Here is a 144179-nt window from a genome sequence, read left to right as displayed (position 1 = left end):
TTATTGCAGAAAAATATAGTGTTTTGTCTCAATGGTGAGACTTGCAAAGCATAAGGTGCAGACGGGCAGGGAACCAATGTGGGTGATTTACAAAAGGACTGCACTGAGTACATCCACTTCCAATCCACACTGGAAACATGGTGGCAGAACCAAAACAGTGTGTCTTAAAGAGCAGGATCTAATTTAGCAAAAGCACTAAATGGTATGTTCGGTCCTTGATCTGCATAGGTGATGAACCTAGGCCATTGACATAGATACCCTGTTTGCTCCAGTATAGAACACAATGCCCTTTCATCCTGGGCATCTATGTCGATGCCTAAAAATTTAATTGGCTCCATTTAAGCTTGCTGAAACATTGCTGACACCAGTTTGCATCTCCCCTTAAAGGCATGCCCTACATTAGATGAAAAGTTCTTTGAAAGCTAGCTCTGCTGGTTTCAACCTCAAAAGAAGCAGTAGGCTTGGAGCTGCATGTTTTCAGATAAGAGCTGTGTGAGCTGTTTACAGCCTGTCAAATTGTTGCTGCATTGATCACACATAAGGCACTCAGATCTCTCCCTATTACAGCACCAGGCCAGCTGCATAAGAAGCAGCCTTGGAGACCAGGGTTCAGTGTTAGAGCCCACCCCCTCAACCCTCATTGAAGCCCTGATCCAGTGAAGTCTGCAAATAGCCTGATGACACAGTGCAATAATTAGTGAGGCAGCAATCACTGTGCTCACTGTGCAGAAAATAAAAAGGCCACAAAAAATGATGGAGCAGGGCACAAATCACTAGTCACATATTTGACCATTGGAATATGAGTCAACAGATGTTTTCAAATCATTAAAGACAAAATGGAGACCCCTCAATGTGTATCTATGGGCCATTTAGTACTGCTTTGTGACTCCATACTATGGTGCGCCGTTAGACAGAATCAGACACACACAAGGTAAAGACTGAACAACAGGGTTTAATCCACAAAAACCTCCACAGAGCAAGGCTGGCTGTGGCTGCAGCAACTCAGTGTGAGGCCTCGGGAGGCCGGCGCAGGCTTATATCCTGGAGGGTGATTGACCCCCCGACCGGGTGGGGCTTGATCCATTCAGGCCGACTGATTGGCCTGTTCCCCTACACTCCTGCAGGTACAGAGGTTGCCCCCTGCAGTAGGCCGGTGGTGTACCACCACACATACATCAGCCCTTCTCTCATTATATGTCTAATATTAGTCAGCAGGGAGATGAAAATTGTAGAATGAAACACAAAAGTCTGCAGGTCCTGTGATTATTGTGAAAACCCAGAAATGCTGGAGGTGTAGTGGGCCGGGTCAACCCCACACATGATGGGCCGAATTGCCGAAGCGGACAGCCAGCGCGTCAGGGCACAGAGGCTTTCCCCCACTGCGCAGAAGTTCCAGGCTGCAGGAGCGCGTTGCCAGGAGAACGGCCAGGCCCTCGACAGCATTATGACATCAATTCCGTGAGCCTGTCGCCACTCCTAAAGAGGAACTTGTGTGATTTGAATAAATGGAAGTTTCTGGTTTACTTGCTTGGTGTGGACAGCATTTATTTCAGCTGCTCTGCCTTTAGCAGTGCAACAGAGGAACTCAGCAGTTCTTGCAGCATCCAGAGGAAGTAAAGATATGTAACTGACATTTCGAGCCTGAGTCCTTCTTCGCATTATCTTCTGACATAGGACAGTCCAAGATCTTGGCGTGTATTGTACGTGGAAATGCCGACAGCAATATCCCTAACACTAACTCTGAAATGATTTACATTGATCAGGGATTGCATGAACTCAGAAGACCAAGGAGATCATTGTGGTCTTCAGGTGTACTGGAAGCCACACTTGTGCCCCTATTTACATCAATGGAGTTGTGGTGGATCATATATCAAGCTTCAAATTCATTGATGTCCACATTTCCGGTGATTTCACCTGGTCCCTGAACTCCTCCATCCTGACCCTATGGCATCTCAGTATGGTATGGCAATTGTCTCATATCAGACCGTAAAACTCTTCTGTTGGTGATGAAAACTGCCCAGCGGATTATCGGAATCCAATTGCCCACCATTGAGGACATCTATCAGGAACGCTGACTGGGCAGGGCAAAGAGCATCATCAAGGATGCCTCTCACCCCACCTATGGACTTTTTACTCTTCTTCCATCTGGTAGGCGCTACAGGAGCCTTCGCTCTCGAACCAGCAGGCTCAAGGAGAGCTTTTATCCCACAGCTGTGACCCTGCTGAACCTTAATTCCCAGCGCTGAGTGGTACTGCACTCACATTGAACTGTCATTACTTTGGTAATTGTTTGCTTGCTGAATGCACTTGCTTTTATTTGCACGTAGTTATTTGTATATAGCACTATTTTTATAATTTCTGGTTGGATGCTAATTATAATTTATTGACTTTGTATTTTTAATGGCACAATGACAATAAAGTTGAATCTAATCTAATCTAATAATACTGAGGAGAAAAAAAACACAGGACATGTAAACCAGTTATTTGACTTTGATTCAGTAGTTCCATTTTCCAGGACCTACACCACTGAATTTCTATGTAACGCAGGCAAAAAAAAAACCCGCTGTCTAGTGAAAAAGAGGAATTAACTGGAGGATTCCGATGAAACCACAAAGCAGCCTTCTTTATAAGAGAATAATCTTGAGCAGTTGAGATGTACCATGCTGATGGGCGATTTGTGAATATTACTTGAATATATGTCATAATATAACAGATATTAATACTCCAGATACTTCGTGTCTCATAAGATGGATTGTTCTTTACAAAAGAATTAGAACATTTCAGATATTATGCGCTCTTTCCTCTGTATTGTAGTTTGAAAGTTGAACTATTCTCATGATTACCACTGTTGAAGACTTCTGGGCATACGTGCCAGCTTTGGTTGCAGTTTGGAAATAGAAGCTCTGCAAATATATGATACAAACTCTGAAAGCAGCAGAAAAGAATGGAGAATCTATCAAAGTGCAATTCCAAGCATGTAATTTATCAAATGAAAGACTAACACAATATAATTCATAGTGAGAAGCATTGTGCAATCCATAAGTCACCTTGTTGAGTTTACACCACATAACATAAAGATTACCTGTACATGAGTTCTAAGGTTTCAGTTTATTAGCTTGGCTTTTACTACACAGGTACATACAAGAATCTTCAGCTCCCCACCATGACTACCAGCCCCCCCACATCTCCATCGGGCTCACAAAACTCAAAACAGTCAGCCAGTTTACCTATCTCGGCTGCACCATTTCATCAGATGCAAGGATCGACAACGAGATAGACAACAGACTCGCCAAGGCAAATAGCGCCTTTGGAAGACTACACAAAAGAGTCTGGAAAAACAACCAACTGAAAAACCTCACAAAGATAAGCGTATACAGAGCCGTTGTCATACCCACACTCCTGTTCGTCTCCGAATCATGGGTCCTCTACCGGCATCACCTACGGCTCCTAGAACGCTTCCTCCAGCGTTGTCTCCGCTCCATCCTCAACATTCATTGGAGCGCTTTCATCCCTAACGTCGAAGTACTCGAGATGGCAGAGGCCAACAGCATCGAGTCCACGCTGCTGAAGATCCAGCTGCGCTGGGTGGGTCACGTTTCCAGAATGGAGGACCATCGCCTTCCCAAGATCGTGTTCTATGGCGAGCTCTCCACTGGCCACCGTGACAGAGGTGCAGCAAAGAAAAGGTACAAGGACTGCCAAAAGAAATCTCTTGGTGCCTGCCACATTGACCACCGCCAGTGGGCTGATCTCGCCTCAAACCGTGCATCTTGGCACCTCACAGTTCGGCGGGCAGCAACCTCCTTTGAAGAAGACCGCAGAGCCCACCTCACTGACAAAAGGCAAAGGAGGAAAAACCCAACACCCAACCCCAACCAACCAATTTTCCCCTGCAACCGTGTCTGCCTGTCCCGCATCGGACTTGTCAGCCACAAACGAGCCTGCAGCTGACGTGGACATTTACCCCCTCCATAAATCTTCGTCCGCGAAGCCAAGCCAAAGAGAAGACATACAAAAATAATGGCAACCTGCTCTCTAGGTTCAAGAAAAGTTTCTTTGCAACAGCTATCAGGCTTTTGAACCTTTCATTTTTACATTAATCAGGTCACTTTTATTTGCACTAGGATAACTGTGAAACTGTGAGCATTTATTATTTGTCTACTTTTTTATTTATTGCTTTTTAAATTTAATTAAATGAACTATTGTAGTAATTTTTAAAGTAACTCAGTCAATGCAGCATTCAGACCAATGCATTTAAGTGCATTTAATTCAGGAAATTATAATCTGGCCCCTTCTCAAACCTTGCTTCACTAATTTACCAAGAGGCCGGCCACCAAAATACATAAAGGGCATGAACTTCTATCTACTGCTTGTTATTCGTTAACAAAGCCAATAAAAGTTAGGTGCAGTCCATTCAAATTTAAACCTCAATTATCTTTAAACAACCTATTTGTTGCTCAAGTTCATCATCCGTTGTACAACCCAACAAAACAATGTACTCTTGAAAACAATATTTTAAAAGCATAGAAATTATTTTTTAAATTTTTACTATCTTATAATCTTCCACTCTTCCTTACTGACAAAGCTCTTTCTCACTCTTCATTTCACCTTCTGGAAAAAAAAATCAATCAAATTATTAAAACTTACAGTTCCTTCTTTATGAGTTTTGTGACTTTTTGGACCGATATCCTTTTAAAAGCAATCTGATTGCCATGATTGTCTCCAATATGGATCAAGTTGCACTGGAATATTGAGAATAAAGACTCTGGGGCTTCTAATGGGATGACCAAGATATTCAAATCCCAACCCCAAGGTGTCCAATTCTTGGAAAGGTTTGATTCTGATAAAGATAATGAGTTTGTTGTCATATACATTGCACAATGTGTATATGCACTGAGAATCTTACTTTCTGAACAGATCATTTGGAACAAACATAGCGACAAAACAACCTTAAAAATTACTACAATAATTCACTTAATTAAATTTAAAAAGCAATAAATAAAAAAGTAGACAGATAATAAATGCTCAGTTTCACAGTTATCCTAATGCAAATAAAAGTGACTTAACAATCCCTGATTAATGTAACAATGAGAGGTTTAAAAGCCTGATAGCTGTTGGAAAGAAACTTTTCTTGGACCTAGAGGCTTCTGTATCTTCTACCCTACTGTAGCAGTGAGAAGAGATTGTGAGCAGGGTGATTGGGATGGGGTTGATTGTTGATGTTGGCTGCCTGCTTGAGTAAGCGCATCTCATTGGATGGGCTCAGTTTGTTACCTTCTGAAGCCTTCTGCATTCTTGGGCAATCAAATTCTCAAAACAGGTTGTGATGCAACAAGAATGTATACTCTCCATAGCTCACGTGCAGAAGATTGATAGAGTGTTTGAAGACATGCCAAATCTCCTCAGACACTCTAGATAGTAGAGAATTTGTTCTGGCTTCTTCATTGTTACTGGGATGTGCTGAATCCAGGAGAGATTTTCTAAAATGTGAACACCTAGGAACTTGAAGGTTCTCACCAAGCTCAGTGAATGCAAGCCCTTCATTGGTGATAGATACAAGATCACGCCAGAGACAAGGAGCATTACGGGTGTTGAAATAGGTATTAATGGTGCTATGATAATCAAAAAAGATGTATACTATGGCATTCAGTCTAATATTCGACAGGCCTGTGCACAGAGTCTAAATATAGATTAATGGAGATAGAAGGAATGGCCGAAGTATTATACAAGGACTTTACATCAGTCTTCACCAAGGAGGAAGATGCCATTGGAGTCTGTTCAAAGGAAGATGGAATTGAAAATCTGGATTTTCTAAAAATTAATGAAGAGCGGGTAGTGGAAATCTAGTTGTATAAATCACTCGGGACTGACTAATGATTCTTAGGTTGCTGAGGGAAGCAATGATGGAAATCGCAAAAATCCTGGATTTAATCTTTCGGAAATTAATTGATCCTAGGACTGGTAAACTGAAACATTACATCCTTATGCGAATAAAAATGTAGGATAACCTCAGCAACTACTGAGCAACAGTTTAACTGCAGTAATATAGAATATAGAACACAGAACATGACCACACAGGAAGAGGTCCTTTAGCCCAACCATGATATTGATATAACTGCTGTGGTGAAAAGAAACTTACTGAGTTAGAGAGAAGTGTCCAGCTGAGTTCTCAATAGGTCAGCTTGGGATCATGGCTTTTCTAAATTACATATCAATGATTTGGATTTAGATGCACTGAGCACTATTCCCAAATCTGCAAGTGATGGAAAACAGCAGCATATTAAAAGTGTCGAGGATAGTGTACAGCTGGTGGCAGGTGGGAATGAAAGTTAAGGTTGAGAAATATTTCGTCTTACACTTTGGCAGAAAGAATGAAAATGAGCAACCTACATTGGAGCGTACCACTCTAGAAGAGGCGTGAAACATCTAATGGCGTGTCTTCATGGTTCAATTAAAATCACGGGGCAACTTCAGAAAAAGGTGAAACATCCTGCCATGATCCTGAATATCCATGATCCTGAGCTCTTTTTTTTTGTAGAATATGAAAACAAGGAAGTCATAATAAACACTCATAAAATATTTATTTTGGCCTCGGGTGATATTGTGGCCATTCCCAGGCACACACCTTGGGAAAGATGAGTGACATTTTAGGGAGGGGAGGGCATGGAAGATATTTATCTAAATGATTTCAAGGAAGAGGCATGTTGGTAATATAGATTGTTCTACCATAGCAAGAATGGACAGGCCAAATTGCTTCCTTTATTGATATAACTGTTCTGTAATTTTGTAAGCTCGCACAAAGGATGAGAGTCTTCGATGAACAATATTTGAATTAGTCTTCAGAATTTGGTCAACACTTAGGTTCATCAATAACTCGATCTTGAATTAGTGGTCTGGCAGCACATTGAAGTATACAGGACTGCTGGAAAAATGGTGTTGTTTGTCATCAGCAGGAAGATCCCCTGTGTTTCACATTAGCAGCACACAGACTGGGAACAAGAAGTGATCATGGATCAGAGTTTCTTAAAATGGTCAACAAAATAAGTTCAGACAATCAAGAACTGAGCTGGAAGAAGTTAAGAAAGCAAGCCTTTGCAGCATATTTTTAATTAGTGAGATACGGTCTTGCTATTCAATATTTATACTGGTTAATCTTTGTTTACTCTGTATTATTATATCTCAAAATAAAGATGAAAAAAGAAATCCCCTTGGAGAATTTGGCATACTTGCCAACATAATAAAGGCAGAGGGATTGTTCTCAGTTCATTTAAAATTTACTCTCATTTCCCTCATTAACTTGGTTTCCCTGAGATTGCATCTGCTTGTCTTCCGGAAATTTTTTCATCATTTCACTGTTGATTTGAGACCCACCTCTGAGTTTCTAACTTTGCAATGCTGATACATTCAGGGAAAGTTACACCCAAATTGCAAGAGTTGCTATGGGCAGGAGTCAAAAATAGTGGTTGGAAGCTAGATACAGAAAATACCCAAAAAAACTCTGCAAGCCAGACATCCCTGTAGTTTCCTATCATGAAAAGTCATCAATCTGAAAGATTGCTCCTATTAAATGTTTGGAAAAATACTTCTTAATGTATTTCAGTCTTTGCTTGACTTCCTTCGCCCTCCTGCATTATTATCTGACTACTTTTTACAATGTCAGATCACCAGCAAATTTTTGAAAACCCTATTTTCTGGGTCTTTCAGGAGGAAATATAGTGCTCCAGCTGCCTGCTAATGAGCAATGAGGGGTAAGATCACAACAGAGTGGAGAAATGGGATATGAGGCAGATACAAATACCGTTAAAATATTCAGTGAGATAATTAGAGAGTAAAGTGAAAGAGCACAACATGATTGATTCCTCACCCATTTGAACTCCATTTACCTGCTGAAGAATCGTTTTGAAGGCTAACCAGATATTTTAATAGGCAGTTCATTTGTTTGCCCACAATTTACATTAGTTTTATACCAGTGTCTGAATCAGCAGAAAAATAAATAAGGAGATGTAGCAAACCTTCATGTAATACCCTCTGCAAGCTACTGGTGAGTGCTTTTCAGTGGATCACATTGTTAATGAAATTTTCAGACAATATTTAGAAAGGTAATATCAGCATGTGAGGATAATCTTGTAAATTTCACAATGTTACACATATCTGCCCTCTTGCTTTTACTTACCTCACCACAAATGCATAAACTCTTAACAGAGGTAAATAAGTTGATCATTAGTTATTGAGGTCTGCGACAGGATTTTGATAGCATGACAATTGTTTGTTTTCTTTGTGTCTCCTTAAACACATCTGAATAGAATTCAAACAGTGAAAACTTGATTCATACTTTATTTTAACGTGATTTTATCAAATCTAATTTAATTGAAAATGTTACATCCCATCCTCAGGGATGCAGGGCACCTCATGTGGCAGCTCTATCACCTCCTTGTCGCTGTGTTTGGTGAGATCCTGCACCTAAAACATTACCACTGCACCCCTTTACATTCTTATTCTGCTCACTGAACTCCTAGTATTGACCCCACCAGCCTCCGCATCCAACACATCCTCTTCCATCATTTCTGCCACCTACTACATGATCTCATCACTAGACACATATTCCTCTTTTCTCCCCTCCCCACCTTCTGCAGGGATCGCTCCCTCCTTGGCTCCCTTGTCCAGTCCTCTCTCCCCAGCAATTGTCCCCTTAGGACATACCCCATGACCGCAGGAGGTGTTCCATTTGTGCCCACACCTCCTCCCTCAGCCCTATTCGGGGCCCCAGACAGTCCTTCCAACTGAAGCAACATTTCACTTGTGAACCTGTGTGGTCTCCTCTACATCAGAGAGGCTGAACACAGACTGGGAGATCACTTTGTTAAGTACCTTAGACCTGTCTGCTGCAATAGCATGGATCTCCCAGTGGCCACCCATTTCAATTCTCCATCCCAATCCCTTTTTTCACTCTTTCTTTTTATTGTTCCACTTAGCCCATTAACATTAGAATTTACAAACTTAATTACCTTACTCATCCAGATCAAATATTTATCAATCCCTCTCCAATCATAATTAAGATAACAATTTAAAAATTAAAAGAAAAGGGCAAAAAAGAAAAAAATACATCACCAAATTCTTCAATTATGAAATTAAAATAAAGGAGAAAAGAATAGTTCATTGCATGAAGTCCGCAGTAATTACTAAAGGCTGAGCTTCAGGAAGACTCTGAGCAAATTCTTCCACTTGAGCAAAATTTGTAAAGTATCTGTTCTGTTGTCACGGTACAAAAATCTTCAAAGTTGCAGGGTCTTGAAGGAAAAACTTGTAACCTTTATCGTATAAAATTTTCTTAGTTGAATTAAATTCTTTCCTTCTTCTCAACAAATCTTCACTAGAATAAGATCCTATCCCCTTCCCGTAACAAACGACTTTGTCATTCCTTCACTCCTTTCACTGCAAGATAGAACTTTCTGTCTTGATAATGCAGAAACTTTATTAATATAGAATTTGGTTTTTGATTAGGGAGGGGCTTAGATCTCAGAGCCCTATGGGCTCTTTCAATCTCAATCTTAAATTCTCAAAATGATCTCCTTCCAAGACTTTAGGAATCCAATCTTGAAAGAAGCGAATTGCATCTGGACCTTCTTTCCCTTCTGATAGACCTTCTATTTTAATGTTATTTCTCCAACTGAAATTCTCAACGATATCCACTTTATCAGAAAGCTTTTCATTTACTGTAATTAAACCAGAAGTTGTATTTTACACACTAGATACCCTGCCTTCAACCTGCTGTACATCATCTTGTGCTCTAGTAATTGTTTCTTCCATTTTCTCTAATTTCTTCTTCATTTTGTTTACAACATCCAATACCTTATCAGTTTCTTCTTTTATTTCTTTCATTTCAGCCTTAACCTCCTTTAAACCTTCTCTCATTTCCCCTTTCACTGCTTCAATTATCATTAGAGATGATTCTTCAGTAATGGACTGAGGATTAAATTGAATTTCTTCCAATACCTCTTCTTCTTGTATCCCTTCCTCCTCCTCCTCTTCATCTTCAGCTGATGAACCTCTCTTGAGCCCAATTCTTCTTTCTCCTCCGGCACCGAAGTTGAGGTCCACGATTTTTCTATAGGGGGTTGCTGCGGTCCCAGTAGTGCTTTGAGCTTCATTGTGCCATGCATGTACAACTTCTCGAGCAAGCACGGTTCACCTACAGGTTCCTCACCAAAGTCATCTCTCCACATTAGCGGCTGAGAGGCGCCGGTAGGAGTCCCCTCCAAAGGCTCACTATATCTTGTCTTCCCATCAGATTCCAGAGGTCATTACTGTTACTTTTCATTTTTTGGAAGCATCATGGAAGTAAGGTAGGAAGGTTTAAATACACTTTAAAAATATTTTTAAGATTCAAACAGTGCTTATTCAAAACTTTTTAAACTAATTTTCCAAGGGAGTCAGGAGCCTACGTGTCGATTCTATGGCATCATCCCTCTCCATCCCATTCTCTTGCCAACATGTCTGTCCATGGCCTCATGTACTGCCAGACTGAGACCACCTGTAAATTGGTGGAACAACACCTCATCTTCTGATTGGGCACCCTCCAACTGGATGGCATTAATATCGACTCCTCTGGCTTTCATTAAATCTCTCCCCCCACCCCCACCCCCGCATTTCTCCATTCCCTGTCTTCTTTTGCACAGACATGATAAATTCTACCTAATCTCTTATCACATCCAATTAACACCTTTTGTTGGACTGGATTCCCCTCCCACTGATTGAATTCTGAGACTTTCTGAAATATCCTACTCCTGCCTTTTCTGATTTTTCCTTGAAGAGGGGCTCAGGCCAGAAACATCGCCTATAGATGGTGAAAGGACCAACTGAGTTCCTCAGCATTTTGGTGCTTTTACTACAATCACAGCATCTGCAGCCTCTCATGTTTCACTCCTAATATTGATAATATGCTGCAATCACTAACAGATAAAATAATTGCCACATGGACAAAAAACAGTCATAACTACAGTAAAACCCATGGTATCTGGCACCTCATAAATGCTAGATAAGTGTATTTTCCAGTTGCTTGAAACATATTCTTACAATGCCTAACTGCTTTCAGAATAAACAGTTTAAAAGACAAACTACACTTGCATGAATATATAAACCTTAAAGCATTTTATTTTACTTCAATCACGTTCTTTAAAAACATTTAACTGTCGCTGCATCTTCAGGTTCCTCCCCTTCATGGAGACAAACAATAATAATATAGATTATTAAACCCCCCCCCATAGGTTTACAGTTAAAGCCTCTGAAAAGAGATAAGGAGGCACATCAAGAGAGTCACCCCAATAGCAAGTGACATCAACCAGCTCTTCATCCAAGGTGACACCATTGCTGTTTCACACAATTTTATTCAAACAGCTGATATGAGCAAAGCGCAATCAAGGCATTTCACAGGCTGAATATTTGCTCCTATCTTAACCACAGGTTTATGTGTAACTTCAGAGAACATTTACTTCTACAATTTTAAACTTGCGTATCTTTAACCTATTCTTTTATTCTTATTTAATTTGATTTTTAAAATTTATTTTCCTTATTTTTTTTCCCCAATTGCTTGAGGCTGCCAGTTGCTTGAACTCTGAGATAGCAAAGTAGTATTGGCTTGTTAGCATTTCAGTTTAGGGTGGCCATTCCAAAAGTAGGACATGGTCATAGGTTACCATATGTGTATACACACACACTGTGTGCTTGCATTTATTGTTTCTGCAATACCATTTAAATCATAAAAAATATATATATTTTAAAAACACATATGGTAACCTATGACCTTGTCCTACTTTTGGAATGGCCACCCTATTTCAATTACAAATACTAAAATAATCCACTTGAAAATTATGGTTGCAGTATCAGCATTTCTGCTCAATTTCACGTTGAACACCAGAATTTTATCTTATTAGAGAAATGCACTTGTAAAATATCACCCATTTTGATGAAAAGGCATTAAAGTGTATTTCAATGCTTCAAATTCTTGGGTTTAGCACTTTACAGATCGTGTTCATTTGAAGGCTGCCTTATAACCTACGATCTATGTATCATTTGCTTTATATTGTTTGGGCACCCTGCCACCACATGACATTAGTGTACACCTGGAATAGGATAACAGCATGGAAGACAGGAATAAAATATAAAATAAGACAGACTGTGCAATAGCAAATACATCCATGACAATGCTAATACAACACAAACAGTGATATGTATATTGGAAATGTTATAATAGATTAAATACTGCATATAAATTTATTCAGGTGGTAGATACCTTTGTTTTGGTTGCCCTGGATAAGGTATTTGTTTCATGCAAATACAGCTGGATTTTAAACAATGGCCTGGCCTGCAGCAAGATAAAAATGAAATACTTCATTTTGTACCAGCTTCATGCCATGAATTTCTGATCTGCCCGAAATAAATGTTACATTTAGACATGCAGCACATGAGCAAGTCCCTCCTGTCCATGAGCTCATGCTGCCCAAATACACCAATTAACCCCGTTGGTTTGTTTAAATGTGGGAGGAAACTGAAACATCTGATGTAAACCTACATGAACAGTAAGGAGTTCTTCCAATAAAATGAAATTATTGTACTTTATTTATTATGCAAGTAATAATTAATAACAAGATATACTAGTAATAATGTAAAACATCTTAGAATTAGATTACACAATATTCCAGATCTATTCTTATGGTTCAGTTGTAATCTGGAAAAATATTCTTAGATTATGGATAAGAGTATCCATACCTCAAAGTTAGAAATGTCATTAAAAATTTGGCAGTATCAGGGAATTCAGAAAACTAAGGATGCTTTTGAAGCGTGGAAATTTATTTATTTTAATAGCATGAAAGAGAAGTTCGAGGTACTTGAAAACACTAATGTTATTATCAGATTATGGACTTTTTAAATGTGAAAATTTTGGTCAAGAGCCGTTATTGCCAGCTGAAACAGAATTAGAATTATTGCTATGTAATGCAGATATAAAGAAATTTACTTCAATAATGTATAGGTTAATACGAAAGAAAGCCCGAAAAATAAGGCTGCAAAGATGGGAAGTAGATTTAAATAAACAAGTAGATGAATGTGATTGGATTGAGATATGAAGAGAAAATAAGTTAAAGATTAATCCTGTTATTATGTTTAAAGAAAATTAAAAGCAACTTTTGTTTAAGTAACCATTGTCTTGGTAAATTTCTATTGTTGCTGGGTTTTGGAGTCCTCTGGACTTGTAACAGTTATATTTGACACCATACAAGTTTTTTTGTTAAAAATCAGACTCTTTTCAGATTTATATTTTAGATGTGGGCAGGAAATTGGTACATTTTTGCATTCTACTTGGCAGACTCTTAGAGTTAAACTTCTTTGGTTAGAAATTGATAATTTATTGTTGTGAAGAATAGGGGTTAAATTCCCACAGAATTCAATGTTATTTTTATTGAATGATATTAAGAGGGTTAAACTTAAAATGAAATTGAATATGTATCAAATTGCTTTAGAAATAGCAAGAAAATGTATCACCATAACTTGGAAGTCTGATACAGTATAGAAAGATGGTATGCTGAGGTTCAGAAATGTATTCCACTTGAGAAAATTACTTATAATTTAAGAGTAACCGGCGCCAATGTCCTTTTTTGCTGGGCGGCCTCGCTTCTTTGGTTGGGCCGCAACTACTGGTTCGGTGGGGTCGAGATGGGCTGGCTTTAACCTGTCCACCATAAACAGTTCCCTCTTATCACCGATGTCCAGTGTGAAAGTGGATCCTGAACACTGGACGACTTTGTACGGTCCTTCATATGGTCTTTGTAGAGATGGTGTGGACAGGCCCTGCCTGATAAAAATGTACTCTGCGGAGTCCAGCTTGCTGGGGACGTAAGAGGCCTGTGTGCCGTGTCTGGGCGGCAGTGGGGGTGCGAAGGAGTCCAACTGGGCAAGGAGGCGGGGAAGTAGACCGTGTGGTGACTGATGGGGATTGTGAGGTGCGTTGACAAACTCACCGGGTAGGGCTAGCAGTGCACTTTAGACTACCTCGGCTGATGACGCCTGTAGGTCTTGTTTGGGTGTCGAGTAGATGCCCAGGAGCACGCAAGGCAGTTCGTCCACCCAGTCGGGGCCGGTGAGGCGGACCATAAGTGCCGACATAAGGTAGTGGTGCAATTGCTAGATTAGCCCATTGGCCTGTGGGTGATAGGCCGAGGTGTGATGTAGCTCGATCCCCAGCCTGTTGGCGAGCTGTGCCCAGAGCGCAGAGGTGAACTGGGCACCCCGATCATTGGTGAGGTGGTTCGGGACGCCGAACCGGACAACCTAACTGTTCAAAAGCGCTCGGGAGCAGGAGTCCGTGGAGGCATCTGGATCACCAACGAGTGGTGCGGTCTACCACTGTGAAAAGGTAATGGTTACCTCGAGAAACAGGTAAGGGTCCACATGTATGTGGCTGAACCGTTCCCGGATGTGTTCGAAATCTTGTACAGGAACTCTGATGTGCCTGTGTACCTTGAAAAGCTGGCAATGGGTGCAGGTTCTGGTCCAGTCCCCAATCTGTTTCCGAAGCCCATGCCAGACGAAACGTTCCGCCACCATACGGACCATGGACCTGATGGAAGGGTGGGAAACGTCATGGATATGGTGGAAGACTTGCCTGCGCCACTGCTGAGGAACCACTGGTGCCCATGGAGACACCGCACAAGATGGTGTCCTCACCCTGAGGAGTCGGAAGGTCCTGGAACCGCAGGCCCATGATGGCAGTCATGAAGGCCCGCGTCTCCTCGTCAGACTTTTGGTCCTGGGCAAGCTAGTCGAAGTCGAGGCTGGGTGTCAGCGCGCAAATGACTGGTTGTGAGAGTGCTTGGCGACCACGTTTTCTTTCCCTGCCTTGTGCCGAATGTCGGTGGTGAACTCCGACACGAAGGAGAGGTGACGCTGTTGGCGGGCCGACCAGGGATCTCTTGCCATAGCAAACACCTGAGTGAGGGGTTTGTGGTTGGTAAAAATGGTAAAAGGCCTCCCCTCCAAGAAATAGCGGAAATGACGCACCCCCAGGTACATGCCTAGCAACTCATGATCAAAAGCGCTATACTTGCGCTCTGGCGGATGAAGAAGTCAGCTAAAGAATGCCAGTGGTTTCCACTGTATGTTCACCTGCTGCTCCAGGATGGCGTCGACGGCTGTGGCAGAGGCATCAATGGAGAGCGCCATATGCAGGTTGGTGCGTGGGTGGACGAGCAGGGTAGCCTTTGCGAGGGCATCTTTCATGGCTTCGAATGCCCTAATGGCCTCTGGAGTCCAGGTAAGTGTCTGGTCTTTGGCTGTGATGAGGGCGAAAAGTGGCTGCATGATGCGCACAGCGCCTGGAATGAAGCGGTTATAGAAATTGACCATACCTGCAAACTCCGGTAGCCTGTTTTTTAAAAAATTTTTTTATTTTTCACACTATGAACCATATTAACCAAAATACACACAAACATTTCCCTCTTGAATATACACAGTCATTTGCTCCCTTTTTTCCCCCACTCCCTTCCCTCTCTCCTTCCCACCCCTTCCCTACCCACTAAACATTCAACATATACAATACAATAAACCCATTAAACAATGTCATCACACAATGAAAATAAACAAGAAAATTGTGTCGTCTACTTTTACACACTGGGTCAGTTCATTTTGTCTTCTTCTCATTCTATCATTTTAGGGGGTGAAGGTCCACAGTAGGCCCTCTCTGTTATGTTCCATGTACGGTTCCCAAATTTGTTCGAATAATGTGACTTTATTTTTTAAATTATATGTTACTTTTTCCAATGGAATACATTTATTCATTTCTATGTATCACTGCTGTACTCTCAGGCTCTCTTCTGATTTCCAGGTTGACATTATACATTTTTTTTGCTGCAGCCTCCTGCAGCCCCTTGAGGTTGTCCGGGTGTGGGAACTCCCTGATTGCAGCGATCTGAGCAGCAGGTGTGGCTGCTTCAGCCATGATGGTATGGCACAGGAATTGCATGGACTCTTTCCCGAACTGGCCCTTGGCCGGATTGATCGTTAGGCCGAAGTCGGCCAGTCGGGAGAAGAGAGTGCGCACGTGAGACTTGTGTTGTGCCTGGTTCCTGCTGGCGACAAGGATGTCATCCAAGTAAATGAATATGAAATTCAAAGCCCTACCCTCTGTGTCCATAAGGCGCTGGAAGGTTTTGGCGGCGTTCTTGAACCCGAACGGCATGCGTAGGAACTCAAACAAGTCGAAGGGGTGATGATGGCTGTTTTGGGTATGTCCTCAGTGTGCACCGGGATTTGGTGATACCCACACACCAGGTCGACCTTGGAGAATACCCTCGCGCCATGCAGGCTGGCCATAAAGTCCTGAATGTGAGAGATCGGGTAATGGTCAGGTACTGTTGTGTCGTTAAGCCGTCGATAATCTCCGCAGGGGTGCCAGCTGCCGGTGGCTTTCGGGACCAGGTGGAGTGATGAGGCCCGAGGACTGTTGGAGCGTCGAATGATACCCAGCTCCTGCATATGCAAGAACTCTTCCTTCGCTATCTGGACCTTATCCGGCAGGAGCCGGCGTAACTTGGCGTGGACCGGCGGGCCTTAGGTGAGGATGTAATGAAACACCCCGTGGCGTGGTGAGGCGGCAGAAATCTGTGGCTTGAGGAGGGATGGAAACTCATCCAGGATACGCTGAAACTCGTCCTTGGGCATGCTGACCGTGGCCATCTGTGGCTGCTCTGTGCAGTAGGCATTGGAAAGGATTGGAAGGTACGGGCATCTACCAGTCGCCTACCTCGAATGTCGACCAGGAGTCCGTGGGCAAGGAGGAAGTCGACACCCTGGATGGCGGTTGGAAGGGATGAAATGGTGGACCTCCACGAGAACTTCCGCTGTCCGATCTGGAAGTGGACGGTCTTGTCTCCATACGTTCGGATCTCTGTTGAATTGGCTGCACGGAGGGGAGGTCCCCAAGGCCGATTCCATGACTCGATGGCTGTGGCCGGATGACACTGATCTGGGCCCCGGAGTTGATGAGGAAGCATCAGCCGCTGACTGAATCCCGCAGGTAGAGAAGGCTGTGTTCTTGGCCAGCTGCCGCAGCCATTAACAGCAACCAGCCTGCTTATTTCCCTGGAACAAGCAGGGCTGACGACACTTCCGAGCCTTGGCTCCCCAGCGCTGGTGGAAGAAGCAGAGGCCTGAAGTGGATGACTTACTTCTGACTATGCTCTTTGAGGCCCCTGCAGGGGCTAGGTGTTCCACCGCAGCGCTAGAGGAAGGCTTGGCGTGGTCATGCTGAGCCCTCCGGGAATCGTTTGAGCCATAGCTCCTGAGCCTTTTGAGTGACCTTCCTAGGGTCGACGAAGCTCTCCTGGGATAGTAACGGCCGGATGTCTTCAGGCAGATGGTCAAGGAAGATGCGCTTGAAGAGTGGGCAGTTGGTGTGATCACCCATGAGCGCGAGCATCTCATCCATCAACTCGATTGGAGTTCTGTCCCCCAAGGGCGTCGAGGCGCAGCATCTGAATGGCACGCTGGGGTCTGGAAAGGCCAAGGGAGCTGGTGAGCACCCATTTGATGGTCTCATACTTATCTTCTGCAGGTGGCTACTGAACGAGGTGTAGCACTCGTTTGGCGTTGGCCTGGTCCAGGGCGGCGACCACATGGTAAAACTTGGTCGAATCTGATGAAATCTGGCGGAGGTGAAACTGAGCCTCTGCCAGGTCTCTGGCTCCTGAACCCAGAAGTCAGGAAGCTTGATGGCTATAGCATTGATCAAAGGGTCATTCATGTTGGGTTCAAAGCTGTTTGAACCTGTCGGGGTCACCAATTGTAGCAACAGCTACACTACTAACTGAAGGGTCGCACAACCAGACAGGTTGAGTTCAGTGAGCAAAAACTGATTTATTGCAGGCTGCCTGGCTGGTCTTATACTCCCAGCCCAGACCTGGCTGAGAACCGCGCTGGGGGTCCCCGATGTCACCGGGTCGAAACATGGGTACCCAAGCACGGGCTTCTGAGCCCGGTACTGAGGTCAGGAGGAAACCCCCGACGGCACAATTTTGGCTGGCTGCCCTGCCGCGTGCATGACAACTGGGGCCGGTTCGCCTGCCTAAGGCCGTACCGCCACACCATATATATTTGTATTTGATTTGCATTATTATTAACTATGTGATTTTTTTGTGGTTTTAAAATTATATTTTTTTTATTTTAGAAATTTCAGAAATCTACTATGATAATCCACCCCTGCTGAATGTGGTGACACAAAGCTTCAAATGTATAGCATCTCCATGTTATGTAATTCATCAATTACTGTGATATTTACAGGAATCATTATTTTCTGAACTAGGAAATGGTGACTTGCTTTATCTGAACTAAATTCAATAAACAGTATTTGAGGCAAACCAGTATGTTGTCTCAATGCAGCACCAATTTCTCCAAAAGGTAGGTGCAAAGAATGCTAAAATATTGCATTACATCTTTCCCTTTCATTCTGTCATCAAGTATTCATTATGCTTAGCATCAGATATTTTGCTTAAAGCTATTGCCACTGAAGGTATTCGAAATGTAGTTTTTATTTCTTCACAGTGCCATGTCATAAATTATGGCTTTGAAGTATGGTGTACAAAGTCCAGGTAAAAACACAACTCCCTACATGAGACTATTTAAAAGCCTCATTTCCAGTCATCTCATATTTATGGCACTTAGCAATATATTTAGCTATTTAATTGAAGATAATACTTATGTCTCCTCAGGTTATTATGATATTAATAAATGATATTACTTTCTTTTCCTTTAAATCAATTGATTTTACAGAATGGAGCATGAATAAATTTGTGCCAAAATTCATTGTCCCGATTATATTTAGAACAGCTTACAACTGTTAATATCCATTAAGTTTTGATGTCTGTTCTGTGAAGGGTAGAAAATAAATGACCATTACCATGCGGGTTGTTAATATAACCTTTACCTCATTAGAACATTTCAAAGAACTGACAACTTTCCACAACCTCTCCAAATAGAGATAAATGTCCTTCAGGCATAAAAGATCAATGTTGCATTGCACTTGAGAGAGAGTCAGAGTGGTCTGAGGCACTAAATTAAATTTTAGCAGAACACAGATTAAGGATGTATGCTTGTGAAATAAATGTTTGGTTTTCTAGATCAAGATCTCGTAGTCTCTGGGCAATATCAAAATCAGAATTTACTATCATGAACAAGTCACAAAACTCATTGTTTTGCTGTAGCATTCACAGTGCAATTATTCATATAAACCATTTTACAATAATATTTTTTTTTAAATAGTTCACAAAAAGTAAGGCAGTGTCTTTGGTTCATTGATTATTCAGGAATCTGATGGCAGTGGGGAAGAAGCTGTCCTTGTGCCACTGAGTGCTTGACTTCAAGCTTCTGTACCTTTTTCGCAATAGTAGCAGAATGAATAGGGCATGGCCTGGGTGGTGGGAGTCCTTGAGGATAGAGGCTGTTTATTTAAGACACCACATCTTGTAGATTGTCCTCGATGGAGTGAAGTCTGGTGCCTTTGATGTCACAGGCCGAATTAATAACCCTTTAGAGTTTCTTCCTGTCCTGAGTGTTGGCATCTTCATACTAGGCAGTGATCAAACCAGCCAGAATGCTCTCCATGGTACACCTGTAGATGTTTTCAAGAGTCTTCAGTGACATATCGAATCTCCTCAGATACCTCACAAACTTTAGCTGGTGATAAGCCTTCTTCATGATTGCATCAATCCTTGGAGATGTTTGTACCCAGGAATTTGAAATTCTTGACCCTCTCCACAACTGAGCCCTTGATGAGGACTGGTTCTTGTTCCCCTGACTTTGTCCTTTATCCAAAGTCATAAGATATATATTGCCATCTATTTAGATACAGACAGGATACAGAATTGGGTGGAAAAGCTTAAATATGACATTACATCATGTAACCACTGTGAAGTAGGTGAAGAGTCATCTTTCCATTTCATTATAATTGCTCATCTGGCTATCAACGATAAAAGCTAAAACTTTCTCTTGAGATGCAAACAAAAGTATTTCCAGTTCATGAGAAAAACCAAACAAGGCAATTAAAGGGCATGAATGGTTTTATTTTGATCTTAAAAATCATTGATAAGGATTGAAAAATGTTTTCTCAAAGTCTTCCTAAATTGGAACACTCCCAAAACATATAGATCAATGACGCTTCCAAAATTTTGCACTTCTCACATCTTTTCTTTGGCTTGGCTTCACGGACGAAGATTTATGGAGGGGGTAAAAGTCCACGTCAGCTGCAGGCTCGATTGTGGCTGACAAGACCGATGCGGGACAGGCAGACACGGTTAATGGATCAACATCTGCATAACTAGCTCTTCTCAAGCTATTTAATCAATGCCCATTTATTTTGTGCCATTTTATGTACATTTTGCAGTGAGATTCACATTCAATTCCTGACTGTGGTTTTCTTCCACCAACTGAGCATCTGTGACTAGGTGCCTTGTATTTTATGCTAGGGAGAAGAAAATCAGATAGGGCTCTTCTAAAACTGATGGTAATTCAGCAACGTCCTTCATAAACCAATCAGATTGAGGTAGTAGGTCGAATAACACTAATCTTTGTCGAGTTGCTTCCAGAGAAATGTCCTTTCATACAAATGATTGTCACAACTCCCCTCTTCCTTGCATAAGAGAAACAAAATGTGTGACTTCCACAATGCTTCCAAAACCCAGGCGGGAATAATCCTGCTTCCCTACCTAGATATGGGGTAATCAAAATGACCATGATAATGAAGATGATAGTTCTTCCTCTGACAAGGAGAATCAGCAAAATTGTCCATTTCACACAAAGTCACTCCATATTTCTGATGTAGATCTCTGGTTGCTAATTAATCAATCCGACTTCTTCAATCACATGACTTTCAATTACAAGTCTCACTCACAATCTCTTTTCTTTTGGATAAACAACCATTGTTCTTTTCTCTTCCACAGCATTACTTTGCTTATATTCATCACTCAATGGTGCCATGCAGTCTGTAAAAATATTGTCAAATCTGTTACCCCAACCCCCAAAGTAACACTCACTAAAAAACCGGAGCTTGTGATACTGCACTCTGTATGATAATTTGCAAAAAGCAATCGTCACAATTCAGTTAGTTGCTGAACAGGAGCGTTACCAAATTTCTGTCCCTCCTAAATGGATATATTTAAGCAGTTACATAAAAATATATGAGCCCAGACATTCAATCAAGCAATTTAAAGTTCTTGAGTACTGTGCAAAAGAATTTTTATCAGAAGACCAAATTCTCATTAGATCTTTTGCAGATTATTTCTGAGCCTTACATGTGCTGAGCCCATCCCTGACATGACATCCATGGCATTCACATGTTTGTCTGGACATTATTTCCATTAAATTCAGGCATGCATATCTCACAGATGACATGGGCTACATATGATAAAAGCAAAGCCTGTTTCAAAGTAACCAGGGATATAAAGCCCAGTGCTTGTAATCACCTCCAGATAATCATTTAAGATATGCACTTTCTCCTTCATTCTTAATTTTATTAGTTGCTGTATTCTAGTCAGCATCGTCATTCTTCCAGAATGTGTGCAAATACAAAGCAATTAATAGATTCAAAAGAGCCAGTTTTGCAGAATAAATTTGGCAATTTATGCTTTATTTTTGCATAAAATACTGATAATGATAAAATCACAGAGTCCATGTATGTTGTCTTCAGCCCGTGTCCCTCTGAAAGTAGAACAATTATATAAGCCATAGAAAGACAGTAATTATCAGACATTTTAAAAATAATGCAACCATTCAACAGTTAAACAAAAAGACTTTGGTTAAAATATTTACCTCAAAATTTTAAATAGTCACAGCAAAGCACAGAAGATTTATAGTTAATAGTGTAAGATCTTAATCTAGGCACTGGAAAAAAATACTTTAAAAACATTTTATTTAAAAGAAAAATGATGAGAATCCAATTCAATTACAATTTATGACTTGTTATTTGATATTAAAAAATGATGTGCTTTCATTTCTCTATAATATTTTTCAAAATGTAAAGTGGGTGCTGCAGAAGCAAAATATTTTTGGTTCCCTTTTGAAGTAGAAAAACTTTAGTGAGAAATAATTTTATGGCATTGTTACAATAATGCTAGTTCCTGTTCCAATTCAGCAAAGTTGATTTTATTTGTGTGGTGGCTTTGACTACGAGTCAATGAAGCATTGCTAAAGATATTTAAAATTCAAGTTACATCAAAGCTGGACTATTAGTCCTAGTTGTCCTTAGATGGAAACAGCAGATCTTAGAATATTGCTATGTCTGATTAAATTTTATTCTGAGCCTGGCTGGATTTGTTTCCTGTAGAACAGGGGAAGCTGAGGGAAGATTTAATCAAAGTATAGAAAATACTGATTTGCCTATATTTCATCAACAGCAAGAGGTAATTTTCCTAAGCAGAGATGTTAAATAACTACTGGTTGTGGAGTTAACAGGTGGAAAGATTAGAATGATTAGCAAGAAAAATATTATTTCAGCCAAAGAATTGGTACGGTCTGGAACTCACTGGCTTACAGAGTGAGATTTGACACATTATAAGTAGAAGGGATCAGGTGAAATATGAAATTAATTTCAATCATTCATTCATAGTCTTATTGGGCATAATGGACTGAATAATTTCTATATATGCCATGATGTTCTATGATCCTAATTCAGTCAAGCACAGCAAACTGTTGCAGAATGTCTGCCATGTATTTCAAATGCCTTTTTCTAATTCAAATAATTGAACTTTAAAAAGTTATATATTTTAAGTAGTGCTCAAAACCTTCATGATAAATTCACTTCAAAACAATCAAGAGGATGTTAGATCAATGGGTAGTGATGAAAATGTTGAGCAGTCTACTTACTTATCATTAATAACCATTATTGTTAGCAATTAGTTACATTGGAGACCACTCCCAGCGCAAGCTTCATTTGCTTAACCAAGAAAGTAACTTGTACTAGCAACAGATTTAACCATGCTTCAGATACCACTTCAGAGTCTTATTCTATAATAATTCTGGGAAGTATCCACCTCTTCAACAAAAATAAATAAAAGTGTGTAATAGATAAATTGTTTGCCTGACTATAATATATTCTTGTAACCTGAATGAGATATTTTCCTATATGTTTCTACTTAAAGATGGATTTAGAAAGTATTTGGTAAAAAGAAAGTCAGAATTGAATTGCTAAATGGCTTTATTGCATGTGCTAACAGACAACTTTTTGATTTACTGCAAGTTTAGACATTGAAATTAAGTGGAATTAAATGGGAATGAGTTGATTTCTGTTTTCACACATGAAGATGGCTTAAATTTGGGCCTCATAGAACCATAATACATTACACCACAGAAACAGGCCCCATCAGCCCTTCTAGTCTGTGCCAAACTATTTTTTTATGCCTAGTCCCACTGACCTGAATACCCTTCCATACCTCTCCCATCCATATACCTGTCCAAATTCTTCTTAAATGTTAAAATTGAGTCTACATTCACATTTCAGCTGGAAGTTCATTCCACACTCCCACCACTCTCTGTGTGAAGAAATTCCCCCTAATGTTCCTTTTAACCATTTCGTCTTTCACCCTTAATCCATGTCCTCTGGTTTGTATCTCACCTACCATCAATGGAGAAAGCCTACCTCCATTTACTCTGTCTGTCCCCCTCATAATTTTAAATATCTCTATCAAATCTCCCCTCAATTTTCTACAGTCCAGGGAATAAAGTCCTAATCTGTTTAAACTTTCCCTGTAACTCAGTTCCTGAAGTCCATGCAACATCTGAGTAAATCTTCTCTGCACTCTTTCTATCTTATTGATATCTGTCCTGAAGTGAGGTAATCAAAACTGTGCACAATATGCCAAATTTGGCCTCACCAATGCCTTGTACAATTTTGCCATAACATCCCAACTCCTGTACTCAATACTTTGATTTATGAAGGCCATATGCCAAAAGCTTTACAACACTATCCGCTGGTGATGCCATTTTCAAGGAATTACTGTATGTATCTGTATTGATAGTTCCCTCTGTCCTACAGTACTACTCAGTGTACGTCCTTTCTTGGTTTGTCCTTCCAAAATGCAACACCTCACACTTGTCTGCATCAAATTCCATCTGCCATTTTTCATCCCATTTTTCCAGCTGGTCCAGATCCCTCTGCAAGCTTTGAAAACCTTTCCACTATGCCTCCAATCTTAGTGTCATCTCTAAACTTGCTGACCAATTTACCACATTATCATCCAGATCATTGATATAGATGACAAACAACAATACTTATTTGTCAGCACTGATCCCTGAGGCACAGCATTAGTCACAAGGCCTCAGCCTGAGAGGCAATCATTCACCACTACTCTCTGGTTTCTCCTGTTGAGCAATTCTGAATCCATTTTACTACTTCATCATAAATACTTAGAGAGTGAACCTTCCTGTCTAACCTCCCATATGGAACCCTGTCAAAGCCCTTACTAATGTTCATGTAGACAAAATCCACAGCCTTTATTTTAAATACTTTCCTGATAAGCTCCTCAAAAAACTATAAGATTGGTTAAACACAACCTTCTTTCTTTGGCTTGGCTTCGCGGATGAAGATTTATGGAGGGGTAAATGTCCACGTCAGCTGCAGGCTCGTTTGTGGCTGACAAGTCCGATGCGGGACAGGCAGACATGGTTGTAGCGGAAAATTGGATGGTTGGGGTTGGGTGTTGGGTTTTTCCTCCTTTGTCTTTTGTCAGTGAGGTGGGCTCTGCGGTCTTCTTCAAAGGAGGTTGCTGCCCGCCGAACTGTGAGGCGCCGAGATGCACGGTTTGAGGCGATATCAGCCCACTGGCAGTGGTCAATGTGGCAGGCACCAAGAGATTTCTTTAGGCAGTCCTTGTACCTCTTCTTTGGTGCACCTCTGACATGATGGCCAGTGGAGAGCTCGCCATATAACACGATCTTGGTGAGGCGATGGTCCTCCATTCTGGAGACGTGACCTACCCAGCGCAGTTGGATCTTAAACAGCGTGGATTCGATGCTGTCGGCCTCTGCCATCTCGAGTACTTCGATGTTAGGGATGAAGTCGCTCCAATGAATGTTGAGGATAGAGCGGAGACAACGCTGGTGGAAGCGTTCTAGGAGCCGTAGGTGATGCCGGTAGAGGTCCCATGATTCGGAGCCGAACAGGAGTGTGGGTATGACAACGGCTCTGTATATGCTTATCTTTGTGAGGTTTTTCAGTTGGTTGTTTTTCCAGACTCTTTTGTGTAGTCTTCCAAAGGTGCTATAAAACCACATTGACTATCCTTATTCAGTCTCCAGCTATCCAAATACTTGTATATCCGATCTCTTAGAATACCTTTCAATAATTTACCTACTACTAACTTCAAGCTCACTGGCTTATGATTTCCAGGGTTACATTTGGAGCCTTTTTAAATAACAGAACAATGTGAGCTACCTTCCACCTTCCAATCTTCTGACATCACAAGTGTGGCTAAGGACTTTTTAACTATTTCTGCCAGAGCCTCTGCAATTTCTACACTAGCCTCCCTCAAGGCCCAAGAGAGTATCTTGTCAGATCGTGGGGATTTATCCACCAGTATTTGCTGTAAGACAGAAAGTCCTCTTCAATTTTAATCTGCATAGGTTCCATGACCTCACTACCTGTTTTCCTTACTTCCATGGCTCTGTGTCCTTTTCCTGAGTGAATAATGATGAATACTGTTCCAGGACCATTACTCTTCAAGATTTTTATATGGATTTTATAAGATGAGGAAGTGGAGGGATAGGTTAGTAACTCTTCTGATAACACAAAGGTTGGGAGTGAGGTGGATAGTGTGGACAGTTGTTAAAGGTTACAGCAGGACATTGATAGGATGCAAAACTGGGCTGAGAAGTGGTGGATGGATTCAACCCAGCTAAGTGTGAAGTGGTTCATTTTGGTAAGTCAAATATGATGGCAGAATATAGTATTAATGGTAAGATTATTGGCAGTGTGGAGGATCAGAGGGATTTTGGGGTCCGAGTCCATAGGATGATCAAAGCAGCAGCACAGGTTGATTCTGTGGTAAAGAAGTCATTTGGTGTATTGGCCTTCATTGATTGTGGATTTGAATTTAGGAGCTGAGAAGAAATAGGACTCTGGTCACATCCTACTTGGAGTACTGTGCGTATTTCTGGTCACCTCACTTGCAGAAGGATGTGGAATCCATAGAAAGGGTGCAGAGGAGATTTACAAAGATGTTGCCTGGTTTGCCTTATGAAAACAGGTTGCGTGAACTCAGCCTTTTCTCTTTGGAGCAGTGGAGGATGAGAGGTGACCTGATAGAGGTAGTTAAGATGATAAGAGTCATTGATCATGTAGATAGTCAGAAGCATTTTCCCAGGGCTAAAATGGTTGCCATAAGAGGACACAGGTTTAAGGTGCTGGGGAGTAAGTACAGAGACGATGTCGGGGGTTGTTTTTTAATGCAGAGAGTAATGGAGGTGGATACATTAGAATCCTTCAAGAGACTTCTGGATAGATACATGGTTAGAAAAATAGAGCATTATGGGAAAGCCTACTGATTTCTAAGGTACGAATGTTGGCACCACTTTGTGAGCCGAAGGTTCTGTATTGTGCTATAAGTTTTCTATGAATAAGAAACATTTAAAATCTCCATAATCTCTTTTAGCTCCATACAAGTCTAACCCCTCTGATCTTCAAGGGGACCAATTTTGTCCCTTACTATCCTTTTGTTCTTAACATACCTAAAGAAACCCTTAGGATTTTCCATCATACTGTCTGCCAAAGCAACCTCATATTTCTTTTCACCTTCCTCATTTATTCCTTGAGGTTTTTCTTGCATTTTTATACTACTCCAGTGCCCCATTTAAACTGAGGTTTAATCTAAGTAACCTCAGAGAAATGTTGTCATATTCAGGATTCCCAGATATTTGCTGGTGAGTTAGTAATGAATTTCAAGCCAACTTTGCACATCATAATCCAATTGAGAGTAAAGGATAGAGGAAAGGATGAGGTAGGACAACTCAGATGTGGTCAATGACCATAGTTAGGACCATTGTTGAAAAGTACTTCCAAATCAAAACCTATCTGCAGTTAGTGTCAGACCAATTTCTCTGAGCGTATCCACAGCAGATTTTAAAGTGATCAAAACCAGTCTTGCATTGAAAGTTTCTCATGGATCCTTGGCCAAAAATATTTGTCACTATATATCAGTCACAAACAGATCAATCTCAACTTTCTTTTCTCATAATAATATCATTACACTCATAAGTTTAGGGAAATTTTGAGGGGGTGGGTGCCAATTAATTGTATCTTCTTTGTGCTGAATAAAATCAACCTTCATTATTCTGGCTAGAGCTGCCCTCACCAAGGCCAAGTAAAGAACAATCGCAGTGGTTCTCAACCATCCCTTCCCACTCACATCTTCTTTGGCTTGGCTTCGCGGACGAAGATTTATAGAGGGGGTAAATGTCCACGTCAGCTGCAGGCTCGTTGGTGGCTGACAAGTCCGATGCGGGACAGGCAGACACGGTTGCAGGGGAAAATTGGTGGGTTGGGGTTGGGTGTGGGGTTTTTCCTCCTTTGCCTTTTGTCAGTGAGGTGGGCTCTGCGGTCTTCTTCAAAGGAGGTTGCTGCCCGCCAAACTGTGAAGCGCCAAGATGCACGGTTTGAGGCGAGATCAGCCCACTGGCGGTGGTCAATGTGGCAGGCACCAAGAGATTTCTTTAGGCAGTCCTTGTACCTTTTCTTTGCTGCACCTCTGTCACGGTGGCCAGTGGAGAGCTCACCATGTAACACGATCTTGGGAAGGCGATGGTCCTCCATTCTGGAGACGTGACCCACCCAGCGCAGCTGGATCTTCAGCAGCGTGGACTCGATGCTGTCGACCTCTGCCATCTCGAGTACTTCGACGTTAGGGATGAAAGCGCTCCAATGGATGTTGAGGATGGAGCGGAGACAACGCTGGTGGAAGCGTTCTAGGAGCCGTAGGTGATGCCGGTAGAGAACCCATGATTCGGAGCCGAACAGGAGTGTGGGTATGACAACGGCTCTGTATACGCTTATCTTTGTGAGGTTTTTCAGTTGGTTGTTTTTCCAGACTCTTTTGTGTAGTCTTCCAATGGCGCTATTTGCCTTGGTGAGTCTGTTGTCTATCTCATTGTCGATCCTTGCATCTGATGAAATGGTGCAGCCGAGATAGGTAAACTGGTTGACCGTTTTGAGTTTTGTGTGCCCGATGGAGATGTGGGGGGGCTGGTAGTCATGGTGGGGAGCTGGCTGATGGAGGACCTCAGTTTTCTTCAGGCTGACTTCCAGGCCAAACATTTTGGCAGTTTCCGCAAAACAGGACGTCAAGCGCTGAAGAGCTGGCTCTGAATGGGCAACTAAAGCGGCATCATCTGCAAAGAGTAGTTCACGGAGAAGTTGCTCTTGTGTCTTGGTGTGAGCTTGCAGGCGCCTCAGATTGAAGAGACTGCCATCCGAGCGGTACCACTTTAAATAATCCCCAAGCCATTGGTGCTCTGTGATTGATAAAGGATTACTTAAGGACAGCATCGAGTCCACGCTGCTGAAGATCCAGCTGCGCTGGATGGGTCACGTCTCCAGAATGGAGGACCATCGCCTTCCCAAGATCGTATTATATGGCGAGCTCTCCACTGGCCACCGTGACAGAGGTGCACCAAAGAAAAGGTACAAGGACTGCCTAAAGAAATCTCTTGGTGCCTGCCACATTGACCACCGCCAGTGGGCTGATAACGCCTCAAACCGTGCATCTTGGCGCCTCACAGTTTGGCGGGCAGCAGCCTCCTTTGAAGAAGACCGCAGAGCCCACCTCACTGACAAAAGGCAAAGGAGGAAAAACCCAACACCCAACCCCAACCAACCAATTTTCCCTTGCAACCGCTGCAATCGTGTCTGCCTGTCCCGCATCGGACTGGTCAGCCACAAACGAGCCTGCAGCTGACGTGGACTTTTTTACCCCCTCCATAAATCTTCGTCCGCGAAGCCAAGCCAAAGACTTAAGGTGGTATGTGAGTGGGAAGGATGGATGAGAATTACTACTCTAGACCCAATTGTTACTAAATTATTTTGCTTGAGAAAATTTGTCATTGGTCATTTCCTTTGGAGTTATGAAACCCTGCACATAACGAGTCAATTAAGTATGATTAAAACAGTGGTTTTCAAACTTTTTCTTTCCACTCGCATATCACCTTAGCAATCCCTTACATCACAGAGCACCAATGGAATACTTAAAGTGGTATATGAGTGGAAAGAAAAAAAGTTGAGAACCACTGATCTATAGTAACCTGTACATAATCCTACTTTGACATAGAAACCAAATGCCTGCAGGTTCCCATGAGCAGTTGCAGTAAGTATCAATTTGAAAAGATTTAGTGGATTATTGAAGTGGGGTTAAGTTGAGCTTTCTAACGACCATTTTTCTCACTTAAAAGTAACAGCCTTTCCAATGAAATTGATGTTCCTTTCTGAATGATCTCCAATGAATCCAATGCACAAAAAAAAAAAGTTTGACAGCCACTGGTCAGAAAACTGTCACACATGTCAATTAATAACTTTTTGGATGACTATACACATTAATTTTTGGAGGAATGAGAAAGCTCAAGGCAAGTTGGGTGTCACTTATATTAGCATATAAGTAAATAATGATACTGTGAATGATACATGGACCACCTGTGAACTCAAGAGTCTGGTTTGAAAGCTGACAAGGATTTGAACAGACGAAGCTGCTGCAACAACAATTCTCACTGAAACATTGGTTCCATTTTCCCTGCAACAAAAGACACTGATGCTGATATAGAACGGACCTCATTATATTTTGAAAGCAGGAGATTATAGCTGCTAAATAGGAAAACAAGAATGTTAAAATGGTGGGACCTTATTCACAGCATTTTGGAGTTTTTCAAATCCTGCAGATGTGGTTCCAATTCTCCATGACCCTTTCCCTCCATCTCATAAAATATCAGAGTCAATAACTGTTGCTCTTCTCCAGGGTGTAATCTTTCCTGTTGGGCATTTTCAATGTTTTCCATTTTTACTTTGAGAATTTCTGTATGCACATGATTATGTTTTATTCAATATTGTTCATTGACAAAATTTGCAGGTCAAGAAATCCTATTCCACTATTTGTATATAATGATCAAGTCTTCCCCGTCATCTCCTAGCTCTCTTCTTTTCTTCTTCCTCCCACCAGTATCCACCTATCATCTGATAACCTGTGCTCCTCCACCTTCCCATTCCCCCACCCCACCTTGGTATGGCATCATCCTGATTTTTTAGCACTCCTGAAGAAGGGCTCAGGCCTGAAACATCGACTGCCACTTTGCTTTCTATGGATGGTGCACGACCTGCTGAGTTTCTTTAGCATTTTGTGTACTGCACTAGATCCCAACATCTGCTGCTTTCTTTAAATTTTTCCTTTAATTTAATCACCTTCCATGTGATTTGCCTCTTTTCAGGTATAGGGAGAAAAAATGCTTCTGATTCTTATCTCTCTGTGCTCTCAGAATCATCCATCAGCATAATCGGTCAGCACATCTATTTCAGAAAATTACAATGGATATGAACATATGTTTATCAGGACAGATCTTTCTGAATATACCCACATATAATTCCACTGCTAGGCTGAGAAAGGCAAAAATATCTCCCCACAGCTCTATGAACCAGTTTCAAACTTCATTAAAGGGTTGGGTGTGATGGTGGAGGCTCCTATCTCAGTCAGAGCATTGACACCGGGGGCTGAGGAATTTAGGAGGACTAAAGTATGAGGGCACTCAGCTGTTTATATCAGCTGTTTATATGCTGAGGTTCTACTGGAACAAGGTATTGCAAAGGATAGGCTTGACCCCATTGCCATGTAATGTCGCAGTCAGCTGGACTTTGCCACACCACCTATCCTTCGTGAATTTTTTTTTAAGATCAACGCCTTTGTCCACAAGGCCATCAAATAATGGTCAGCATGGAATGTCAAACAGAAAATGAGAGACGCGGATTCGATGGACCCATTGAGGTGGTTCACTGAGCAGACCATCAGGTCATCTGCCAGAATGCCTCATTGCCAGGGTGCAGAAACAAGCTCCAGGACTTGGCCTGGCTGATGGTGAGAGGAGCCCATCCGGTCAGATCCTTCCTGTACAACTGGAATATCACCCACCGTGCACATTGTCCTCGAGATGGCTGCGGTGGAGTGGAGACAGTCACCCACCTCTTTTCCGAATGCAGATTTACAAAGAGAATGTGGAGAAGGATGCAAGGGTCCTTGTCATGGTCATCCCCAGAGGCAGCATGACAGAGGCCTCTCTCATCTATGGGCTGCTCCCAGACGCACACAGAGTTAGACATCCAAAACTGCTGGAAGACCATCAACTCAGTGAAAGACACACTTTGGACTGCTCAAAACCTGTTGGTCTTTGCTAAGGATTACACAGAGGCCTGGTGCAGCCAAAGCAAGGGTGCTGTGGGGAAGGATCACAGTCTCAAGTGCTCCCATTACTGGGCTTTAAGGAACTGAGTGAAAACACACCGAAATACTGGAGGAACTCAGCCGGTCTTTTCAGCATGCATAAAAAGCGTAGATATATTGCTGAAATTTTGGCCCTGACCCCTTCTTCAAGGGACTGAGATTGAGGGGAAGTCCCTCAAAAAACAGGGCAGCAATGGTATATTTAGAGAACAAATTATGGGAATGTATAAATATGATTGACACTATGGGTGTGAAAAGACTTTCAATGGATTTTTTGGAAATAATTTATTGTGAATAAAGTCTAATTTTTGAAAAATAATTTGCTGCTTTGTCCAGCCAATGAGTCAAGTTGATCGACCTGAAATTTTTGTGTCCCTTCAATGAAAGTTGATGACAGAATTTTAAAATATTATTTCCCTATTGCCTCCATATTAGTCAATAAGCAGAAACAATACAACTTTCAATGTGTGTGGGTACAATGTTCACAGATTTTACACTGACAATTATTTGATCATATTGCATCCCAATACCAGATTTTATAAGGCTTTAAAATGAGAAACATAAGAAGAATCCCAAATAAATGCCATTTAATAGTAAGGCAATTTCTGTTCCTTTGCAGTCTTCATAACACTGCAAAACATTTATTTTATCATCCTGTAAAACAAATTGTAGTTATTTGCATTGTTGCAATGCAAATGGTGCACAATCTCTTACTATAATTTGTTGATGAAAATGCCATGCTATGTGGTCAACACACTCATTTGTTATTATATTTTGGAAAATATTCTCCATGCATTGTGGTACTGTACAGCTGCGATTTGTTGTTTATGAATAAGCTTGGCAAAGCAATTAGAATTGCTGCCATACAATACCTATGGACCAGGTTAGACCCTGACCTTGGGTGCTGTCTTTAGGTAGTTTGCACATTCTCCCTGTGACAACACTTGCTTCACCCCAAGTGCCCAATTACACCCAATTCACCTACAACCCCTCATACATTTTGAAGGGTGGGAGGAAACCAGAACACCCGGAGGAAACCCATGCAGACACGGGAAAAATGTACAAACCCCTTACTGACGGCGCCAGATTCAAAACCTGATCACTTGCACTGTAACAGTGTTGCACTCATCTCTATGTTAACTATGCCGTGATGATCTTTTACTTGCTTATTCCAAAGACATCCTAGCAGGTTAACTGGCTACTGTAATTGTCCCTAATTTGTATGAGTGTCAGGAATACAGGGAGCTGAAGGTCATATGAGAACCTATACAGTGCAGAAAAATATGTATGAAATGGACTGATGAAATTGTTCTGAAAACTGACAGACTCGATGGGCCAAATTACCTAAATTTTATCAAAAGGTCTCTAATTTAAAATAGACTTTGAAATGGTAATTTTCAAAAAATGTCAGTTCTAATGGCCTGACTAATGATTCAGAGAAAAAAGTTTTCACCCCAGCTGGAATTTTAATAACAAACATTAAATAAATCTAGAATATAAAGCAAGTATATGCAAAAATAATGATGGAATGACCAGATTGTCATAAAAACTAATCTGGTTCACGACTATTCTTCAGACGAACACTAATCAGCTATCATTAGGAAAGGAAATCTGCTGTAGTTACCAAAATCTGATTCCAAACTCAATGGGATGTGATTGACTCTTAACTGTCGACCGAGAAGTCAAGAACACACCTCATACATATATATCCCATCAAATACTACGTGCATAGGATATAAATGCTATTGTGGCCCAATAATGCCAAAATCATGTCCAAAAAAAAACTAAGATTGTAACAAATCAAAAGAGAAAACTAAGAGAAAAGAAAAATAAATTCTGGAAATACTCAGCAGGAAAGGCAGCTTTCTGTGAAGCAAGAGACCTAGTTACCATTTCAGTTCAATGGCCTTTCAGTATGGTCTGATAAAAGATCAAAGAACTATTTCTCAGTTGATTGAATCTACCTGAACTGCTGAGTGTTTCCAGCATTTGGTTTTTATTTCAGACTTCCAGCATTTTGCAGTTTCTTTTTCACTTTTGAAAGAATATGGAGTGAGTGCAGGAAAGTGGTTCTGAGGTCATAGATAAGCCATGATTTGATTGCGTGATGAAGTAAATTCAAAGTGTTTTTATTTCTTATGGACAGGATGGATTCAAAATCCAGAGTTGTAATTGGTGGAGGACAGTCTAAATGTATGATGGTATCTTAAGTTCACAGAAAACAATGTATAAAAACTGATTTTGTTCCTAAAACTAACCTTTTAACTCTTAGCAGTTTCATTCTTCTTCCAAAGCCAGACACTATGAAATCACAGGAGTTCCGTGGATCCAATGATTCAAATGAAGCAATTTACATATCACAATGAGATAAACACCATCACTTACTTGCCTGCTATTTTATAGCACTTGCTCATTTCTGAGTGACTGTTTCTAATCTACCATGACTAATGCTTCTGTTACTTGTTTGTTGCTTCCAGAAAATTTACCATGGGTAAAAATTCTAATAGGCAGAATAAGGCGAGCACTTGGCCATAGCTGAATTTCACCTGAAATCAAGTCCTGTCTATGCAGAAATCATGCTCCTACCAGCCCTGGGTCTTTGTATTTCCAGGGCATGTGATTAAGAGAGCCAAAGATTCCATGAGTTTTATTTTCCTGATGGAAGATACCTTTTCACAGGAAGTCACCTTTTTAGGGTAGCACGGTTGGCATAGCGGTTATCACATTGCCTTTACAGCAACAGCGATCGGGACCGGGGTTCAAAACCTGCACTGTCTGTAAGGTGTTTGTAGGTTCTCCCTGTGTCTGTGAAGGTTTTCACCAGGTGCTCTAGTTTCCTCCCACCCTTCAAAGTATACTGGGGTTGTGGGCCGAAGAGGCCCATTATGGTGCTATATGTCTACATTTTTTTTTAAATTGTGGAAGCCACAAACAAGTAACAGAAGCATTAATCATATTCATTTATTATTCACTTAAATGTTACACAACGTACAATTTTAGATCACAAGCAGAAATAGGTGCCTTCAATTGGTGAAAATGGCAGCCAAATGACAGCAATATTTATATTACACACATGGAAGTATTTTAAAATGACATGAAACCATGTTTTAACACTTAAGTTATTGTAGTATTCATGACAGCTAAAAGGACGTTACGCCTTCTTAAAATATGAGGCTATCCAATGCACTCCAGGGATACCAGCATTACAAATGAGTTGCAACAATTTGCAAAAAGCCAAGAGGGTAGAACACAAAGGCACTGATTGCACGTGTCATTAAAATAAACAGGAAACCATGTTCATGTGGCAACTTAAAGCTGTAATCCTTACTCAACAGTTTCAAAAAATACATGCTCAGATGTGTATATTTATGGATTCAAAATATATCAATTTTGCAGCATTGCGTCTAAGATGACAAATACCAACCGTATTCACTTTTCAATCTTCTGCCTTAAGTGATGAAGTGTGTTGGAATAATGAAGGCTGTCTGTAATGAAGGCACTAAGCAATATGTTCAGCGTCTGTACTTTCGATGTATTACAAATTAATTTAGACATCTGCTGATTTAAAATGCCTATGGGATTGGCACATTGTTCTGCTGCACTGACTTACAGGTTAAGTTGAACAACCAAGCCATATATTTCATAGCGACCCAATAAGAAACCCAATCTACAGATGGGTAAGAGGACATACTGTGATCTGCAAATAGTAGGTTGAAAAGATCTTTAGAATTTTTTGCCAAATTGGCATCAGCAAGATTCGTCACATTTACTGCAACGGATGGTCCACAGGAATGACACTTGTTAATTAATTATTTTGTTCATGTGCTTTGAGCAGAAAATTAAGACAGGTTGTAATTATTAGCACAAGGTTGTGAAACAGAAAAGAGTGATCTGTTGTGTTCTTTTAGTATCCAAGTTCCAGTCCAAATACTAATTGAAGGTCGTAACTAATTAATATACAACATTTCTGCATTGTAATTGCTCAGCATAGAGAACATGGTAGAGGTTTTATTGCAGATAAAGGATTCTACATCATATGTATAACCATAGGCTTTTTTTCTCCTTAAAACAATGAGGTATCTGTGCTCATAAATGTGACTCTGGTGCTTTATCTTTGTGAAAATACATGGTAAATTTTTGAAACCCAATTCATTCCTGCCACATCAGTTTTGCTGGCATAATGCCCACACCAGGTGGACCAAATTGCACCCAAACTGAGAGGATGTATACCACATGTGTTTGCCTTAGTTTCTTCAGGTCTAAAGGGCTTAACCAATGGTCCATGATGAAGATCAGGTCAAGTGTCATTCATTTCAAGGAAAAATGATTAAAGTTTCTCATCCATCACTATACATCAGAATTAATGTTAAATTAATTCAATTACCTGAAACATTAACCACATTTTACTTACTTTTCACATCATGAAATAGGATTGCATTTTATGGCAGTTCCTCACAGGGACCTTGGATGCTCCTGTGTGCAGTTTGCACATTCTTCTTGTGACCATGGCTTCCTCTGGATCATTGGTTCTCAACCTTTTTCTTTCCACTCACGAATCACTTTAAGTAATCCCTAAGCCATCAGTGCTCTGTGATGAGTTAGGGGTTGCTTAAGGTGGGATATGAGTGAGCAGGAAAGGTTGAGAATCACTGCTCTAGACCCATTTGTTACTGAAATATTTTGCTTGAGAAAAATTGTCATTGGACCATTTCCATTGGAGTTATGAAACCGTGCACATAATGAGTTAATTAGGTACAATTAAAACAGTGATTTTCAAACTTTTTCTTTCCACCCACATCCCACCTTAAGCAATCCCTGACTAATCACTGAGCATCTATGGCATAGGGAATACTTAAAGTGGGATGTGAGTGGAAAGAAAAAGGTTGAGAACCACTGATGCTCCAGTTTCCTCCCACAACCCAAAGAATGGCAGGTGATTGGTAAAATCTGGGGGAAGTTGATGAGAATGTGGGACGAATAGAAAAAAATAGGATCAATATAGGATTATGTAATTGGGTGAACAAACGAAATAGAAGCAGTCGTCCATCTGGCCCATTGAGATTGCTCCACCATTCAGTAAGAATATGGCTGTTCTAACCAAGGATTTAGCTCCACCTCCCTGCCTTTCCCCATAATCCTCATTTCCCCATACTAGGCAGAAATTTGTCTTTAAATACATTCTGTCTTTAATGTATTTCCAAAATTGCTTTATTGTCTTGTATTTGTACACAAAATGTAATAATACACAAAATTTTTCAACATTTGCTTGCTATAATGGCACGCAGAGAGGTACCCAGAAGCTGAGCGGACTCAGGTCTAGTCAGTACTTGGAGGGAGATCGCCTGGTAGCAACCAGGTGCTGTAGGTTTCTGTGAGGAGCGCTGGACAAAGTGGCATCTCTCTGCCTGCCTTAGTATCCTAAGTTAAAGAATTTCATGTATGTAACATTCTAAATGTAGTATTACATGACAATAATGGAACCTTTAACTTTACCCCCCTGTCCAGTCCATTGGCAAACCAGAGCAGCTAGATCTGAACCTCCAATACAATCAAGTTTATTTATTATCCAATTGTATCAGTACAAACTAATGAAACAGCATTCTCCGGTTCAAAAACAGTGCAAACACACATAAAAACATAACACACATGCAGACAAATACACGGAACATGCCTTATGTACATATATTAAAAATAAATATTATTAATAAGTAATTGAGTTACAGGGAGTTGTTTTAACAGTTCAGCAATCCATATAACCATATAACCATTTACGGAGCAGAAACAGGCCATGTTGGCCTTTCGAGTCCGCACTGGTTCTAACGTTTCCTAATACTATAAAACTTTTTTTTAAATATTTTTTTATTACAAACTACATGTATAGTTTTACATTTAAATTCAGATTTTCAAAGGTAAATTAACATCTACGAATAATGCTTTCTACTGAATGTTAAGCAAAGTGTTTCTCTTTATTTTGCTTTTCTTTAGTTGGCTGTGGTAGCCTATTGTCAAATGTCACATGGGACCCCTTCGTTAGAATTTCTGAATACTCTGCAGTCAAATCCTCAAATAAGAATGTTTTTCATGCCGTAACAATTTTTGCCATTCAAAGTACTTGCCAAAGATCAGAATATTAGGAAAGTCTTTTTTTCACTTCGTGTAAGTGCACATAATTTTTTTAGGAAATAGTAGACAGAATAAAGGGTGACTAGAATCCACAAGCTGTTGACTAAAAGCCCGTCAACTGTTAATCACTTAGTTCATTCGTTTTAAAGCAAAGTGAACAATATTTTATTTAGCTTGGATCTCCAAACACAAGCAAAATATGATTAACTATTCAGTTTTAAATTTAGTTTGAGTTAATTTAATTTATTTTAATTGTTCTGTAGGATTTAAATGATATTTTAGCTAACATTTTCTGTAGAATCATTCATTTAAAGCTATTTGCCGGTACAGTAATTCCTATGCAGTCAAATCTGGTTGAATATGGAGAGTCATTCAGTAGCCTCACTGGCCATGGGAAGAAGCTGTTCCTCAGCCTAGTGAATCTGGCTTTAATTCTTCTATACAGAATCTCTTTACTGACAGGAGTAGCTCGATGATGCCGAGTGTGAGATGGGAGGAGTTCTTACAGATTTTATCAGGTCTTTTTAAACAATGATTCCAGTAAATCACATCAAGGCCAGGGGTAGGAGACTTCAGTAATCTTCTCTGCTACTTTTATAGTCCTGCAGATTGACCTCTGATCCCATGCTTTAAAGTAACTGCACCACTCTGTGATGCAGTCAGCCAGGACACTCTAAATCAAGCTCCTATAGAAAGTTGATAGGATGGTGGCTGGTAACCTTGCCTGCCTCATTCTTCTCAGGAACTGCAGTTGCTGTGGTAATTTCCACACAAGTGAGATGATGTTGAGTGACTGGGATAGGTCACTTCTTATGTGGACTCTGAGGAACTTGGTGCTCTCCACTCTCCCTACTACCAAGCTATTAAAATGTCGTGGAAGCTGGTCGTCTCTGGTCCTCCTGAAGTCCACAATAATCTCCTAAGTTTTGTCCAAATTGAGGCTCAGGTTGTTATTCTCTCACCAATTCATGAGATTTTCCACTTCTTCTCTGCAGAGCAACTCATTGTGGTTGCTTGTGAGGGTACTTCTGTCGTGTCATCTGCAAACTTTATGAAACTGGATATGGCATTACAGTCATGGGTCAGAAGAGTGAACAGGACCGATGCACCAGTGATGGTGCCTGGCATTCTGCTAATAATCCTGACTGACTATGTTCTTTCCATTGGGAAACCCAGAATCCAGTTATAGGAAAAGGTGTCGAGTACCAGTGAGGACAGCGTCTCCACCAGCCTCTGGGATATAATTGTATTCAATACCAAGCTGAAGTCAATGAATGGCAGCCTAGCATATGAAGCATCATTACCTAGGTAGGTCAGGACAATCAAAGCTATAACATAGTCAGTGGAACAGTCTAGAGGTGAATTAAAATGGGTCTAACACCTCTGGGAGGTGCACTTTGATACGTTCCATCACTAGAAGCTCAAAGAATTTCATAATGGTGGAGGTAAGTGCCAAATTAAGAACCTTTCAGCACCCAAAGCCTCTGAGGACCCTCTCATACATGATTTTTACCAGCTTATAGTTTTTTATTTTTAATATAGAGCAGTATAGAGTTTGCAGCACCCGACCAAATTCAGAGACTCCAAGTAACAAGGCAGCTGTCTTAGAAAATTATCCACTTTATCATAGCACGTGTAAAAGTGCATATTTATTTGCATTCAGCTTCTTACTAAGATTTTTGACATCTGGGAGGTCAAAGAATGTTGTTTGATTATTTACAGCCTTCCTGATGCTCAATGAGTGAAAAGGAGGAGAAACCAGAAAATCAGAAGACAGCAGCCAAAATATTGGATGTGGATCTGCGTGAAATATCTGCTGAATATATTCAAGGCGCAGAAGACCTTTCTGTTTATGAATGGCTCTACGGAGGTTATGTGGACATTGTTAATATAACTTGGGAAACTACAATAAACTGCACAGTTACCTCCTTACTATGTTTTTTAGGAAAGGAGGTTGGCAAAGATATTTGTGGGTTGTCTGATTTAGCAGTGCTTCGCAAATGATTCATGGTGTTGATATCACCAGGTGAAGGCTGCACTGAATCAAAGATATTAAATTTCAGGGCCAGTAAACTGTATAGCTACAGGCATTTGTTTTTGCAAGGTTTTTCTCTTCATTGCTGAGAAGAATCTGTGGTGATCATGCTCCACCGTTAAGGAGAGATTTGAATATTGATATTGGAATGCCCAGAGAATCCCTTCTAGAATCTTTGCAGGGGAAAAGAATCCTCTGCAAGGATTCTATTCCCTTTTCGCAACTTCTCTGTCTCCAGTCCAGATCATCTAAAATGTCTGCCTTCTTCCACAAACCTGGCTCCCCCTCCACCAGCATCAACTCAGTCCTCACCTGCATTTGCTCCATTTCTTGTTCATCCGCCCTAGCCCCTCTTCGCCTAAACACAACAAACACAGGATTCTCCTTGTCGTTAACTACCACCTCCGCATCCAATGAATTATCCTCCAGAACTTCCAGAACTTACAACATGATCCCACTACCAGACATATCTTCCCCTCTCTCTCCTTCCCTCTCTATCTTCCATAGGGACTGCTTCCTCCACAACTTGCTCGTGAACTGATCCCTCCCCACCAATCACCACCCCAGCACCTTTCCCTGTATCTGCAGGAAGTGCCACACGTGCCCATATCTCCTCCCTCACCAGAGCTCTGGGCCCCAGACAGTCCTTTCAAGTGAAGCAACACTTCACTTGTGTATCCAAAGGAGAGATCTACTGCATCCAGTGTTCCCTTTATGGCCTTCTCTACAATGGAGAGACTGGGCTCAGACTAGGAGATCACTTTGCTGAGCACCTTCACTCTGTCTGCATCAGTGACAAGGATCTCCAGTGGCCAACCATTCCAATACTCATATGTTTGCCAATGGCCTCATCCAATATCTCAATAAATTGGAGGAAAACACCTGGTTTTCCATCTGGGCACTCTCCAGCCTGATGGCATTAACATCGACTTCTCCAGTTTCTGTTAATCTACTCTTCATTCTCTTCCCCATATCTTCTTTCCCTCAGCTCTCCACCCCTTCCCTCTATTCACCTATCCATCCCTCCTCCTTCTGCATGCTGCAGTGCCCCCCTCCTCCCCCATCACCTCCTGCTTTTGAGACTGTGTTCCTCTCCCCTTCCCTTTTTGTTCAGATGCTGATGACATTTTTCCATACCTTGATTAAGGGCTCAAGCCCAAAACATTGGTTATGTATCTTTAATCTTTGCTATTGTTAGGTCTGCTTTGTTCATGAATGAGTGAGACAAACACCAGGCTGAGTCGAAATCAGGGTTCTTTGTTCTTTATTACCGGATTGTAACACTTGCAACTAACCATGTTAGTCGGAGAATGCATTCTGCCGTTATCAGCAAAATGGTGATTTTTTATACCCTTGGATACGTGCTTAGAACATCATCATATCATTACTTGTCCAATGACTAAAACTGTTGCTATCCTTTCCCTGCTAGCTTCCTGCCTCTCAATCCATCAATGTCTCTCTTATCTTGTAAGTACAAGGATGCATTCACATCTTGTTACAGCCCTGTACAGGGTAACTCCTTACACATTCCCATCTCATGATGTTTTACCTTACACTATATAAAGTATAGTGTTTGACCCGCTGAGTTTCTCCAGCATTGTTTCAATATTAAATATTCATTTCTTATCATTTATGCCTTATTTGATCTAATTTAATTTTGTTAATGAAAACAAAAGCACAGATTGGACACACACACACTGGGAATCAGAGTGTAAAATCTACTGTCAGAACAGTGCGAACAAAGCAGCTCAGCCTCCTCCCTTTTAGCTGGAGCTGCTGGGTGCATTCTTTAACTGCCGCAGCGTGTGTCTTTGGCATTCCTGATTGGAGGAAAGGGGTGGAGAGCAGCGGACACGTTTCTCTCCTGCTTCACACAGCTGTTCACTCTCCCAGCTCACGGCTCCGGTGCTGCTTTCTCCCACTGCACAGTCAGTGACTGGTCAGATATAAAACTGTCCATGGTCCATATCAGTGTTCAAAGTGCCCTTCCAAAGAATGCTGGTTCAACTTCTTAATTTTTGATGGTGTGGTGCACACAGCAATCATTGGTACTTGAATTCTCCAACAGTGGTCCAGAAAAACAGGAAAAACTCAGAAAATTACATTAACACCCTGTGTGAACATTACATCAGCTGACCTCAGATATCAAATTTCTCTGTGGATCTGCCCATCACAGAATATTGGACTTTCTTTCTGCTCATTTTTTTTGATCATTTTCTCGCAGGCCCAGGTATTTCCAATTATGTATTCCTTTCAAGGAAAGATGTTTGGAACACCTAATTTACCCCCTTTTCTGATCAGAATATATCTAATTTGCTTTAAATTCCATTTTTATCAGGTTTGAACATCTTTTCCTTTTTTGCACTCATACCCTCCTTATTTTGATTACTTATTTGGTGTGGTGGAGTGGATACAATAGAAGCAGAAGGAGCCTGATTCAAAACTTGGAGAAACTTAGGATGTCTCTCATAAACTGCCATTTTCAACAAGTCTGAAGTTGACAAGCGAATATGGACCCATTGAAACCTATCAAGATAGTCATATTTCTCCTTTGGTGCAGTACAACAAAGACAAGGTGGACTCTGGATCATTCCCATCTTAATTCATAAGCTTTGCACCAATTTTCCCAGATAATTAATGATAAAATTGTGATAGTTGCTTGAAAACCATCCTATCCCAATTTTCTATGAATCAAATGCTCTCTATTTTTATTATTTTCTACATATTCACGTGCATGTACGTTTATCTGGAGTCCATTGCTTTTGCATAGACTCACTTGGCAGGACTGGAGCTTTGATAACTTGGCATCTTTGTTGTTAACACATGCACCTATTGATCCACTTAACTCCAAATATCTCCTGCAAATAACTGTTACATTCTAAATCCTGACACCATGAATGGAACACCTCATTTAAGACTCTGTTTTATAATTATGAAACTAATCTTGTGTTCCTCAATACCACTACACATTAGCTCATCTTCCTGGGTATTCTCTTTAATGGGTTCACTCCTCTGTATTGTCATTTGTATAATCATTATGGGTATTCAGGATTAGCTGAAACAGATAGCCTATTCTTTGTTATCAGTCTGTTGAAATACAGATCTTACCATTGGAAACAATTACAAAACAAATGGTTACTTTTTAAAAATCATTTCTCTACAGTATTCCATCAACACTAAATACACACTGTCGTTCCAATGTAACTTTTCATTAATGACCAAGGAGTCAAATCATTTTTCCAATCTATTTGACTAAATGAATCTTTATGACTTACATTGTGAGCTTGAAGATTCTTGATTGCACTAAATAAATATTTTTTTACTTCCCAATAGTCCAATTATGACCCATTGATTCTCTTTCTATGCTTGCTTCAAACACTATTCTAATGTGAAATTTAATAAAATGTTATTCAAAAAATTGCCAAATAATGCTAATTTGAAGCTCATTAGTAGCCACGTTTTTAAAATTTTATCTGCAATATTATTTTAGCTCCTAGTTTATGTGGTTCCTCCATGCTATTAAATTAAAATTTAAAAATTTAGACATATAGCTCAGTAACACTTCATTTCAGCCCATTACACTCCATTAACCTACACCCCCAATACATTTTTAAGAATGGGAGGAAGTCGGATTCCTCGGAGAAAACCCATGCAGGCTTGGGGAGAACATACAAATTCCTTATAGACAGCGCGGATTTGAACCGCAGTCCGATCCCGGTCACTAGTGCTGTAAAGGTGTGGCACCAACCACTACACCAACCGCTATGTGCTGACTTGCTACATATGTACAGTACAGATCAAATAACATTAAATAAAATATTAAATAAAAAAGCAGGGGTAAATAAAGCACCATTTTTAAATCAAAGCTTATTCCTCTAAAAAAAAAACTGATGGTGGTACTCAGCTTTGAAATTTCTTTGTGTATATTGGCTAAAATGACTATTAATATGGAACATAGCCTGAGGGGTTTGAATGAAAATGTAAATGCAAAACTACATGACTGGTGAACTCAAGTGGTTTATAAAGACATCTAAATCCCTGTGTGTGTCTCAGCCGTGAGCATGCTTCCAGCTCTCTTCCTGGAAATAGTTTCTCTGTTTCTGTCCCACTTCTTGCTTCTGGCTGTTAAGCTGCCGCACTATTACTTAGAACTTGCATTATTATTGCCTAACAGCAGTCTTAAGTCATGTGATGTAAATAACTCTTTTTTTAAAAAGAGTCATGGAGTCAAAGTTATACAGCATGGAAACAGGCTGTTCAGCCCAACTCTGTTCTTGCTTACCATTAAGAATCTTGTCACATACTCTCCCTTCAGGTTTGTTCTTCCAAAATGCATCATTTCACACGAATGCAGATTGAACTCCATCTGCCACATTTCTGCCCAACTCTGAATCCTGTTGATCTCCTGTTATAACCATATTACAACCTTCTACACTATGCACAATAGCTCTAACCTTCGTATCATCTGCAAACATACTGACCCATCCCTCTACTTTTTCATCCAGGTCATTTATAAAAATCAGGAAAATCAGCACAGCCAAGATGTCATGGATCTCATGCCTCTGAATGAGTCTATCGTGGGGTCATTGTAAAATGCCTTACAAAAATCCATGTACACCACATCGACTGCCATACCCTCATCAAATTTATTTTGTTACTTCCTCAAAAAACTCAATTAGTTTATCAGGCATAGACTACCCTCACAAAGGCACGCTGACTATCCTGCAGAGGACTATACTTCTCCAAATGCTCTTAAATCTTGTACGTAAGAATCCTCTCCAATAGTTTGCCCACCACTAACATAAGACTCACTGGTCTATAATTCCCAGGATTCTCCTTATTACCCTTTTAAACAAGGGGACCAATTTGTCATTCTCCAATTTTCCAGTACCTCTCCTGTAGCCAGGGAGGATGCAAATATCATTAACAAAGGCCCAGCAATCTCTTCCTGTAGCAACCTAGGGTATATCTCATACAGTTCCAGGAACTTATCAATCCTAACGATTTTGAGAAGATCGAGCGCCTCTTCCTTCTTAACCTCAACATGCTCCAGCACACAATCCTGTTCTATGCTGATCTCACATTGACCAAGGTCCCTCTTTTCTGATGAACACTGAAGCAAAGTATTCATTAAGAACCTCCCTACCTCCTCTGTATCTACACACTTTACCTCCTTTATCCTTAAGCAGCCCTACATTCACTCCACCAGCCTTCTGTTCTTCTTGTATGCATTGAACACCTTAAGTTTTTCCTAATCCTGCTTTCCAAGGCCTTCAAGTGCCCTCTGCTAGCTCTCACGTCCTTTAATGTTCCTTCCTGGCTACCATATTATTCTCATGGGCCCTTCCCGTCTTTTGCTTCCAAAACCTTCTGTATGCTTCCTTCTTCCACTTAAATAGTTGTCTCAACTCTTTTGTCAACCACAGTTCCCTTATCCCATTATCTTTCCACTATCTCAATGGACCAAATCTATTCAGAACACAGTGCAAGTAGACCTTAGACATCCTCCATATTGCTTCTGTGGTCCCCCACCCGAGAACATCTGTTCCCAATTTGTTCTCCTTCGTTCTTAACTAATCCCATCCTAATTAGCCCTTCCCAATTAAATACTTCACCATTTTATCTACTCCTATCCTTGTCCATAGCTAAACAAAAGGTCAGGGAGTTGTGGTCACTTTCACTGAAAGGCTCGCTCACTGAGAGGTCCATCACCTGACCCAGTACTAAATCAAGTATGGCCTCTCCGCTCATCAGCTTGTCCACATACTATATAAGGAATCCTTGTTTGACATACCTAACAAATTATGCTGCATTTATCCCTTTCTGTAAGGAGGTGTAATCAATATTTAGGAAGTTGAAGTCTCCCTTTACAAAGACACTTATTTCTGCACCATTCCAAAATCTGCCTACTTATCTTCTTCTCAGTGTCCCCAGGGTTATTTGGGAATCTATAGACTACTCCCAATACAATGATTACTCTCTTCCTGTTTTTGACTTCCACCCACACTATCTCAGTAAACAATCCCTCCATATCCTCTTTCCTTTCTGTAGCTGTGATACTATCCATAACCACCACCCAGTGACATTAATAGCCCTTCCACACAAGGCAAAGATTCACATGCACTTCTCGAACCTCAGTATTGCATTTGATGCTCCCAATGTAGCCTTCTCCACATGAGGGCAAGCTCAGACCATTTCATAGAACATCTACTTTCTGTTTGCAATGGCCATCCTGAGTTCCTGGTTATATTCCATTTCAATTCCCACTCCCATTCTCACACCAATTTGTCTATTCTGCGCCTGCTCTACTGGCAGAGAGAGAGGACCAATGTAAACCAAAGGAACAAAACCTCATATTCTGCCTTGGTAGTCTACTGCACAATGGTATGAACATAGAATTGTCTAATTTCAGATAACAAGTCCTTTCTCTCTTCGTCCTCTTTCCCCAATCTATTCTATACCCCTTCTCTTCAATTCTATCCCCACCTCCCCAGTGGATTCTTCCACTCTTCCCACTCCATCTCTTAGTACCATAATTATTACTTTCTCTTCTTACCCAATTCCAACACTGGCAGCCATTGTCTCTTAGTTACCCACTCCACCCTCTGCGTCATCTTTCCCCACTTAACCGCTTTGTTTCTCTTATCTCTTGCTCTCTCTAATTTTCTGGCAGCTACCCAACTACTATCTCTGACAGTCATCTCCCTGATTCATCAATCTCACAGTTGGTTCTCTGCACTTGGTTCTCTTCTCCACATTCTCAGTCTTAATGAAAGTTTAAGGCCCAAACTGTCAACCAATCACACCTCTCATTGTTGCTGCTTGGATGCTGAGTTCCTCCAGCAGATTGTTTTTTAGATTCAACTTCCACCATCTGCAGTCTCCTGTGTGCCACCAGAATTCAATACAATATAACCTTCTATGAACTGAAGTCTTCTTTCTTTGGCTTGGCTTCGCGGACGAAGATTTATGGAGGGGGTAAAAAGTCCACGTCAGCTGCAGGCTCGTTTGTGGCTGACAAGTCCGATGCGGGACAGGCAGACACGATTGCAGCGGTTGCAAGGGAAAATTGGTTGGTTGGGGTTGGGTGTTGGGTTTTTCCTCCTTTGCCTTTTGTCAGTGAGGTGGGCTCTGCGGTCTTCTTCAAAGGAGGCTGCTGCCCGCCAAACTGTGAGGCGCCAAGATGCACGGTTTGAGGCGTTATCAGCCCACTGGCGGTGGTCAATGTGGCAGGCACCAAGAGATTTCTTTAGGCAGTCCTTGTACCTTTTCTTTGGTGCACCTCTGTCACGGTGGCCAGTGGAGAGCTCGCCATATAATACGATCTTGGGAAGGCGATGGTCCTCCATTCTGGAGACGTGACCCATCCAGCGCAGCTGGATCTTCAGCAGCGTGGACTCGATGCTGTCGACCTCTGCCATCTCGAGTACCTCGACGTTAGGGGTGTGAGCGCTCCAATGGATGTTGAGGATGGAGCGGAGACAACGCTGGTGGAAGCGTTCTAGGAGCCGTAGGTGGTGCTGAAGTAATAAATGTTTAAAGACCAAGACTTTAAACCCGCCTCTGAACTCATAGTATACTCAGCATCATTGAGCCCTTACTCGCCTGTACACTCCAGATACAGGGACATACCACAGCACTGGAGCAGTACCACTAATGGTAGTTTGAAAAATCCTCCATCCAGAGAATTTGGCATGATTGGCAAACCAATATCAGTGGTAATTCAATACCATACAACTGGGATTCCACATTTTCTGTCATGAACTGTAGTGTTCAAAGAGAAATGATGGGGCACAAGGCTTCATCTGGGAGATTGGGGAAAGAGAGAGGATCAGCCTGCTGCAAATAAGGACTCCCAATGTTAGTCCTAATCAACCTGTGGCTGGGTGCCCTCATACAAATTGTACTTCTGGTCACCAAGGAATGGGCTCAGTTATATTCATAATTTGTTAAAAGAAATTGCAAAGAATATATTCTATTACATAATGGTTTTAGCCAGAATTTGAGTTTGTTTATTTGGTAAACATTTCTGCTTGTTTCAGCACTCATTAAAACTACATTCTTTGTCCTCAATACAGTTTCATCACAGCTAAACTGGTTTCTGAGGTCAAAGCTATGGGTGGTCTCTGCTTATGAGCCTCAGAATCATTCCAGTCTCATGCTGTAATTACTGTCAAATCGCACACTTTTGCGACTCTATTCTGCATTAGAATTTATTGTCATGAACAAGTCATGAAATTCGGTGTTTTGTGGCAGCAGCATCGTGCAAACATTCATATTATAACCATCTTACATTATTATAAAAAAAATTAAATAATAGTGCACGAAAAGTAAGGCAGTGTCTTTGGTTCATTGATTATTCAGGAATCTGAAAGCAGCGGGGAAGAAGCTGTCCGTGTGCCGTTGAGTGCTTGTCTTTAGGCTCCTGTACCTTTTTCCTGACGGTAGCGGAGTGAAGAGGACATGGCTTTTTTAAGACACCATCTCATTTAGATTTCCTCGATGGAGTGAAGTCTGGTGCCTGTGATGTCGCGGGTGTGTTAACAACCCTCTGGAGTTTATTCTTGTCCTAGGAGTTGGCATCTCCATACCAGACAGTGATGCAACCAGCCAGAATGCTCTCCATGGTACACCTGTAGAAGTTTACAAGAGTCTTCAGTGGCGTACCAAATTTCCTCAGACAGCTCACTAAGTATAGCCATTGGCAAGCCCTCTTTGTGATTGCATCAACATGAAGGCTCTAGGTCAGATCCTCAGAAATGATGACACCCAGGAATTTGAAGTTTTTGACCCCTCCACTAATGAGCCCTGGATAAGGACTGGGTTGTGTTCCCCTGACTTCCTTCTGAAGTCCACAGTCATTTCCTTGGTTTTGCTAACATTGAGTGTAAGGTTGTTGTCATTACACCATTCAATGAGCTGATCTATCTCCCTCCTGTACACTTCCTCAATGGCGTTTGTGATTCTGCCGACATTGGATAGCTTTGGAATTGTGGCTGCCACTCAGTTATGCGTGCATAAAGAGTAGAGCAGTGGATTAAGCATGCATTCTTTGGGTGCGCCTATATTGATAACCAGTAATGAGGAGACATTATTTCCAATTCATACTGACTGTGGTCTTCAGATGAGAAAGTCAGGAATCCAGTTGCAGAGGGGAGTACAAAGGCCTAGAATTTGTATCTGCACAATTTCCAATGCTATTTACAAGTTTGCCGATGACACCACAGTTGTCGGCAGAATCACAAATGGCAATGAGGAAACATGTACGAGGGAGAAAGAAAGTACTCTTGAATATGGTGTTGCTCTGCAAATGTCATAATTGTAAATCTTGTTGTTGGCATGACTTTCACTTCTTCTGTTAAGTTAACCCAAAACATTATGGAAATGCAGCATGGAAAGAGTCCCTTTGGCCAGAGACCAAATTTACATTAATTCTTTTTTTTTTGTTCTCCTTAAGTCCCACCAAATTCTATTTCCTACCTGCACACAAAGGGTAATTTACAGTGGCCAATTAACCTACCAATCCATGTATCCTTAAGTCATGGGAGAAAACTGGAGAACCCAAAGGAAACCCACACAGTCACAGTAAGAACATGCAAACTCTCCACAGACAGTATCCAGGGTCAGGATTGAAACCAGGTCTCTGGTGGTGAAGAAGCAGTTCAACCAGCTGCTTCATTGAGCAGCCAACAAGTCCATTAAATTTTATCTTATTTTCAGCTAATGATTTTTTGAAATTTATGGAAGACCAAATTAATATTTTCTTTAATACAGATTCTTCTTCAACCATTTTTATCTCAATTGTCTAGGACACTATGAAAGTATATCTTAGAGGACAAATGATCTATTATAAAGCTAATATAAAGAAGAAGACTAATAAGGAAAGATTAGATTTAACCAACCAAATTAAACAAATTGACTTATTGCCCATTAAAAGCCCTGAATTATATAAAAAAGAGAGTTGAATTTAAGACTAAATTTGATATTCTTTCCATTAATCCCATCGAACAGCAACTTCTGAGGAGTAAAAGTCAATTTTACATTCATGGTGAAAAATTCAGTAAGCTTTTGGCCAACCAATTGAAAGGAATGGTTGCCAAGAGACAAATTACCAAGATTTGGGTGGATGACAGTATGGATAAAACAGATCATTCTAAAATTAATGCTACTTTTAAATAATTTTACTTTAGACTGTATACTTCTGAATCTAATAATGATAATAGCTTAATGACGAATTTTTTATGCCTTCTAAATTTTCCCATGCTTTCTCAGAATAAACATTTGAGTCTAGTGGCACCTATTTTCCAAGGTGAAATACTTTTTGCAATTTCTTCTTTACAATCAAGTAAATCTCCAGGACCTGATGGGTACCCTGTAAAATTTTTAAAATCTTTTTCTAAATTGCTCATGCCCCAACTACACTCTGTGCTTAATGACTAATTTAAACAAGGGAATCTTGTTTAATGAAATTTGTATTTCTCTTATTCTGAAAAAGGGGAAGGATCCATTTGAATGTGCTTCTTCTAGGCCTATTTCTTTACTGAATGTTAATATGAAGATTTTGGCTAAAGTATTGGCCCACAGATTGGAGAATATTTTACCATGAATCATTTCTGAAGATCAAACTGGCCTTGTTATAAATCATTATTTTTATTTCAATATACACTGTTTATTGAATATTTTATATTTACCCTCAATTCCTGTCTCTGAATATGTTCTTTCTTTAGATGCAGAGAAAGCTTTTGATCAGGTGGAGTGGTGTTATTTATTTGTGACCCTGTGAAAAAATTAATTTTGGATCATGTTTTATTAAATGGATTAAATTAGAATATTTATGTCCTACTGATTCAATTCTTACCAATCTACAACAATCAAAATCTTTTAATCTTCAATGGGGCACTCGTCAAGGCTGTACTTAAAATCCATACTTTTTGATTTGGTATTAGAACCATTTCCTTCTGGAATATAGAGATTTTACAGGGATTTACAGGAATGTCATTGAACATACAGTTTTCTTATATGCAGATGATCTTTTGCTTTTTGTATCTAATCCAGATGTTTCTTTACCAAGCATGTTATCTTTATTATCTCAATTTAGCCAATTTTCAGGATACAAGTTGAATCTGCACAAGAGTTAACTTTTACCTCTAAATGGACCTTTTCCAAGGTATTTTAATTTTCCTTTTAAGATTGTGAAGGATCAATTTACTTATCTTGGTATTACAATTACTAGGATTTATAAACATATTTTTTTAAGGAATTTATTTTCTATTTTGTTTAATCATGTTAAATTATACCTATCAAGATGGTCACCTTTATCTATTTTAACGATTGGCCACATCAATTCTATTAAAATGAACATTTTAGCTAATTTTTGTATCTTTTCAAATCTATAATAATCTTCTTTATTTTTCAATATATTTTATTGGTTTTTATAATACAGTATAATGAAAAGGGAATGAAACTGAAAATACAATATAACATATTATAAAGATACAACTTTGCAATCTTCATTCCTAAATCTTTTATCAATTCACTTGAATTGTTTATACCTTCTTATATATGACATGAAAAATGCCCCCACTTAAATAAAGTTCATCTTCAAAAATCTAAAACGGACAGTTTTAGCATTGGCTAATTTTAGATTTTATTACTAAGTGGTTAATATACATAATTTGATCCTTTTGGTACAATTTTATATTTGTGTTGACTGCCCCACATGGGTAGAAATGAAACTGAATTTTGTTAAGAATACTTCCTTGTTGGCAATTCTAGGGTCTACTTTATCTTCTTTATATAAACTAACTGATAACCTGATAATTAAACAGTTTGGGAATATGGGTACAATTTAGAAGGTTTCTTTGGATTTCAGGGCTTTTCTTTTTCCAGTCCAATCACATTTTTCTACCTTTACAAGACACTACCTTCAATGACTGGCACAGATTAGGTATTAAATGTTTTAATGACAATTTTGCATTTTCAAACAATTGGTGGTAAAGTTTAATTTACCCAAATTTAGATATTTACAAATTAGACATTTTGTTCAGTCTCAGATCCCTGATTTTCCTAGAATCCCTGAGATGATCATGCTTCACACTATTTTTTTATCTAAATCTTCCCATAAAGGCTTAATATCTCTTATTTATGATCATTTGGCTGATCTAAGACTAGCCCCCCCCCCCCCCCCCACCCAGTTAAAATCAAATACCTGGGAGCAGGATTTGAATCTTTCATTGTCCAATGAGGTTTTGGACACCATTTTTAATTTGACTAACATTACTTCCTTGTGTCCTCAGCATTGTTTACTGCAATTTAAAGTGGTACATAGAGCACATATGTTTAAAGTTAAATTGTCTTGTTTCTATTCATACATAAATCCTCCAGATGACAAATGTAAAATAGATGATGATTCTTCAGTTCATATGTTCTGGATCTGCATTGGCTTATAAGAATTTTGGAAAGATGTTTTTCAAACACTATCAATAATTCTTAAGTTAAAATTGGAAACTTGCCTTTTAATTCTCTTTTTGGATTACCTCAAGATGTTGATGTATTACTGACTTCAATTCAAAGCCAAATTTTATCTTTTACATCACTGTTAGCCAGACGTGCGATTTTGATTTAATGGAAAGATAATACTCCACCTACACATGCACAATGGCTTGTTTAACTCTAGAAAAAAATTAGATATGCTATGAAAGATTCAAATGCTAAGTTCTAAAAGATATGGGGCTAATAATAGCCTATTATCATAACCTTAAAATTTAAGGTGCTTCTGGAATTTTGGTGCTGTGTTGTCCCTCTCCAAGTTGGTGCCACTTGATTCATAAATGTCAACTTTCATCTGTGCTTAGAGAAAGGGGTTTTGAAATTTTTCTTTTTTTTTTCTGTTGCTAAATCTTATTTTATTGTTATGACTGTGCTCTGGATTCCCTTATTATGAGAATATTATATAATATTTTAATTTTTTCTTTTTTTTTCCAAATCTGGTAGCACATTGTATAATTGTACTGTTCATTTGTTTATATCGTAAAACATTAATAAAAATATTTTTAAAATAAAATTTATTCCATCTCCAACACAAACTTAAATTGAAAACTGACCTGACAAATGTGTTGCACATTACATTACAAACCCTTTTTTGGTACATGTTGTTTGAAAATGGAATCTCACTTCATTTTTGGAAATGTCACACTTTCAATAGCATTCTAATGATAGTCCTTCAATGGTTATACCACCAATTTTCTGCATTTGTCTAATTGGGTAAGCAGAATTGCATTTATATAGTCCTTCCACAACACAGTAAGTTTCACAGTCACTGAACTACTCTTGGGGAGTAGTTCTTGTAATATAAGGAACCAAGACAATATAGTCACACAGAGAAATGTACACACAGTAATGACAAATATTAAGTAATGTTAGGTGCATTTGGTGAAAATAGAATAATATTATTTGAAATGTTTTTATTTGTAAAATAGCTGTAAATATTCAATAACAGACAAATTCACCCCCTGTTTAAAAGGATGGTTATTTTTAAACCAAGCACTTTTCCCACACAAAAGATGCTATTTGTGCAAATTAACTTTTACCTCTGCCTGCAAAGAGTTAATATCCACTTCACCTCTGTCCTTCATACTCCATTATATGAAGACTTGAAAAAATTGAATAATTCAGCATTCACAAAGGTACTCTCATTATGGAGATTTATTGGCTAGTGTGCTATTTAATATCAAGTGTTTACTGAAGCTTGGGTCACAAGGTAACATTTCTTTTTTTTTACATATATATGTCAGTATCTGTCAGTTCATCATTGATGTTAGAAATTGATGTATTACCTATTTTCCTAAGCAATTTAAATGGTATGGTTAAAATGTAATACCTTTTGCGAATGTGGTAAATAACAGTCTATCCTCACAAACACTATGGTGCACTTAATTATAGTCAAACAACCTATGTGCTTTTCTAAATGAAAAATTAGACTATTTTGCATTTTTATTGAAACTATTTTCAAATTTTACAATTGCGTCAGAAAACATAACAAAATTACAAACAAATCAAAAAAAATTCTGTCTACTGTAAAAAAAAACAATTTAGTGAGGGTGTCCTTCCTGGTTTTTAGCAGCATCTCAGTTGACCTCATTTGACATTTGCCTTGTTTTTGGTTTTAACTTGATTTATAGGTTTTACACAAAATCAGGGATGGGAAGTTCATTACTGAACTAGGCCCTACTGAACTGCACGCTCTTTATGCTCTTTGGCATGCAAGGTTCTGTTAAAAAGAATAAAGAGAGAGCCTCCTTTTTCCACACTGCTGCTGTGCAGCATGGAAATAGGCACTTTAATTCAACTTGCCCATCTGAGCTAGTCCCATTTGCTTGCATTTAGCCCACATCCCTCTAACATTTTCCTATTTATGGACCTGTCTAAATGTCTTTTACTGGGTGTAATTATACCCATCTCTTCCACTTCCTCTAACAGCTCATTCCTTATATACACTGTTGTGTGGAAAAAGTTGTCCCTATGCACCCTTTTAAATCTTCCCCCTTACCCTAAATCGATATCCTCTGGTATTGAATGTTGAATTAATTTCAATGTACTTTGGCTAATTCTTTGCAGAAACACCTTTTGCAACCTCAAGACAGAATAGCAAAGAATCTTGTTGGAACGTTGTTTCTTAATGCCTCTTCCCTGAACCCCAAGACTCAGTTTGAGGCAAAGGTCAGCTGTACACATCCACCCTCCTGCCATCGCAACCATGCCACCATGATATTGATTATCTCTTTTCTTCTTGATGCTCTAGAAACACTACCAAATGCTCTTCTGCTATTCATCTCTTCTCTTTTTCTCTGTTTTTTTGTGGATGTTAGTTCACGCATATGCACATCATGCCATCCTTACTGTGAAATGATGATTGGAGTTTTTTGAATTAAGGGGATGAACATTATTCAATTTAGTATCTCAATCCAAAACCTTTAGGACTCGGGTATCAACAATAACCTTTTAGCTTTTCTGGGTAGAATGCTTAAAAAAAATGAAATGATGAAATTCCTGCATTGAATTTAATTGGGGGGTTTAGCTTCTCAGCCAGAACAGGTATGACCAAGAAACATAGACACTAAAATCTGGAGCAAATCAAAACAAACTGCTGAAGAACTCAGTGAGTCAGACAGCATCTGTGGAAACAAAGGGGTAGTCGGTCTTTTTGGTCAATGCAGGATCTTAACCCAAAATGTTGACCATCCTTTTGCCTGACTTGTTGAGTTCCTCCAGCAGTTCATTTTATGGCCAAGAAATGGGTGGCTCAATTATGGATATTTTTTTCTCTTCCTCAACCAAAAACTTTTAAACACAGGGCAGTAAACTGATAAAGTGGCACAATTTGTCTTCTTGTTAATTGAATTGATGTTAATCACTCAATTATTCATCTTAACTAAAAACAAGTTATTTTCTAATTAGACAGTTGTAGCCAAAGGCAAATATTGAATAATATGTTAATGGCAACTTTCTTCTGCACTTTGAAAACTTTGGCAAAGTATGCCCAATAAATGTTCCAGTTTGGATAATCCAATTTGTTAGAAGGGTATTAAGGCATGTGTACTCAATATTCTTTTAAAAAAATATATCAAATCCTATAAAGCAATTCACAATTGGACAAGAGATATCACATTTCAAAGTTGGTCCCTTTTGGCTCCATTTACATTTCAGGACTACCAGGGAGCAATTTCTAGCCCAGTGAGTTAGGATATGATGACAGGGCTGCCATGTGCTTTATTATGCATCATCAATTCAGTATCAGCTACACCTACATTCAACTGACCTCTTTTTGCTGCTAACAATGTGCAGAAACTGTTTGCAAATCTCATCCCCTGTTCTCCTTCGCTGACTTCAGAAGGCCTCTAGCTTTTAGATCTATAGTTTTTTTTTAAGTGGCTGGTCTAGTTATGTTTAAGAGAGTATCTTTACTTCCAAGATAATGATGATGTAGGATTCAAAAGTGGTCATGTCATTAAATATTAAATGGAAATTATTGGACTCTTTCCTGTTGATTAGTAGTTATTGCCTGGAATGAATGCAATGTATATATTGTCTTGTCCAGATTCAACTGCCTATGTGGACAATTTACTTTAATATTGGAGGGTTTTTGGGTGATTCGATGCTGAAAGGTTTCTCTTTAAGCTCTCTTCAGGTATAATAGTCTCACTGTGTGTAAAAATTCAACTCAATGATCATGAATTATCAGAAAGACTGGTGATATTAACCCATTCTGGCTTCTTTGTTAACTATTTTAACAAAAGGTAATCTAGAGAGCTAAATAACATAGAAAATATTGATGTCACCTGCATACACCATACCCAAGTATAGAACGTAGATCACATTATTAATAAGTAATATTATAGTTAAATCATTTTAATTTGTATTCTTACTTTTGACACATTTAAATCATATTGAATGAAGCAGTTTATTTTTGCTTAGATGTTTGAAATTTGAGCTGGGCAGCTAGAAAGACACGAAGATCTCTGTTGGTTCCATGGGGAGGCAGGGTATTGGTTTTCTGATATAAAGCCATGGCTAGAAAGCTCTGCAGCTGGCTGCAGGCATCTCAGCTCCAATTCAAAGAAGCATACTTCTGCTATATTTGCTGCTCTTTCGATATTGAATAAAAACTCAATTTTCATGGTACCTTGTCAATAGTTAAAGTCAAATCAATTTAATATTTAAACAGACCAGGTTTCAAACCAAATTATTTAAAATCATTGTGATTGATCTCATTTTCCTCAACTATTTCACCACAACAGAAAAAGAATTTTTTTTTAAATTGTTTTTATATCTGTCAATACTTGTGTGATGCATTTTAATGAAAATAAAAATCATACCAGTAAGGGAATTGTTAATTCTGATTCTAAAGAAATGTAAATTCTTAGTTATTTGGATCCTAAACATTCATTCATTGCAATCTCTTAATGTCTATATCTCATTATATTTTTACATAAAAATTGTTTTAACACTTTGCTTATAATTGACATTTATACCACCACTACGTGATTGGTACAAATGACTAGGCTTCGAAAACTTCGATGTATTTATTACCCTGAGCAAGAACATTAATTTGAGGTACTGCAATTGAAGTTCCATGAATTCTTGTATGAATTTGGTGTTCATACTAAGATTTTGAAATGTCAACTGGATGCCAATTGCAAAGTTCAGACACAAATATCTCCATATTTTAAACAAGGCCATGACGTTTGTGAGATAAGGCAGTTTCTCCCTTTTTTCCAACTGGGTTTTTCACAAGTTAATGCTATAAAAATACTGGAACAAATTAGCTAGAGAAATTCTTCGGTGCTACAACATGGACATGTTCTGGTCCCATTGCCTTTGCTATATCTTATGATCACAGCTTTTTATTTGTACCACAAAGAGTGAATCAAGTTGACAGAATAATTGGCTTCCATGATTGTGCAAATCTCAGAGGTTCGATACCCACTCAGCACTTCTGAGTGAACATTGTTGTAAATGTTATGGCCTTCCTTCTTGCACATAAATGCTGAGTTTTGCAATTGCTAAAGATATAGATGTTCTTGGAGTTACATCCTACTGTTAAATATGACAGTGTTGGCCACCATTCATGACCAGGTGACAGGAAATGATGAGACAGAATACAGGATGGAGATCGAGAACCTGGTTGGATGGTACCAGAACAACTATCTTGCTTTCAATGTCACCAAGATGAAGGAGTTTATTATTGATTTCAAGAAGGAAAGATCAAGGGACACATACCTGTCTACATAATGGGGCAGATGTGGAGAGGGTCAGAACTGGGAATCCATATTCCAGAAGACCTTTACTGGAGCCAGTATATTGAGGAAACTATGAAGAAGGCACACCAACACCTCTGTTTTATGAGAAGTTGGAGGAGATTTGGCATGTCAAACCTTTGTCCAGTGGAAAGTACACTGACTGGTTGCATCACAAACCGGTTTAGCCATTCCAGTGTCCAGGAATGCAGAATGCTGCAGAAGAGAGTAAACATAGTCAGGTACATCACAGGCTCTGACCTCTCAGCCATTGCAGAGATCCAAGAAAGGCAATGTCCGAAGAAGGCAGCTAATATCTTTCATGGAGGCTCCTTTATGGAATCCCAAGACCCTTGTCATGACCTCTTCTCTCTGCTATCTTCAGGCAGAGGCACAGAAGCCTAAAAACTAGTACCTCTAGGTTCAAGAACTATCAGACTCTTGAACCTCCTCTTATTACAGTAATCAGGGACTGCTCTGGCAACTCAAAAGGACTGTCTGCACTACTGAGTTTTTTTTTTGCATTGTGAATATTTGATATCTTTCTTATGTATTTAGTATCTGTTTTAATTCAATAAAGTTTACTACTGTACTATAGTTTTTTTTTTCTCTAAGTACCTGTTCGGCTGCAGCAAATAAGCATTTCAGTCCACAAGTATATTGTACATTTATATGACAATAAACATTATTATTAGTTGCTGTAGGTCTGTAGATCTAATGCAGTGATTGTGGGATTTATTAGCTCTGTCTATTTTATCCTGCAATAACTAATCAGTACACATGCACTTCTGTGTAGGTCTAACCAGCAGAGAACTGCTTAATTTCTCCCCTGAAGGACATTAGCAAATTAGATGGATTTTTATGACTATATATTACTTGCATGTTATGAACAGTACATTTTTATTTAAATACCAAATGCGTAGCTGAATTTGAAATGCACATTAATGGTAGGACTTCTCTTATCTCTAGATTGTTAGTCCAATGCTCTGGATTACCTGCTCAGTAAATGAGTGACTACATTACTATTGTACGCATGTAATATCATTCCCTTTAGGAACATTATCTATATATATTGTTGTCCTTTGCAATGAATTCAATCCAATCACCTACAAATTTACAGTTTATTCAGGATCCCTTTATATTGTTGCACAAGAACTGACATCAGAATCTGAATTTATTTTCATGGACAATTCATGAAATTCTGTGTTTTCTGGCAGCATTATTAGTGCAAACATTCATATTGTAACTATTTTACGATATTACTGTAAAAAAAATGAAAATAGTTGTGCACAAAGAGTAAGGCAGTGTCTTTAGTTGATTGATCATTCAGGAGTCTGACGGCAGTGGGGAAGAAGCTGTCCGTGTTTCATTGAGTGCTCATCTTCAGACTCCTTTACCTTTTTACTGATAGTAGCAGAGTGAAGAGGGCATGGTCTGGGTGGTGGGTGTCTTTGAGAATAGAGGCTGCTTTTTTAAGACACCACCTCATGTAGAGTGAAGTATGGTGCCTGTGACATCGCAGACTGAGTTAACAACCCTGTGGAGTTTATTCTTGTCCTGAGAGTTCTCTATGGTACACCTGTAGAAGTTTTCGAGAGTCTTCAGTGACATACCGAATCTCCTCAGACACCTCACAAAATATAGCTGCTGGCAAGCCTTCTTTGTGATTGCATCAACATGGAGGCTACAGAACAGACCCTTGGAAATGTTGACTCCCAGGAATTTTAAATTCTTACCATCTCTACTACTGAGCCCTCGATAAGAATTGGGTCATGTCTCCTGACTTCCTCCTAAAGTCCACAATCATCTCCTTGATTTTGCTGACATTGAGCACAAGGTTGTTGTCGTTACACCATTCAACGAGTTGTTCTATCTCCCTCCTATACACTTCCTCATTACCATTTGTGATTCTGCCAACAACTGTGATGTCATCAGCAAACTTGTAGATGGCATTGGAAATGTGTCTGGCCACACAATGGTCTAAGCACGCATCCTTGGGGTACACCTGTACTGATAATAAGTGATTAGGAGACTTTGTTTCCAATTCATACTGACTGTGATCTTCTAATGAGAAAATCAAGGATCCAGATGCAGTTGTGGGGGTGGGGCACAGAGGACTAGAGTTTGTAGCTTCTTGACCAGCACTGAAGGAATAATGGTATTGAAGGCCGAGCTGTAGTCGATGAAGAGCAGCTGTATATATGAATGGTTGTTTTTGAGGAGATCCAGAGCTGAGTGGAGAGCCAGTTATATTGCATCTGCTGTGAAACGATTGTGAGGATAGGCGAATTGCAATGGTTTCAGATCTTTGCTTAGGTACGTGTTAATTCTGGCTATGACCAGCCTCTCAAAGCATTTCATCATAGTCGAGGTTAGTGCTACTTGGCAATAGTTATTGAGGCAGCTCACACTACTCTTCTTGGAAACTGGGATGATTGATGCCCTTTTGAAGCAGATGGGAACCTCTGACTGTTGTAATGAAGGGTTGAAAGTGTCTGTGAACACTCCAGCTAGTTGGTTGGTGCAGATTTTCAGTACCCTGCCAGGTTAGCCATCAGGGCCTAACACCTTGCAAGAGATCACCCTCTTGAATGATGTTCTGATGGATGCCCTCAGAGACAGATATCACAGGATCCTAAGCCTTTTCAGGGATTTTAGTAGGCACTGTTTGGTTCTTCTCAAAGCGGGCATAGAAGGTGTTCAGCTCATCAGGTATGAAGCATCACATCCATCTATAGTGTTTGCCCTCGCTTTGTAAGATGTAATGGCCTGCACTCCCTGCCATAGCTGGCATGTATCTGTCTCTGATTCTAACTTCCTGCGAACTCACCAACACCATACTCCTCTGGCATAGTTGTCTGACACAAATGCTATTCTCTCACCTATTTGCTGAACAGCAGAACTCGCCCTAAAAATGTTTCTGAATTCATGACGGAATTGAAACCAATTCAACATTTATAGCATTGGAGATAAAAAAAAAATACACCAAATACATTACTCTGGATATAAAATATGCATTGATTCACAATTTTGCAGACAGACACCTACTTTAAAATTGACCAGCTACCGTGCTAAATTAATCTTGTTGGGAGTAAGATTCCAAGGATCACTAAAACTTAATGACTCAGATGTGCAAGGTTATCTCAACAGTTAGGGAAGGAGACAGCCTTTTTAGCAATCATATCCAGGAGTCCTGAATGATGTGTTGCCTCCCTCGTGCAATGTTGGAGGACATCATAAGGTCCCTGAAAAACATCTGGCAAAGTCATGGCCTTTGTTGGAATAAATGAAATAAAGAAGTGAATTTACAATCTTGCAGAGGAGCTACTGGAGTGCAACAATGCTATAAATATTCATATTATGTTTCTATTATTTGCTTTGAATGCTGCTCAGTATATTAGTTTTTAGTTGAAGATCAAACAAGTCCATTGTAGTGTGACTGCTGCTTTAGGCATGGGACAGATCCAGGAGCTGAACAATTAGTAGAAAAAAGACGATTAGTAAAAAAAAAATCTCCATTCATTATCCTGGCTGCACTATGAATTTAAACTAAGTACCAGAACTAGGTGCAAAGACTTTCAAAGATTTAAGAATCCAGAGTTCAACGACCACAGTAGCTTGCAGCATGAAACAGAAAAATATTAACGTCAAAAAAGGTGAAATAAGAAACATCGTTCCTTCAGGGACAATTAAGTTTTTATATCAAATTATATTTTTTAAAAAAAGGATTACGGTTGAGAATTATTATTATTCTAGTCAGAATGAAAGTCATCTTTAAAAAAAAAAGTTAGAAAATAGCAGAGAGGCAAAATTTCAGATTCTGAACATTTTCTTTGGCTAAAAGAGTCAAAGCTCCAAGGCTAAATTTCAGAATTAAAGCCAAGCTTTGAGCAATACTGAGATTTTAAATTAAAAATAAATTGTGGCTCTTAAGGTCATAGAATATAAGATTCCAGAAGTTATGGGGATCACTATCTTACTTTATAATTTTACTCCAATTTATTTAAATTGTCTGACTTGTATCTTTTCCACATTCCTTATATTATTATTTTTTAACCTTCATTTTTCTTTTAATGCCAGTCTTATATAGCATCTGGCAATACAGTTAGTTAAGGGGATTAACTTTTTCTCCTCTACTATTTTCTTCTTTCCTCCTTTTTTTGTATTATTAGAGGTTATTTTTTCTAAAAAAAAGGTATATACTATTTAAAATAAAAATTATGGATATGATTTACAATTTAAGTATGTTAGTGATATACAGAATATCTTATTTAGTTTATGTAACTATGCATACTATCTTATTGAATTGTACCCTTTTTGTTTGTAGAAGTTCTTTATTAAAATCAATATAAATATTTTTAAAAGAAAAAAGAAAGGACATAGAAGATAATTTCCAGTTACATTTAATCATGTTATTAAAAAATATTCTTCCACTCAGTTCCCTCCTGGAATACTTAAACAGAATTTATTTAATAAATTAAGATGACTTAAGAAATATATTGGTTCATCAGGTAGTAGAAATTTATACCTTTCGAAGAATTTAAGTCTCTACTAGAAAATATTTGAATAATTTGTACACACAAGAAAAATGATTGGTGGCAATGGCATTCTAGGGTATGGGAAAATGCATGGTTGATTTCCCAATTATTATCAGAATGTGTTTAACTCATGATTTAATGTTGAATTACTTAACAGGGCAATGTGGAGTGAACTCAGTGAGCTCAACCAATCCACGATGGTGTTTATGGTAATTAGAAGGACCTGCGCAGTTTCACATCCTGTTCTTCAAATACCAACATTGACCTGGTTCAAATATCAGCTGAAGTCACACATTTTGCAGCCTATGATTTTTTTAAATCTCATCCTTCTGTATGCCTGTTGTTGGAACAATCTGTTTCTATTTACTCTATTCAATCCATTCATTTCTTTAAACACCTTAATCAAAATATTCCATAATTTTCTTTGTTCTGATTAAACTATAAGTCATCTTTCAAAGCTTTATATTGCATATCCTTACACGAGTGAGCAAGGGCAAATCTACATTTAACCCTTTCTGCTGTCTGGACAAACATCCAATAATTAGGGACCCCTTGCACCTCGCATGCAGCATCTTCCAGCTATTCCTGTCAGGAAAGAGATACAGGACCACCAGACTGAGACACAGCTTTTTCCATGGGCAGTGAGAGTGTTGAATGACTGATAAACTATTCATATATAACCCTCGTGACTCTACTATTTATTGAACAATAATATTTATTTATTTTAATATTTGTATATACATACTGTGCATAAGTATCGTTTGCAGTGTTTTGCACTGACGTCCAGAGAAAGCAGCATTTTGCACTGGTCTAGAGAACACTGTTTCATTGGGTTGTATTTGTACAATCAAATGATAAACAAACTTGAACATGTTTGAAGCTCACATTTTCTCCACAATACACTTGACTGAAGCGATCTCCTGCAGAAGGAAGCAGGAGATCTTATCAGTCATGTGTATTCTCAAGAATACCATTTAAAGGAGTTAGCTGCTGCTTTTAAATTTGTTCCAAGTTGATTTCTTCCTCTAGTGCACTTGATTCTTCCAGGAATTGTTTATTTATGAAATTGCAGATGTTAACAATGAGTGATGTGGCAAAGTTGAATGACATTTTGCTGACTGGGCAGGACGTATTTCCCGTGCAATGTCACACAAGCAGGAGAATGAGGAGGAGGCACACAGAAAAGGACAAGCTGCTGGAGCAGGGATGAAACGAAGAAAAGTTCTCAGTAGGAGACCCTATCCATCTAATACAATGAAAGCTTTGTCCTCGCATTGCCTACCAGATTAGATCAATGACATGTTGAAACAATGTTCCCGTTCCTCAAATAATTCTGTAGGATGCAAGGTCTCCACAAGTAGAAATTCTTTGCCAGAACAGTATAATAAGCAAGAAGAATATGAGGAGAAAGAGAAAGAAGAAAAGTTATGATCGTAGTCCAAAAGCTATTTTCCAAAATACCATCCATCTAGAAGTACAGTAGACATGATCTTCACTGCACAATACCAAGAAATGCAGGAAGCAGCACTAAACACTTAACCATATAACCATATAACCATTTACGGCGCGGAAACAGGCTTAATCTCACTTAATCTGTCAATAGAAGACTCTGCAGAACACTCTCCTCAAATTTAGCTTCCACCCTAAATGTGTCTCCATCTTATATTTGCTTCATAATGTTAAAGGAAACAAAAAAATCTATGTACCAGAATTTGTAGGTTCTATTGATACTAAAAATGCAGGTGAGATTAACATTAGACCAGAAGCCAAGGTAGCAGTTACTGGATAACTTAGTAGCTGAGGAATAATTTAGTGGTTTATTTTTCCAGGCTTGTTATGGAGTGTTCATAATATGAAGGAATTACAGTATGAAATAATGTGCTCAAACAATCTTTTTGATAATTGAAATCAGTACATCCGAGCATTGCTCTTCAAGTTCACTGTAGATGCAGAATTGATGGTAAGAATAATGAACCCAACCCAAAATAATATGTCAACCTCACACCCTTAATCTAACTAAATTTGATAGATTTTTGAAATTAATCAATATGAAAACTAAAGTACTTTTACCATCTGGTTACTGTTACATTGTGGCAGGGTTTCCATCAATTAATGCGGGAATGTGTCAGTACTGCGCAACCTGTGGTGAAATGAGACAGGAAAAGAAAAATTTGACCTTCATCATAACTGTGAATAATTCAGTGTCAGCTGGTTTATGTGGAGCATCATAGATGGGAGTCTTTGAATGGAGATTATTCTCTTACAACGATCATTCTTGAACAGAATTCATGTGAGTTCATAAGTCATAAAAAGTAGACCAAACTGTTCTGGCCTGAGGATATAAACTTATGTAGCTGTAAAAACAAAAGTTTCTGGCTGACACTACACATGCAGGAGTGGTAATAGAGCAGCCATTCTCACCATTTTACAGTTATGGCACCTCCTAGGAATTTGCTCAAAGTTTATGGGCTCCCTTTTCTGTGAAGCAGTCAAATTTTGATTTATTCTGTACTTCTTAGCAACCAACTGCACAATTAAAAATTAAAATTATGCTACTGAAGGTGAAAAGAAAACAAGGCTTTTACTTAAATGTGCCTTGGCTCCCAGGGCAGCCGTATGCCCCCATTGAGAATGACTGTAAGAGAATATGAATCGAGGTCCAGATCACCCAAATTGCATTTCAGTTTTCATTTGGGAATATAACATTGACTACCAACAGACAGCTGTTTACATTTATGTCTATGCAAGTTTAATTATGTCTATCTTTAATTTCAGAACAATATAATTGGGGAAAAATAGAAGCATCTGCTCAGCAATACATACAAACGATTCATCAATGAGTTTACTAAAAAAAAGCAGAAGGTTCAAATTATTAAACAGTCATAATCCACTGAGGAAAAATTGTTTGGTCTAGATGCAATGTTAGATATCCATGGACATCAAATTCTTGCTTTTAATTATTTTGAAATATGATTAGAACATTTATCTGAACATATATTTCCATATTTGCATCAATAGAAATATGTCCATCCATACAGAATTGGCAATATAATTGGTCACAACCATGAACACTATAAGGAATTATTTTGGATATAATTGAATAATCTAATTGGGATCTGGTATCTTGACATTAAAAACTATACTTATTAGGCTAAAAATTAAACATTGATAACATTAATCAAACATATTGACATACAATTAAGTAATAACATCTTACATCTGCCCAAACCATGTGAAGAGAGGACCATGATTCAACAATTATAATTGCAAGAAGTCAATATTAATAAAAATAAATAATATGATGATATGTCAAAACTGGTCCCAGCAGATGCAAAAGTTCTGACAATAATCCAAAATGTAGGGATCTAAAGGATGAATAGCCTTCAAATAGTATATGAACTTTGAGGAAAGCTGTTTTATCGCCAAACACAAATATGGGAGAATCAAAGATCCACCCTTAGTGAGAAAGGCTCAATGAATCCAAATAAATTATATAGCTTAGTAAAAATCCTTATTGACTGATTTCATTATTTAGATAAGGTTATGGTGATAAGCTTCACTCTGCCAGACATCTTGACATAGCTACAATTGTAAAGTCAGAATAATTATACCTTTTCTTTAAATGACCAGAACAGTCTAACAAAAACAGAAATGCTGGAAGAAGTCAAGCCATATCTGTGGGAAAAGAAGTTAGTTCACATTTCAGGTTGAAGACCCTCCATCAGAACTGACAAATAGAGAACGTACATTAAGCCAGAGAAGATGCAGCGTTCAGTGGGTGGAATGAAGGAAGTGTCAGCAATGGGTTGAAATGATGGTCAGCCAATGAATGAACAATTAAGCACCTTTGTCCACATTACATGTTGCTAATGCTATGACATGTGGATGTTATTTTATCATCTGGCCTACTGGGGTATGCTGGGAAGCCAGAATTTACAAATGAAAATAGAAATTAAAGGAATGGCAAGCCCAAATAACCAATTCTGATACAAGCAAAAATAACAAGTTACCTGAAGTTGTAAAATTTATATTTAGTCCTGTAGGTTGCAACAACATGCATAGATGAGAAACGAGGTGTCGTTCCTCAGTTTATATAGGGCATTGTTGTAACAGTGCTTCAAGCCACAGACAATGAGGTCAGAATGGAGGAGGGATGGTGAATAAAATTGGCTGGCAACTAGAAGCTCAGGGCCATGCCTGCAGACCCTTTAAAAGAATCCCCCAAACTGAATTTGGCTTCTCCAATGAAGAGGCCACATTATAAGAATCAATAAAGTAGTCCAGTTTGGAAAAGATGGTAATGAATTGCGGCTCCATTTTGGAATGATTGTTTGAATCCCTGAATGGCGGGAAGGCAAGAGGTGAATGGACAGGTATTGGATCTCCTCTCGTTGCATGCAAATGTGTTGTGAGATGCAGACTGCTGGGTAGGGATGAAAGAGCAAAGGAATTATCACAGAGCAATCCCGAATAAATGGGTAAATACCGAAGTCAGTCATGAAATTCACCACGGTCTTCAGTACTTTTGGTTGATTGAGGAAAGGCATATCTGAAGTTAAAACCTCAGACCTGGCACAAAACGCAACATCTACCACACAGTAATGATCTGTGTTCTCCCAAATGTTCCTGAGAACTGGACGAATAGCGGCAGGAATGTGAAGCCACTGTAAAAATACACTATCATTTCCACAAAGTCCTCCAAATTGACAGGAATATCAGTGTCCTCTCCCGGACCAATATCCTCAAGCATTGAAGCCCTATCCACCGACAGTTTGCCACTTTATGCAGGCCATATCTCTTGCTTTCCTGACATTGAGTTCCCTCGTGGCAAGGGAGAGAAAAAATATATCCAGGATGCACTCAAAGCCATGTTGAAGAAATGCAATATCCGTACTCTTTTGGGAATCTCTGACCATTGACTGCTCAAAGTGGAAAATCAGCATCTGAAATGGTATTGGGATACTCAAGCACATATGACTGAAAGAGTGCATCACCACCCAGCAAGTATATCCTGCCCCATCTGTGAAAGAACAACATGAAAGCAGGCCCTTTGGCCCAACTTCTGGCTCATAAACATTTCCTATTTGCCAAAGAGCCCATGGCCGTCCCTTCTGCTGCCTCAAAATCCACAAAAACAAAATGGAAATAAATCATCCTCGATCCATAAGCTCTGCCTAAAATTAGGAAAAATGAATGAATTGCATTTGTATGGATTTAGGACATTGGCAGCAAGATTTGTTGCATAAAGTTAATAGGGTAGATAAAGGATGCTGATGTGGAGTGCAACAGAATTGGAAGTATAGGGACGTATAAAAGACTATCATTAAAGTTAATAGGGTAGAATAAAGGATGCTGATGTGGAGTGCAACAGAATTGGAAGTATAGGGACGTATAAAAGACTATCATTAAAGTTAATAGGGTACAATAAAGGATGCTGATGTGGAGTGCAACAGAATTGGAAGTATAGGGACGTATAAAAGACTATCATTAAAGGTAAGCAAGAAAATCTGCAGATGCTGGGGTCAAGTGCAGTACATGACTGCCTTTTACTTCCTTTGGATGTTGCATGACCTGCTGAGTTTCTCCAGCACTTTTGTATATTGCAAAAGACCAATATTAGAATTTTGTGGTATATGAGCAGAGACATTGACAATGTCATCAAGGCAGGAGCAGATGGGTTAACGATAATGCAACTTGTAGTTGAAGCTTATTTGGATCAATTCGACGCCAAGTTGCAAACTGCCTGGGAGCATAGGCCAGGGCCAAGAATATATCTTTGGTGTCACCAGAAGTGCAAGAGAAGCAGAAAATAATGCAAGTGATTCATTGGCTATGAATGATCCTGAAGATGGTGGAGAAAGGATAAAAAAAAGGATGCTGTTGTCAGTTGGGTCAAGCTTATAAAGAAGATAAAAATAATATCATTTGTATCACAATCGCTGCTGGGTATTTCCATCATTTGAGGCATTTTACTTTTGCGTAATGTGTTCCTTTTCTAAGATGCTTATTTATTGGGAGTACAAGAGAATTTGATTTTTTTTAAATATAGATGAGGCCTCCCAATGCAAGAAGTTTGCATTAATATGGTTATTTACAGACCGTTAACTTACAACAATTTTGGCCAATTTAATTAAAGTGCTTCCAGTTCAACGCAGCTGCGGGACTGCCTTTGTCTAAACTGTCTGCCAATTTGGTTCACTTCCATATTGCTTTATTAGGATAAATTGTACTTACCGGGAAAAAAAACACAATACGGACACTGATACTTGGCATACTTTGGTAACCATAGTGATAGGACCTGCATTTGTTTGATATTTTAGCATTAACGTTGGAGTGACCCAAAAGGAGAGATAAAAATACACTGACGCATGTACGGCATTTCAAGTTGGAATGAAAGTTCACTCTTTACAAATGAACTTCGTGATTCTGTAAGCTCTGTGGAGATGCATGTGTATACAGCATTAACTTAACCATCACTAACGTACACCAGCGGCCAACTTACTGTGGCCAATTGTAATCAATGAAAACATCACTGAAGATTAAAAACGAGATAATTGCACATGAATGCAATGTGGTTCGTCAGCATTCCCGCAACCACAAACGAATTAAGCAGTTTCTAGCTATATCACAGTTAGGCAAGACATTTCAATCAAGTTAGCAAAAAAGCTCTCACTTTATGGCTAATAACCCAGCATAGATCCATATTCTGATTCACAAAGATCAAATATTCTTTCAGTGTGCCCTGTTAAAAAATAATTCGTGCAGCGCTAGCCTTTAATGTGGATGTAACTGTATTAGACCCATATTTTCACTCCACATTTGCTGTAAGAATTCTGTCATTGCATCATCAAAATTATTACCAATTCAGTATTATAGCAAATGAATCATCGAAATAATCACGTCAGCAGCCAGTTACAATGGAAAATAATCATCTTAATCTCTACCTTTATCCAACTTTTTGGGTCTCTGGGTATTTCATATTTAACATTACTTTGCCTCGTGCTTTATCAAGGTATCAGCAGCTAAAATGTAACAGTTTAGTCAATCGGAATAGAAAAACATTCAATCATAAAACTGCCCATTCCAAGTTACCTGTTGTTTGGTGGTAAGGTAATCTTGTTAGAATACACAAATCTATTCATCCAAGGTATCTAAAGAGTTTGTGGCACACCTATAATTATAAAAAAATCAGAGAATCACACGTCATTAACTGTCTTCATTAGAGAATCAGCGTTAATTTAATGAAACCTGATACATAACAATATATCTGATCACCTTGGGGCTTACAGTTGCAATCCTTTCATTAGAATTTCAAATAATACAAAATATTTTAATAACAACTTGTGCATATACAACACTAATCTTAACCTCAGAGCATTTAACCCCCTTTGTAACAAATGAACCACTTGTTCTAATGTGGAAATGAGGCAGTAAATTTGCATATGTTCTATAAAAAAATATTTATCAACTTGTCTAAAACGTATTTGACGGCCCTACTTCAAAATGTTCCAATAAAATCTTCTAGGTCATCCTGGTAGCACAGGTACAGAATCATATTAACATCTCATTAAAAAAGCATTTCTGTCAATGCATTGTAACCCTAGTACTGAAGTATATTGCTCAGTCTTCGTTTTTCAAGCGAGTGCTTCAAATCCAGAATTGCCCCTGATTAAGAGCACAGGAATGTGATCTAAAGGTGGACCAATTTTAATCTGGTCATTAAATTCTTTATTTGTAATTCAGTTTACTCATATAGGGGACTTAAGAAATCAGAACAGATGTAGGTCATACCAGCCCTCAACCTGCTAAACCATTTGAGATCAGATCAGTGATGGCCTCAAATCAAATTTAAAGGTAAAAATTTCATTATTGTCATGTAATACTACTTTTGGAATGTAACAGACATGAAATTCTTTAATTTTTATCTATCATAAGGCAGAGTCGCCACTTTGTCCAGAGCCCCTCACAAGTGTTGATACTCTATTTTAAAATCAACATTTTAGCCTTAAATATGCTTCAATAACTCTGAACTTATAGCCACTTTCAGGTGCTCGGACGCAGATAATGCGCCGGCAGACGTGGCTGGGGGAGTGCAGCTGGGACATTTAGGTGGCCGCGGAGAAGATGCCTTTCTGTCACCTGAACGTGGCAACTGAAAGAGAGCCGCGTCCGAGCGAACGCCAGCTCCTGTGAAGTGTGGCTGTAGTCCCCCTGCTGCTTTCAGGTGCAACAGGGGATTCTCAGAACCGGAGATTATACCTACTGAGATAGAAAATTTCAACGATTCACAACTCATGTCAGAGAAATTTCTACTGCCTAAAATGGATGCTCCATTATCCTGAGACTATATCTGAGTACAAAATTCAGATTCAGATTTATTGTCAGAGAACGTACACGACATCACATCCAACCCTGAGATTTTTTTTCCTTCGGGCCAGGGAGAGTGACCATTGATTTATTGGTAGTGCAAAAAAATACAACCTACATATGTAAACGTAAAGGTAAACAAACTGTGCATTAAAGAGAAGGGTGAAAAAAAACAATTAAGCGCAAAGGCAAGAGTCCTTAAGTGAATCCCAGATTGAGTTTGTCCTTGAGCAGTCTGGAGGGGCAGCAACTGTTCCTGAACTTGGTGAGGTGAATCTTGTGGCACCTATATCTCTTTCCTGATGGCAGCAGCAAGAACAGTGCGTGCCGCTCTCTAAAGGCGGTGTTCCCTGTAGATGTTCTCGATGGTGAGGAAGGGTTTGCCTGTGATGTCTAGGGCAGCGTCCACTACCTTTTGCAGACCTTCAGGCTTGGCGTGCTTCCGTAGCATCAAGTCCTTCGTGCTTCCGTAGCATCAAGTCCTTTCAGACTCTTGTTTCAATAAAAAAAATCTTCTAAACTTAAGCTTCACCCGAGATCAATGAATCTATTAAGGTTCCCTACTCGTATTGTCACATCTCACAGCCCCAAGACATTGGTCAATGTCTTGTTGTTTGTGTGGTCGTGATGTGCTCAGGTTGACTGGGTGCGTTTGTCGTATTGCCAAAGTACTTAACTGGCTATTCAGCATTTGGAACTTGATTTGTCCTAAATAAACGCTGGCATTTTCTTTGTTAAATTCTTATTAAACGGGGCAATGCCCCAAACCGTTCCGACATCCCGTGCCGCGATCTCACGCTTTTAATAACCCGGTGAAACGCTCCGAGTTGACACACACCCGTTTTGGATTCCGATTGCCCGTGTTGACCGGCCAGCCAGTCCTGAAACTTATCGCCCTCTTCAGGAGGATCTCATTGCCGCGGACTAGTGACGGGCGAAGCAGAAAATAAATACCGGTACTCAGAACTGAACGGAGCCTGCCTTGGAGCATCTGAAAGGACAACTCGATCTGGGAGGAATATTCCCCTCTTTATCTGCTGATCAGCGACACTCACACACAAAACCACCCCCCCCCCCCCCCCCCCCGCCGCGTCGACGGCCAAACCCGAAAGGCGTTAGTGGAATCGGCGGACGCGAAGAAATGTAACGAATTCTAGTCATTATTTCTGCAGGAGCGTTGGATGGTTTCAACAATCGGCTTTAGTTCACGCAAGTCCTGGTACTGGAAGCATCACCTGCCTATATATTCTTTTAAATGTAAGTCTTGCAGCGAGATCACAATAGCTGATGGTTAAGAACCACCCCCACGGTCTCTGAACAAGGAAGTCCAACTGCGCCCTCAGTCTTGCGAGTGCCTTCACATTCAGTCTACAAATGTCTATGAAAACGATCTCGCCTTCTTCTCGAGGTGCTGCTGCACTGCAAAGAGTGGACCGGCGGGAGTGTGTTCAGGTCCTGCATCGCCGACTGAATCGTGAAGCGTGTTACGTCTTTTGAACTTGTTGCTGAGCTGCTTGGGGTGGGGGGATTCTCTCACGGATCCGGTCGAGAGGTTCTTTTAATGCATCACCCACCTTGATCATGCACATGTCTATCAAATGGTGGAGTGGACAGTTCCGAAGCCTCTGAACGCCCGACAAGTGGCCGCTATTGTCAGAGAGGTACGGCGCCAACCAGTTAAAATGTTCTTTTTGCTAATAGTTTGGTAAATGTGCGTCTGCTACTGAAGTTGATGAACCTGCAAATAAGAGGGGACTCTCTAAAGTGCGTGTGTCTACGGATCATCCGGAGGTAGGAATTGCTGCCAAAGAAATGTTTAAATCCCCTGATGCTGGGTCATCGTTTGCAGTGAGGGGGGTTGCCTTGAGAGAGACGATTTTTATTTGCAACTCCTGCCAATGACATCCCCCCCCCCCCCTTTCTGGTTCATTTTGTCTCTCCAGATGTCGGACGTGCCAGCCCGGTTCTGAGTCGGGAGCGACCGGTTGCCCACCCAGCCAGCCAGCGAGCCGCCGAGCATGGCCGCGGGGGTAGCAGCCTGGCTGCCGTTCGCCCGGGCGGCGGCGATCGGCTGGATGCCGGTGGCCAGCCACCCCATGCCCGCCGCCCCCAGCCAGCGCAAGCGGCCGCAGGACGGGCTGGTCATCCTGAACGTGAGCGGCAGGCGCTTCCAGACGTGGCGGAGCACCCTGGAGAGGTACCCCGACACCTTGCTGGGCAGCTCGGAGAAGGACTTCTTCTACAACGACGAGATCCGGGAGTACTTCTTCGACCGGGACCCGGACATCTTCCGGAGTATCTTGAATTTCTACCGCACCGGCAAGCTCCACTACCCGAGGCACGAGTGCATCTCGGCGTACGACGAGGAGCTCTCCTTCTTCGGCATCATCCCCGAGATCATCGGCGACTGCTGCTACGAGGAGTACAAGGACCGAAAGCGCGAAAACGTCGAGCGCATCCTGGACGACGCCGAGGACGAGCTGAGCAGCGAGAACCGCCTGCCGTCCCTGACGACGCGCCAGAAGGTGTGGCGCGCCTTCGAGAACCCGCACACCAGCACCCTGGCGCTCGTGCTCTACTACGTCACCGGCTTCTTCATCGCCGTCTCGGTCATGGCCAACGTGGCGGAGACGGTGCCGTGCGGCGCCCTGCCGGGCAGCGTGCGCGAGCTGCCGTGCGGCGAGCGCTACGCCTTGGCCTTCTTTTGCCTCGACACGGCCTGCGTCATGATCTTCACCATCGAGTACCTGCTCCGCCTCGTGGCGGCCCCCAGCCGCTACCGCTTCGTCCGCAGCGTCATGAGCATCATCGACGTGGTGGCCATCATGCCCTACTACATCGGGCTGGTGATGACGGACAACGAGGACGTCAGCGGCGCCTTCGTCACCCTGCGGGTCTTCCGGGTCTTCCGGATATTTAAATTCTCCCGCCATTCGCAGGGCCTGCGCATCCTGGGCTACACCCTCAAGAGCTGCGCCTCGGAGCTCGGCTTCCTCCTGTTCTCCCTCACCATGGCCATTATCATCTTCGCCACGGTTATGTTTTACGCCGAGAAGGGCTCCGCTGCCACCAAGTTCACCAGCATCCCAGCTGCTTTCTGGTACACCATTGTCACCATGACCACTCTGGGGTAAGCACTTTGGGGTTCATCCCGCTCTCGCTGCTGCATTTGTAACCCTCTGTATCACTTACGACTCTTTTTCTAATGAACAAAACCTATCTGGGTGGATAGCAAAATTGTGTATAATTCCAATAGGATCCATTTGGCCTGTAAGACCACAGTAGGTTTATCATTTCCAACCTGTGCTGCAAATGTTGCATTCCCTCCAGGTGTGTAGTTTGCTTGTCCTGGGGAACTTTCCTTTTTTTTAAAAATCTTGGTACCACTGATTCATTGGGGGCTTGCCACGTGTTGACATCCACGCTTTTGGGGTTCATTTGGAGTAAACTTCAATGCACACAGCGATCCTTGGATTTCAGTGCCCGGTGCTTTTCAACGGGTGCCCATTGTGATGGGCATTGTGTGAAATTATTTGAATGTTTGCCAAGAAGTGGACATATGACGCTGCATGAAGTTTTAGTTGCTTGGTAGAATTTTTGGAAAGTCTGAGACTCGCCTTCTTGTATGTCTCATTTTCATGCAGGTTTGATCTATGCCCATATTTTGATGATACTTTGAAATAAACATTATAATTCAAAGGGCTTTTTACAAGTTAGATAAGCATTAACTTTTTTTAAAGAAAATGCAACACCACAGTTAAATCTAGCTCTGCAAAGAAAATAGTTTAGAAGCTCAAGACTTCAGAAGAGTCGGTATGCAAAGTTGTACTTGCTCTCCTCTGATGTGAAGCTGTGGTTTATACTTGTGATCCAGCAAACATGGATAGGTGCTCAATAAAATATGAAGCAGTTTGGAGGACCAGGCGCTGTTCTTGTACCAATTGTAATCATCTGTATCACTTACAACTATTTTTCTAATGAACAAAACATATCTGGGTAGATGATTGAAACCAGTCCACTTTTTTGGCCACTGTCATGTGAATAATTCCAATAGGATCACTGTAAAACAGTGATTGATATTAGTAGGTTTATCATTTCCAACATGTGCTGCAAATGTTCAGGTGATAGGATGATGCATAATGAGTGAATGACTCTTCCTCTGTCACTGAGTTGATATACTGAATTAGCCAGTTTTCTAATGGTAGTTGTTAATGCTGTAAGTTGACTATGGAAATACAAGTTATAAACTACAAAAAGCAATTTCACATAACATTGTGCTGTTTAGATTAAGCATACACCTGGTCTTGAGTGTGATACACATTATCATGTTGTGGAGGCCTAAATATGTTGTTTAAAAGGTGAGCTCGCCCACAAATTGCTAAATATTTAGTGCTATATATGACAGGACAGACTTTGTTCATTCTCCAAGATAATGCTTGACTGTGAAGGAAAATTATTCAAAGGCGATGCTAAAGTAAACAATTAAACACAGTGCCCTATAAGAAACAATTTAAAAGCTTGATTTTTTTTGAGCATGGCATTGGATCCAGCTCTATTATATTTGCTGTGGGGAAGAGATTTGGAAGTTAAAGACTTGCTGAACAGCCGAGAGCATATGGGGACCTCCTGAACACATCAGACCATTATTCACCCAACATTCTCTTTTCACTAGATTCACTGAAGAGTGACCCATTGTGCAAAAATTTAGATTCACTGAAGAGTGACCCATTGTGCAAAAATTTAGATTCACTGAAGAGTGACCCATTGTGCAAAAATTTAGATTCACTGAAGAGTGACCCATTGTGCAAAAATTTAGATTCACTGAAGAGTGACCCATTGTGCAAAAATTTAGGTTTGCTGCCGTAGACTATTGTGGTATATGAATAGTTTGAAGTGTCAAATTTATGGAAAATAACTAATATTAATGGATTTGAGTGTTAAAAAGTTTTTGTATCAGGGCAGAATTTTTAGTTGGTATGCTATCAGGGAAGTTGCTAAATAATTAAATTATGATATATATTTATGTCAGTTCTAAGTTTTCAAGTGGACATTCCACAAACTTTGCAAATATTTATTCTGTTCTCTTGCAAAAGAAAAAGGAATTAAATGATATTCCCTGCATTGTTTGCATTTGCTTTGCCTCTAGAAATGGGGGTTAAAGGAAAATATGCCTTTCAATTCAGGGTTCAATCTTAGAAATCTTGAAACTCAGCCTTTTAAACTGATTCTCAGAAGTTATTACAAAAGAGGTGATCAGACTGTAGAAAACTACAAATCCTTGTCAAGTTGCTTCCAGAGAAATGTCCTTTAATATGAATGGTTGTCACAACTCCCCACTTCCTTGCAAAGGAGAAACAAAACATGTGACTTCCACGATGCTTCCAAAACCCAGGCACAGGTAAGATGAAATGACCATTAAAATGGTCACGATCCAAATGCAGGAACAGACCTGCTTCCTTTACCTAGATATGGGTTCATCAAAATGACCATTACAATGGTCACAGTGGGTCAATACTTCTCCTGACGAGGAGAACCAGCAAAATTGTCCATTTCACCCAGTCACCCCACCTTTGTGTTTTGCACATCTCTGGTTGCTCATTAATCAATCCTTCCTCTTCAAGCGTCCCAATCACATGACTTTCTGGAAGTCCCTCTCACATGACTCTTTGTACATGTCCCAACTGTTTCTCTTGGATAAGCACCATTGTTCTTTTGTCTTTTTCCAAAGCATTACTCTGTTATCAATATTTAACTGTGCCTTTCTAACTGAGCTGTGAAAAGTTTTGCTGTGAAAAGTTTGCCACCTGTGTTAACCCCTAAAGTATGGTCACTAAATGAAATGTGAGCTTGTAATACCTAGATCAAATTAATCACTGTTCTCTTCATTTTATGCACACAGATTAAACTGTTAAAAATCTTTAAACAATAGTTATTATTTTTAAAAAAAAGAAAGAATACTTAAATAGTGTCATGATGTTTCCCTGAGGTAAAATAAATTATAGTTCTGCAGCTATCAAGGATGCATAGTACATTATTATTAGAATCGTATTCCAACTTCAGGCTTCTTAATGAAAATTTGAGGCAGTATTCACCACCAGTTTTAGTGGTTTGTGATAATTTAAATATACCTTTTTTGTGGTTATCTGGCTTTTTTGCAAACAGTTGTATCTAATCAGGGGCACCAATTATTCCCCTTTGCAGCAAACTCAAAAGGAAAAGACAAACTTGACACTTTTATGATGGTAATAGTTCTTAATGTCCTGGAACAACAAATATTACCTTCTGGCTTTGTGAGGCAATATGTTATTTGCTTTCATACACTTACCCCTTTTACTCGGATGATTAAAGCTATATTATCTGCCTTTCGAGCCCTTCACTTAGCTGTGTGAATGCATCAAAGGCGGATGGAGGGAGGAGGGTCTGAAGTTACGACTTTTATTCCGCCAAGGTAGGTTGTGAAAGAGGTGGAGCTGGGCTGTACTACAAGTCCTGCCTCTTTTGCTTCGGGAAGCCAGCTTGCTGTGTAAAAGGACCCACCTACCCGGTGTTTTTCTGTTCTGTTTGAACAAGCAAGCTGGCTTCCAGAGACAGGTCATGTATATGGCAATAACATGGCTTCTCAGTGTAAAAAGTCTTACTGGTATGATCTTGTGAAAATCAGGACTAAGTGTGTAATTTTGTGTTAATTTTATCAACAATGTTGAAATAAAATGCAATTTGGGATATACTAAAGCCAAAATTGCAAGTTTTAAAGTTTTTTTTTAAAAACACTGGAATTCATCGGTTTTTTTTATTTTTGTTTATTAAGACTTATGGATTGCTGAGATTCTATTGACTGTGCTATTAGTATATAGGGGTTGTAAACTTTATTGACACTTGTGAACAGCTTCATAACTATAGGATAGCAACATGTTTGTTTCTGCATACATTTGTAACTTCTTGGCATCAGCAAGGCATTTATGTTGAGATTAACTTAGAACAGATGCAATAACTTAAAACTAGGTATCGGGGAGATACGTGAACCATCAGCAGTAGAATTATATACTATCATTATTTATAACTTCATGGCCCAGCATGTTGTTCACTCTGTTCTGCTATTATCAAACGAGAGAATGAGTAATGCAACCAGGTCTGCTGGGAGCAGAGCCAGGTGCACCTAAAAAGTACAAATAAAGTTTCAGCACAGATATGTGACAAACAATAGACAGAATTAATGTATCTCTTCAAATCTCTGCAGTTACGCTGTATCTAGTTGTGAATGGTGGATAATTAAATTGCTAATGAGAGGAAGCAGCATCAAGAATATCCCAGCATGTGAATGTAAAAGACAAGGCCAAAGCATTTACCAATATATTTAGCCAGAAATGTGCAAACATGATTTTTTTTTCCCCCCTAGTTTCCTCCAGAGATTTTCACTTGTATGGAAACAAGTCTTCAGCCAATTTATCTCAATCCAATTCATGTGAAGAAATGATTGAGAGAACAAGCAATGGTGGCACTGCTGGAGATACAGTATTTATAGTGCTTAGAACCGACCCAGGAGAGTGGAGACACAGAACTGCTCTGAGGGGTTCAACCACCCTGTCCTAAAGCCGGCAGCTCCATACAGGCTCATATGGCCTGTTAAAGAAGCCAACAGTATTTGAAAGTAAAATCCTGCAATCATGGTCTGTGCCCAAGATGGCGGCGTCTGTGCTTGGCTGCAACTACAAAGGGTTGCAGACTCTGGGGAACAGCTGACCAGTACATGACACCAGAAACTGGGAGAACACCCCGCCCTGTTGAGAACAAGAAGCAGAAGATATGACACTACAGGATGGTAACTGGAGCAATGGACCAGCGTGGGTCCCTCAGCAACTGATAGACCCACACAGGCTGTGGGTGACTTGATTGGAGGACTCGCACTGGCTGCAGACTTGCAGACACTGGGTCACAGGAATCGAGTATTGGAGCTGAGATGCAAGATGGTGCTGAGAGCAATAAAGGCTCCCGGATGGCCTCCGGTCCTGAAGACTTCCTAATTGTGTCAGAGATTTGGTTTTGGATCTCATATTGCTGGTGAATTGAATAGGAGTCTATGCAGCTGCAGAGCTGAAGGTGAATCCACGGGGACTCAGTGACTGAAGTGACTGCGTTGTTTCTCCTTTCTTACTTGAAGAGGTGCTGGGTGATGCTAATGGCGACTCTGCCTTATGGCAGGCATAAAGCATTTTTGTGTAATATTACATGTTCTATACTATTACATGACAGCAAAGTAATCTTGAATCTAAATTGTAGACAACAGGACTTGATATCACCCCTGGTATAGAGTTGAAGAACTGTACTTGAGAACCAGTTCTCCTTCCAGCAAAGTTAATATAACACGGTTAAAATACTGGCACGTATCTAGTCATGTTGAAAAATGCCCAGTGCCAGACAAATCCAATCTGATGTATTACTGATCAATAAGGATCACCTTAGACCATGATCATTTTCCCAACCATTTCAATTCTGTGTCCTGCTCCTGCACTGACATAACTATCCACAGCCTCATGCACTGCCAATCCAGGGCCACTTATAAATTGGAGGATCAACACCTAATATACCGACTGGGCAATCTCCAACTGTATGGCATTAACATCAACTTCACTGGTTTCTGCTAGACCACTCCTGTTTTCTCTATCTCTCTCTCTTCCCTATCCTTTTTCTTTTCCTCTGGCTCTCCACACCCTTCCATTCCATTCACAAAGCTATTGCTGCTCCCCTTGTTGTGTGCTCTCCCTTCCTTATCCACCTATTACCTCTTGCCTGTGCTCCTTCTCTTACCCCTCCCCTTCTTCCCCCTATATTCAGGCACTTGCCTACATTTTGCTCATACCTTGATGAAGGGCTCAAGGCCAGAACATTGGTTATGTATCTTTATTACTGCTATATAAAGTACACTGTTTGACCTGCTGAGTTTCTCCAGCATTGTGTTTTTAACTTTCCCAACATGTGCTTGGTGGCTGCCATGGAAGACGAGTACAAAATGCACTGTATTAATTTGCATTAATATTTCAACAGACTGCATCACTAAACCGTCAACATTTACCACCAAGAAGGATGGAAGCAGATTCCCCATCCATTTACACATCATGTAGGGCAGCACAGTTAGTGTAGCAGTTAGCACGACCCTGTTACAGCGGCAGCACTCAGAATCAGGGTTCAAATCCTGCTCTCTATAAGGAGTTTGTACGTTCTCCCCATGTCTGCATGGGTTTTCCCTTAGGGCTCCAGTTTCCTCCCTCCATTCAAAGCATTTCAGGGGTCGTAGGTCAGTTGGGTGTAATTGGGCAGCATGGGCTTGTGGGCCGATAGGGCCTGTTTCTGTGCTGTATGATTAAATTAAAATCCATTGACTTCTGTTCCTTGGCTGGACATAAATTTTGGATTCCTTCCCCAACAGCATTGGTTTATTGTCACTAGAAAGACTGCAACAGCGCAAGAAGACAGCTTGCCACCACCTTCTCAAGGGATAAGCAATAAATTTTGACCTTGCCAGTGATGCCCTCCTGCTGATAAAAATGAATAAGTAATGGTCAGGGAAAATCCATCAAAGCGCAGACAGAATAGGAAAACATTGTTAAACTTTTATCCCTATTTAATCAATATAATAATTGAACCAGAGTTATTTGCTCTTATTTAGTGTTATTCGACCCTAAGTTGAGCTTCAGACCACAGATCCATGATATCAGACAAAGCTATCAAATCCATTTGTTTTTTGCAACTTTACCCAACCAAATACAATTTCAATTTATCTTCTCAAACCCATGCCTTTTGTTACATTTGACCACTCAAAGTGGTCATGGTCAGCCTTCCTCATTCCAAGTTTAATGAACCTGAGTTTACCTGCAACTCTACTGATTTGCAATATCTGCTCATTGATCTATGTTTTCAACATTATTGGATTCTGATTATGCAGCATTTCAGTCTTAAATTTCTTCCCCTTATTTTTATATTTCCTCTATTGCTACCATTACTGTATTGCCAAATCCATTTCCAGTGCTGTCATCAGGTTTGTCGATGGCGCAACAGTAGTCGACCTCATCAGCAATAATGAAAAATCACCCTAGAGAGGAGAGGAGGTGTGGAAAATTTCATGATCTGGTGCAAGAGAGCAATCTGAATCTCATCCTGGTCAAGACAAAGGAGATGACCACCCTCCACTGCACATCAATAACTACAGGAGAGACCATATTCCTTGCAGTTCACTTAACTAGTGACCTATTGTGGAAACACAGCATCTCTTCACTTGTCAAGAAGGCACAACCTCAACTGCACTTCCTGAGAAGACTGAATCAGGCAAGACTATCAGCCACCATTATGTCAACCTTCTACATTCACTCTATCAAGAGCGTTTTGGCCAGCTGCATCACAGCTGATTGCTGCAGAGAAATGGATCGGAGGTCAATCCACAGAACTATAAGAGTGAAGAGAAGATCACTGGAGTCTCCCTTCCCCCTTTCCCCCCTCCCCCCAATTTGATGTGTTCTACTGGGATCATGGTCTGAAAACTGCACGCAAAATCATTGAGGACCCCTCCACTTTGCACACAGCATCTTTCAGCTGCTCCCAGGACTCTCACAGCCAGCACCACCAGGCTGAGAAACAGCTTATTCCCATGGGCAGTGAGAATGCTGAACGATCAAAGAAACTGCTCACACTAACCATTCAAGACAAAACAATATTTATTTCTTTGTATGTATGAATACCTGTCCTGCATATGTATTGTTTGCCTGTATGTGTATTATGACTTGTGTGTCTACATGTTTTGTACTGAGGACCGGAGAACATTGTTTCATCTAGTTGTACTTGCGCAATCAGATGAAAAAAAATAACTGTTGGACATGCTTCTCCCCATTTCTTTACAAAAGATTTTGTCTAGGCTTTTAAAAAAGGAAGACTTTGACTTGAAAGTAAATGAAACTCTATAAACATGAATGTAGTGGCCTGCCAGCATTGTTACGAATGGGCACTAATTTATTATGTGTGATGCTTCATATCCAATTCTATGTCTGTAGATGTTAACGTTAAGCCATCATTCTTAAACAATCTGAACCTTGGAAAACTGAACATTTGTGAATTCAGCTATTAAAAATTTATTGTAATTAGACTTTCCAAGGCGCTGATCTCTTTTTAATGTAGGTGATCACAAAAATTGGATGTTTGAAAATTGCGATTTCACAATCTCTTTAAACTCTCACACTGAATGGTACTGAAAATTGAATTAATTGTAATGTCTCGTCAGTATGAATAAGTTTCATAAGTTTTGTTTAGACATTCAGCACGGTAACAGGTCCATGAGCCAGTGCTGCCCAATTACACCCAATCGACCTACAATCCCTGGTACATTTTGAACAGTGGGAGGAAACCGGAGCCTTTGGGGAAATCCCATGTAGATACATGGAGAACATGCAAACTCCTTATGGTCAGTGCAGGATTTGAATGCTGGTCCTGTAACCGTGTTGCCCGTTATTGGTCTAGTGGTTTGGATTTGTATTGTAAGTGAACTTGTTCTTTCCGCTCTTGCACTTTAATCCAGATCATAGTTGTGAAAATTTCTTGCATCTTCCAACAGTAAGAATTAAACATGAACAATGTTAGATTGTCTCCTCCTAGCAGTCACCTAGACTAGGTCAGAACAGGCAATCTATATGATTCTTCATTCACTAGTAATCTTTCCCAGTGAGAGAAGTAAAGAGAATTACGTGAAAGCTTTAAAAGACAAATGCAGCTGTGATCCTGTTCCAGGTTGAAAGCATTATTATTGAGACAGAGAAGGCAAATGTATATTATTTATCAGGTTGTGCTGACTAATTAGGAAATTAGAAGTTGAGGCTGAAACCAGATTGTACCTTCCTTAAATAAGGCTTCCTTCATCCTATTTGAGGGCAACAATTCACATAAAGATAAATAAATGGTCAGTATTATTCATTTTCCTAATGTCTGTGGTTAGAACTTTTTTGGAATTATAATCATGTGCTTTTGACATACTTGCTTACTGAGCAACAATGCTTGGTTTAGGTTTGAAACTCTTGCGTTTGAGTACAAGCTTGTGGGGATTCATATGAGTACTTGGCTGACATGACATTGCAATCTTTGGCTTGGCTTCGCGGACGAAGATTTATGGAGGGGGTAAAAAGTCCACGTCAGCTGCAGGCTCGTTTGTGGCTGACAAGTCCGATGCGGGACAGGCAGACACGATTGCAGCGGTTGCAAGGGAAAATTGGTTGGTTGGGGTTGGGTGTTGGGTTTTTCCTCCTTTGCCTTTTGTCAGTGAGGTGGGCTCTGCGGTCTTCTTCAAAGGAGGTTGCTGCCCGCCAAACTGTGAGGCGCCAAGATGCACGGTTTGAGGCGTTATCAGCCCACTGGCGGTGGTCAATGTGGCAGGCACCAAGAGATTTCTTTAGGCAGTCCTTGTACCTTTTCTTTGGTGCACCTCTGTCATGGTGGCCAGTGGAGAGCTCGCCATATAACACGATCTTGGGAAGGCGATGGTCCTCCATTCTGGAGACGTGACCCATCCAGCGCAGCTGGATCTTCAGCAGCATGGACTCGATGCTGTCGACCTCTGCCATCTCGAGTACTTCGACGTTAGGGGTGTAAGCGCTCCAGTGGATGTTGAGGATGGAGCGGAGACAACGCTGGTGGAAGCGTTCTAGGAGCCGTAGGTGGTGCCGGTAGAGGACCCATGATTCGGAGCCGAACAGGAGTGTGGGTATGACAACGGCTCTGTATACGCTCATCTTTGTGAGGTTTTTCAGTTGGTTGTTTTTCCAGACTCTTTTGTGTAGTCTTCCAAAGGCGCTATTTGCCTTGGCGAGTCTGTTGTCTATCTCATTGTCGATCCTTGCATCTGATGAAATGGTGCAGCCGAGATAGGTAAACTGGTTGACCGTTTTGAGTTTTGTGTGCCCGATGGAGATGTGGGGGGGCTGGTAGTCATGGTGGGGAGCTGGCTGATGGAGGACCTCAGTTTTCTTCAGGCTGACTTCCAGGCCAAACATTTTGGCAGTTTCCGCAAAGCAGGACGTCAAGCGCTGAAGAGCTGGCTCTGAATGGGCAACTAAAGCGGCATCATCTGCAAAGAGTAGTTCACGGACAAGTTTCTCTTGTGTCTTGGTGTGAGCTTGCAGGCGCCTCAGATTGAAGAGACTGCCATCCGTGCGGTACCGGATGTAAACAGCGTCTTCATTGTTGGGGTCTTTCATGGCTTGGTTCAGCATCATGCTGAAGAAGATTGAAAAGAGGGTTGGTGCGAGAACACAGCCTTGCTTCACGCCATTGTTAATGGAGAAGTGTTCAGAGAGCTCATTGCTGTATCTGACCCGACCTTGTTGGTTTTCGTGCAGTTGGATAATCATGTTGAGGAACTTTGGGGGACATCCGATGCGCTCTAGTATTTGCCAAAGCCCTTTCCTGCTCACGGTGTCGAAGGCTTTGGTGAGGTCAACAAAGGTGATGTAGAGTCCTTTGTTTTGTTCTCTGCACTTTTCTTGGAGCTGTCTGAGGGCAAAGACCATGTCAGTGGTTCCTCTGTTTGCGCGAAAGCCGCATTGTGATTCTGGGAGAATATTCTCGGCGACACTAGGTATTATTCTATTTAGTAGAATCCTAGCGAAGATTTTGCCTGCAATGGAGAGCAACGTGATTCCCCTGTAGTTTGAGCAGTCTGATTTCTCGCCTTTGTTTTTGTACAGGGTGATGATGGTGGCATCACGAAGATCCTGAGGCAGTTTACCTTGGTCCCAACAAAGCTTGAAAAACTCATGCAGTTTGGCATGCAGAGTTTTGCCACCAGCCTTCCAGACTTCTGGGGGGATTCCATCCATACCTGCTGCTTTGCCACTTTTCAGTTGTTCGATTGCCTTATATGTCTCATCCAGGGTGGGAACCTCATCCAGCTCTAGCCTTAGGGGCTGTTGAGGGAGCTGGAGCAGGGCGGAATCTTGGACTGAGCGGTTGGCACTGAAAAGAGATTGGAAGTGTTCTGACCATCGGTTGAGGATGGAGATCTTGTCGCTGAGGAGGACTTTGCCGTCTGAGCTGCGCAGCGGGCTTTGGACTTGGGGTGAGGGGTCGTACACAGCCTTTAGAGCCTCGTAGAAACCCCTGAAGTCGCCAATGTCCGCACTGAACTGTGTTCGTTTGGCGAGGCTAGTCCACCACTCATTTTGGATCTCCCGGAGTTTGCGCTGAAGATGGCTGCATGCGCGACGGAAGGCTTGTTTCTTCTCTGGACAGGACGGCTTTGTAAGGTGAGCCTGGTGGGCAGCTCGCTTCTTTGCCAGCAGCTCCTGGATTTCCTGGCTGTTTTCGTCAAACCAGTCCTTGTTTTTCCTGGAGGAGAAGCCCAGTACCTCTTCAGTGGATTGCAGTATGGTAGTCTTCAACTGATCCCAGAGGGTTTCAGGGGACGGGTCCGTGAGGCGGGTTGCAACGTCGAGCTTTGCTTTGAGGTTTGCCTGGAAGTTTCCTCTCGCTTCGTCTGACTGCAGGTTTCCAACATTGAACCTCTTTCTGGGGGCTTTATTGTTCCTGGGCTTTGGCTTGAAGTGAAGGTTGAGCTTGCAGCGAACCAGCCGGTGGTCAGTGTGGCATTCCGCGCTAGGCATGACCCTGGTGTGGAGCACATCTTGTTTGTCACTTTCTCGCACCAGGATGTAGTCCAGGAGGTGCCAGTGTTTGGATCGGGGATGCATCCAGGTGGTCTTAAGGCTGTCCCTCTGCTGAAAAAGGGTGTTTGTAATGACAAGTCGCTGTTCTGCGCAGAGCTCCAACAGGAGGCGCCCATTGTCGTTGCACTTGCCGACGCCATGCTTGCCCAGGATTCCTGGCCAGGTTTCTGAGTCTTTGCCGACACGAGCGTTGAAGTCGCCCAGGATGACAACCTTGTCGGCTGTAGGGGTACGTTGGATGAGGTTGCGCAGGTCGGTGTAGAACTTGTTCTTTTCTGCTGGTTCCGCCTGGAGGGTTGGAGCATAGACACTGATGAGGGTGATGTGACGCTTGTTTTGAAGTGGGAGTCGCATGGACATGATTCGGTCCGAGAGGCCTTTCGGAAGGTTTTCGAGTTTGGAGGCAATGAAGCTCTTGACCATGAAGCCTACACCAGATAGGCGTCGTTCATCCGAAGGCTTGCCAGACCAGTAGAGTGTGTAGCCCGCGCCGCGTTCTTGGAGGCTGCCTACATCTGCCAGGCGGACTTCACTGAGAGCGGCTATGTCGATTTCAAGTCTGAGGAGTTCATGTGCAATGAGGGCAGACCGACGTTCAGGTCGGTGGCTGTCAGCCTTGTCTAGCATGGTTCTGATGTTCCAGCATGCTAGCTTGAGTTTGTGAGCATCTTTTGAGGGGGAGGACGTGGAGGGGGAGGACGTGGACCTGCCCGAGGACAGGTCCACGATGACATTGCAATACTGTGTTAGAAAAGAGGTAATTTTTCAAATGGACATTAATCAAGGTTCTGTAATGCTATAAATATGAATTTCCTCTTGTTTCATTGGTCAGTTTTTTAAAACTTTAGCAACATGCTCAAAATAGAGAAATTGGTTATTTGTGGAGCTAGACAACTCTCCGATGTAGTTACGAAGACTTGTGCTCTAGAACTAGCTTTCTCTTGATCAAAGTTTCAGTACTGGCATCAACCCAGCTTGATGAAAAATTTCCCAAATGTGCCCTGTTTACCAAAAAAAGTGGAGTGGGATTTGTCCTACTAGTTGCTGTTCAGTCAATGTACTCTATGATCAATGGGGTAATTTGAAATGGTAGATATTCTGGATACCATCATGAAGCACTAACTTGCCAACAGTCATGAAAGGGTGCAGAGGCATCAGTGTGTTGTCTCTGGAGCATTTCAGTTCTGAGAAGAGGTCAAGTCTATTTTTTTTCCCCTTGAAGTGGACAAGGTTAAGAGTGAACATGAGTAAGGTTTATAAAATTTGAGGCATGTCAACAAAAGGAATTTTTCCTTCCCTTAACGAAGATTAATTAAACTTAGATTTGGGATAAGAGGTTTAGAAGTGATCTGAAAGAGGGTTGGTGCGAGAACGCAGCCTTGCTTCACGCCATTGTTAATGGAGAAGGGTTCAGAGAGCTCATTGCTGTATCTGACCCGACCTTGTTGGTTTTCGTGCAGTTGGATAAACATGTTGAGGAACTTTGGGGGGCATCCGAGGCGCTCTAGTATTTGCCAAAGCCCTTTCCTACTCACGGTGTCGAAGGCTTTGGTGAGGTCAACAAAGGTGATGTAGAGTCCTTTGTTTTGTTCTCTGCATTTTTCTTGGAGCTGTCTGAGGGCAAAGACCATGTCAGTGGTTCCTCTGTTTGCGCGAAAGCCGCACTGTGATTCTGGGAGAACATTTTCGGCGACAATAGGTATTATTCTATTTAGGAGAATCCTAGCGAAGATTTTGCTTGCAATGGAGAGCAGCGTGATTCCCCTGTAGTTTGAGCAGTCTGATTTCTCGCCTTTGTTTTTGTACAAGGTGATGATGATGGCATCGCGAAGGTCCTGAGGTGGATCTATTTTACCAATAGTGTTGTAGGTACTTGAAAAGCACTACCTGACAGAGCACTGGAAACTGAAGTGCTAACACCATTTAATGAGTGCCTAGATGAACATTTGAATGCGTGGGCGTAGAAGGCTGGAAGAAGAGATTAATACAGAGGGGTACCCACAAGCTGGCATAGTTGTGTTGGATCAAATTGCCAGTTTACGTGTTGTATGAATTTGATTAATCGTTGGTCAATTTGCTTCCCCAGGACTACTTAATTATAAAGTTCATCACAGCCTTGGTTGAAACCTGGGACTAAGAGCTGAATTTTCCCTTGAGTGTGTTATCAAGGCACCACGGTAAAACTGAAATCTAATGAACCTGGAAGGGAAAACATCCCAATGATCGGAGTTACACCTCCTCCTCAGAAAAAGAAGCTAGTTGCTGTGTTCATAATTCCAGATATTGTGAAAATTGTTATGTGATTGCAGTACAGATAGATCTTTGGTAGTCCCGGAATAGTGTTGTGGTAGTGTACTATGAGAAGTTCAAGAGCCTTTGGGGAAAGTAAACTGTTTTTGAACTTGTGTTCTCAGGAAGCCATCAAATTATAAGAATTTATTGATGTATTTTTAATCTTCTCACTTGTAACAAATTTGTTTAAGTGTGTTTTCTTAAAGCAGCTGTCTTCGTTATTAAAAACAGGGTAGTCACTGAGGCAATTTTAAAAAAAAATCAGGCGCTTTAAAAATGTACACAATTTATTTTTTTAAATTTCATTTTACAATTCTTGTGGTGAATCGTTGTTTGATTTTAGGCAGTTCATGTTGCTTGGATTGTAATTTGAAATGGATTAAGTAATTCAAACTTTTGGGATTAATTTCATGAACATTTTAGATGATGAAAACAGGTATTAAATTATATCAAACATTAAATTTAAATGTATGAGTACAGATATCTTACAAAATTAAATCATGTATTTTCATATCTTTGAATCTGTGATTGTCCTAAAGTATGAAGGCTATATGGTTATGTCAGCTTGGACAATAAAGCTGTTAGATTTCCTCTCCTCCCCTCCCACCTCTGCATTCATCAAACAGGCCAACTCAGAATCAATAAGACAGAATTAACACAGTGATAAGATGCTTTGCAATTCAACAAATTAAATAAATATGTGTGGGCTTGCATAATTGAATGAAGTAAATATTTAAGTGAATTGAATGGTTTAATGGAACATTATTTTGATTGTCCACAAATAGCAAAGCTTTATGCAAGTGTTCAGCATTTTGGAACTAATTTTCATACTGTTTTTTTCTAGGCCAAACTGCTCTGTATTTATTTTAAAGCAGCTTGAGTATACTGATAGATTTAGCATGACTAAAATCATTGGGACCAGTAAAATATGTTTATTGCTGTATTTGATAGCATATAAGACCCCCTTTTCCCCCAAAAGAATCACCTCAAAAACCACCCCGGGTCCTATATGCAAAGGTAGCATTTTGGGGCTGTCATTTTCCAAGATGGTGACAGGAGGAAAGCACTCAAACTATTCACCCGTGCTTTCCAGAGTTGCTGCTGCTGTTCACTTACCCCGGCAAAAGGCTCACTCTCTCCCTCCTTCCCGCCTGCCAGCTCTCTTTTTTAAAAAAACTTTATTTAAAATATTTTTGAACAGCATACAATCAAATAACAAAAAATATATATCTATATATATTTAAAAAAAAACTACCTCTTCAGCCAGCTTCCTTAAGGGAAGCCAAATATTAAAAAAAGAACAAAATATATACAATATTTCAAAGTATTTCCAAATTCTTATATTGCAAATAAGAAGACCACATTTTAACAACAAAAGAATAATTATCATGCAAGTTGCATGTAATTTTACCATAATAATACAAGCTCTCAATTCATTAGGCCAAAGTGCTTTGTTAATCTCCATGTTATCTTTCCAAGTACTAGCTACACATTTTTATGCTACAGACAACACTAAAAGTACAAATGCAATCTGAAATTCATCCAACCCCAATCCCTTCAAAGAGACCATATAGCCCAACAAAAAAATCTATGGGTTTAATGGTAATTTGATTTTGAACAATTTTTTCCAGAACCAACCTAATTCCTTCCCAAAATGGTTGTACTTTAACACAAGACCAAACGGCATGTAAAAACTTCCAAAACATGATCCACATCTAAAACAAGAGTCTGAATTACTAAACCCATATTTTTTCAGTTTTTCTGGAGTCAAATATAATTGATGTAAAAAAATTATAATTAACCATTAACCAATTGTCAGTTTAGTTACACTTTCATGACACTTAACTTCCCAATTCTCTTGAGGGATAATGGAAGTTAAATCACTTTCCCATTTAGTCCTAGATTTCTCCCATTCCGGTTTATCCATACTTTATTTTAAAAATTGATACATATCTGAAATATAACCTTTCTTTGGTATAGAGGAAATCAAAGATTCAAATTTTGTCAAAATAGGTAAATTCATCTCTTTACCATAATTATCTTTTTTCAAAGCTGAGTTGATAATACACAAATAAATAATTTACAGATATATCAAATTTCTCTCTTAAATGATTAAAAGAAACTGGCCTTCTTCAAAACAGTCCTGAACTATCTTTATACCCTTAGAATTCTATCTCTTTAAATGATTATTGAACATTGAAAAAGAAATGAGCTGATTATGATATAACGGGGTTTGAATTGATAATTTACCCTTCAATCCTAAAACTATATTTCTTTTAACCCATATCTTTTTAACAAATGTTTTAATACCAGCATATTACATTCCCGCAATCAATTCATATTCCACTTAAATATAAACTGGTGTACCTCAACTTCAGAAATACAAGCCATTTCCACCTTCGCCCAACTCAGGGGTTGGTCCACATCCATCAATCTACTAACAAATTTTAACTGAGCTGCTTCATAATAATTTTGAAAATGAGTTAACTAAAGTCCACCTAATGCATATTTCCATGTAAGTTTGTGCAAGGCTACTTGTGCTAATTTTCCCTTCCATAAAAATTTCCACTCCAGTCTATTCAAATCCTGAAAAAAAAACCCTTTGAAAGTAAACATGGTATCCACTGAAACAGATATTGGGTTCGAGGAAAAATATTCATTTTATACAATTTACTCGGCCAATTAATGTTAACGGAAAATCTTTCCATTTAATCAAATCCATTTTAATCCTTTTTAATAAAGGAACATAGTTTAATTTATATAAAGATTGATAATCTGCATTTACTATTACTCCTAGATATTTAATTCTATCTGACCATTTTAATTTTATAAAATTTTTATATTCTGAATAATCTCCTTCCCCGACTGGCAGTATTTCACTCTTATCCCAGTTTACCTTATATCCAGGTAACTCTCCAAATTTCAACAAACAATCTTGCAAATATTTCAAAGACTGCTCCGGTTCCATCAAATACGCCAACACATCGTCTACAAATAAATTAATCTTGTATTCATCATCCGCAATTCTCATCCCTTTAATCCTTTCATTCTGTCATTTTTTTTTTCTGAGCTAATGGTTCGATAGCCAATGCAAACAAGGCTGGTGATAATGGACAACCTTGCCAGGTTGATCGCATTAATTTAAATGGTAAAGAAGTTTGACCATTTGTCACCACCCTAGGAATTGGATTTGTATATAGAGCCTTAACCCAACCAATAAAATAAGGGCCAAAATTAAACTTCTCTAACACCTTAAATTAAAAAAATTCCATTCAACCCTATCAAAAGCTTTTTCCGCATCCATTGGGTGGTTGGGTTGCTGTCTAGATGCATTGACCAATGTTATCAATCTAAGGATATTGTCAGGCGCATTTCTATTCTTAATAAAACCTGTTTGATCTATATGTATCAACTGAGCTAAATATTTGGCAAGTCTATTCGCTAACACTTTCGCTATAATTTTATAATCTACATTTAATAAAGAAATAGGCCTATACGAAAATACTTTCAGCGGATCCCTATCTTCCTTTAGAATCACAGTAATTGTAGCACTCAAACAAGATTCCGGTAACAACTGATCCTCAGTTATTTGCTGCAATACATCTCCAAATGGCTCTGAATGGGCAACTAAAGCGGCATCGTCTGCAAAGAGTAGTTCACAGACAAGTTGCTCTTGTGTCTTGGTGTGAGCTTTCAGGTGCCTCAGATTGAAGAGACTGGCATCCGTGTGGTACCGGATGTAAACAGTGTCTTCATTGTTGAGGTCTTTCATGGCTATGCACATTCAGAGCCTAATCCCTATTCAGAGCCAGCTCTCCAGCGCATGACGTCCTATTTTACGGAAACTGCCAAAATGTTTGGCTTGGAAGTCAGCCTGAAGAAAACTGAGGTCCTCCATCAGCCAGCTCCCCACTATGACTACCAGCCCCCCCACATCTCCATCGAGCACACATCTCAAAATAGTCAACTAGTTTACCTACCTCGGCTGCACCATTTCATCTGATGCAAGGATCGACAACGAGTTAGACAACAGACTCGCCAAGGCAAATAGTGCCTTTGGAAGACTACACAAAAGAGTCTGGAAAAACAACCACCTGAAGAAACACACAAAGATCAGCATGTACAGAGCCGTTGTCATACCCACGCTCCTGTTCGGCTCCGAATCATGGGTCCTCTACTGGCATCACCTACGGCTCCTAGAAAGCTTCTATCAGCGCAGTAATAGTATATGTTCTCGGTCTAGCTCCAGACCATTCGGAAAAAAATCATTTCCTAATCCATTTCTTAAAAAACTTTACCGGATCTGAACCTTCCAAATTTTCTGGAAGACCTACTATTTTTACATTATTTCTTCGACCTTGATTCTCTAATGAATCAATCTTTTTCAGTAATTCCTTCTTCTGAATCCCCCAATCCACGAAAGAATCCTCCACTTTTTCCATTTTTTCTCTATTACGATCCATTTGATTCTTACATTCAAAAAAGCTTCAATTTTTAAAAAATTATCTTGTGCAGTGTCCACAGTTTTTATACATCTACTAACATCACTTTTTAACTACAGTCATATCTTTCTTCATAGAAGTAATCTCTTCATACATATTATTCATTTTAGTTTTCACTTCCATAAATCCTTGATTTATCTGAGTAGACATCTGCAATGACATGTTTTCCATTTGATGAGCAATCCCTTCCAATATTGTAAACACAGAATCCAGTCCAGGTTCCATCACTTCCCCTTGAGGCCTACTTTCTCTGGTCCCAGTCCCCATATATTCTTTGTGTTGATTCCAATAGCGCTGGGCTCTCTTCCTCTTCTGGCACAATGGTTCCTCTTCCAATGCGACTGCAGGTCTGGATACCCGTTGACCTCGTCAGCCAGCCATCTTTCAGGCTCCCCCACAGCCCACACCTTCTCTAGTAATTCTCGAACTTGCGGTGCACCGAACATGCCCAGAAAAGTCACCGACAACGCAGGTGCGTCTTCCAATGCCACACTGTGCGCCCCTAGACCACCAGGCATTACTGGGGGTTCACAAATCTGTCCCCACTCGGCCGATCTGCCCACGCACCCGAGCTCAGGGGCGTGAGTTGGAGCCAGCCAAGCTCATCACAGAACTCATCTTGCGGACGCGCGATCGGCGCCGAGCAGGGGTCCTTTGATGCTTGGGAACTCCAGTCAATGACTCCGTGGCTTCAACTTGGTAGGTAGGCCTCAATTCTTCAACACTTTTATAAAGTAATTTCTTTTGTAACCAAGTTTTTGATTTCTTCATGTTTGTAGCCATTTCAATCCTCCACTATTCCAAAGTCTGCAAAAACTATCTTTAACCACTTTTACAGGTTTTTAAATCGGGTATTTATGTCTAACTGGGGAAAGGTGGACTGCACGTCTTCCCTCTACACCATCTTATCACGCACCCCCCGCCCCACCACTTTCCAGCTCTCGCTTGCATTATCTCCCTCCTGCTGCTCGCTCTCTCCTTCCCACCACTCAGGCGTTGTTCGATAAACACAGCTTCCTGAACAGATTGAATGAGGTGCGGGGGTGAGCTGCAGTAAGCAAGCCAGTCACTCACTGCCACCCACCCCCCACACCTCATTCAGTATGTTCGGGGGGGGGGGGGGGGTTCCTGTTGCTCACTGTTTTCCACAGTGCTTTGAGGGCATCTGACCAAAGCCTGATCCTTGAGGCCCAGTGCTCCCCTCAATGCACTGTGGGAGACAGCAATTGATGGGATGGAGGGAGCGAATGATGGGATCCCAGAGCAAATTGAATGAGGTAAATACACTCTACGCTAAAAATGTGGGTTTTTGTATGCCAGTGGGTCTTGTATGCTGTCAAATACGGTAAATCTGAAATTAAAGACTGGATGTGATTTGCACTAGAAAATTTGATAATAATTGCTTCATGGTGTATTGGAGGATTTAAACCATGCTTTTTGCTTCAGCTTATGTTTTTTGCTCCTGCAAGGCTGAGAATCAGTAACCTGCTTGAGTCTCAGCAGACATAAGCTAAATACTACCATGGAGCCCAGAGATGCAGTTATCTGACAAAAAGACATCTGTGTACCAAGAACATTTAATCTTCCTACTTGTTTCGGTCACAGTCTTTCAGGCAGAGACCTAACCTTGATGCAAAATAAACCATTGTATTCAAAGTGATAAGCTGAAAATTATGTTATTCAATAGAAGCCTTGGCATGCTAGCTTGCTCGTTTATCTTTCTTGCTGTGCTGGGAATAGGTGCTTGGGTAAGCAGTTTTTGGGTAATATAAGCCATGGTCCCGCTGCTGAAGTTTGAGACTCTCCGGGAAGTGGCAACATCTCTCAGCAAGAAGAAGAACTTCTAGAGTCCAGCCAACGTTCCGGTTGGGGGAGGTGGAAAAGCTGCTACCGGCGCCCTGACAACCTACTACAAGTGTGCGGTCGTTGCCTTGCTTCGGCAGTTGGGACCAGTCCAGGCGTTGATAAGTATAATTGGGAAGGGCTTGCATATTGTAGTTTGATATCAGCTTTAGAATTTGTAATAAAGATTTGTATAAACTGAAGTGCTCTCGGCGTGTGTGTCTATTTTCTTTTGGTAGCTCAAATACTGTGACCAATCTAAAATGAACAAAGTGAGAGGTACAAGTTTACCCAGGACACATGGGTGCTCAATGCAAAAAAAAACCCTAAAAATCCAATTTTTTGAGTGAAATTGGTGAACTGTATTAAATTTTGTTAGAATATTTTAATACATGGAACACTTTTCTTTTCTTCCTTGGCTTGGCTTCGCGGACGAAGATTTATGGAGGGGATAAAAAGTCCACGTCAGCTGCAGGCTCGTTTGTGGCTGACAAGTCCGATGCGGGACAGGCAGACACGATTGCAGCGGTTGCAAGGGAAAATTGGTTGGTTGGGGTTGGGTGTTGGGTTTTTCCTCCTTTGCCTTTTGTCAGTGAGGTGGGCTCTGCGGTCTTCTTCAAAGGAGGTTGCTGCCCGCCAAACTGTGAGGCGCCAAGATGCACGGTTTGAGGCGTTATCAGCCCACTGACGGTGGTCAATGTGGCAGGCACCAAGAGATTTCTTTAGGCAGTCCTTGTACCTTTTCTTTGGTGCACCTCTGTCACGGTGGCCAGTGGAGAGCTCGCCATATAACACGATCTTGGGAAGGCGATGGTCCTCCATTCTGGAGACGTGACCCATCCAGCGCAGCTGGATCTTCAGCAGCGTGGACTCGATGCTGTCGACCTCTGCCATCTCGAGTACTTCGACGTTAGGGGTGTAAGCGCTCCAATGGATGTTGAGGATGGAGCGGAGACAACGCTGGTGGAAGCGTTCTAGGAGCCGTAGGTGGTGCCGGTAGAGGACCCATGATTCGGAGCCGAACAGGAGTGTGGGTATGACAACGGCTCTGTATACGCTTATCTTTGTGAGGTTTTTCAGTTGGTTGTTTTTCCAGACTCTTTTGTGTAGTCTTCCAAAGGCGCTATTTGCCTTGGCGAGTCTGTTGTCTATCTCATTGTCGATCCTTGCATCTGATGAAATGGTGCAGCCGAGATAGGTAAACTGGTTGACCGTTTTGAGTTTTGTGTGCCCGATGGAGATGTGGGGGGGCTGGTAGTCATGGTGGGGAGCTGGCTGATGGAGGACCTCAGTTTTCTTCAGGCTGACTTCCAGGCCAAACATTTTGGCAGTTTCCGCAAAGCAGGACGTCAAGCGCTGAAGAGCTGGCTCTGAATGGGCAACTAAAGCGGCATCATCTGCAAAGAGTAGTTCACGGACAAGTTTCTCTTGTGTCTTGGTGTGAGCTTGCAGGCGCCTCAGATTGAAGAGACTGCCATCTGTGCGGTACCCGATGTAAACAGCGTCTTCATTGTTGGGGTCTTTCATGGCTTGGTTCAGCATCATGCTGAAGAAGATTGAAAAGAGGGTTGGTGCGAGAACACAGCCTTGCTTCACGCCATTGTTAATGGAGAAGGGTTCATGGAACACAACACATGGAACACAACACCAATATAAATCTACCACTCGGAGTGACTCGGCTACAAGCATTGACATGAACTGTACTCTGACCAAAGTGTAAGCAGCACATTCTTCATATTTCTAACTTCCACTTGTATGTAATTAATGCAATGTGCATAACAAATTCTCAATGTTAATGTCATCTTTGACTTTATTTTACAAAAATCAAAACATTCATGAGTACAGAATATGGAACTGAAGGGTTCTGAAACATGGTAATTACAGTCATGAAGATCAGTCGGTACCCTAATGGAGAGTCACATGGGTGTACACAATAGAACCAAATTTCAAATCCAGAGATAAACAAGAAGGCTGCAGATGCTGGAATAATGGAGCAGCACACCATGTACTGAAGGAACTCAGCAGATCAGGCAGTGCCTAAAATCAAGAGTAGAGCAGGAGTAAAGGAGGAGGATAGTAAATGCTTGACAACATAAATATAGTTCTGGACATACTGGATTACATCTTTGCTACCTCCTCATTGCAAAGCATTCTGTCATAGAATTATGTCACCTCATGCATTATGAATTACGAAAGGTTGGGGGTGGGGTGTTGGGAGGGTGTTGCTGCAGGAAGCTTTTGTGCTCTTTCAACTGCAGAAGACTTCTGCACAGAAGTGTGCCCAGATACCAAACCATTGACTAATACGATCTTGGTAGCTAGAAATCATGTCACCAATGTTCGTAGGGAAAGGAAGTATTGGTTGGATAGAACATAAAACTTTGTTTCTTTTGAGTGCAAGATGCTATAAATTCTACCCATCTATACATTGGATGTTTTGATTTCAATCGCACAGACTTAGAGCATTGGGTTTGTACATAATTATTGTGCACTTACTTGGTTCCTCTGTATCAGAAGGGATCATTCAATGACCATTGTCCTGGAAGCAGGCATGATAGTTTTATGATGCAGCATTCAGCATAGTTGATACCTTTTTTTAATGATCATGTATACTTTATGGATTGCTCTCAAGAAAGTAGGTTACATTCAAAGCTCTGGCCTTCCTAACCTTGGAAGTGAACTTCAGTCTGATTTCCTTCTTATCTATTCACTTAGTTAAAATACCACTAAGTTATCACATATGATGTAATATATATCGACAATAAATATTTATTTTGCTGATATCTTAAATCAACATTTAGTCTTATAATCCTGATACTTGCAGCAGGAAATTGTTCTTTTATTTTGCAGCACCAAAAGCAATTTAACAACATAAACTTCTCTGTAATTTTCCATCATAGTCTGAGTTGATGATGGGGTTCTGAGTGGTTGAATTATTCAGTTAACTGCATTTAATTCAGAAATTTTAAATCAGTGTTTGGTTAATGTAGATTCAATGCACATAGCTAAAGTTTGATTGAAATTGTATAAAATCCATTTCTAATTTACAGACTAAAATGTTCTATAAAGATCTTGTAGGCTATTGAAGACTATTCCAGTTCGACTTAATTAGATTATTCAAACAACCTTGATTTCTGAACAAGAATCAACTAGATAGGACTAGGGTACTTTTAGTCAAGTAGGTGAATATGTGAACAAAGTGGGCTTTTTTTTCTTCTGTGGCTGGATGTCTTCAAGAAATTTGTTGATTTCATGTTTAGATGATTTTTTTTTTCTTTCCCTTTGTGTCTTCATTTTACACTTAACTTCTGTCATTTCCTTTTCTGATTTCATAAATAGATTACATTATAGTTATGATATTGCTGTTTGACAGCTGAATATTTTCTATAAGCTCAAGGTTTTTTTTAATCATTTGAGCTGAAAGGTACAAGGTCATGCACATAATCCATTTAGAACATTTTGACTTCAGCTGTCTACCAGCTAATTCAACAGGGAAGAAATTCCACTCATTTCCATTAAATACTGGTTAGAATGATCTGGATATTTTGAAAATTAAGCCAAAGCTGCACAGGCTTTGTAAAGGATGGATTTCAATCTTTCTCCTGTGATGCACTTCTAAATGGCGAACAACATTATAACCATATAACCATGGAAACAGGCCAGCGTGGCCCTTCTAGTCCATGCCAAACACTTAACCCACTGACCTACACTCAACCCGTAACCCTCCATTCCTTTCCCATCCATATACATATCCAACTTTTCCTTTATTGCTAACGTCGAGCCTGCCTCCACCACTTCGTCTGGAATCCTGTTCCACGTACCCACCACTCTCTGAGTAAAGAAGTCCCCCTCATGCTTCCTCTAAACTTTTTCCCACTAACTTTCAACTCATGTCCTCTCATTTGTTTCTGCTCCTTCATGCTGCATAACCTTACATCTCTTTGATAAGGTATGGGTTTGTGGATTCTATGTAAGTTGCACCTTGGCACATAGGATCTCAGAACAAATTATGGTATAAACCTTTGTGAGTTCTAACAAGACCCAGATCTGTGCTTGAACTTCATGCAGAATTCAGTAGCAGAATACAGTCAAAAAGGAGTTCAACTAGCAAAGTTTAGGATTCATGGAACTGCTCGCAAAACAAAAAAAAAAGTATATCAATACAGTGGAACTCAGATAATCTACTGTCTAGTTAGTCAAAAATCCCAATGGTTCAACATAGATCATTGGAGCTCCCTTTCCCACACTCTCTTTAAGCTCATTGGGGCTCTGCTTCTAGTGCTCTTTTTAGATTTACCAGATGCACTTCTTTATGCTATTGTGTATCAGAAGTGAATTATGTGTATGCTTGTGTACCAATAGGTGTAATATCTAGTAGTCTAAAAAATCTTCCAGTTGAGCACCACTAATGTAACGAATGAAAAAGTGGAGTCAAATGCAAAAGTTAAAAAGAAACAATTTCAGTGGACAGCACAGGCAAGAGCATGGCAGGGAGTGAAGGAAAGAAAACCTGTTGGACTGAAGTACTTGTTTCAAGGCAAGAGGCCCAACAGATAAGGCAGAGTTTGGGTTGGTACATGAGGCTGAGAAATTAAAGCATTTACTAAAACATGACTATGGGGCAGTCAGAGCTGGCAGCTCAGTTTACTGGAGTATCTATGCAATAGGTGTGATCGGGAATGGAGGTAAGAGAGGAGGAGGGGGTTGCATTTTTTTTTTGATAAGGCATATCTCACAACAGTAATTAGAATATTCCTGGGGGAATTAGTGGAGCAAATATGCAGGAAAGAGTGGCAGACTGCTGCAAGAATATTATGGTTGTAATTGTACAGAATTTTTAACCTTTCATTGACTAGAATTACCATAATGCTGAGGGATAGGGTGGAATTTTTAAAAATCTGTTCAGGAAACATTTCTCAAGGAATATGTAGATTTCAGGACCAGAGAGGGAAATAAGGTTGGGCAAATGTCTGAAGTGTCTCTGGGTAAATGTTTTGGGGCCAGTGACCATAATTTTATTGTCTTTTAATAGTCATGGAGAAGGATAGAACTGGGCCACAAGTTAAAGTCCTAAATTGGAGGAGAGCCATTTAACTGGAATTTACAAAGGTTGATTAGGAAAGACTGTTTGCAGGGAAAGGGATGTCTGGTGAGGCTTTTAAAAGTGGGATGGGTGGCAGAGTTCAGGGCCAGCATATTTCTGTCAGAACTGGCAAAAATGGGGAACCCTGGATGAAATCAGAATTTATTGTCATGAACATGTTACAAATGTTATTGTTTTGCATCAGCATCAATATGCAACCTTTTAAATAAACTGCCTCACATAAAAAATTTAAAAAATTGTTCAAGAAAAAGTCAAAGTTAGGCAGTGTCTAGTTTATTGTTCATTCGGTAATCTGATGGGACTATCTTTTCAACTGTATTTCAAGTGGAGTTGTGACCCAATTCAATAACTGCTCTTTTTGGGGTTATTGAACCAGATATAGGGAGTTTTTCTGTATGTGTGCAACAGGTTGTGGCCTTCGCTACATTGTTGGCTAGAAGAGACATCTTATTCAAATGAAAGATTCTAGACCTCTCAGTGCTTCAATGGTTCTCTTATGACCTATTTAAGTTTAGAATAATAAAGACCATGTATTTGATTCATTGGTGAAATTTGAAGATGCATGGTGATCTTTTATGTCTTATTTTCATTTGATGTAAATGTTTTTAATGTGATTAAATGTACTCCGTCTTCCAGATGAGATCTAGTCTTACGGTCTATCTAGTCGATTCACGGTATGAATCAAAAGCTGCAAAATATATGTCACCCTCAGGATGAGCTGCTCAAATGGATTTTTTGGTTCGTTTTTTTAATAAAGTAGACTAGGTGGTTTAAACATACATACATACATTTATACATCTATATTTATTGAGATTTTTTTTGGAGCTGAACTGATTTCACAGGTGGGGGAAAATATTAAATGAACATGAAATTAGAATGACGATTGCCTTCATTTCAGGTTACTCCCTTTCCTCTCTCTTCTCATTTCTTCTTTACCTTCCCCATTTACTTTTCTCTCCAACTCTCCCTCTCCAACTCCGTTCCACCATCTCCCAACCACAAGCAGTTGAAAGAATCCCTTGTCCTGCCGTCATCAAGGTGAGTGGCCTCCTGGGCAGGAGCAAGGCCTCATTGGGGAGGTGTCAGAGATTGGCAGTGGCCAGCATTTTTTTGGATGAGAATTAAACATTATTTTAATGCTTAAAAAGCCTTCCCCTGTTGTTGTTTAAATACTATTACAAGTGATTTGCTGTTGCTATTGGGCTATTTTTTTTAAATGACCAGTTATCCAAAACAAAATTATCCGACATAAGCCCAGTCCCAACTATTTCAGATAATCAGAGTTGAACTGTATAATATTTTTTGTCTTTTCTGTCTTCATCCAGGGCAGTGGAGGGGGGAAACTGAGTTTATACTATTTCAAGTTTTATCTTGATATCTAGATATATAGACACACAATTGTATTTTCAGTTTTGTTCCATTTTTTTCATTGTACTGTATTTATTATTTAAAAAAAAAAGATTGAAAATGAAAGAAATCTGATGGCAGAGGGGTAAAAGCTGTCCTTGTACCACTGTGCACTTGTCTTCAGGCTCTTGTACTTTCTTCCTGACAGTAGCAGAGGGAGAGGGCATGGCCTGGGTGGTGAGGGTCCTTGAGAATAAAAGCTGCTTTCTTAAGACACCACCTCTTGCAGATGGCCTCTGTGGAGTAAAACTGGTGTATGTGATGTCACAGGTCGAGTTAACCACCCTGTGGAGTTTTTTTTTCCTATCCTGAACGTTGGCACCTCTGTACTAGACAGTGATGCAACCTGCCAGAATGTTCTCCACGATACACTTGTAGAAGTTTTCAAGTCTTCGGTGACTTACTGATTCTCCTCAAACTTGTTGCAAATTATAGACGATGGTCAGCCACCTTTGTGTTTGCATTAATATGGAGGCTTCAGGACAGATCCTCAGAGATGTTGACACTCAGGAATTTGAAGTTCCGTTCCACTGCTGAGCCTTCGATGAGGACTGATTCCTGTTCTGACTTCCTCCTGAAGTCTACAATCATCCCCTTGGTTTTGCTAATGTTGAGTGCAAGATTTTTGGAGAGACATCATTCAATGAGCTGATCTATCTCTCTCTTATATAACCATATAACCATTTACGGAGCGGAAACAGGCCATGTCGGCCTTTCGAGTCCGCACCGGTTCACTAGAACAACTCCACTAGCTCAAACCATGGTTTTGCCCGTATTTCATCCACCTCTATCAATTCTTGAGTATATTTCAAGAGTAACTGAGACATAAAAGTATTCAAGTTATCAAAGGGAGTATATAATCAATTCTTCAGGTCTTCATATATCTTGGTAATAGTAATACAAAGCTCTGGAGCAAGAAATACATGTGAGGGTCATTCTGTAGTGGAGAATGGCAATTATAATTGACAATTTTCTGCTAGTGTTACCTGTGAAGCTGTAAGTATTCCCTGGGCCTGTTCAATAGATGCAGGAAATGTTTCCTCATCATGATTCTGCCGACAACAGTGGTGTCATCAACCAATTTGTAGATAGCATTGGAAATGCACCTAGCCACACAGTCATGGATGTGTAATGAGTAGTGCAGTGGGCTAAGCATGCATCCATGAAGTGCACCTGTGTTGATCCTCAGTGAGGAGGAGATGCTGTTTCCAATTTGTACCGACTGTGGTTTCCTGAAGAGGGTCAAGGATTCAGTTGCAGAAAGGCAAGCAGAGGCCCAGAATTTAGAGCTTATTGATATTGACTACGGTCTCAGCTCAAAGATGGAGCCTTCACTGAAGGAGAACAGGGGTGAAGCAACAACTACAGTTCAGAGGATCAGAGATCATGACAGATGGAGAGACATGATTTCCTTTGCTGAACGTCAAGGCACCTGAATGAATAATATCTAGCCTAGGGGAATAAAGGCATATGTCAAGTATAGATGGCTGGCATCAAGTGAATCCTTGCAACGTATGAAGGATTCCGGCATTGAGAGAAATCATGAGAGCAAAAATGGGAATTGGCCTTGGACGATCAGCTCAGGGAAAATTCTAAGTGATTCTAGAAATATATTTATGACAAAAAGGTAACTGGTAAAAGAGCAGAATCCCTTCAAGATCAACTTGATAGTCTTGTGTATGGAGCTGCAGAAGATGGGTGAGATACTAAAGGAATAATCTCATCTATACTTAGGAGAAAGGCAGTCCCTGGGTTGAAGAGATCCAATTTATGAACAACCTGTAGTTACGAGCCAGAAAGTTGACCAGAAGTAGAATGGACACTAGGAAGCTTGTGGATGTCTGCAATATATTAGAGATGGTGTTGGAAGTTTTAGAAGTTGGATAAATCTTGGGGCCAGGCTAACTATATCTTGGGGCATTGTGTGAACCTCAAAAGAAGTTTGTATCATCATTAGCCATGGATGAGGAGCTGGAAGACAAGAGATCAACTAACATTGTGGTTCTCTTTAAAAAAGGCTGCAAGGATGTGCCTGAGAATTCCATAAATATGAGCTTGATGTCAGTTGTGGGTTAGTTACTAGATGGGATTCTGATATACAGGATCTGCATGCATTTGGAAAGGCAAATATTAATTTGGAATCGTTTTATGCCTAGGAAATAGTATCTCACAAATTCAGGTTTTATTTTGAAGAGATGATAAAGGTGATTAAGGGTAGGACAGTAGATGTCAATAACATCGACTTTATCATGGCCTTTGACAAGGTAGTCGATTGGTGTTGGATTCATAACAATAAATTCTGATTCTGATTTGTGGAGGGTGTGAGGGGGGGAGGAAGATTTTAAAAGAGACCTGAGGGGGCAGCTTTTTCCACACTAAGTAGTGGATATGTAGAAAAAACTGCCAGGGGAAGCTGTGTAGGTAGGTACAATTACAACATTTAAAAGCCATTTTGGCAGACAGATAGACAGGGAATGTTTGGAGGGTTATGGGCCAAATGCAGGCAATGGAACTAGCTCAGATGAGCAACTTGGTTGTCATCGATAATTGGTGCAAAGGACCAGTTTGCATGCTGGCTAGCTCTGTAATTATGACTGCTTCTCATATCTATTAAATTAGATGGGGGAAATATTTGAAATCTGGAAGAGGAACCTTGCAAATATTAGTGGTAAAATTACTTCCCAGTTACTGATGGTGAAAACCTCAGCTGTTATTAACATTTAACCTGTCACTGATTCTCTTGGGAAGAATAATGATTGCTTTTGTCGTGTCAGTAACCCATAACTCTTTAGCTTTGACTTTTGGTTATAATGTTTGCTGAAATCTGACTCAGAACGGGGAAGTTAATCTTCTGTGTGAGCAGAATAAATACAATACATTTACCTATGCACTGTAGGCAATTGGTGATTGATCACTTCACATCCACCCAATTTGGAATGAATTCTAAGGTCTCTGTACACTCTTGCCTCCAATTTGCTTGACCTTTTAACATACTTCAATTGCATTGTCTCCATATTTTTATTCCTAATTAATAAGTTCATCAAGTATTTCATAAGAGAAAGTGAATAATTTGAATGATTAAGTCACAAGTGAGTTCTGTGGCTTTTTAATTTTGTAGTGAAATAATAAACCTGTTCAGTGAAATCTTAGTAGGTCGATGATTCCTGGATATAGTTTCAAGATTGAACCTGGACTGTTCGTTAAAAGACTGAATAAGGAGGTATTTGCTCATGACCAGATGATTGATCTCTCTTCAAAATAATGTAATAGCATATTTATCCCATTGCTAGTTTCTGCACAGGAGTCTGAAGGAGAACTTGTTTGAAGTATGTCTCCATATCCCCAGTGGCAGCACAATTTTGTTCTGCCCTGTTACTGAGTGTGAATTTAAAAATAGGAATAGGCTTTTTAATCCTGCTTTCATGGCTCAACTTAATGTCTCCACTGCTTGCCCCTGATGACCTTTAACCCCAACCCTCAATATTAACATCATCAAGGTAGTCGAGGTCCAGCCCCTTCCCACCTCCATCCAGGATACCTCGCATACTATCCAACATCCAGTTCCCTGGGCTGGACCACCACATTTTCACCATGGATGTCCAATCCTTGTATACCTCCAGGTAGAGAAGGTCTCAAGGCTCTCCATTGCCTCCTCACTAACGGACCTAGTCAGTGCCTATCCACCACCACCCTCCACTGCCTGGCAGGTCTGTACTTATTAACCTCCTTTTGGCTCATCCCACTTTCTCAAAGTCTAAGGTGGAGCCATGGCTACTTGCATGGGTCCCAGCTGTGTCTGTCTTTTTACAGATATGTCAAAAAATCCATGCTGTAACCCTCACAGGCAAGGTTCTTCAACTCTTCCCGTGCTACACTGATGACTATATCGATGCTTTCTCCTGTACCCATGATGAGTTTGACAACTTTGTCAACTTTATCCAGTTTTCTGCCAACTTTCACCCTGACCTCAAATTCTCTTGATCCATCTCTGACAACACTCTCCCCTTTTTCGATTTCTGTCTCAACATCAGAAGATAAATCAACAAACCTCTTGCATAAACCCAATAACTACCACTGTAACCACGACTGCACCTCTTCCCACCCTGGAAGAATTCTATTCCTTTCTCTCTATTCCTCTGTCTCTGCCACATCTATTCCCAGGATGAGTCCTTCCATTCCAGAACATCCAAAATGTCCTCCTTCAGAAAACATTGGCTTCCCCTCTCTTACCATTAACTTACTCCTTGCCAAAATTTCCTCCATGCCCTGTTCCCTTCCCCTCTGCCCCAAGATGTAACAAGGACAGGGTCCCTGATTCACAAATTCCAAAATTTCTGCCACCAATCACATCTTCACTTTCCTTTTCTCCAAGACACTCTCCTCCACTCATTCCTTCCTACCAATTGGCTCCATGGTATATGGACGAGAGAAGTATGGAACGTTATGGGCTGGGTGTGGGGTCAATGGAACTGGGGGGGGGGGGGGGAGAAGATGTTCAGCATGGACTAGAAGGGCCAAAATTGTCTGTTTCTGTGCTGTAATTGTTATAAGGTTATATTTGAAATTTTTGACTTGGCAGGAATAAAATGGTGGGGAGGGGGACAGGGGGAGGAGCACAGGCCTGCAGGCAAGAGGTAATAGATGGATCAAGGAGGGAGGGCACAAGAGAATATAGGCAGAGAGGGAGATAGCTCCTCTTTCACCAATGTTTGTAGCCCCAAACAGTCCTTCTAAGTGAAGCACCATTTGTAAATCTCTAGGCATCTGGTGCTCACAATGGGGTTTCCTCTACACTGAGGAGACTGGGCACAGATTGAGAGTTTGTTTTGTGAAGTACATAAGACATAAGAAATAGGACCAGGTGTAGGGCATATGGCCCATCAGGCCTGCTCTGCAATTCAATGAGATCATGGCTGATCTGATGATAGGCTTATCTCCACCTACCTGCCTTTTCCCAAATCCCTTAATTCCCCTACTATGTAAAACATCTATCCAACCTTGTACCTTCAATTCTGTCCAATGCAACAGCCAAGGCCTCTTTGTGGCCAATCATTTTACTCATCATTGCCACACTGACACATTTGTCCATGGCCTCGTACACTACCAAATCTCAAATTAGAACAGTACCTTGTATTCTGTCTCCGCAGTCTCTAACCAGACGGCATTAATATTGACCTCCAATTTCTGTTAACCCTCTCCCCCAATCTCTCTTTCCTTATTCCTCTGTCTCCTTACCTCTAGTTCCTATGCCTTTACTTTCTATCAGTGAGTTACCCTTTTCCCTCTCCCCATCACTCCTCAGCTTCTTTCTCTTCTACCCTCCCACCTATATCTGCCTATGACCTCTTACCTGTTGGTCTGTGCTCTTCCTTGTTCCCCTTCCTCTGTTCTCCCCAAAGACTCACCATTTTAGAGTAAAGCACAAAAATCTGCAGATGCAATGATTGAAGTAAAAACACAATGCTGGAGAAACTCAGCAGGTCAAACAGCATACTTTATATGGCTAAGAAAAAGATGCATAACCAATGTTTCGGGCTTGAGCACTTCATCAAGGTATGAGCACTATGTTTACAGGAGACTGAACAAAATGGTGAATGGGGGGGATGGGAAGGGCAGGGGGAGGAGCATGGTCCCACAGGCTAGAGGTTATAGGTGGATAAGGGAAGGAGGGCACACCAGCAAATAGGAGAAGGGGAAGACTCTAAATGAAGAGGGAAGGGGGTGGAGAGCTGGAGGAAAGAAGATAGGGAAGAGAGGAAGAAGGGGAAATGGTCTAGCAGAAACCAGAGAAGTCTGTGTTAATGCCATCCAGTCAGAGGGTTCTCAGACAAAATATTAGGTGTTGCTCCTCCAATGTATGGGTGGCCCTGGTTTGCTAGTGCACGAGGCCATGGGCAGATGGTTGGCCTCTGGGAGATCCCATGCTTCCCCTATACTGTCCGCTGCCTTCAATATCAATCCATGTCCTCTTGTTTGAATCTCCCCCACTTTCAATGGAATAAGCCTATCCACAATTACTCTATCTGTCCCACTCATAATTTTAAGTACTTCTATCAAATCATCCCTCAATTTCTGCTACAGGGAATAAAGTCCTAGCCTATTTAACTTTTCCCTGTAACTCAAACCCTGAAATACAGGCAACATTTTTGTAAACCTTCTCTGCACTTTTTTTTTGTTGATATCCTTCCTATAATCCAGTGATCAAAATTGCACACAATATTCCAAATTTGGCCCTATTCTACATGACCTCCTGTACTCAATACTTTGATTTATGAAGGCCAACGTACCAAAAGTTTTCTTCACCAACCTGTCCACATGGGACTCCACTTTCAGGGAATTATGTACCAGAATTCCCAAATCCCTTTGTTCTACTGCACCCCTCAATTGTCGACCATTTGACGTGGATGACCTTTGCTGATTTTTCCTATCAATCTTTCTACAATCTTCTACATTGTGCATTAATTGTAATTTTTTTCCTCCCATTCAATGCATTAATGAAAACAGAAATGGAAAGAAGACCATGCAGCATCTGAGGAAAGAGAAACTGAATAAAACTAGATACAATGTGCAGTTCTGGTCTCCTTATTTGTGAAAGAATATACTAGCCTTGGAAATAATGTGGAAGAGGTTCACCAGGCTGATTCTAGAGATGAGATGTTAGCCTTTGAGCAGAGATTAAGTTGCCTAGGACTATGCTTGCTGGAATTTAGAAGAATTCGAGGGAATATTATCGAAAAAATATCACATTATGACAAGACTAGATAAGATGGAAGTATTGTTTCCACTCGTAAGTAAGATTCAGGGAAGTAGATTTTGGACAAAGATGAAGAGGAACTATTTCTCCCAGAGAATGGTGAACCTGTGGAATTCTCTGCCCAAAGAAATGGTAGAGGTTGTTTCATTAAATGTATTTAAGTTACATATGCTTGCATAGTAGGGAAACACAGTTGTTCAAGGTTTCAGAAATGGAGTGTCAGTAATATTTTAAAATCTATAGCCCCTTTTACATTTGCAAGCTACTAAATTGGCCATTCAGTGTCCCAGGATAGAAATAGCATTTTTGCTGTTCATCTACTTCATCAAGAGTTTGTGGAGGAGCTAGTGGAGTTGTTCAAGTGAACCGGTACGGACTTGAAGGGCTGACATGGCCTGTTTCCGTGCTGTAAACGTTTATATGGTTATACTTGACCATTCTTAACTGAGACACTGCATGCGTTCGCATTTATAAAGAGCCATCCCCGGGGTTAGGACTGTTCTACGTTCTACCGGTGACGTCATGGGGCATCGAGCAATGGTGGACCTACCCTAAATTCTGATCAATGTATTATGATCTAAGTTAATCATACATAATTAAGTTTTATGTACAGCACATTATGAGCCCTTCAGCACCTGTTGTTGTCGTCCTGACCTCTATAAATCTTTATAAGGGACTGTGGGAAAACAAGCAATAAATAGCAATAGCAGACAATTTTTAAACAGTGTGGGAAAGTTGGTAGTGTTATAGTGCACAATATAGAAATACAGTGGGAGAAAGTGGAGGCAGACCTGCCCTCCAGAATGTTGTGCAGCAGAAGAAGGGCTATATGCATGGCTGCATGCACTGAACAGTTATGGAGGGATAGCTCTGCCACATGGCATTCTGGGAAGTCAGATCTGCCATTGCTTTTTTCCCATGGTCTTTATAAATTGTGCGCTATAGAACTACAGACTTTCCCACGCTGTTTAAAAACTGTCCGCTGTTGCTTTATTCTTTCTCTCTTATCTCTCACTGCATCTTTCCCATGGCAAAGTTTATACCTTCATTTTAATCCTTTTTCCTTTACTTACGTTCCTGCACTCACGCAAAAACTTGGGTCATTTCTATCCCAGAATGCAATTGCCTGTTCCAACTTGCCTGATTGCAACGCTGGTGTCTGCAGATAACGGGGATTGTACTAGGAGTCGAGGCAGTCTATCCCTGTCGTGAGATGGCGTCATCTCATTCCGGTGTTGAGAAGATGTGGCTTTCACCGTAGTCCTTTTTTTTTTTTTAGGAGGATTGGCCGATCATTCCTGGGACCACTTGCAAGTGTGAAAGGGGTTTATGTTTGAGTAGCATCTGCCAAGAGATTAAAATTCTTTGTTTAAAACAAAAAAGTCATGTTTAACATTTGCAAATTGAACAACAACAATTAAGTCTTTCCAGAACTTGTGTTTTCGGACAACTTTACAGGACAATCTTTGTCACGAAGCTGAGCAAGGATGTCAGCAGCAGCAATAATTAAACTGTCCAATGACATTTGTCACCATGTAAGAAGGCAACATACACTTGAATGTCAAACCTTAATTGATTCAAAGTAAACGGTGCAAATATAAGAGGAAACTTCCAGCATTTAGAAGGAATAAATTTCTAAAGGGATCAACGTGAATGTGGGGCATTGTTACATGGATTATCTGAAGAAATAATGCATTTATGGAGAGGCTCAATGTACATGAGAGAGACTTGGAAGCAAAGCAGGAAGATGCACATGGAATAAAAAGAAGCCCTTTTTGTGAAGGCCTCTGCTTGCGATTGTGACTTTTCCCTCTTTCTCATGGAGACAATATTAAATCACCCTTTTTTTTTAATGGAGTCCTGAAAACACCAGGCAGATTTTTTTTAAAAGAAAAATTGTGCAGTATGAATAATAGATTCATGCCGTCCAGGAATTTCAAGTTGTCCATATGAATGTTAAATATTAGAATAAATGGTGAAAGTTCATTTGAGTACAGCACAGTCTCCTTTTGCAGTCTATATACAGTAAAATCCCCATTATGTGGAATTCAAGCAACCAGCTTCCTCCAGCAACTGCCAAAAAATTGCAGAAAATAAATGGGTAAAAAATTCAGGTTTAAAATTGGTGCACCGAGCAGCTAGTTTGCCAATCACACAACAAGCAGTCTCAAGCAACAGGAAAATCCACTTATCCAGCATCTGTCAATCACCATAGATGCTGAATACCAGTGATTTTATTGTACCTAGATTCTATAAATGTTAGAAAATAAAATTGAAAATCAAATTCATGCCGATTTAACAAATTGAGAGGGGGGAAATAATGGAGAAAGTTTTTTTTAAATCTTTAAGGTCTGGATAGTAATTTGATTAAGTGAATTATTGTTTGTGGTAGAGTCAAATCCATCTTTATTCCATAAATAAAAATCAGATAATTTGTACAATGAGTTGCAGATACAATGCACAGTTGCCCTCGTGGAATTAGTTTGAGCAGGTCTTGCCAACGTAAACCTGGTAATATTACAAAATTTGATAATTGACCCTGCTCGTAGTGCAGCGATGACTGCATACACATTCAGTTTATGTAGAGTCCCCATTTTGGTGGAAGATTTTAAACAAAGCCAATATTAAATTAATGAGTAAAAACACGATGCAGGAGAAACTCAGCTGGTCAAACAGTGTTCTTGATATAGCAAAGATAAAATGTTTTGGGCATGAGCCCTTCATCAAGGTATGAAAAAATGTAGACAGGTGCCTGAACAAAATGATGAGGTGGGGAAGGGCAGGGCGAGGAACGCAGTTCAATATTTGTGGTTCAAATCTTTCATACTTTCAGTTATTGGTGGTCCTCACAGATGAGGTAGGAACCACTTTTTTGTGTTTGTGCCAGAATCACTTTTTATTTGAAGATGCTCCATTAATAACATAGTTTTTAGCCAAGCTTCTCTCTAGAGAGCTATTTTGTTTTGGCATTAGTTTGCATGCTACATCAAATGCAGATCACGGAATTATCACAGGTGCCAGATTGGGAGAATATGTGCTTTAATGGAAACCAAAATTCAAAGTGTCACATATGCTTTGGAGCTAATTCATTATTGAACTCTTTGTATGACATCAGCATTGAAGGACTAATCCATGAAGTCAAAGAACTTAGCGTGTGCAGAATTTCAAATTTTGCAATGGAAGGATATTGACATTTCTAATTTTAAAGAAAGGCCAAGTGACCTCAAAATTGCAGAAATGACAGCAAATGATGTTCACTTCTGAAATAATGACAGTTCTTTTTAATTGATGCTGCAAAAGCCTTGTAATATTAGCTCTGAAACTGCTGAGTACGTTTTGGCTGTCTTTTAAAATCGTTAATTGCAAACAGCAACATCACACAATCATTTCTAAAAGTGGTGCAATCCCACAAAATATTTAAAATTATTTATGCAATAAACTGACCAATGCATCAATAAACCCATGGCCTATAATTTAAAAAAAACTCTGCAGACTGCGCCAATTAAACTTAAACCATTGTTTAATTTATTTGGGGAATTGATTATATTTAGCCATTCTTAAATTAATTACTTGTGTCAGGGAATGATGAGAATGATCCCATAATGTCTCATGAAGATGTAGAAATAAGATAAAATTATGGTTGTTGAAGTTCTGCAGTGAACCATCAGATTTTTTTAAATAATGCAGACAACAATTGTACAGACTCCAGTAGCTCAGACAAGTGGATTTGAAAAACCAGCTTGTAATTGGAAAATGGAAAGCAGGAAATCAAAGCTTTTTTTTAGGGAGACATAAAGAAATGGAACAAAGAACAAGACATTGGTTTGTTTTATGCTTACTTATAAAGCACTTTATAATTAATTTTGCATTCAAAGTCAACCATGAAGCCATTCCCAATTTTATAGTATATTTTGAGGCAAGCACACAAGATCATGTGCAACATTGAATTGGTTATTCTGCTTGGAATGGTGGAAAGGCAACTGATACACAGAATGGGTCATGGATAGGGATGCAACTCTTAATTTCAGTTGTACGTCCTTATAATCTGCTATTTTTTAATGGACCTGAATTGTAAATAGACTAATGTTACCTGTAAAGAATATTTGAAAGAATATTAAGTTCACTTTGTGATATGAACATTTTAAAAAAAGGAGGGATCAGACTTCCTGATCACTATTGACTGCTACATGGAGGGGTATCAGTTCCTTGACTTGCAAAGCCTTTTCACGATCTTGAAGACTCGTCTGAGCTGCAGGGGAAGATCTATAAAGCTTGGCAAAAAATGTAAAATGTTTTCTGGAGTGCAGACCAGAAGGCACTGAAGGCTGCTCTCAATTTGCTCTTTTTTAAGAATAAGACTGAAGAATGCTGCATTTTATAAAGTGCCAAACAATTTGCTGTATTTCCATAAGCCATTGGCAGACACAGCAGGGAATGTCCAATTAGATTATTGTCATTCTATGACAAGGAGGCACAATTTCTCATGTAGAAAAGCAAAGATATTGGTCATTGAGGTATTTTAACATGGAAAAGTAGACTCACTGGTCAAACACCCTCCAAAGTATATATTGACACTGGTAAATATTAATTCCCTTTATTGGAACTATCCCCGTAGTCCTGATGTTAACATTTCCTTGTCACAACCAACTCATTCTTGATTGTTTGATCCTTCCATCCATACTTGCAGCCCATGAGTTCTCCTGAATAAAGAGTAACCCAAACTCCAAAATGAAATAGTCTCCAAGTTGCCTTTACCGTCTCTATAAGCAAATCAAAATTTCAAACACTTTTTTAAGTACATATCCATTTAAAACCATAAACACTTTGATTGAATTTATTTTGTCCATGCCCAAATTGTTTATTTTCTGTTTTTGTGTGAATGATTTTATTTAGATTAGATTCAACTTATTGTCATTGGGCCAAGAAAATTACAATGCCAATAAAATACAATTAGCATTCAACCAGGTTTAAAGAGTACTGCTATATACAAATAACTACATGCAAGCAAGAAAACAATTATAAAAGTACTGACAGTTCAATGTGAGTGCAGTATCACTCTGCGCTGGGATTTAAGGTTCAGCAGGGTTACAGCCTTGGGATAAAAGCTCTTCTTGAGCCTGCTGGTCCAAGAGCGAAGGCTCCTGTAGCACCTACCAGATGGAAGAAGAGTAAAAAGTCCATAGTTAGGATGGGATGCATCCTTGATGATGTTCTTTGCCCTGCCCAGTTAGTGTTCCTGATAAATGTCCTCAATGGTGGGCAATTGGATGCCGATAATCCGCTGGGCAGTTTTCACCCACCATACCACACTGAGGTGCCATAGGCAAGTACACTCTCAATGGTACAGCAGTAAAAATCCATCAATATCCTGGGGCAGAGGTGTTCTTTCTTCATGCTCTGCAGGAAATAAAGGTGCTGTTGTGCCATTTTGATCAGGATGGAGGAGTTCAGGGGCCAACTGACATCAAGAGAAATGTGGACTCCAAGGAATATGAAGCTTGGTATGCATTCCACTATGACTCCATTGATGTAAATAGGGACATGAGTGTGGCTTCCTGCATGCCTGAAGCCCACAATGATCTCCTTGATCTTCAGCCAAGTTGTGGTCGGTACACCATATGGTCAGATGCTGTACCTCATCCCTATAGGCCATATCATCATCCCTTCTGATCAGGCCAAGCACTGTGGTGTCATCTGTAAACTTGATTAAAGAAATATAACTATGTGGTGGTTGAAAAGAGAATACAGGAGAGGGCTCAGCACACAGATCTGGGGCACACCATGCTCAAGATGAACATGGAAGAGAAGAAAAGAGCCAGTCTAACTTAACAGATTGGGGTCTGTTAGTCAAAATGTCCAAGGTCCAATTGCAGAGGGATGAGCTGATACCAAGCTGGTGAAATTTGGTGATCAGTTTGGAGGGAATCACAGTATTGAATTCTGAACTAAAGTCAATGAACAACGTTCTGACATAAGAGTTGAAGCTGTCCAAGTGGGTCAAGGCAGAGTAAAGTGTATTGGAAATGGCATCCTCAGTCGACCTATTTGATATGGTAGGCAAATTCCTGAGAATCCAGGGTGATGGACAAATGGAATTTTAAATGTGATAGAAGCAGCCTCTCAAAGCACTTTGCAATGATGAGGGTGAGTGGAACTGAACGGAAGTCATTCAGACGCATGATGGTGCGACACTTCGGCATGGGTACAAAGGAGGCAATCTTGAAACTTATGGGAACAAATGCCTGGGCCAGAGACTGATTGAAAATGTCTATCAAGACCTTGGCCAACTGTTCTGCACAGACACTAAACACAAGGCCAGGTATATATTCTGGACCAGCTTCCTTCAGTACATTCACCCTACTCAGGTGGCCCAAAATTTAGAGATGGAAAGTGAGAGAGGCATTTCATCAGGTGGAAGATCCACTTTTAAGATGACCTCCTTGTTCTCTCAATCAAACTGAGTGTAGCAATAATTAAGCTCCTCAGAGGAGGCACAGCTGAAAGGGGGCACAGTACTAGATGATTTATAGTCTGTAATGATCTATATGCCATGCCGCATACGCCGAGGATCCGAGGAGTTGAAATGCTCATCATTCTTTTGTTTGTATGTATGTTTAGCCTGAGGGATTCCCCTCCGTAGGTTGGTCCAGATCTGAAAGCTAAATCTCTGCCTTTGAGTGGACAGCAAACCTCATTGTTTATCTATGGTTTTTGATTAGCAAGAATTTTTATTTGTTTTGTGATGTCACTCCTTCCACATACTTGTAGATGTACTCAAGGACAGTGTTGGTATATAAATCTATATCAATCTGAGCATGGGCAGTAAACACACTCCAATCTTTATGTTGAAAATGTTGCTGAAGAACAAAATCAGCACCTTCAAGCCAGATCTGAATAGTCTTCAATGTGATTTTACATGTTTAATGACTGGGCTATACTTGGTAAACAGAAACAATGAAAGATGGTCAGACTGACCCAAGTGAGGGAGGCTCGTGGTTTTATAAGCATCAGCCACATTTGTATAAACGTGAACTAAAGTTTTATTTCCCCTCGTGGTACATGATACATTGTGGTAAAATCTTGGAAGCATGGTACATAGATTGCAATCATTAACATTGTCAACCACAATAAAAGCTCCATCTGAATGCAGTGTCTGCAGCACTGAGGTCTTTCATGGCTACTTTAGTAACAATACATGTAAACTCTCGTGGTTGATTAAAAAGATCTACCCTTAATAATCAGGTATTCCAGATCCACAACACAATAAGCATAAGCGTCTTTCACACTTGCATGTGGGCCCAGGAATTAATGGCCAATTGGCCTATAAAGGGTCTAGTGCAGAATGAAAATAGACTCAATGTTGGTGTGAAATTACATCATCTCACACGGGGATAGACTGCCTCGATCCCTAATGCAATCCCTGGCATCTGCAGATGCCGGTGTTGCAATCAGGCAAGTGTAGAATGGGCAATTGGATTTTAGGACAGAAATGACACAAATTTTTGCATGAGTGCAGGAACGTGAAGGAAGAAAAGATTAAAGTGAAAATATGAACTCTGTCGTGGGAAATTTGCTGCGGGAGAAAGAGGGGAAATAAATAATGGACAATTTTTAAATAGCATGGGAAAATTGGTAGTGCTATTGCACACAGTTTATAAAGACTGGGGGGGGGGGGGGTGATGGCAGACCTGACTTCCCAGAATGCCATGCAGCAGTGAAACCCCTTCATGAGTGCTCTCTGCATACAGCCCTTTGTCTGCCACATGGCACTACCAACTTTCCAATGCTGTATAAATTGTACATGATAGCGCTACCAACTTTACAAGCTGTTTAAAAATTGTCCGCTATTGCCATTTATTGCTAGCACTGTTCCACAGTCCCTTATAAAAGTTTGTATAGGTCACCATGACAACAACAGGGGCTGAAGGGTTCATACTGCGCTGTATATAAAGCTTAATTATGTTATAATTAATTTTATTCAAATATAAAATCATAATACATTGATCAAGATTTAGGGCAGGTCCACCATCACTAGATGCATCATAACATCACAGGTAGAAGGTAGAACAGTCCTAAACCCAGGGATGGCTCCTTGCAAGTGTGAACTTGTGCAGTATCCCAGTTAAGAATGGTCAAGTGTGAACAGCGAAAATGCCATTCCTAACCTGGGACACTGAACAGCTGATTTAGTGGGATGCAAGTGTAAAAGGGGTTGTAGATGCATAAACCACCCCCTCAACTTTTACTCGTCACTATTGCTGTGCTGTCGGCCCTGAAGACTGTGCCTCCTTCCAGTTCCACCATGTTGTTTGGGATATCTCTGTTTAGCCACATCTCCATTAAAAACATAATGTTGCAATCCATAAGCCGCCTTTATGTGAGGGTCCAAAATCCTTAGTTAATCTAGATTGTTCATCAAGGACCGAACATTGGTGAAGATACTAGGTTACGCTCACCTGAGTGGATTAGTCTTAGCCTAGCATGCAGGCCTCCACGCTTCCCCTGTCTTTGCTTACAGTGACACCAGCACCAGGCCCTTCCGGGGTCCATGGTGTCCTTACTAACTCCAGAGGTATTTGGTTGAAATTGAATGAATAATCCAAATCTGTATTGCAAGGTCACCTCGCAGCCTCCTACGTTTCAGCAAGAATAATTTCACTTGATCCAATTTGTCTTTATAACTGCAGCCTCCATTTGAGCCCACATCCTAATGCATGCTACCACATCCTGCTTGTTGATTGGCAAGCAGAACTGATCACACTATATTTCAAGTGTGTCCTGCCCAATGTTCTGTGCAGTTGCAACCTAACATTTGAACTCTTGTGCTCAATTCCCTGGCCTATGGGCAAGTATGCTGGAACGATCTTTGATGTCCTTTCCTCCTGTGTTTTCAGAGAGCAATAAACTTGCATCACAAGGTCCCTCCGCCATCCATACTCCTGATGTCCTTGACAATTATTATCCAAAGTAAGGTGTTACAAATTTATAAAACTCCAATATACTTGGAAATTTGATTCTGCTCTAGCAAATTATCTTGACAATTAAATGTTATTGCTATCTACACTCAATACCCTTCTAATTCCCTTTTTCTATGTGGTACAGTGTTATAATTTTTCAGTGATTCTGTTAAGTTTAAAGGAAATGCTGGAACAGGACCCTGGTGAAGGTTGTCAACTCTAACCCTAGTGAAGAGAAGGTGAGAATGGGACCTCCAGTCAGCTGAAGGGATCTATGGAAAACATAGTATGTCAGATGTTACAAAAAAATCTGTTTAAAAAGTTCTTGTGACTTAAAATTGAAATTGTTTAAACAGTAAATAGTTCTATGGAATGAATTTGAACAAATTGAGCAGATTTTGTTTTATTTATCAATAACATAGTGATAATTCCTGTATGCGTTTCATCTTTATTTCTCTAGTATAGTGTTTTATTCAAAACACCACTATGACATCATCAGTCAATTAGGGCGAAGAAAGGATTGAGAAAAGACAGCTAGAACAGGTTTGTGGAAAGTAATTTTTTTTACTAGCTTGTTGTTTTGTTGAAGAATACAGTAATGGAGTGAAGAGGGGGATGCAGTCCATGATGTGCATACACATTATCAGGAAGTATTTTTGATCAAATCCTGCACAAAAAAAGGTCAATTTTCAGCTCATGAAATTGAAGGATTGCCAACAGTATAATAGTAAATTGGACTAAAGACAGTTAAATGGTTTTATTTCAGATTGGAGGATGATAACTAATGTTCTTTGGAGGTAAATATTGAATAAAGTTGTTTTCCTAAAATGAAAGTTCCTAAACAAGGGATGGGGTAAAAGAGGATTATAGATAGATCTTGGCTAATGTAAGATTACCCTGCTTGAGAACACACAAAAACACCTGACTTCCACTAGGATAAAAATATTTTTCAGAATGATGCCAACCCCCAAGACAATATGTCACTCTTAAATTTTACAGATCAGACTCAAAAGAGGTGACACAAAGATGCTCCATTCTACGGGCAGCGTTCAATGCTGATAAATTTTAATAGCATTCTCAGTCTTCCAGCCCAAACATTTTTAGGTTTGTACCCATGTACATCAAGAAAGGTATCTGTTCAGACTGCAAATTGCTTTGCTACAAACCTGTTTGCCAGTTTCTAGCAACGGCTCATATTTCTGCATTGAATAGAAGCACCATTCATAACCTCTCCACACTAAGCCATGGGCCATTTGTTGCTGGAATTGCTTCAGCTTCCTCACACGCAAATGGACACCTGCAAAAATGGGAGAGGTCTGCAGATACCACAACAATCAAAACCTAGTTTCTTGCCATGAACCTTGATGAAGAGTTCAAGCCTGAAGTGTTGGTCATGTATCTTTATCTTTGCTCTTTAAAGTACACTGTTTGACCTACTGAGTTTCTCCAGCATTGTGTTTTTACTTTATTGTCATGAATATGTGCCATGAAATTCATTGTTTAACAGGAGCAGGTAATAGTGCCAGACAAGGTGCAAAAATTATGGTTCTATAAATGACAATTTTGTACAATATTTAAAAAAAAGTAAACAAGTAGTGCAAAAAAGAGAAAATGTGGGGTAATGTCTATAGGTTCATTGTCCATTCAGAAATCTAATGGCAGAGGGGAAGTTGTTTTTGTGACATTGAGTGTGCCTCCTGTGCCTCCTCCATCATTGTAGCACTGAGAAAAGGGCTGACTTGGGTCCTTGATCATTGTTGCTGCTTTCTTGAGATAACGCCTCTTAAAAGTATCATTAATAGATAGAAAACTAATGCCCATGATGGCTGAATTTACAACCCTCTGTAGCCTGTCCCTCTCCTATGCATTGACACCTCCATACCAGGTAGCACAGCAGAATGCTACAATGAAGAGAGAAAGGGCTGGGGGAGGGGAAAGAGAAGGATGAATAGGACCAGAGAGATGAGGGAAAGCAAGGTGGTGTCGGTTGAGGAACAACATCTTGTATTCCGTCTGGGCAACCTCCAACCAGATGGCATGAACATTAATTTCTCCAGTTCCCAATAACCTCTCTCTTTGTTTTCTCAACTAATTTCTCTCCCCCCCCCTCCCACCCTTCCTTTCCCTTTTTTCTTTAGTCCCACTTATCCTCATTTCCTTCTCTTTCCACCCCCACCCCCTTCTGTTCACAGCTTCCTTCCTTTAGCTTACCACCTGTTCTCTTCCTCTTATCAAAGTGAATCTTCTGCAGCCCTCTGCTTCTTCCTCCTATTACCCCAGCTTCTTATTTTTTTTCCATTCTTCCTCCCACCTGCATTCACCTATCATTTGCCAACCTGTGTCCCCCCTCTACCCTTCCATTTGGGCATCAGCCCATTTCTTACCATTCCTGGTACTGGAAACCTTGGATTTCTTTTGCCTTCTGTGCACAATTCCTGACCTGCTGAGTTCCTCCAGCATTTTATATATTCACCCATAAATGTCAATTCTGTGTCTTGATTTAAATATGGTTTCTGCACTTTCTATTAATGTATGAATAATCCAATATTTCAATTTTTATGGACATAATTGCACAAACTATGCACAAAAATGGTCATGAATTCATCTTTGAGAGTGAACCCTTTTAACAAATGTGCCAAGATATTTTTCTATACATATTTTATTGCACAGATTTACTATACTTTGATAAAAACATAAATGATAGAAGCTAATTTTTTTTTTGTTTAAAGGCCAGTCTCTTTATCACCATTCTAAAATCTCCATTAGTCCTCGGAGTGTTAAACTGCAATAGAACTATCCATTTTAAACCTTTTTTTTGAATTGAGATTGACATAAAAGACATAGGAAAAAAAATTGGATTGGGTAGGCCATATTTTTAGACCAAGTAATTATCTTCCAATAATTTCAGGGGCCAGCCTTGGGTACGTCAATGAGACTCTATCGAAATGCTTCTGATTTTTGAGTTGTTCCATGAGTGTTAAACGGTGCATTGTTACAGGATTTGAGTTGACTTCCTTTGAAAGGGGCCGATACTCTTTCTTCTTAAGCCAGTGGTATAATGATTGATGGAGATCATGTTGGGGGGTGGTTGGAAGCCATATTTCACAGAATATTCAGGCATCTAAAAGGAAGACCTTTTTCTGCATAGATGCAATTGTCTGACCAAACTTGCTTCTGAAATAAATCCCAACCGCCATCTTAAAGCTCGTGCACTTGATAACCATGCAGAAGTGTGATTAATCATCATAAAGGTTAGTGAGAGAACCCATCCTGGATTTAAAACATTCAATGTATGTCCTCCCACATTTAATATTTCTATAAGGAATGTATGCATTTTCTCTACTTCAGAAGCTGATCTGAGAATTGTTATAAACAACACAGTCAGGTGTTGATCCCAGGATCAATGGGAGAGAAAGAATGGTTGACATTTGGAGCCGAAAGAAACCTGATGTTGGTTCACCTGCTGGTTTCCTCCAGCAGATTTGTGGTTAGCTTCAGATTTTGGCATCTGTGTCAGGAATTGAAAGATTGTTATTTCCCTGTGAAATCATAGGTTGCACTTGCAGTCTTCACCATTTTTTATAGAATAACAACTTCGATTTCCTGGGAGTCCACATTTCAGAAGATCTCTCTTGGAGCCAGTGACTATACTTTCTAAGATTGCCCAAGAATGCAGAAGGGAGCAAATGTAGCTGTCCATTGCAGGGTCTGACCTCCCTTCCTTTGAATACATCTCTGTGAGCTTCTGCCTCAAGGGGATAGCCAACATCAAAAATGACCCCCATCACCCTGGACATAAACTCTTCTTGCTGCTACTTTTGGATAGAAGGTATAGAAACCTGAAGACCAATATGTCCAGTTTCAAGAACAGTATCTTTCCAATGGCTGCCAGGCTCTTGACCTTCCTCTTGTACATTAATCATGAACTGCTCTAACACCACAAAAAGACTATCTGCACTATTTTAACACTACTCTTCTTCTATTGCAATATGATGTGACTATTTATTATCTATCTTTTGTATTTATCATCTCTTTTTAATTTAATGCATACTATTGCAGATTTTTTCGAAGTATCTTCAGTGGCTGCAAGAAAGAATTTTAGTGCATGTGTACATTTGTGAAGGTGAGAATGGATTTGATTGGTTCAAAGAGTAACAAGTCCTAGACACGTGTTAGTGGAAATCCTTCATCATTATTTACATGCAAGGGAATTCACAACAGGGAAAGCACTTATACACATACCTACACAACAGTAGCACGCAAATCATACACATTGGATATTAGTCAGATAAAGATACAACTCCCAATAGTGCACTAGGGTTATGCAACAGTACCCACCATCCTGCTACAAAATGCAAGCATGATACACTAATCAATAGAGAAACAGTAGTCTAATTACAATTATAATGGGTGTATGCCTCCAGAGCCCCCATCCTGTACATGCATATATCTCACAAGTTGTTTCCAGCATCACCCACTGCTCACAACTTGGATCAGACCCTTCCTAGTCAGTCTTCTGACATTGCCTGTGGCCTGAAGTGGAGCTCAGGGAAGTCTCAAATGATCAAAATTAACTGTCTGTCCATGTGGTGGGCTTTATACTGATGCCAGCTAGAGGAGCTGGCTCAGGTGTCAATGGTGTCTGAAAGAGCCACTCCACATGCACCCATATGACCTAGCAGAATCAACTTAATAGCCATCCTTGTGGGTGGATCTAATACTTGATCGGCAGGTGAGGTACATTCTGTCCGTTTCCCACAGAGAGGTCCATATAACAACATTGAACATGGGATGTTCATTATAGGACATTAAACTAATTTTACATTTTGTATGACATTATTATCATTATTTTAATGTATTTCCATTATTTTCATTGTTTAAATAATTCCTTGTAGAAAACGTATATTTTTTTTGATTCGTATTATTTCACACAAGTAATTATTCTAATGCATACCCACAACTTCATGAATGTGTTATTTTGTATTGTCCTGGCTGTTATCCTTTTCATCTGAATATTTTGGGTGCAATCTAGTGTTTGAGATCTGCCTACACCTGCTGCTGCCCACCCCAGCCACAGATGCCAACGTAATGACACATTGAAGGTAAAACAAGACTTTGTAATGTAAATTTACTTGTTTAATATTCTTTACTGCTGAACAAACTGCATCCTTTTCTGAGTTGAAGCCCAAAGCTGAAAGACAGTAGCACAGTTTATTTATAGTTTATTCATCAGCAATATTTAAGTTTGAATTTGTAAGATTAAATGAAATAGAAATATTTCGATGTTTAATGCTAAAGTTGAGCATTACCTTTGTTTCAGAATTGGTAATTACTCAGACGTTCTCTTGATTTTGTGTAAATGAACAAAAAATAATTGGATTTGTTTAATTTACTCAAAACATACTGATGCCAGTGCGTATTAAATAAATTTAAAAACCTATCTCAAGGTCTCTATGTTCAGACTCATCACATATTCAATATATTTTTTTGAAGGTACCCAAGCTGCATCAAATAAATGTTTTCAAAATTTCCAAATCAGTTTAGATTTGTGTCGTGCTCTGAAAAAAACTACTCCTACTTGCATCTAGTTCATACCAGTAAATAATATTTAAATTTTGTGAACACAAGTTAAAAGTAATTGTGTTTGGTTTTTAGAACTTTAATTGAAACTTACAAATTTTAGTCGGTATTTGCCAAATCAATGATGGCTTGTAATGGATGTATTATAATCTGGCTGTCAAAACAGTAAAATGACTGAAATGTCTGAATGTCTCCATCATTAAAAAAATATAAAAACATTGTATAAAGACATAATTTCCAATTAATTACTGTAATTTTTTTTAAATCAGAAAATATTGCTATCTAAACGCATTAAATTGTGTTGAACATTAAGCAATGACAGCTCGGATAAAATGCAGCCATTCCTCTACACTGAGTTGATGATTCTGCACAAGCTTAGTCGGTGCCCAAATTTTCCAGTGTGACTGCAGTATGATTTGCAGTAAAATCAGCAGATTGACAACATTAAGAATCTCTTGGGATGTTTCATAACTTAATTGGCTTCAGCAAAGGTTCCTCTGAATTCATTTTGATTGCCAATCAAGTTGCTCCTTCAGAAAAGTTTTGTGCCATTGTTAAAAGGCCAAGAAATACAGTTGAAAGGCAAGCACCAAGGAAAATAGTTCACGCCTTTTTTTCAGTTGATAAATGTTCTTTTGCAGATGCCACTATTTTTGTTTCAATCATTGCAGTCTAATTTATTAAATGAAATGTGCAATGGAGTGTTGAGGGGAGAGGAGTACTTTGGAATGATGGAGCACAGCATGCACGTTGCAGTTGGAAACTTTAATTTCCTCGATACTGCAAAGATCTGATCTGGGACCCCTGATTTTTATAAATGACCTGGATGAAGAGGTGGAAGGGCGGGTTGATAAGTTGGCAGATGATACGAAGATTGGAGGAGTTGTGAATTGAGCTGAAAGTTGTCGAAGGTTTCAAAAAGATAAAGAGATGGGGGGGGGGGGTGGCAGATGGAGTTCAATCCAGATAAATGGGAGGTAATGCATTTTGGAAGGATGGAGCAGAAGGCTGAGTATGGGGTTAATGGTCCGTTACTTAAGAGTGTAGATGAACAGAGGTTCTAAATCCATACATCCCTCAAGGTTGCCATGCAGATTAATAGGATAGTTAAGAAGGCCTATGGGATGCTGGGCTTCATTCATAGGGAGATTGAGTTCAAGAGTAGAGAGGTCTTGTTGCAACTCTCCAAATCTCTGGTGAGACCACTCTTAGAGTATTATTGTGTTCAGTTCTGGTCACCTCATTATAGGAAGGATGTGGAAGCCATGAAGAGGAGGTTACCTGGATTGGAAAATAAGTCTTATGAGGCAAGGTTAGCAGAGTTGGAACTTTTTTCTTTGGAGCATAGAAGGATGAGAGGAGACTTAATAGAGGTCTACAAGATTGAGAGGCATAGATAAAGTGGGCAACCAGCGCCTGTTTCCCAGGGCATGATCAGTAAATACCAGAAGACATGAGTACAAAGTGAAGGGATGGAAGTTAAGGGGAGAAGTTTTTACACAGAGAGTTGTGGGTGTCTGGAATGCCTTGCCAGGGGTGGTGGTGGAGACTGAAACATTAGGGGCATTTAAGAGACTCCTACACACGCACATGGATGGAAGAAAAATAGAGGGTTAAGGGAGAGGAAGGGTTTAATATTTTGAGTTCAGTTTGGTTATAAGATGCTGACCCTGTTCACTTATCAACATACCAAAAATGAGCTGAGGGTGGGCGACTAGCCTGATTGAAATGTTTGCCACGAAGAGTATTATGTACCTTGGGCCCTGATATATTCCTTTCGGCACACCTTTGATCTGCAGAAAATGATGGCATTGAAGAAGTGTTTAATATGAAGGTGAGTTCAGCCTTTTTATTAAGGGATGTGGGGTAAAAGGCAGGTAGATGAAGATAAGATCAGCCATGATCTCATTAAATGGCGGAGCAGGCTTGACAAGTCGGATGGCCTACTCCTGCTCCTTTCCTATTTCTTAGGTTCTTCATTTTCAATCTTATTGATTTTTTTTCTGCTTTGTTTTACTCATTAAAACTCACTCCTGAACCTTTAGTAGTCTGCTCACTGAGAATTAACCCAAATATTATCATCGTTAAGACCTCTGATGCAGATGATATTATTGAGTTATGGTGAACTGATCAGAAGCCAAAATATAGCTCTTTGATACCTCCTCATATCTGCATCTGGCCTATGTCTGGCAGTCATTGCCTCCCTGACATTCATTTGGCCCATTGACATGGGAGATATTTCTTCCACAGTTTCCAACCTTCAAGCCGCCAGTACTGTACAACCTGCTTCGAATTTCTCCCAAAGACCTCTGAGCAATGCACAGACTCCTGTTGCAACCTGCTTTTGCCCCACCAAATTTGTTTTATTTTTACTCTATCCTTTCAATCCCTTTTTACTTGCAGCTTTTAACTTGTAGAATACTCCCAAATGTGTGAATGAGGGGAATTAATTAGACTTTTGTTTAAGGGAGAAGCAGTGGGCCCTCAAACTATCATAGAGGGATGGATAAGGCCACGATGAAAACTAGCCAATGAAAAGCAAGAAACTGTCCAAGTTTCAGGAACCAACAGAGATCTCAGATGTAAGTAGAAAAGCACTGAACAAGAAACAAAAGAATGGAGTCAATGTCAAAAGAAATACATTTGGTGGGGGAATCTCAGGCTAAAACAACGAATATGTCTGAATAGTTCTGCATATGGATTTTGGTTTAAATGGAAGAAAGGATGTCATTTGATGGGCATTTTTATCACTACCTCGTTTCTTGTTGTTACTTCAAACAATTTGGCTATCTTATGACTTTCACAGATTTATGTAAATCGAAGTTGCTGTTAAATCCGAGAGCAGTCCAAAAATTTAGTGAAATTCAGGTTTCTAGGCATGGATTTTGTACAGTTGGTTAGTTTCATATGGACGGTCTCCATGCTAAATTGAGTTGCTGTCATATTCAAATAATATGATAATGTAAAAGAAAAATATATTTATCTTGGTGCTTAAACTACAGTATAGTGAAACAAATTTAATGTAAGCATATTCAACATTTCCATTGCTATATTTTTTCAGGGCGTTTGGAGGCAACTGATGTAGAAAGTGATATTTACCCTTATGATATTGAGGCAAAGTGACAGGTTTCTAACTGCAAAGCCAGCATTGGGCAGAGTGGAAACAAGAAATATAAATACAGTAATAAATCTGATGATACTTCTTGTCAAGAATCAGCAGAATAGCTTTTTTTACAGGCTTCTGGAAATAAATCACGAGGTTGACAACAGCAAATGTACTGCCTCCAGCATCTTCTCCTTCCTGCTTTTGTAGTTGTAGTGCCTACTTTGAACAAGTCTCCTCTCTACAGTTTTGGAACTTCAGCCTCATGAAATTCTAAAAACATAAAAGGCAGGCACGATTCGAGGACCTTTGCTCTGTCCGCATCAGTTACAGAGATCTCCCGGTGGTCAACCATTTCAGTGGCCCCACAACCCCGCTGACATGTCCGTCCATTTCCTCGTGCACTGTCAAACTAAAACCACCCGTAAATTGGAGGAGAAACACCTACTTTTCCATCTCTGCACTCTCCATCCACATGGCATTAACATTGACTTTGGTTTCTGGCCTACTCCCCATTCTTTCTCTTCTCCATCCCTCTGTCTTCTTTCCTACAGCTCTAACTCCTTCTCTGTCCAAACACAGAGCCACCCCCCTCTCACCTTGTTTGCTGGTGTGCCCTTCCTCCCTTATCCACCTATTACCTTCTACCTGTGGGACTGTGCTTCTCCTCCTATCCCTCCCTCCCCAACACCATTTTGTTTGGGTGCCTGCCCATATTTTCTCCATACCTTGATGAAGGGCTAAAGCCCAAATGTTAGTTATGTATCTTTACTTTTGCTATACAGTATAAAGAACAATGTTTGACCTGCTGAATTTCCCCAGCATTTGTGTTTTTACTTTTAAAGATATATTGAGTATTCCTTCTACATCAGTTTAAAAAATTTAATATGTTTGGTTTAGAAATTTCAGGATTTGCAATTAAAGTTCTTGGGTTATAAATTAAATTTACTTAAGAGTGAATGTTTACCCTCAAAAGGTGCTTTTGCAGGTTATTCTAATTTTCTGTTTAAAATAGTGAAAGAACACTTCCAATATTTAGGAATTACAATTCCAAAAAATTATAAAAACATTGAAAGAGAATTTCTAGGTATTACTCGATACGATTAAACTATCATCATTGGGTTGGTCACCTTTATCTATCACAATGATGGAACATATTAATTTGATTAAAATGAATCTAAATTTTTGTATCTTTTTCAAGCATTGACAATTTTTATCCCCAAAATCTTTTTTCAGCTTGTGGGATTTGACTATTTCGACTTGTACATGGCAGGGGGGGAAAAAACGTATAAATAAAGCCCATCTTCAAAAGACCACATGAAATGGAGGATTATCTCATTTCCAGATTTTAGATTGTACTATTGGGCGATTAACATAAGTAATTTACTTTTATTATTACATTTGCATAAGTCAGTGAATTGCCCCTCTTGGATAGAAATGAAATTTCAATTCTCCAAAAAAACTTCTATGTTGGCAATTTTTTTGTACCATTTTCTTTTTTAAATGAGCACATAACTGAAATAGGTTGAGAATTTCAAGTCAAGTTGCATTTATTTGTTGTTCATACCATAAACCTTCCAATATACAGTGAAAATGAGGTAGCATTTCTCTGGACTGTGGAGCTGGTTATTTACATGGATAAATTACCTCAGAAACAATTTTTATAAATAACATATCATAAATAATATATCACATATTAAATGTTACTTATGCTAACCCTGTATCCCCAGAGTTCAGAAATCTCACGGCTTGGGTGAAAAAGCTATCTCGTCATCTGGTTGCGAGGGCCTGAATCTTTTGGTACCTCTTCCCGGATGGCAGGAGGGAGAACGGATTACGCGAGAGGTGTGTGGAGTCCTTCACGATGTTTATGGCTTTCCACAGACAACGGTGGTTATAAATGTCCGTCATAGCACGGAGAGAGACCCGAATAATTCGCTCAGCAGTCTTTACTATCCACAGCAGGGGCTTGCATTCTGAGATCGTACATTTCCTCAATCAGGCAGTAATGCAGTTACATAAGATGCTCTCAATGCATCCCCTGAAGAATGTAGTGAGGGTGGAAGCTGAACTTTTCTCAATCTCCGCTAAATTTGGGCTCAATTTAGGAAAATCTTCGGAATTAATGGTTTTTGACTGGCTAGTCCAAATGTTGATATCTTTTTTTAACCATCTTTGTTGGATGTGGGTTTCAAGGAATGGCATAGAATAGATATTCAAAGTTTTAATGATCTCTTTATTCAGATAATTTTGCCTCTTTCAATACTTATCAGCTAAATTTAATCTTTCCAATGGATACTTCTTTAGATATTTACAAATTAGACATTTTGAGATTTTAGATTTTTCAGTTTTCTGCAATTTTTAAACATTTACGGTTTTATTTTCATGGTGGATTAACATCATGAATTTATAATATTTTATTGGATTTAAATTCAATTCCCATGGCTGGGATTAAGAGCTATTGGAAATGAGATTTGAACTTAACATTTTCAGGTGAAGATTGGTACTCTACTCTCATCTTGATTAATGATTGCTCATTTTGTGCAAGACACTCCTTATTACAATTTAAGGTAGTACACAGAACTCATATATCCAAACTTAAATGATCTCCTTTTTATGCAGATATTGATCCACTCTCTGAGAAATGTAAAATTTTTGAAGGTTCTCTGATCCATATGTTTTGGGAGTGCCCAAATTTAGAGAGATTCTGGAAAGACATTTTCTAAACTTTATCAACAATGCTTAAGATTAATTTGGAACCTTGCCGTTAATTGCTTTGTTTGGTTTTTCTTCTGATTCAGATAAACTTATATCAGTATCTCAGGAAAAGTTTTACCTTTTACCACATTGATAGGCAGATGAGCAATTTTATTGAAATGGAAAGATGATTCACTTATACACAGAGGTTATATGACGTATGCTCTATTTAAGTTAAGAGAATTGGATAGAATAGAATTTTTTAATAATTTATTTTCCAGTGGTTCATTGCCTATTCTCTGGAGGTGCTCAGTGGTTCCACATTTTACTTTTTAAAATTAATTTATAAGGTAACGTTGATTTGAGGGAGGGGATAGATTTAGTTTTAGTTTTTATTTTTTTTCCTTCTACAAGTTATTTCATCAAATGGGTTTAACATGGTTAAATGTTTTTGAGGTATAAGTAATTATTGATGTAGTTTTATCTTTTTTTCCTCATTGGCCTTTTGTGCGTGCTCACATACAAATGATTTATGTAATTGTCAATTCTGTATTTATGCTATACGTTAAATTTAATAAAAATATTTTAAAAAGAACACTTTAATTGCACTCTCATCCTGTAGAATTCTATTTGCTTCCCTTCAAATGTATTGATGTCTTTCCTCTAGCTGAACATTCAGACTGCACACAGTACTAAGTGTGCTCTCACCAAGACCTTGTCCTGGTGAATTATAAGACCCAGGACGTTTGTATTCAGTCCCATGCCCAATGAACCCAGCCATGCCCAAATGCTGCCTTCACCACTGAGCAAACCTGAATTGCCATTTTCATGGAATATGCAGCTGTGCCCCTGGGTAGCTCTAATATAAGAGCAGGTGTGTACATGCATGCACACTTACACATTAATCTCTCATCAGTCATGCTGTCACATACTTTATCCTTTTAATAATGCAGCATGTGTTATTGCCAAGAATATGGTGATCCCATCCAATAATAATTGATGAAATAAAAATATACATGCTTCTCCTGTGACATTTTAATTCTGAATGCAGAGATGTCATGTTCTCATATCGTTAAATATCAAATTCATTTTGGAAATGTTGAAAGTTGGGATTTCTTTGAATAAATGCATCACCTTTGAATTTTTATGAATGTTGCAGTATCTTGTATTCAGCAAATGATCATTGCAGCGAACGTTTTACAAATGCTGGCTTAGATTCAATAAATAAGGATTTAATAAGATTTAATAGGAAGAGGTATTTTCGTCTTTTAAGCACTGAAATTAAAATGCATCAGAATTTGAGCTCATGAACATGCCACACAATTTGTTATAGCAAACAAAATCTTTTTTTCAATTACAACTGCTGAAATGTTTGGATTTTCTCTATTCCACCCAACTGTTTTGTATCATAATATCTTGCAACGGAATCTGAAGTGATGTTTGAACCTGCATGCAAAGCAATATTGGATTTTGCAATATACCAGAAATTCAAAATGTGCATACACTCAACATTGCAAAAACCACGTTGATTTTGAGTTTTTTTATAAATGGAATAAATGTTAGAAGGACACATTGTTGCAAATTAATAGTTGTGTGAAATTGCAAAGGAGGAAAAGCTCTTCCTCGAGGTAGTGATCAGCGTTCTTTTTAAGAGCCATGGCAACATTTCACCAAATACGAATGCCAATTTGTACTGCATCCTGGCCCCTGTGACATCATAGACTATCTAGGCTAGAAAGAATACAGGGTTCATTTTACTGGATTAATCATAAAAATCAACTGGAGATCCATAGAAATAATCGATTTTAATTTTCCTATTGCCTACCTGTTTGACCAGGAAAAAAAAATCGTATCCCGTCCGCCCTTCCCCGTGCCCCCAATATCCATTGTCATTTGCTGATAGGTTTTGGTTCCCTCCATGGTTCATACAAACTTTTATATATTCCATTATAATAGCCTTAAATTTGCCTGTCCAATTTCATACTTTTATAACAATATGCTCTTTTTGGAAAATGAATTTATTTTAATCTGTTGTGGTTAAGTCATAAAATGAATTCCATGTGATGTGTTGAATTCACATAAATAAGAAATCGTGGTTACAGAATCACATTAACTATTTCATTAGTCATTATGTGTTATGCAATACTTAGCACATTTACTGTTTCCGTTGCTAAAGGTTAATACGAAATGGTAGAGTTTAGCAATGAATTTAAAATTGCACATTGATACTTTTTAAAGCTTGAGAGAGATCAGAATATTTTTTAATGATTTCATTTTATTTATCATCCACAGATTGAGTATTTTAACCATTTTGGAGCATAGACATCAAAAATCTTGCTCATTGTGCCATTGGATCGTTTAGAAAGTGGATGTAAATAGATTTAACCTTGCCTGGTATAATTAGTCTTTGATCATTTCCAAATAATTAGAATCAAGTTTTTTCTAAGAGGACTGATAAGAATTTAATTGATGTGATTTTCAATTTACAGCCTTTCTATAATGGTTCAATATCTAACATTTATGATGTTGAGAATAAGAGAGGTTCCCTCAGATAAAATTTTTAAAAGCCTGGGAACAGCATCTACAGCTTTTAATTCCTGAAGAAACTTGGAATGTAATTTCCAAATTGGTTAATATCTCTTTTTTATGTGCCCTCCACCCTCTCCTACAATTTAAAGAAGTCCTTAGGGCTCACGTCCAAAGTCATACTATCTTGTTTTTTATGTGAATGTATCTCTTTGTTGTGTTAAATGCAATGGAGATGCTTCATTAATTCATATGTTTTGGACATGCCAGAGTGTTGAGAAATATTGGATCAAAGTATGTCTAACTTTTGCTGCACTTCTAAAAGTTAATTTTCAACTAAATCCCTTAACAGCTTCACTTGGTATTGTTGGAGAGAATGATGTAACATTAATGACATCTGAGCTACATGTATTAGCTTTTATTTCTCTTATGGCTAGGCAGGCAGTGTTGTTCAGATGGAGGGATATTACCCCACCTAATCACGCTCAATAGCTATGTGCTGCCATGTCATGTTTAAACTCTGAGAAGATTAGACTCTCAATTTCTGATTTGAATTCAAATTTTCAGACACTGTGGGGACCCTTTTTGAATTACTTTTATAATCTTTGATTTGTTATGAAGGTAGAAATGTTGACTATTGAGGTAGTTTATCACTGATAAGAATTTTAACTTTTTTTTGGCCAAACAGTTTCTTTCTTGATAGTGGGTTTAGATTTTCCTTTTCTTAATACAATAAAATAATATGATATAAATACAATATAATATGTTTGATTAAAATGTGGAGTACCTTGGATGAAATTATGATTTAGGTGTAATGTATCTTTTTGAATTGTAGCATTTTTGGAGTTGAAATTTCATTGTTAATAAAAATATTGAAAAAGAATCAAGTTTCAAGCACAGTTCTGTGATAGCTGCAGGCTTCAGCATCAAGTTTTATCGCAATTTCAATTGGCTGGGTGTTATCATGGTTCAACACCGAATGTTCAAGACCTGAAACCTAGAGCAAAACTAGTGTTCTTACCTGGTTTTAGTAGTGTTCTACCCAGTATCAGTGATCCTGGACCTTCAATCAGAAATATGGACAACATAACTCTTGGTAATCCCTAGGCCAGTGGAAAACTGGACATTATTCAGTCTTTCTGGGAGCATGTGGCCCAAACATAAAAAAGCAAAGGGATGTGGACCTACATATGACAGAATCTCAACTAACTCCCATGTAGAGCTCATTAATCACATTGTAACTCTCAGAACTGTATGGGTAATTAGTCATCTCATTCCCAAGAACCAGCTAAAAGCGGTAAGAAGAATCTTAATACTTACAGGTTACTTACTTACTTTGGCTTGGCTTCGCGGATGAAGATTTATGGAGGGGGTAAAAGTCCACGTCAGCTGCAGGCTCGTTTGTGGTTGACAAGTCCGATGCGGGACAGACAGACACGGTTGCAGCGGTTGCAGGGGAAAATTGGTTGGTTGGGGTTGGGTGTTGGGTTTTTCCTCCTTTGTCTTTTGTCAGTGAGGTGGGCTCTGCAGTCTTCTTCAAAGGAGGTTGCTGCCCGCCGAACTGTGAGGCACCAAGATGCACGGTTTGAGGCGATATCAGCCCACTGACGGTGGTCAATGTGGCAGGCACCAAGAGATTTCTTTAGGCAGTCCTTGTACCTCTTCTTTGGTGCACCTCTGTCACGGTGGCCAGTGGAGAGCTCGCCATATAACACGATCTTGGGAAGGCGATGGTCCTCCATTCTGGAGACGTGACCTACCCAGCGCAGTTGGATCTTCAGCAGCGTGGATTCGATGCTGTAACCTCATTATCGCAAAATGGGTGGATAACAGATCAGAAACTCGTTTAAGCCTGTTTTTCTTTTCGTTAAATTCAAATAACCCCACAGTTAACGGATTGTCCGTTCATTATCAGCCCATTTTGCATTGTTTATCTTAACCAGTTCCATCCTTGGACCACTGCTTATCTTAACCAGTTCCGTCCTTAGACCATGCAATTATTTACTGAGGAGTAAATTTGGTCAGAAGAATTTCAATTCCATTTTTAAAATTGCATGATATTGGCTTTACAAGTGAGGAATGGCATTTGGAGCATAATGCCCTGTTGTATTCTGTCATTTCTTAAATAACATTTTGTAATCTTTAATCTCTTCGGTACTAGCTCAGTTGTGTGTTCTACGTTTTAATTGAATCCTTCTAAAGGAGTTATTTTTAAGATAAGTTTGAAACTAATGGAAATACTTTTGTTTTTCTTTTGATTTTCATGATTGATTTAGAAAAATACATCAGCATCTATATATGTTTCAAAATTGGCCAATTGTTGTGCAAGTTTACAGTGATGCTAGTTATCAGATAGAAACAAATGATGCAGGAACACAAGAGACAGCATATATTCGATAAAAGAAAAACATTATTGAGAAAAATGAGACATTTGTCACAAATACATTTCTCACTTCATCAAAGAAGACAAAGTCATCTGAATGATTTTGAGATTATTCTGCGCCACTTTTTTATTACTGATTGGAAAGGCACAAAACAAGGATAACAATTTTCAGTGGGTAAACAATTTGTTGGTTTCAAGTACAAACATGATGCAGAGGTTCCACATAAGAATATATAACGTTCATGCGTGTGCCAATAACTCAAATCCACAATGAACTGTGGAAGAATGAAACCACGAAAGCAATCATTAGTTTTCAAAATTGTATATGGTTGTTAGAATGTTTGAAGTATGCTTCATCTTGCTCTCTTTATTCTCATTCTCTGAAAGGATTTGGAGGGAACTAACTGTATACTACTCTAGTTCTGCAGTAAGTATTTTGTGCTTTGAAGAGACTATATTAATTTATGCCTTCTGAGGAGCCATCTACCAAATGCAACACAAGCTGCTTTGTGTATATATCAGTTAGAAAGGAGGAAGCCACTTCCATTGGAAAATAAGCTGATCTTTGTGCCCGTGAATTGATATTCTGGAGACATACTTGTGCTGTTACTGGTGTTTGCAGTTTTCAAACAGAGATGAAATTTGAAACCTTTCATTAGGCAATAAGGCCCTGAAAATGATGGTGAAAAGACCAAGCATGACTTTTCTCATCTTTGCTGACTGGTGGTTATCTCAAGTACACATTTAAAATGTAAATAAAAAGTATGTTGTGTGGGGGGGAGGGTGGTTGAGAGCAGTCGAACAGGGGGTGAATTTCACAATAACAATTTGGAAGTGTAGGTGGAACCCACTTTCAATTGTCAGTGCCCCTTGCCCAATATTGGCTACAGTATCATCTATTATTCAATCCTTCACACAGTGAATATATTCCCAAGTGTTTCTCCAGCATTTTATGGAATTAAAAAAATGCAGAGCCACATCATGTTAAAGGATGACCCAAACACTTTTTAAAGGAGAAAAAGAAGGGGCTTAGGAAGGGAATTCCTGAACACTGGCATCTAAGGTCTGAGCAGCAACAATACTGGACAGAATTAGAGGACCAGAAATATTTTATTGGGTATTAGGGCACAGGAGGGATGAGACCATGCAAAAGTTTTAAAACTCTTAATGAAAATTATTAAATCAAAATGCTACTTAACTGAGAGCCAGTTCACATCAATTGGAGTGATGAATAAATGGGTTGGTGTTAGTTTAGATGCAGTTATCAGAGTGGCAAATGTTACTTAGGAATAAAGGAAAGAGGTAGACCATCCAGAATTCATTGCAATGTACTCCAGTCTAGAAGTGAAGTTATGAATGACAACAGTGAGTAAGCTGAAGTAGAGCAGAAACAGTTAATGTTACGTGAACCCCTCCTGGACTTAAAAAAAAATCACGGTCATCTTTTCTCAGTCCCTTCTTCCTAAGCAGGTTGTCCTAAATGAATGAAATGCCATTGAATTAAACTGCTGTAGAAACTCGGGATATAAGTTGCGGGTCCTATACCTGACCTTGAAGGTTAACTGTTTCTCTTTCCACAGATGCTGCCTGACCATCTGAGTGTTTTCAGGAATTTCAATTTATAAATTCAGATTTTCACCATCAGTTAAAAAGCCATTTTCATGAACATCGGAACTTTTTATGCTGGCACATAAACTTAAATCACTCCAAAACTAGGGTTGTCTTGTGTGCCAAATATACAGTCTGAATCTTAACATCCTGTGGTTTAGAATGTCCCCTGTGGTGATAGAGAACAGCATAAAACACTCGCATAACTCCTACGGTCCTACCACTAAATATTTTTGTATTGAAATTGGCATTTGGGAAGCTGCATTATTAAAACAATAAAAATGTATTACAATCCTATCTAACATACCTTAAAACAGGGGTGGCCAACCTTTTACATTCTATGCCTCAATTTTTACATACACAAGTTCAGATGCACCCATATAACTCTGTGCCCCCATTCAATTCTTGTAAAATAGGTTAGGATAGACATATAACCTTTTACAGCACGGAAACAGGCCATGTCAGCCCTTCAAGTCCGTACCGGTTCATTTGAACAACTCCACTAGCTCCTCTGCAAACTCCTGAGGAAGTAGAGGCTTTCTTCATGATGTCATTGGTGTGTTGGTTCCAGGAAAGATCTTCCGAGATAGTGACTCCAAAGAACTTACATTTGCTCATCCTCTCAGACAATTAAATATTTAATATTTTTACATGATATATTGATTTAATATAAAAACAAGACAAACGTTACTTAATGAAACTTTTGTGTCTGTTTTGATTTTGCCAAGCTTTTAACATTTGGAGTTAAATTAGTTACTGAGAGTATCAGAGAAATCTTCAAATTTGAATTGGTCAATTGCGACCTTGTTTTGTTTGGCTGAAAATGCTTGTTCACATTTATATGTCATTCCGAAATGGCAGATATAACTCTGGGCACATTTTATTAGTTCTGGAAAATGTTCATGGGGAAATGATCACCAGAAATTAATCATGTCAGAAGCATTTGGGACTGAGGGAAGCTTGTAAAATGTCATGTTCAATAATAAAATTGTCTTCAAGTCAGTAAGTTCCATTTGTATGTTGCTAGGCATCTTCATGCTTTTTTTGTTCACTAAGTGAAAATGGGTTTATAAATGCAAGAATGCAGTGCTCTTCTTTGGCAAAATCACAAAACCAACTTTCAATATAATTTGTAAAATTGCCATCATCTTCAGCACATTCCCTCTGCTCTCTTATGTGTGGAAACTGGCTCAAATCCTCATTTTCTAACTGAGAGGTGGACAGTTTAACTTCATCTTGAGTGTATTGATATTATTTACTAAGCTTAGAAACAATTTGTTCTTGCCCTGGAGTTTCAAATTTAGATCATTGAGATGGCTGGTTGCATCAACTAAAAATGCTAAATCAAATAATCAAGTGTCATCACATAAAAGGACTCTTCCCTCTGGCAGCTCATTTTTTCTCTGCTTGAAAATTATGAATAGTATTTTTCAGTTTCCATAATCTCCTCTGAACCTGTCCTTTAGAAAGCCAACACACCTCACAATGAAGGATGAGATCGCCATATTCCAAATCTAACATTTCACAATATGCTCTAGTTTTATTCATGCATTTCACAACCAGTAACATTTGAAGTTTTTCCACACAGTGACTCTTGGTGTATAATGCAATGAAATTTTAGTAGAGGATGATCTACAATGTTTTCAAGCAATTGTTGTCCCTTTATTCGGCTTTGTTTATCATTAATGGCACTCCATCAGTTCAATCATTGATTAGTTTACTAGAATTTAGTAAATTTTTTTGCATGATTTTACTTTGTCAAATATGTCTGATCCTCTTGTTTTTCCATGAAGCTACTCAAGACCAATAAGTTCTTCAAAGACACTCAAATTTTCATCAGTTCCTCTTATAAAAATGCTTTGTTTATCATTAATGGCACTCCATCAGTACAATCATTGATTAGTTTACTAGAATTTAGTAAACTTTTTTGCATGATTTTACTTTGTCAAATATGTCTGATCCTCTTGTTTTTCCATGAAGCTACTCAAGACCAATAAGTTCTTCAAAGACACTCAAATTTTCATCAGTTCCTCTTATAAAAATGCTTAACTGAGCTACATCACAAAGGTCAGGAGATTCAGGAAAGTACAAACGTGGACAAGAACGTGCTCAGATGCATCATGAGAGAGTTCTTCAGTACGTCTCGTAACTTTGCTTTGACAGAGAAATTTTATCTACTTTTCTTTCGATATTTTTATCACCAAGACATCTTGCAAATGTTTGGACACAAGGCTGAACAATTTTTTCTCCAATTAAAAAGGGTTTCTGTTTTATGGCTAATGCTGAAGCAATTTCATAGGATGCTTCTGTCATCGTCAAGCTTTTACAATTTCTTTTATTAAATATAAATCACATATTTTTTCCATAACTCAGGCCAAAGCACTAGCTTCAGTTTTCCTTTTATTTCAGTCTGATGTTATGTTTTATAGTGTCTATTAGATCACATCGTCTATTATGTGAGAAAGTGTTTTCACTTTCCTGACGGACCCGCTATAAGTAAGACCTCATTTTCCTACTGTTCATTGAATTCACACGTACCATAACTTTCTACTTTTGCATTGTGATGGAGAACTGAAAGTAAAAACAGGCTTTATTTTCGAAAAAGTACAAAACTGAAAATCTTCACAAAGGACGAACAAAGCACAATTCTGTGATGCATGAGCGTCAATTGTAACCTGACTGGCAAAAACCTGCGACGCACTGCTGGTGCAGATGTCTGGCGCCTCACGGTCAAACAAGTATCAAAGATGCATTGAACTGTTACAGAACATCTACAGAACAAAGGTCCTTTTTTCCTAGTTTGACTCATGGAACATTTTTTAAAAATTGAAAAATGTAAAAGAAGATAACATTCGGCAAAAGATGTGCACAAAATAATAAAATTGCTAATGACAATTGATGTTGCAGATTTATTCTCAGTTAAACCCATTTCTAATTCGAAGCGACTTGTATTTCTGTTATAGATTTTTTTCTATAAATCAGTTTTGGTTAATACTTTTTGCATGAGTAGGCTTACTTTTTTATTATTATCACTGGGGTGCAATGTGCCACTTCTAATCATCCAATGTGCCACTTTTGGCACATGCACCATAGGTTGGCCATCCCTGCCTTAAAATAACATCACAGTAAACAAAGTTAACAGTCACCATTTGCAACAGCTGACCAACAGTAAACAATCAGCCAGGGCCCCCAAGGTGCATTCCATTTCCACTGCCTCATTAAAGGCCAATCACAACAAATCTCACAGTGGCCAGTTACTGGTACTTTTAAAGACAGACTTTCTTGGAAAGGCTTAAGTTTTCACTAATGTGCAATGAGAGGAGACAGATTTGAGAGAAGCATATCACAGTCATGGTTAGTAAGCTTTGTCAAAATGGATATATTGTATCAAGAAATCAAGTGCCTACCTTTGCACTTAGTAGACTAAAGACAACCCAGAACGCAGCAAAGACTTCAAAGCCACTGTTTCATGGTGCAGTCATTTTATGTAAAGAAATGATCTAGCACAGGGGTGTCAAACTCAAATTCACAGAGGACCAAAATTAAAAACTTGGACTAAGTCGTGGGCCAAACTAAATATTTATTGAAAATTTTCAACAACATCTGCATGTTTTCTCTTCTTTCAACATATGTAATGTTAAACTTTTTCTTATTAAAATAAATGTTTAATAATAGTTTTGGTTAAACTCTTTCCAGAAGAAGCATTAACAAATGAGAAATAAAATATTCAATAAATAATATTTCTCTATAGCCTTTAAGCTCCTTTTAAATGTTTTTTTTTTTCACAAGCCAACAAGTAAAAAAAATAACAACTTGCTTCAATGAAAATCCAATCTTTCAACTATGAACAGTCCAAAGTTAACCAAAGAAAATATTAATCCAAGCTTAGCTTGCTACACTGTGATTTACTCTGATGCACCTGGGTCTAAACCAGATACTTGGCATCTCTTCTTAGATGCAAGTTCATCAAACTCTGGAGTCAGAGTTTGCCTCCCACCTGTCTTGAAAGGTCCTGTTTTCTGTCTTTCGATTGGCCATTTTTCGTAAGGGGTTTATTACATGTGAGTCAGGCGACAGGTCGCAGATGCTAATGCAAGTAAAGAGAGGAGGTGGGGGCGATTAGCGGGCTGACGGGCCGGCGCCAATGCATTTGCAAAGCATTCTGGGATTTGTCATATTAGCTGTGCATGCGCTATACTGGCACGGCGGCCAGCGGGCCAGCTCCAATACATATTTGATATGATCTTGCGGGCCAAATATAATTATATCACAGGCCAAATATGGCCCGCGGGCCTGAGTTTGGCATGTGTGATCTAGCATCAAAAAAACTAAAGGCTCAGAAATTGCCATCAGATCTTGCCATTAAAATTACTAATTTCTATCACTATGTAAACAATAACATAAGAAACAGGATTATTAAGCCACATTGGATTCATAGTTCAAACATCTATGAACTTGGTTGGTACTGTTTGGTTAGGGCAATAAGCTCTCAGTGGTAAGTGCCAGGCTTGGGATAGTCTTATACAATAAGGAGAACTCAAAACCTATATTTTAGGCGGAAATTTGTCTTATACACCCAATCGCCTTATATGCCAACATATACGGTCTTCCATAATCCACCCTAATAGGAAACTTCATGGAAAGCCTGAGAAAGACAGAAACTGTTCAACCAAATATATAAACATTTGTATGAACTTGACACCTGATAGAAATGTGACAAGTTTAGCCAAGAACCTTAATGCTTGAATCTGAACTTTAAAATGAATTGCTGAATGAACAAGTTAATGAACTATGCGAATAGAAGCATTCTACAAAGTAACAGATTGGTACAAAGAGTAAATGGAGTTGTAAAAGTAAGTTTCAGTCTCCAGGTGTGACTTAGCAGCGATAAGCTGAACATTAGGAGACCAATAAAGTAGGAAACAGTTCATGTTTGGTTTTGTTTTTGTGTATAAATATTTAACATGCATAAAATATCCTGCTACAATGGAAGATAATTGGAAACTGTTTGTATATTGGCCACAGAAGATCCTTTTTTTTGGCAGCAATGGGAATTACATTTTAAAATGAGAGATTGAAACTGAGAGATGAGATTTAAACAGTAAATTCCATTGGAACAGTTGCTGCCGATGTTGTGTATCAGATCATTTTTTCTCCTGAGGCAGGGGATATTATTGAAATAATCAAAACTCTTGTATTTTCTACAGATGGGAATTATTATGTCACTGGACAATGAGATTTATCTTGCAACAATAAACATTTACAAGTATGATATACTTGGAGCCTATTTATTTGCCTTTTTGCAAGTTTTATTTATTCAGATATTTCACCCTAGGAGGATAAGTGCTAGTCTGCTTTATTGAATTTACGTTGTGGGAAACAAAATGGTATTACCTATTATTCTACTAACATAGTTTTTCAAATTTTTAAAACTTTAATTGCTTTACTCTTGTTGCAGTGGGAAACTAAACTTTTAAAGTTACTGTTCAAAACCTCATGTACTATCCCACCCTGACCACCCGCAGATTGGAGGAGCAACACCTTATTTTCCGTCTTGGCTCACTCCAGCCAGATGACATGAACATGGACTTTATTACTTTCCACTAAACCTACTCACCTTTCCCCTCGCCTTTTCTTGTCTTTCCAGTTCCTCTATCCACCCAGTCATCCCTCCTCCCCCTTCATTGCTGCAGTCCCCTCCCTCCTTTCTCCACCTATCATCTCCTGCCTTCACCACCCTCTCTTCTCCCCACCCCCCACTCTTGTGTTCAGATGCTTGCCAATATTTTCTCATACTTTGATGAAAGGCTGAGGCCAGAAACTTTAGTTATGTATCTTTGCTACATAGAGGACATTGTTTGACCTGCTGAGCTTCTCCAGCATTGTGTGTTTTTTTACTTCAATCTACAGAATTTTGGCATTTATTTTCGTATATACTGTGTAATTGTCAAATTCTTTGGACCACATTTTCAGACAAAAAATAGGGGGTTGACTTTTACACGGGTCAAACTTTTGACCTCAGGAAGTGCCTCCATTTTTCAAGGCATCAGGAGCTTGGATGGATGGGACCGGGTGGTAAGTCCGCGGTTGGGGCTTCAGGAGCTCAGATGGGCGGGTGGCTGAAATGTTGAGAGTTCGAATGGGCAGGCAACTGGGGTGAGGATCCACAGTCGGGAGCTTGAGTGGGCAGGTGACGAGGGCATCAGGAACTCCAGTAGGCGGGTGGCCGTGGTGAAGGTCTGTTGTTGGGAGCTCAGATAAGGCAGACAGTCAGAGGCAAAAATGGGGGGGTGTGTCAACTTTCACATAGGTCATACAAAAACACCCAATATTTGGGCCAAATAAAGGGGGGGGGGTCAACTATTACATGGTTTTGACAATTACGCACGTATATATGGCAATTATCCAGGCCAAGGGCTAATGAGTATTTTGGTGTGGAGCAGCCCAAAGTTTTGTGCTAGATCATGAATTAACCTTGTGTGAGGTAAAAGCTTTCCTTTGCACTCTTTACTGATTGGATCATGCAGGTGGAAGAGGTGTGGGGGAGAATGGGAGGTTTGGGGATGAGGTCAGTAAGTAGTGGGTTGGCCCGGGTTTGGTAGAAGGATTGTGACAAGGGAAAGCAACCAGGGATCAGTGCTGAGGGGTAGGGTTGTGTGGAGTGTTGACAGTCAAATCAGGATGCAATTTATAGAATATATCATAGAAAACAGGAATAGACTATTCAAGCCTTTGGGCCTGCATCACCATTTAATATAGTTGTGGCTGAATATTCAACTTCAGTACCTTATTCTTGCTTTCCTTTCATACTCCTTTATTCCTTTAGCTGTAAGGGTCACATCTATTTCCCTTTTGAATATATCTAATTAACCAATCTTAGCAACTTTCTATGTTAGGGAGTTCACACAGCTCTGTGAGCAAAGCAATTTCTCTTCATCCCAGTCCTAAATTGCTTATTCCTTATCCTTAGACTGCGACACCTTGTTTTGGAATTTCCTAATGTTGGGAACATTTGTCCTGCATCTATCCTGTGTAGCCCTGTTAGTAAAGACTAGCCTAGTAGTCAGGTCAGGATTGGTAGACAGCTATTGTTAGGGGAACAACCACCACAGAACATGTCTAAAACCTTTAAATATTAAAGAATACTCATAAACTGGAGAACTTAACAGCTAGGAAGTGGTTGGGTTCTGTTTTGCAGATGCAGTATTGAGTTGCTAGATCCTAATTAGTTGTTTTATAGCAACATTAATACATTGTTATTCTGGAAAAAGAAAGAAATGAATATTTTTATTTGAAGATTTTTTTAATGCTTTTAGATTGCTTGTTTTTGATTCTGGAAGCAGAATTCAATGCAGATTTTTTTGAACAATATGAAGGTCAACATTTTGCAATCTTGGCATCTGATGTTCACACATATATTTATACGGTAGTTCTAGTTGGATGGGCCACTATATCACAAAGGGCATTATGGTGCTGTCACCCTCTGGAAAAGTCAGATCATGATGTTCAATGCACAGTCCTGCAGCATTAGAGTTTAGTAATAAAGCTAACATCATGGGCTGGATTTTCTGAGCTGACAGACTCTGGAAGAGTTCACTGCAGGTTTTGCAGCTTTGGTACACTAAAAACCGCATGCTATTCTTAAAGACACAACCCAGAGCTATCCATGAAGTAATTCATGAGTCTGTCAATGCTAATTTGAACTTGTTTGATTCACATCAATGACAGCTGGTACGTCTTGAAATACATGAATGCCTGCTGCATCAGTTAAGCAACCAGAAGCTTCAAATGAGGAAAAGAACGGAAGAAAGAAAGCAGTAGGTAGCTGCTGGTTTACAGTAGAGAATCTATAAAACGCTTACAGCATGACATTGAACAGTTCTAGGTGTAGAATACTGTGCTTCAGGCTTCAGATTTTCGAGCCGAGGCCAGACTCAGCTGGCAGATAGACCATGGCTTTGTGGGAATCTGAAATGCTGATGCTCTGAGAGAGTCATGTTCCATCGAACGTCTGCCTCAATAGACATAGCATTCCATTAGTGGAGAGATGACTGGACTGATGTAAAATCCTGAAACTTACTTCGATCACTGATAGCCCCATATATAGTGACAACAATTTGAACTTACATGACAGCAAATTTAGCTTGTATGTCAGAAATTCATGCTCTGCGTCTCGGGTTGTTTTTGGTTTGCTCTACAGTAAAAGATAAGAGAGGTCATTGTGTAATTTTAAATGTATGCCATTGAATTATTCTATGAGTATTGTCATTGCCATACTTGGTCAACCATTTTAAAATACTTATCTACGTATTAAGTAAGCAATATTACCTCAGCCTAGAACAAAATAAGTGAAAAGTTTGTAAATACACACAACAGGCACCAGCAGTACACATATGCTTTGGTATGGTATCAAAAACATAACACCAAATACTTTTACACTATACTCAATTTTTCATCTCTATTATCAGTGTTTTATTTAATAAAACAATGAATCTTAATGGAAAATTCTTATCTTCACTGCTCTGAGCTGTAATCTGGCATAGCAGATGGCCTACCCATTTGTAGATTAATTCCAGTTGACATTTCATTGTGGAATAAATATTGAACAGGTTTTGTTGTGAATGAGTGATAAACTCTGCCCGAATGCAGCCCAATAGCAGAGTTGAAATTTGACCCTTAGTGGTGATAGATAGATCTGTAAAGAAGTCAAAATCAATTCAACATTGGAACATTTATATATCTTTACTCTTATAAAAAATCAGTCAAACACCTTCCTAGAAATAGAAATAAGATGCTATGGCATTAAAAAGCTCTAACTCATCTTGCTTGTCTATATTTCATGGTTGCTGTTTGTGCAAGGCTTCTGTGAAATCAGTAGCAAGTGCCAGTTTATTTTCCATTTTTAATGCAGAATTCTTTACATCTCCGAAGTACCTAATCATGTGGCCCTAGTCTCCCGACAGGGGTTTCAAATCTTCATGAAGCCATTCCTTAATTACTGCTTCGCCATCAAAGAGATGGGTCACAGTAAATTAATGTAAAATGAATTAATTATGAGTACTGCCTGAAAGCATTACATTCGTGTGGATGATGTTCGTGCTGGAGTTTGCAGATTCAAAGAATGATAGCTCTTTCGATTGACAGTGCTAAATGAGCGCAGTCAATTATGCCTACACTTTGGAAAAGCATGCAAATAGACAAAACTGGAAAGGGTTGCATTTTAACTTTAGAATAAATTAAGAGAGCCAGAGGAAACTCTTGATATCAGTGCAGCATTTCTGCATTACCCAGTCTCTATACCCTCATGTCTCCTGAGTTACACAGCATTTTTTCAGCTTCAAATTGTGAAGGAGACATGCTGAACATGAAGAGAAGCACAAGTACTGCTGATGTTGGAATCATGAGTGATCCTGGCTGTGAATGCGCAACATTCATAAAGATGTTTCTTGTATATCTTTGAGACGCCAGTACTGATTTGTAACGTGAACTTTGCGTCTTCCACACAATCAGACCTCGCTTACTTTGTAGTAGTGTACAGAGTGTAGCACAGTGTAACGCATGTAAATCATTATGAAAATCCTGATATAGTATACTGACGTGAATCTCTAGATCTGTCCAGAGAGCTAAGCTTCAACTTCAGCATGCCAATGCTTGGTCCAAGAGAAGGGCCGAGGCCGGAAAGATCGACGGCCTCTTGCTTTTATTGGATGCTGCATGGCATGCTGAGTTTCTCCAGCATTTTTGTTTACTGCACTATAATAAAGAAACCTGAATTATTCATAATTATTTTGCACAGCATTGGCGCAGTTGTATTCATTACCATGAAGGTGCAGATAAAAGTTATTTTTAAAATTTGCTCACATCCCTTCAAATTGTTAATTCTAATACAACTGATGGTTTGTCTTTCAATTTAATGGAAGTTGTTTTTAACCATCATCTCTGGTAATTCATTCCAGAAATTAGCCATTTATTGAATGCTGCTTGATGCCCTTTCAAAATGTACCCTTCACAATCCTCAATGTACGTCCTAGTATATGTTTGGATATACTTCCAGTTTCTTATGTAGTGTGTGTCTTGTGTATTGTTTAATAAATGAAGCAATGAAGTATAAAAGTTCATTTCAAAATACATAGCTTGCTGCAAACAAGGCAACAACCTAAGCAGGACCAGAAGAAAGGATGTATTTGGTTTTATTGTGCAACATAATTGTTCTGTCACACAGATTATTTCCTGAATTTTGATGAAATAAAATGAATTGAAATAGGTTACATGATGCAACATTAAGATCAAGACTCAACTGACAGCTAAAAGATAGAACCTCTCACTGTGTGTTGGCATGTGATTAATTGTACAAGTTAGACTATAAATTAA

The 144179-nt window shown here is 39.7% G+C and overlaps 1 protein-coding gene and 1 long non-coding RNA gene across 4 annotated transcripts; both read left to right on the top strand.

The window, feature by feature from the left end:
- The first annotated feature begins 72354 nt into the window (after nucleotides 1-72354).
- kcnd2 (potassium voltage-gated channel, Shal-related subfamily, member 2) lies at nucleotides 72355-116454 on the top strand. 3 transcript variants are annotated; one of them, XM_069903961.1, is made up of 2 exons: nucleotides 72355-73487; nucleotides 116372-116454. In XM_069903961.1, the coding sequence occupies exons 1-2, from the start codon at nucleotides 72376-72378 to the stop codon at nucleotides 116433-116435; spliced, it is 1176 nt and encodes a 391-aa protein (XP_069760062.1). In that variant the 5' UTR covers nucleotides 72355-72375; the 3' UTR covers nucleotides 116436-116454. The 3 variants fall into 3 exon arrangements, with proteins under 3 accessions (XP_069760062.1, XP_069760063.1, XP_069760064.1); XM_069903962.1 differs by lacking the exon at nucleotides 116372-116454 and adding an exon at nucleotides 108234-108789; XM_069903963.1 differs by lacking the exon at nucleotides 116372-116454 and having other exon boundaries at nucleotides 72355-73491.
- A 3513-nt stretch (nucleotides 116455-119967) lies between these two features.
- Nucleotides 119968-126859, top strand: LOC138746103 (uncharacterized). The gene is made up of 4 exons (XR_011346701.1): nucleotides 119968-120034; nucleotides 120944-121013; nucleotides 123959-124073; nucleotides 126325-126859. It is a non-coding gene; the product is annotated as an uncharacterized lncRNA (long non-coding RNA).
- The last annotated feature ends 17320 nt before the right edge of the window (nucleotides 126860-144179 follow it).

Source organism: Narcine bancroftii, chromosome 11 (assembly GCF_036971445.1).
Source record: "Narcine bancroftii isolate sNarBan1 chromosome 11, sNarBan1.hap1, whole genome shotgun sequence".
NCBI lineage: Eukaryota > Metazoa > Chordata > Chondrichthyes > Torpediniformes > Narcinidae > Narcine > Narcine bancroftii.
Note: the sequence above shows the minus strand (reverse complement) of the source record. Positions and strands in the feature narration are given on the sequence as shown.

Excerpts from the sequence above, each read along its gene's own strand:
- kcnd2 (XM_069903961.1), top strand. The coding sequence starts at position 72,376 with ATGGCCGCGGGGGTAGCAGCCTGGCTGCCGTTCGCCCGGGCGGCGGCG. Across the intron at positions 73,488-116,371 it reads GTCACCATGACCACTCTGGG|TATAGTGTTTTATTCAAAAC; the intron begins GTAAGCACTTTG and ends TTATTTCTCTAG.